At 35.8% G+C, this 144,179-nt stretch overlaps 3 protein-coding genes across 3 annotated transcripts; 1 reads left to right on the plus strand and 2 right to left on the minus strand.

Moving 5' to 3' along the window:
• The first annotated feature begins 6,634 nt into the window (after positions 1–6,634).
• LOC129262069 (alpha-N-acetyl-neuraminyl-2,3-beta-galactosyl-1,3-N-acetyl-galactosaminide alpha-2,6-sialyltransferase-like) lies at positions 6,635–46,677 on the plus strand. The gene is made up of 10 exons (XM_064100281.1): positions 6,635–6,783; positions 9,900–10,430; positions 12,538–12,947; positions 14,201–14,308; positions 15,015–15,262; positions 21,588–21,700; positions 27,395–27,438; positions 32,569–32,586; positions 38,538–38,834; positions 43,513–46,677. Exons 1-7 carry the CDS (start codon positions 6,730–6,732, stop codon positions 27,398–27,400), a joined length of 1,470 nt encoding a protein of 489 aa, XP_063956351.1. The 5' UTR covers positions 6,635–6,729; the 3' UTR covers positions 27,401–27,438; positions 32,569–32,586; positions 38,538–38,834; positions 43,513–46,677.
• Positions 46,678–46,679: 2 nt separating this feature from the next.
• LOC129262067 (protein diaphanous homolog 2-like) lies at positions 46,680–79,270 on the minus strand. Its single transcript, XM_064100280.1, has 22 exons — positions 77,627–79,270; positions 73,874–74,073; positions 73,086–73,289; positions 68,027–68,135; positions 67,313–67,423; positions 65,358–65,476; positions 63,242–63,358; positions 62,608–62,726; positions 59,649–59,713; positions 59,022–59,126; positions 58,341–58,742; positions 57,716–57,827; positions 56,512–56,622; positions 55,770–55,966; positions 55,235–55,321; positions 54,629–54,781; positions 53,921–54,050; positions 53,178–53,302; positions 52,605–52,769; positions 51,737–51,872; positions 51,303–51,407; positions 46,680–49,883 (listed from the first exon to the last, which is right to left on the minus strand). Exons 1-22 carry the CDS (start codon positions 77,819–77,821, stop codon positions 49,669–49,671), a joined length of 3,282 nt encoding a protein of 1,093 aa, XP_063956350.1. The 5' UTR covers positions 77,822–79,270; the 3' UTR covers positions 46,680–49,668.
• Positions 79,271–88,302: 9,032 nt separating this feature from the next.
• On the minus strand, positions 88,303–92,661 carry LOC129262066 (uncharacterized). Its single transcript, XM_054900107.2, has 2 exons — positions 91,497–92,661; positions 88,303–89,626 (listed from the first exon to the last, which is right to left on the minus strand). The coding sequence occupies exons 1-2, from the start codon at positions 91,980–91,982 to the stop codon at positions 89,393–89,395; spliced, it is 720 nt and encodes a 239-aa protein (XP_054756082.2). The 5' UTR covers positions 91,983–92,661; the 3' UTR covers positions 88,303–89,392.
• Between the last annotated feature and the right edge of the window lie 51,518 nt (positions 92,662–144,179).

Raw genomic sequence — 144,179 nt, forward strand, 5'->3', positions numbered from 1 at the left:
AATGAATACCCTCTAGCGATTATTTCAATCCGCAATAATGAACCTATTTAGGATGATAATGATGATGATGAAAATTGAAAGCTCATAAAAATGATCAAAATTTATTTTGGATATTTAGAAAATTTATTTTGAGCATACAATGTTGGCCTAATGTCTTAAAAATGCTTTCAAAGGACATATTTTTCAGGAGTTGAAAATTGATATTTACTAATTTAGGGGATTGAAGTCTTTTTTTTTAAAGAGCTTACAAAGTGCTTTTGAATTTGACAAAAAAAGTTTAACCTTGTTGGCTAGCCCAGGACAAGCACCCACAAAAATGAAATGGCAAGATTTTAACAATAGGGGAACACCAATTAATAGACCTTTTACATGTAGGGTAGAGAGTTGGAGTACTGTGGTAGAAATTTTATATAAATTTATATTTAGGGCTGTGGATATTTATAAATTATTGATTGTGTCATTTGATTCTGTTAATACAGATCTAAATGAAAATGAAATGAAGTAAACTGGGAAATTAATTATTTCTGACATTTTTCTGTACAGGTTTAGAGGTGAGTGAGCTGAGAAGGATCTGGTTTACCATTTTTATTCCTTGTCTTTTAAAAATCTTTCCAGGCATCTCGCAAAGTACAGTGATCACCTACTCGCATTAAGAAGGGGGGGGGGGGAGCAATACTGTATTATGCTTTGTACATACACTGTCTCTGAAAGAGATGTTGGTCTTTATTTGACAAGCTTGGATTAATCAATAAAATCATTGAAAGAACCTCTCCCTTATTTATTATGAACTACATGTACAGTACAGTACCTACATTCACTGAATAGAAGGTTGGACTGTCTTTTAGACAGCCCTGTTATAAGATGCTTGACTACAAGGAATTGATATTGATCATGCCTAAAAAGATGTGTACATCTACATGTACCAGCACACATAGACATATATTGACCTGCATATTCATGTGCAGGTAGGTTTGCATACATTGCTACGACTTAAATGGTAGAGATATACAGGCTTCAGTATGCCCAAAGGTACTGCCTTCAAGCTAATTGAAAGAAACAGTGTTTATGACCAGCTACATGCAAAACTTTAAAAAAGAAATTGATTCTTTATCGTCAATATCGAAATTGAAAATAAGTGCAGTGCACATACTACATGTACATAGAAGACATGGCCTGCAAATACCTGTATATCAATGCATACATTCAAGTAATTTGTTTCTTTTGGTACTGTACATTAATATCGGGCCATGTTTTGAATGTGTGTGTGTGGGGGGGGGGGGACTGAAATACAATCGGATGCTAATTTGTTACACTTTTTTACACATTTATTGAAAAAAGTTGGGTGGGAGTGGGTCTGTTACACAGCCCCCGAATATGGGGAAAAGTTATGAGCCATACATTTTAAAAGGTGACTACATATTACATACTGTATTTTATCATGTTAAAATTCTTATTTTCTCCCTCCATTTCTGAGAACTTCAAATTTTATACAGTATTTTGATGTAATACTCATGTGAAAACATTGAGTTGGGGGTACAATTACAATAGATTTTTTTTAATGCGTAGATTATGGACAGTACTGTAGGCCTGCGTTTTTTGTCCCCATATTATTAATCGGATGCAAACTTTAAGCAGTTGCTTTTTAATATGAAATAAAGCAGCACACAGATGTGTAATTCATTAGCACAGATATATATTTGATAGCCAAGGGCTGTTAATAGTTTAACATCGTGACATTTCTATTTTCAACCATTTGCTTCATGTATGTTGAATTTGTGCACATACATGTATGTATGTGTGCTCTGTCAAAGATTGAAGTTTAGAGTATTCCTAGCACTGATAGAATGAAAAGAGATACAATGTAAAATGAAAAGAGATACAGTGTAAAGGCGCGATAGCTCAGTTGGTAGAGCGGGGGATTCGTATTCCGGTGACCCGGGTTCAATTCCCACTTGGTGCGTTAGTGCCCTTTGGTATTGGGCATTAATCCTCAGTACCAGGTCCTTCGGAGAGGACCTTAAGCCATCGGTCCTCTGGTTGCTTGCTTACAAGCATTCATGCTTTCTTAGCAATCAGGTAAAAAATCACCACCAATATTAGGGTAAATATTGTCATATTTTCATGAATCAACATACATGTACATGCAGCACAATCAAGCATTTTTATGGTGTAATACTTTGTGAATATACATGTGTACATGACAAGGATGGTGGTCAAAGATGTTTTTGAAAAAATGAGAAAACCTCCAAATTAAAAAATAGTATGATTTGTTGTGTTTCTGCCAGTTTGTGAAACAAGCACTAATATATGTATGCCTACATTTACATTATACATACTACATGTAGCTGTTCACTTGTGATGCTGCAAACTAAGTTCAGTAAACTATTTCTGTTGCTTTTTTTGCCAATCATTCTATAATTACGTTTCCTCAAAATTTTCTGAGCACTATTAAAAATGAGTACAAAAAATAATGCCTACAATGTAATTGAAATAATTTTATGTAAACCATGCAATATATTGTGCAATTGGCTAAGATATACCCTTTTTACACACGCTAAAATTTCCTTAACCCCGTACTATAGGTGGGGCTAAATTGCCATTTAGCCCCACCTATAGTACGGGGTTAAGCTTAGCCCACTTTCTTTTACATAGCATTTTTGCTGGGTTAGTGGGCTAACCCCACCTTTAGTACGGGATTATTTGGCCCTGCAAAAAAGCAGGGTTATCCCAGCAATTGCGGTGCTAAGAGCGATAGTACGGGGTTAAGATCGCTAGTGTAAAACGAAAGTGGGCTAAGCTTAACTCCGTACTATAGGTGGGGCTAAATGGCAATTTAGCCCCACCTATAGTACGGGGTTAAGGAAATTTTAGCGTGCGTAAAAAGGGTACGAGTGAATTAGCTACCACTAGTCCGGGGTTACCGAGTTTGGTGTGTGAAAAGCAAGCATTCCTTATCCGGGGTTAGCAATAACAATTTGGCATGTGTGAAAAGGAAAAAAAATAGTACGGGGTTAAGGATAGTCCGGGGCTAAGAAAATCCTGTGTAAAAAGGGTAATAGAGAACACAATTGTACTTGTATCATGCAAGATAGTTTTATATATATTCTAAGGCTTCAATAGATTTGATCATACATGTATCATGCAATGGACATACTATGTACATGTACGCTAGAAAATGGAAAATGGGTAATTTCTCATATATTTCCTTGTGATTGTATTATGAAACTTGCCCTAACTACCCATTAGAATTAGAGAGCCACAAATGTTTGGTGTTTCTCGCAGCATGTAAAGACAAAGAAAATGGTTTTGGTGATGCATGTTGCTAGAACCATCAGTTTATTAAACTTCAAATTCCTATTAAAGTCATTGGAAATATACATGTATGTACTACTCTCCCGCTTGAACAAAGAAGTTGGCATTTAGAGATGGCATCTTTGTTTAAAGCTAGGCAATTTCCCTTCTCTTTACAGTCAATTGAGCAAACAAGGATATATTGTTCGGGTGTGTTTGTACAGGTATTTCTGTCTTGGTTTGTATTGGGTGTACATGTAGGGACAGTGATTTTCCATTTCAAAAAATTGCCTTTTCCGTTTCAGAAAATCTTAAATTCTGTTTCAGCATGTCAGAAAATGGAAATTCTGTTTCCCCATAGACTTTGTGTACAAAAAAATTGACAATTCCGTTTACCCATTGAATAGCAATATCACAACACTCGTGCTGGTCAAAATTTGTATCTGCCACCGTACCAACAACACAATAGAATCCGTTCTAATCGGATCTATGTGGGTACACAAAATATTTTGACAAAACACATTAAACATGAATACATCCTCACCTTTCAAATTATTAGCATTGTTTTACGGTAAAATGAAATTTTATCGATAATTTGGGTTTTTTTGGACATCGTTTTCAGCAGTCAACGATTTTCGCCTATCCGCCATTTTGGATTTCAACACCTCGATATCGTGCTGTTACATTTTCGAATGTAGAGGGCAGCAACACACAACCATGTTGTTGAAATCAGACGATGTGTGCGTGAATGTTTTCGATAAGCTCAACTCCGCCCGGCGCCCGTGCCAGGCCAAGGCAGGGTACGGTACGGGCGCGAGGGGTACGATCGAGTGTGATGAGTCGAGTGCAGTCATGATGTGTAAATTGTCATGATTGTAGCGAAGTAAGATCATGTTTCCTGGGGTTTTGTGGCCATTTAATATTCGTATTTTGTTGAGATTTTTGAGTAATTTCTGGTGCTGATCTGTGTATTTTGAGGAAAAATATGTTTTCCGTGATTTTCCATTTGAAATGCCACTTTCCGTTTCAAAAGGCCCTTTCCGTGAATTCCGTTCGTTTTCGGCGATCGCGGAAAATCACTGTCCCTATGGGTGTACGTGTATCCATTACTAGTCCACACCTTTCAGTAGTTCTTATCCGCACTGAAATAGTCTGCACCAAACAGTACAAGTTGCTTTCAATTATTCACAGCAGACTACTTCTTTATTATAAATACCAGGACCCTTTTCAGTAGTGTACAGATGGGTGGGGGGGGGGGGGGGCTTTTGAGGGTGCTTGCCCTCTCCCCTTTATTTTTCATGACCTAGAAAAAAAGAGAAAAGGAAAGAAAATGAAAGAGAGAAGGGTGAAATATAATATTTTCTGAATATTATGTCAAAATCTGTCATAAAATTGGATTTGTAATAAAAAATGTCAAAATTTTTGCTCGCTCACAACTTATGATAAATTTTGCCTGATTCGCTACTTGTACATCTGGCCCCCTCAAAATTTTTGGATCATTATCAGTACACCACTGACCTTTTCAAGTAATTAGTCACAAATGGAACCAACTGCCAAAAGGAAGCATACATGTACACGCATTTATGTATTCTGTGCAAAGTGTTTTTGCAGATCCAGTGACCTGTACATGTATGACCATGCAAGAAATGTTGGCCCAAATTTATTAAGCTTTGCATCCTTTCATCTATTAAACTGTTCCATGCCTTTTAGTGCTTCTAAAAGTAGTGCTGAAGTAATGTGCACCATTTTGAACTTCCACTTTCAGTAATTTGAAATACCAGTATTATGACACATGTACATGGAATAGGGTTTATGCATGAACCAGATGTGACCAGCAAGTCTGCATGGTCAGCAAAACATAGCCTACATGTAGGCCTACATTTTAACTTCATTATAGGTGGTTTCAAACCGCCTTGATCACAAGAATCCCTGTTAAAATTCCGAGAACTTTTTCAGGCTAAAAAATATCCTTTGATTATTTCCGTATTCATACCGCCCCGAAACATACCCTTCGGGATAAGTTCCTGAAGATTCAAGCATGAAGTACGAGCATGCGCAGTATGGGTCTGATAAGCTAGGAAGGTGCAAGATTTATACATATAATTGCTACCGTAGCTCAGTAGCCACCCACGGCACCCGCACCCAACTAAAGCTGGGCTAAAAGTTCCCATACATGTACAAAAATTTGCTTTTACACTGCCAAAATACCTGCGACCTTGGAAAAATCCCAGCGAAATTTGCCATAAATTTGACAAGTACCCACTATTTAGTGGGTTTTTTCTTTCGGGGAGATTACACGTAAATTGCTTTCACACTGCCTAAATTAACTGGTATTTTCTGATCGGGGTAAATTTCCCTTTCAGAAAATACCTGGAACTGACAAACTTAAGGCGGTCTGAAACTACCTATTGAGGATATTTATTCATTGTTGAAGAGAGAAATCACTTTCTGTGATTAAGACTTTATCTCTAAAATGTATTTCCGCCAATACAGACCGTTTGATAAACAAAATCAAATCAAGTGTACATGTATGTATCCTGTCAGGTACATCCTGGCTATATTAAATATTTAAAAGCTTTTTAGACATACAATGTATGCCAGATATTTATTTGAGACATGTTAAAGGTACAGTCACATTTCCCCTACAATGGCCATGAGGCGAGTCAAAAACAGCAGTTTTAACATTTTTTATCAGCTACATATCATAGGTGGTTTGAATAAAAATGAATGTAACGGCTGTACAGCCGCCATAGGGGAAATGTGACTGCAGCATTAGAAGTTATTCATTTGTATAAAGGCAATTAAATGGTACAGAAGGTTTTCTTTTCTACCTCTATGGTTTGAATGGGATACCATACAATGTCATTAGATCTCCAGAAACTAATCATAGATCTGTAAAAATGCATATACTGTATGTCCATTATGAACCTTACATGTACATGTACATGTATGTATATAGCTTGGTGAACAGGTACTTTCCAAATTACAGTACTACTATATGAGTTCTAGACTTTCATCCATTGATAGATTGATTGATTTGTCCTTATGTGAGGTACCCAAGAAACTTGAAGTGCCCACTGGAGACGATCTAAATTACATACATGTAGATGTATGTACTTTACATAACATTCTTCCAATATTTCAGAAATACTTTTTTTTCAGATACTCTCCTTTAATAGTGGTGGTAGGGGAGGGGTTGTATTTTTCTTATCCATATTCTCATTGAAAAAAAAAGTTATGTGTGTGTGCGTGTGTTTTTACTTTTAGTGACTATAATTGCTGTTAACATTCAAGTGTTAAATAATTGTATCATTCTATAATTTGCATTTTATATCATTCCAGATCACCGTGAATGTAACCTTGAGACGAAACAAGCTAATATAGAAATGGAGGTTACCTACCATTACCAGTTTGAATTGAGGAGATGAAACATGTAGAATGATGGCATGGTCCATCGTAGACCTTCTACCAACGCGCTGCACCAGACACTTGGTAGGTATACTATATTTACATGCGCCCCACCCTGGTCATGATGTATCTAGTCTGTATTCAGCCTAAAGATTTGCATGCGTCAAGTTTTTGATCACAAGATTGTACGTATATCTGGTACAATGTACCGAAACAGATACAGAAAATGTAACACTTGTTACAACTCACTGCAGTAAACACACATGATTTCATTACCTGGAAGGCTGGAAGAATGACCAATTTCTACTACTTCATATAGGCCTATCCCTATTCCAATTACCCCTTTTCTTCTAGCAAAGTTTAAAAGTAATGGGCCATGGAGGGGGGGGGAGGGTGGTGGATAAACTCCCGACAGACTTGAACTCTGCTGATGTCATGAAAATACATGGTGATTGCTTGGAGATTGTGGCACAGTTGGGGTCATACATCTATTGTGTATTTATGTAGAGGGCCTACATGTTCATGTAGGCATATGCTTTCAGTAAAATACTTTTCACTGTTTTATTTAATAGTAGGCCTACAAACTCACCAGTTCAGATGAAAGTAGACTTCCTCTTTCTTGTAAGTCTAGTAAATTATGCAATAGTGCTACCAATCTTCTCCTCCTTTTAGACTTCAAATAATATATACATGTATACATGTAAGATCTGGCACTGCACAGCTGAGCTCACGATCAATTGGGCAAAATGATTTTTTTTTAATATTTCTATTCTCAGATTTCTATTTAAACAATAAAATATGGATTTTCTTTTTATGTAAAAAATAAGAAAATCAATGTACCAAAAGGAACCTCGATTTTCACTATTAAAAACAAGAATCCAGTTGCTGTTGTATCGCGATAGCTCAGTCGGTAGAGCGGGGGTTTCGGATTCGGGTGACCCGGGTTCGATTCCCAAGTGGTGCGCTAGTGCCCTTTGGTAAGGCATTTATCCTCATTACCAGTTCCCTCGGAGAGGACTTTAAGCCGTCGGTCCCCTGGTTGCTTGCTCACAGGCATTCGTGCTTTCTTGGCAGTCAGGTAAAAACCTCGGTATAACAATACACTTTTTTTTTTACATTACAGTGTCTGCGATAAAAACATGTCCATGTACGTAGGCCTACCTAGTTACACCACCTAGACTTTAATAATGCACCCCGCTCCCCTCAAAAAAAGGAAAGAAAATTAAAGAGGAAAAGGAAATAAAATCTTGTAGCAATCAAACAGAATGCAGATGGTGGAAAACAACTTAGTTAAGGACAGAGGTCAAATGAGAGGTCGTTGTCTGATGATTTTCCGGTCTGTTGTCCATGGTAACCAGTTACGTGACATTGGCCATTCATCTTTTTCCCATATCTTACAACTGCTGGTTAATCATATATTGGATTTACAACTGGAAATCATATGTTTGAGTTACATTTATTTATTTTTATTTATGAACAATTAAAAAAGGACTTGAGCAGAAGCATGATTTTTTTTTGGGGGGGATTATAAAAGTGCTTTTATGGTACGATAAGAAAAGGGAAGAATTTTTTTTTTCTTTTTGAAGAATAATTGATAGAATTTCAAAGTACATGCAATTTACATGTAATGTATAAAAATGATTTCAGTTTCTTACATTGTAGTGTTTAATAAAATTTAATAGAAATTACTGCAACACTGAATAGAATGACAATTAATTCCTCAGGCTTTATTTGCTTCTTCATAATCATATGAATCCAGATATGCAGTATGGAGTTGCCATGCACAACTAGTACATGTACATGTATATGTAATGAGTTTTATTTTACCTATAGATGTCTTTCTTTAGCCTTCATTGTCATGGTAACAACATCCAATTACTGAGAATGAAAGGCATATTACCCCTATTGCAGTGAGCACACTGCTAGAAGATTACTAGTATACTGCAAGATCTGCTCTATAAAGAATGATCATCATTCTACATTCAGCTCTTTCTTTATCCAGAGTCAATCCAAGGAAGATTATGCCCAGCTTCACTTACTGTATTACCTTCCCCAAAAGGTGGTTTCAAACCGCCTCGATCATAAGAATCCCCGTTAAATTACGAGAACTTTTTTAGGCTAAAAAATACCCATTAATTATTCCTGCATTCACACCGCCCCGAAACATACCCTTCGGGATAAGTTCCTGAAGTTACGAGCATGCGCAGTATGGTCTGTATAAGAAGGCAAGGCGCGAGATTCAAAATCACTAGCCCAGCAGCCACCCACGGTGCCCGCGCCCAACGACACGCTGGGCTAAAAGTTCCTGTAAATTGTTTTCACATTGCCAAAATACCTGCGACCTTGGAAAAATCCCCGCGTAAGTTCTCGTAATTTCGCCAAGTACTATTTAGCGGGTATTTTCTTTCGGGGAAATTACGCGTAGTTTGCTTTCACATCACCAAAATACCTGGTATTTTCTGATCGGGGTAAATTTCCCGATCAGAGAATACCTGGAACTGACGAACTTCGAGGCGGTCTGAAACCACCTAATGAGATATTTCATGGTTGAATAATATTCTGCTTTGTAGTGTAATGCAGTATAAATAAGGTTTTACTTTTATACATCCAAGTGAAACATAATGCATGGAATACTGATATTGCATGTACTTCTTTTCATATAAAGTGGGCCACCCTACATGTACAGGTATGTCTTTTTGGAAACCGGGGCCCAATGAAGTAGAAATACAAGAAATTCTAATCTATTATTTGGTATTTCTTTTTTTCTGCTGTGCATCAGTTCTGACAAAAATAAAATCAAAACCATTTCCAAAGGGAATGGCCAGGAGCTGATGGGTTGAGTGAACAGACCTCATGCTGACTGACACCAAATCTACATGTACATATATTAATTTCCTACTGAAATGTTTGCTAATTTTGTTAATTTCTAAACCCCTAGCATTAGAGATTGATGGACATTATTTCTTTGATGTTGTATGGCTGCTACATGTATGAAATGTTGAATCGTTAGATTACATGCATGGTTGAATGAAATAAACTCTTGCTTGTTATTTGTATGACACTGATGACGATGGTGAGGATGACAATGATGATGATGGTGAGGAGGAGGGGGGGCCATCGGTCATGATGATGTTTACTGTTTATAGTGTTGAACTGAACCACCTCAATCAACTGTTAATCTTTATCATTTGTATAAACAGAATGGTCGACAGCAGCTGAAGTGGTTGGTGCTTTACTCTGCACTCTTCTGCCTCATTTGCGTGTCCTTATTAAACAAAAAATTCTCCAGCTTCTTCGGGGGCCACAAGGTCAGGGATGTGCCAAAGGACAGTGCTCAGCTTATCCTGCGACGCGACAATGACAAAGAGCCACCAGACCAACTTCTCCTTGGTACAAATGACTTTATATACAAGGGACAGAATGCTTCCAGCCAAAGAACTCTCACAGATGACATCCCACAATTCAAAGTGCCTCTTGTGGACGATGGTTTCGATGAGGATGCCAAGAAGAGAGAGAAAGAATTGGCTGCCATCGAGAAAGGAAAAGATGGGACACAAAACAAGAGAACGAAATTTGAATTTAAAAAGGGAGAACCTAATGAAAGGACAGGAGAAAGTGTAGCGGCAGAAAATGCTGCCCTCAAACAAACTGATGCAAATGAAAGAGAGAGATTTATTTTTAGACCCAAACCATTTACTGTGCAGTACTACCATAGCGTTATAGATAATGAGGTAAGTCTGACTAGTTTGAATGTCTTCATTCCTTTCTCAGCCTCTCCTTTTAACCCTATCTAGGCCGGGAGTTCATATGGCCCAGGCCCCCCCTTGAGATCTCGGCCGTCGACCGCGCAATCCCGCCAAAAATTGGCAAGCAGGTTGTCTGGGATATAATCTACAAAATTGTATAGTAATTTATTTCATGCGAATTGTTATTAAGTAATAATGCTAATTTATGCGTAATTAGTATGCGAAATCATACTTTCTCCTCTAACTCTATAAATAAAGCTCCAAATGTTCTAATTTTTGGCATAGAACTCTTTGTGGTGTTCTTAGCAAGTTTACATTAAAAAATTGTGATATCAGATCAATTTTTTATGTATTATATTGTTTTTTGCAATTTCTTATGTATTTCTTTGTTTTTTGGACCCTTTGTTCTTCATTGTTTTTTCAATGAAATTCGTTGGGGACTCTTCTAAGATCATAAACAGCATAACATACATACATTTAGACAGCAAAACTAAAAATAATCATACATTTATGATTTTTGGTTGAAAACACAATTTACATTGACTTTGTACACGAAATCACATTTTTGAGCAATTTTTGGTCTGACATGCACTTGCATAACGTTGCGTAATTTCGGAAACACGTACCCGGGTGACACAAAATTGGTCTCAAAAGTTGTGCAAGACTTGAAAGTAAAAAGTCAGCAAGCAGCGCGGTCAAAAAAGTTTGCGCGGCGAAAATATCGCGCGACTCGTTGAGGGGGGGCCTCGGAGGCCCCCCCCCCCCCGGCCTAGATAGGGTTAATACTCTCTCTGTCTCTCTCTCTAAGTTGCTTTGATGTTTGCAATATTTACACTTACATATAAATCTTTTGATTTATGCTGTGATATACTCTTCTATTTCCACTCAAATTAAGTAAAATCATGACGTTGCATGATTTAAAAGTCTGCAACACTTCCTTTTATTTGTGCATGTGAGAAAAGCTACATCAATATCTTTGGATGAATTAAAAGTCTTCTCAAAAGATTCTTTCTTTGTTTTAATGGAAATATGGTTCTTTGAATTAGAATATATATATATTTTTTTAGTATTCATTCCTTCATCATTTAGGGGTTTGTAGAGGTTATGTTTTAGTTTTCTTTTAAATTACACTTAAGATTTAATGTAAAACTAGAAATTAAATAAAATTATACATGAAGATTGAATTCATTGATTTCTAATACATGGCATATATTTTGAAAATACTTTCATCTCATAAAAAGTGTGATGATCTAATTTCATCTCTAAATTTTACTGACCAAGTAAGGTCTGTATATTTTGTGGCATTAATAATTCATACAGTCTGATTTGAAGGAAAATTATTCATTCTTATTTGCCCCCATTTACCAAATTTATCTTGATAAAGAAACTGATTGAGAGGATGAAGGATGACTGTAAATTTTAAATAAAGTGGAAAAGAACTGAATATACATGTAAGAACTGCTTTTATGATGGATTGGACTGAAGCAAATTCTGACAAGATAATCTCTGTTGAGATTAGACTTCATTAGAGATTTGAAGTCAATCATGAATAAATTATATACACTGTACTCACTGTATTTTGCAGACATATAAGAAATAGAGGAAATAGAGGAAAATGAATATCCAAAAGTATTGTACATGTATACACTGTATTGTACTTTTGCAATCTTTAATATAAAATATGTCAGTATCATAGAAGGAAAGATACATGGATATTCTTTATAAAAGACAAATTGATTATTTTTTCTTTTCACCTTTCAGCTCCTCCCTTTTATCATTTTATTGAATGTTGAAAACAACAAAAAATGCATTATAAGAGGCAGGTAGTGTTGGTCATTTTCTTTCATTTTTTTATCTGTTTACTTTTTATTTTATCTGCACTGTGCCTTTTACATTTTGTATTAAAACTTGTTTCAATTCATAGAAAAGAAATCATTGGTGAGAATTAAATTGTAGCTATTTGTTAGCTACACAAGTAGTTTTACTTTATTTTGGTTTTTTTTGTACTGCAAATTTTTTTAAAGTTTGTAATTTGTATAGAATAAACGTAACAAGCAACTTTTTTTTTTCCTTTCTCTTTCTCTCCATCCAGCCTTTTACAAATAGATATAATACATGTGCAATAGTTTCTAGTTCTGGTCAGCTCCTGGGCAAAAATTCTGGGCCTGAAATCGACAGTGCCGATGCTGTAATTCGGATGAATGCTGCACCTGTGAAGGGCTTCGAGAGCGATGTCGGGACACGGACGACAATCCGTGTGGCATGCTTCATTTCATCCAACCACCTGACTTCGCAGGCGGAGACCATCTTCAGAGGGGTGGGGGCGCCAGAGATTGTTTTCTTCTGGGGTCTTGAGGCGCCCAGGAGTAAGAGGAAAGCTCAATCAGTGCCTAAAGTTACAAGCTTGCAGAGAAAGTTTATGAACATACGCTTCTATTCCCAACGCAACGAGGGAGAGTTGGCAGCGAACAGACTTTTTGAGAGGGAAACCGGAGCTAGCAGGTAGGCAGGCTTGTATTCATCTGTGAAATTCATGAGTTTGACTATCATTAAATGATCTATTAGTCTGATTGGTCAGTTTGAAAAGTCATGATGATGTAGAACCAAATGTACCAAGTCCAACTCTCAGGCTGGCTCCCATCTTCTTCAGAAAAATAAAATTTACCACACTCTACTTCTAAGTGCTACTTTCAGACCAAATGATCATACATATTGTGTCTCTGACAAAGTTGATCACACCACAATAAACGTCAGTGACTCTATTTGATCTTGCTGGTTTATGTTTATAGTTCGAGAAAATAAATCAGTCATTCAGAGCTTGAATGTGACAGGTTTGTCCATACTCTACAATAAAATCTGATCTGGGTTGATTTTTTATATTAATTTTTTTGTGGCAACTGTAAACAATTTGTGGTCTAAAATTTGTGAAAACAATAGATATAAACAGCTGGTTTAATGATATGTCTTCGGATTGTGCTTGTTCACATTGTTCACAGTATACCTTACATGAATCTGTAGCAAAGCAGTATATTATATGTTACTGTTGTGGAGCGTTGTGGCCCAGTGGATTAGTCTCCGGACTTCGAAACAGAGGGTCGTGGGTTCGAATCCCAGCCATGGCGTAATTTCCTTCAGCAAGAAACTGATCCACAATGTGCTGCACTCAACCCAGGTGAGGTAAATGGGTACCGGTAGGAAGTAATTCCTTAAAAAGCTGTTTGCGCTATGAACGCCTAGCTTAGCTTGGTAATATAGGAGCGCCTTGAGCACCTAACAAGGTGGATATGTGTGCAATATAGATACCCTACATGTATATTATTATTATTATTACTGCTCACTGTTTATAATGGTAAATTGCCAATTCGTCTGTTTCCAACTCACATGGTCTACCTTAATTTAGTCTTATGCCCTTACATCCATCAAACAACCATTTGGTCTAATACCCATTTTATTTTGCACAATGAACACTTACATGTCGTTCAATTAGACCAAATGGTGTATGGACTAAATGGATATTGGACAAACTGGTTATTAGACAAAATGATGAGTTGACAAAATGGCAAATAGACCATGTGGATAGAATAAAATCTGATGGTAGACCAAATGATAGTAGACTATTGGTAACTGGACGAATCGGCATTAGACCATTTGGAAATAAACCATTTATAATAAGATTATGTGGATAGGTTGAATTTTCACAACTGAAAGCTTGCAATTTGTTTTAAAACCTGCCACTGATTGTCATGTATGAACAGGATGGAAACCAACAGCTGGTTATCAACAGGATGGTTCACTGTCATGACTGCTCTAGACATCTGTGGAGAAGTCAAGGTCTATGGCATGGTACCTGATGATCACTGTGTGTAAGTATTGTGTTCACACTCTTTTCAAAATATGTTTAGATGTCGTTTTATCAAGCAGTAGCATACGTATTTCCCTGAAAAATATTGTTGAGTGCAGTAATGATCAATTGATCATTCACTATTCATCCAAACTTCATAGTAGTCAACTAGATCTAGATATGTATATGTGTGGAGCTTACATGTATTTTGTGATTTTAGTGCACTATTATGACTATTTCTGAGTATATGAAAATAATTAAGTCATGGTTTCAGACCATGGTGTGAAAATTTACATTAAAGGTAAATTCCAGTTCTGGTAACGATCTCAAAATGACTTTTTACAGAATCTAATATAATGACCACCCAAGTGTCTGTTTGTATGAATAAAAAATATGTGCCAAAGGATTCTGGAAGAAATTGTGTAATTGCTGAGAAATAAGCAAAATAAGCGCGGATTCGGTCACTTCCGTCGGGTCTTTATTCCAGCAATAATAATACACTGTCCCACGTGTGCCTATCTGTGTTGGCGATCTTCAGTGTGATCGTATTTCAGCTTAGATTTTATGATTTCACAAAGTTCAGTTTATGTAACTGTACCAGATCTAGATCCACGATGATATAGTCATACTTAACCTTGGTTTTACAGACTTTCTCACGAAATTAGTGTTTTACTGCAACTACTGTAATTTAGCTTTAAGGCCATCTTCTCTCATTCTTGACCACCCAGATATTTTGAGGATGAACAAGTCAAGTACCACTATTACCAAACTGGCTCCAATCCCACGGAGTGCACGTACTACAAGGTGCATGAAGCCACGCCCAAAGGTGGCCACCGCTTCATGACGGAGAAAGCCATCTTCGCTCGCTGGTCCCAGATGTACAATTTGACATTCCATCACCCAAGCTGGAACCGGAGTCAAGACCAGGCCTCCAAGCATCTTGATACCCCCTTCACCAAGCTCTTCCACTTGAAAGGTAGGCGATGAAAACGGGCGTGGCCCTATCTTCTTCTCACTCTCACTCTCACCATCATTCCTCGTCATCATCAACAGGATTGTCTACCCATTCTTGTCTTCTGGAATCTTTTATCTAGTGGTGGTGGTTGTCCTTAAATGTTGTATTCTAATATAAACCAGCCTGAATTATAATCAGTCTTACTATCTGTAGTGTAGTAGATGTTAATGTTTTCCTATTCTTTCAAGTATTACATGGTGCTATAAAGTAACACTACTCTGTTACTTGTACTCAATATTCTATTAGAGACTTACGATTCGTCAAAAAAAAAATGACAGGAATTTCCTGTATCAAATTATTGTTCAAAGATTCAAAGAGTGTGAGAAAAATTAACCAGGCCTTAATAGTTTTTCTCATGGTAATCATGTAATACTTTACTTATTTTCTCTGATAGTATCGGGTATTCAGGTAGTAAAGATTTATTCTTATTCTTAGTACATAGATGTTTATAGTGGAAAAGCAATTATTCATCAGTAGTAGATCGTGTATTTACTGTGGTGGATGGTTCAAATACAATCATTTAGGCACTGTGTTCCTTTTGTAGACTGCACCAAACTTGAAGTTCATTAAGAATGAAAAATTTAACTACAATGAAGCATGGAAACAACATACCTCACAGGTCAGACCAAGGTTTTTTGGTAAACAATTTAAACCCATTGACATATTCTTATTTTGTACTCAAATAAAAAAAAATTGTTGCATGGAATGTAATGATAATTTCTTTGAAAAAGAAAACCACAATTTGATTTGATAAATACTAGAAAACAAAGCATTTTTCAGGAAATCAAATTGCTAGTATTAAGAGGCAACTTCAGTTACATGTATGTTCTCAATGAAAAGGAACACAATGTCTATATCTCTATGCTGGCTGTCATATTTGTACTTTCATTATATCATTGGTAGGGTTTTAATACATTTCATACATTTTTTTTTTGCTAAATGCTATGTGCACATGTACAGTGGTTTATCAGGAAACTAATATAGACTTGAAATTGGTTCGATCGATTTATTTTAACAGTATTCATTTCTGGTAATTAGAATGAAGTAATGCAGTTCACAAGAACTGTTTTGTGTGCTACATGTGTTTATAAAGGTCAAGTCCACATCAAAAGTTGAGTTCAACATAAAAAAAAGAAGGGAAACTACAAATTGACAATGTCAAATACTGAAATTTCATGGAAATCAGATGTTGAATTTTTAGAAAGTCATCACATTTATAATTTTCACAAAACTATAATATGCACATCAAGGGCAGGACTGTATAGTGAGGCAACGGATGGTGTCCCTTTTCACTGTTAAGATACATCTTTTGCATTTTAGTATTAGAAATATCATACTGTGCATTCAATTCTTTCGTCCAATAATTTAAAACTTGTCAAATCAATATTAAGATTAAAATTCATTTCTTGAAATACAAAATAGATGAATGCGTATTGACATCAGCTGGCGACTATGCATACTCAGGATATATATGCATATACTGAATTGTGAAAATGAGCAAAACTTTCCCATGTCTTTTAATATTTTACATCCAATTTGAATTCTAGTGTTTTGTTTATTCTCTATCTTGTGGTGGTGAACTTGGACTTTAACTGAAATTCTGTATCTTTTGGTGGTGAACTTGGCCTTTATAACTGAAATTCTGTTTTTGTGGTATTTTTGCTTTTGGTGTTTATTTCTTGCATGCAAGCTTTGAGTTTCACTCATTTTGTTATCTTCTGTGTGTAGTTTTACGAGCATGGCTTTCATTATTTCCTTTCCACTTTTATTTTTTTAAGTGGTGAATTTGTTAGTCTTTGTAATACATGTATGTTTATGTAGTTGAAATAATGATAGTCTGACATATAATCGATTTCATATATTTAAACATGTACCAAGTACCATGTACCAAGTACTAATTGTATTCCTTAAAAATGATGGGTTAATAATTTTATCATTTTTTTATATTATAAAATAGCCTTTAAAATGGACATACTGAAGATTTTCAACATGCACACATCTAGGAGTAAAATCGCATGAATGACCAGAACACTAGAGCGAAAAGTTAGAACCGAAAAAGAAAATGGATGCTATTAAACGATTAGTCTGCTGTGCAAACCCTTCACTCAAGTAAAGGGTCTGAATTGCAGCCTACTCATGCCTTGTGTACAGAAGGCCTGAAACAGCAAGTTTTGTATATATGCTAGTCTTTGCATGGAGACACACTTGTTGATCAAAGTTTCAGTCAGGGTCTGTGCCTGCAGCCTATTAAATGACGGTTTAATACCTTGTCTCATGCACACTCATATGGCTACAAAGTCTTTGGACCCAAGAAATGCCCAATCTACATGTACATGTATCTCAAACTGCCGAGGAGAGGGAAAGCTTCCCAAAAGTTTGAGACGCAAATCAAGAAAGCAATATCTCGTGCTTTCCCTAGTACTGAAGCGTGCATGGTATTTATCACACACAAAATGATCTCGGCTATTAGAAAGGATGTGCTCCCTATTTCTCACTGCAGCAACGTTATTTATGAGTTCAAGTGCTATTGTGAAGCTGGGTACATATGGCGTACAACCCAATATTTAGCAGATTGCATTAGCCAACATGTGTCTGCCTCTCTTGCGCGTGTTCACAACCTCCCCAAGCGTGCAGAAAACGTAATGTTAGTACTGCGATGGATGGTGGTAGTCGGGCCATTGCTTACCACTTGCTGAGCAACCAAGCATGCGTGGAACAATACTGTTCAAATCATCTTGGTTTAAAGTACTCAGCCAAGCAAGGACTTTCACTCACCTCAACGTTGCCAGAACTGGCATAATAATGCTTTCTGGGATAATTTCGACCCTTTCAGCTTAATTCATTATGCCGGCATAATTCTGGCATAATTATACTTTTTTTCTGGCATAATTTCGACCCTTTCAGCATAATTTGGGGCATAATAAGACTTTTTTAAGCAAAGAATCTGGCATAATAATAGCACATTTAGCATAATTTTGATCTATTTGAAGATTGAAGACTTTTTTTTTTTTTTTTTTTTGCTTGTCAATTTTTTTTCTGGTACGAAATCCTTTATTTGTGATTGAAGACCTTTTTTTTTTTTTTTGCTTGTCAAATTTTTTTGGCGGACGGTTTTGCCCCCTCCCTGTGGAAAATCCTAGCGTCCAAAACAGTTTGGCATAAATTTTCGCGATTTAGCATAATTTCGCTGCTCCTCTGGCATAATTGGATTTTTTTCACTGGCCACGCTCACCTGCACAGCAAATATATTCAGCTACTGTGCTGTAAGAACCCTTGAGTTATTTTTGTTAATAATAAATAATAATATATGCCATTCGTTTAGGCTCCGTAAAATCCATTAGAAATGCTCAAGGCGCACAAATGAAGGGGGGGGGGGGGCAAAAAAAACTACAACAGAAAATCATTGATAAAATGAGATAAAGAGTAAGTTTTTAGCGCTATCATTCGCTTTGCTTCAATTTACGGCTGTTTCTTACAGTGCCGGCCGCGGGAAACGTCACAGTGCCCCCTAGGGCGAACGCGGTAGCCCGTAGCGGACATTTGAGGGGAGCGGACGAGGGAAGACGCCCGCGTCCGCTCCCCTAGGACATGAGTGCCCTAGGGGAGCGCCCGAGGATAGTGCCCGCGTCTATCCTAGGGTGTTTCCCTAGTATGTTCGGCCGGGCATTCTTGGTCGAAAGAGGAGGTCTGATTTGACACATTCGTTCAAGACTGCATGTGATTTTTATCTCATATCAAGCATAAGTTTTCGATAATTTATCGTGGATAAAATCTGTTATGAAAATTACAAAGTTTTGGGTTGATAACTGGGATTTTAGGCTTTTCACCGAATTACTTATTGTGTTCGATTACACACTGGCACCAGTGTAAAGGGTCCTTTCCTATACATGTATATGAATATTCTCCCGTGGTGTCCGTTATTTCATTCACTGACATGGTTAGTCGTGATCGTAAATGAGTTTCTGACAAAGGAGCAGGTATTTGTCGATGTTGACCCTACATTCCAGAGGTCGTCCTAGAACCATCTACTCTATTCTTTCCCTACATGGTCATCCTTTTTTATATACCCTGACATGCCTTTCAGGCGCGGATCTACGAGATGCAGATAAAAGGGAGAAGAAGAAAGCAAAAATGAAAGAAAAGGCGAAAATGAAGGGATGGATTGAAGACGAGAAGGAAAAAGAAAAAGTGAGAGAAGGGGAAAGTGCAGAAAGAGAAAATAGGGGGGGGGGGGGCAAAGAGGAGAAAGAGGGAGAGGGGGTAAAGAAAAGAAATAAGGAAAAGGTGAAATGGAGAAGAAAACAGAGGGGATAAAAAAGGGAAGGTGAGGCAGAAAGAAAAGAGGGAAAAGGAGAAAAGGAAAATAGATTGAAAATCGAAGGGAAGAAGAAGAGACAAAGGAAGAAAAGGAAGGACAGAATGAGAAAGAGAGAATGATAAGGAGGGGGAAATTAAATAAAATGAAGAAGGGAGACATAATAAAATGGAGTAAAAAAGCGAAAAGGGGAAGAGAAGGAAGGGCGCAGGAAAAGGTAAGAAGTACAGGGGACAATAGAAGTGGGACTTAAGAAAAAGTAGAGGAAAAGAGAGAAAGTGGGAAGAAAAATTTGGGAATTTGTCCAGATTTTCATGTCAGAAAAAACGTTAGTAACTCGCATCTGCCCATTTTTACGCTGATGACAAGTATTGAACATTCTTGCGCTCAATCTTGTAATTATTTTCTCTCACCATGCTCACAATTTCCTGCTCTCGTTGCATCAATTAAAAACTTGTCCCGAATTAACATCTGCTCCTTCAAGAAAGAAGAAAGAAAAATGAAAGAAAAAGGCAAATAGGAAGGGATGGATGGAAAATGAGAAGGAAATAGAAAAAGTGAGAGAAGCAGAAGGGAGCGAAGAAACGAAGAGGAAAGGGGAGAAAGAGAAAATAGAGGGGGCTTATTGTTTCATGGTAATATGTATACCATATAGTTCTGCAGTACTTAGTTATGAAACTTGTTTTACTCAGTAATGCTCACGCGTGATGATTAAAAGGATTTTCGACTATATAAAGGTGAACCGGGACGGGGCTTTCATTCTTTAACTTGGCTTGACTGACTCCTTTGTTCCCCCAAAAGAATTGTTAGGTTTGATAGTTAGCGTTTGCGTGAGCACCCACCAAAACTCTTAACAAAAGAATAGAATGGTCTGTATAGCTGCTCCATTCTTGCTTTGTCGGAAAGTGATAATTAACTCGTTAAGTACCCATTCCACACACTACGTCATAGTAGCTTTCGAAAACATACTTTTACTAGGGTATGTGTTTAAACATTGAAGCTAAATGCGCTAGAATTTTTTTAAATAGTTACATTATGTAAATAGCTTTTGTTGCTTTGCTCTGAAGCGCATTGAGCATCCAATCAAGATGGAAAGTGCGCTTTACAAATGTCATGTATTATTATTTTTAGCTGCCATATAACACTGAATTCTGTATTATACCAAGTTGTGACTTGGTTTTATCATTTCCAATTCATATAACAAAGTATATTTCTTCCTTCTTCTCATTTATTATTTCCACCACTTTCATCTCTTCCCAATTCGAATATCTACCAATGTAACTTAAAAACCGCAATAGAGTGCAGGTAATGTAATCAGATGTTTTAGCAAAAAGATAAATCTGTTCCATCTGTTACATTTAGGTAAATTTATACTTTTTATAGGGTGAGGGTTTTAGAGACCCGATTTGAACCGAAATGAACAGAACATCCTCATTTATTGTTGTTAACGCATCAACAAATTAATCCCCCCCCCCATTTCTATGAACATCCTGTCATAAATTGGGAAGCGGATGTGATCAAAGGAGATCAAAGGTGTGGGCGGGGAGCAAGACTCTACCAGACTGTTGACAATAACAAAAGAACCAAATAACAAATCGATGAGCACAACCAGTTATGCTGGTGTTCGCTTTTTGCACGTCTACTTTGTAAGATCTTGGTTATACTAGTATTCGTTTTCACGTACCTTTCATTCCCTTTATTAGGGTTTTATCAACCATGTCAACGAATTGACGATCCCAATATTGACTGCACGTTTGTTTTAACATAATGATAATTCGCAAATGCCCTTGATATTCATAATTCTGTTTTATTTTAAGTTTGTCATTAATGTTTGTTAACATTCACTCTGTTAATAACTTGTCAATTTTGATTTACAAAAAAAATCAAGTCTGCTTATTAATGTCTTTTGTCTATTTTAACTATTTTTTGTTGTTGATATGCCTTTCTTTCTTCTTTCCTGATTCCATCCAGTGCACCCCGTTAAAACTCAAGGAAGAATGTTTCAAATGTTTTCTAGTTCTTACACTGTTCATAATAAGGAGATGGGATTAGGTGTAAAGTTCACGCTGAAGGGAGAGGAATGGGTACGTATGGAGAGAGAAAAAAAAACTTATCACAAAAGATAAAGAATTGATCTTCATGACATTAAATCACAATTGTGTCCTATTTTTTTAAACAAGTTTGTATGATACATGTATGCCTCCCACGTAAGGCGTAAGGAAAAAAAGTTTACCTAATGCATCAAATTAGATTAATTGATTAGATTCATTGCGGTAAATGAAAAACAATAAATTCGATGTTCCAGCAATGGTTACCAGATTTCACAAAATTAAATACGGGACAATCGACAAAGCACTATGTACCATCGGATCGACCGAGCCAGGCCAAAAAATCAACAAAAAGGCTACACAATGTTAGACTTGTTAACAAAATATATTAAGAAAGGGGGAGGGAGGGTGAGCGGAAGAAACAAAAGAGAAAAAAAAATGAGGAAACAAGAAATGAATTGAGAGGAAAGAAAAAAGTTTGAATAAAAGGATGAAAGAAAGAATAAAAGACAGATAACAGTTTCCGTCATTACTTGAAATGAATAAAGAAAGAAAGAATTAAAATAAAGGAAGGGAAGATGAATAAATGTGTGAAAGAAAAAACATAAGGAGAGAAAAGAGAAAAGTAAGAAAAATGGAGGAAAAGAGAAAGAAAGAAAGAAATAAAAAGAATTCCTTCATTATTTGAAAGAAACAAAGACAGAAGAAAACATGAAGGAAGGAAGAAAGGAAAGAGGGAATAAGGGAAAAGAATTAAAAGGGAAAACAGAAATGAAAAAATGAAAGAAAACAAAACAAACAACATCTAAAAAAAAAAAATCTAGAATAGATTCTGATCACGCTAGTTTAAAAATATAATGGTCTATCACAACATAACCAAAGTACATGCACATGTAAACATAATGCAATGTACGTACCCTAGGGTACCCGAGGATAAGTGCGGGCACGGCCAATATTATATAGCACGCAGGAAACTGCGGGTGCGGCTAAACACCCTAGGGGGCTCCCCTTGAATACCCTCGGTTAGACGCAAAAGCCCCCTAGGGTGTTTGCGTGCTCGGGCGTGACGTTTCCTGCGGCCGGCACTGTAGCTTAAAGGAGAATGAAACCCAATATTTAATATCACATAATATCATTGATAAGTACATGACAATAAAAATGAATCCACTTAATATACCCCAATCTGATTTCCCAGTATCGAGTACCACCTCTTCAAAGTTGGGCTTCTTCAGGTTCGAAGTCTCTGAATGGAGATCGCCATTGTTGCGGGGTTCGTTCAAAATTGTGACATCAGCGACAAACAACTGCTCTCGGTAGTACCGTTACTTCCATGTGCATAATGCATAGCTAGCTATACAGGCTGAAACCGCCCCCAAGTTTGCATAATATAGATACTTTTTTTACCAGAAATAAATAAAATATACACATAAAATACTTGAAAATATTATTAAAAAGCTATTTAAATTATTTTACGGTTTAAAAACACAAGTTGATGAGTTTTGATGAAAATTTTTACACATTTTTTTACAATATCCAAATTGGCAAATTTGACAAAGCTAAATTTGTACGTACTGTACGGACGGTCATATACCCTGAACCGAGTGATCATGTTATGTTGGAAGTTTGGTTATTTATCCCGATTGAATATCGGGAAATTGTTGATTGTGCTATATTTCTATATATATAACGTTGTTTATTATTTGTTACCGTCGATTTTAAATAAAACGAAACTTATCGCGGACGTTTGCATTGAAATGGAAGACCGAAAGCCTACGGCTTCGAGCCACAATACTCGGCCAAAGAAATCGCTCAACGAGCAGAGCTAGAGGCCGCACGGTCAGCAGCAGCCACCCATTTTTTGTCTCGCCCACCAGAGGTGGAGGCGAGACTTAGGGATCCAAATGTTGTCCGTCGTCCATCCATCGTCCGTCCGTCACAAATCTTATGACACATAACTCTACAACCGTAAGTCACTTTTCAACCAAACTTGGATGGTAGATGGACTTGGGGGACCTGCATGTTATGCTGCAGTTGGAGGTCACATGGTAAGGTCAAAGGTCATTTTCAGGTCAACGTTAAAGTTTACATGCAAGACTCTCTTATGACACCTAACTCCGCAACCGTAAGTCGCTTTTCAACCAAACTTGGATGGTAAGTGGACTTAGGGGACCTGGATGGTATGCTGCAGTCGGAGGTCACATGTTAAGGTCAAAGGCCATTTTCAGGTCAACGTTAAAGTTTACATGCAAGACTCTCTTATGACACCTAACTCCGCGACCGTAAGTCACTTTTCAACCAAACTTGGATGGTAGGTGGACTTGGGGGACCTGGATGTTATGCTGCAGTCAGAGGTCACATGGTAAGGTCAAAGGTCATTTTCAGGTCAACGTTAAAGTTTACGTGCAAGACTCTTATGACAAGTGTTATTCCATCCCAGTCATTTCACAATGAAGTTTCGATACAATTCTGTTGCGTGCCCTCGCAAATCACGATATTTCTGGTTATTTTCATAATTGGGTGAGACACAAAATCGCTTTTGCCTTGTTTTTTTTTTAGAGAGAGATTTCTGGCCTCTTCTGAGGATCGATAATTAGGTAAAAGCTAGCTGCATTTTGTCCCCTTTTCTGACCGATTTCGGCAGCCATACGCCTGGCAGTAAACCATCCTGATCAGCATTGCCCCATGTGTTTTACGCTAGCATTCACAGGTGCGCTGGGGTCGGACACCAAGCTAGCTTGTTTGTCGATGACCTCACAACCCCCCACGGGGATATGGGGAGTATGAGCAAAATGGCGACCTCCACGGGTCTTTCGAATATCAAAATATTGATAACTTTGACTGGGCATATCATGGGAAATAGGAAACCATTCTGCCTCATTTTAATTTTATTTTAATTAGTGAAATGTAATCGGCTTATGACCAGATAATAAATCTATCCTTTCATTTTCCTTTAAATTGTTTACCTTGATAGCCAATTACAGCTCATCGTTTAGTGTCCATTGTCTCCTTCAGTTCTACTATAAATTGTTTCACTCTAGTATTCTGGTCATTCATGCGATTTTATTCCGATGAGTGCATGTCAAAAAGCTTCAGTGTGTCTGTCTTTAAAGGCTATTCTATGACTTACTTATTTTTTTTTAATATACATACATGTACGACACATTAAATCAACTCTCTTTGTTTATTTGAAAGTAATAGGGAAAGTCTGGCAGTTCTACTTCATTATAAACAAATATACTTTTGGAAACAAACAAATTTTTCAAATGCTGAAAATAATGGATTGCGAGGGAGGGGGGGGGGGGTGCTGTATTATGTAAACTATTTTTTTCAGACATTCATTGTATGTTCATTTGTACATTTTGATTTTATAGAATTCTAAGAAAATTCACTAGGGGAATATAAATTATTATAAAAGAGGAGAGAGAGGGAGTCTTTGCAAATTCTTATTACACCCCCTCTTGCTATTGTATGTTAGTGTCACTGTGCTTATAATTTTAGCCATTAATACTCTTCCTGACTATTAACGAGCAGTTTTCTCTTCAACAAGTGTTTAATTACCCCATAAATTTCCCTTTTTATGACAAAGTAAATGTCAACAATCTAATGTTTGCACTGACTTCATAATGCCTACAAGCCTTCATAATGCCTAATTTACAGAGAATAGTTAGAAATGATAAGTATTTTAAAAAGACAGGGAAGGAGAGAAACGTGCAATGTGATGTACATTTAGGGGGAAAAAAATCTAAAAATGAATATCTGTATTTTCAGCAAATATCATTTGGAGGAGACTGTCTTACTTTCTCTATTACCTTAATAATTTCTCCTCTTTGTTGTCTTTAAGTATTGTTTAGATAAATGTATGCATTCACATGTACATGTATGATAGTCTTTATCTTTGATACTGGATAAGAACTTGAATAACCACCGGCCTTTACATGTACATGTACATCAATTGTTTCTTGATGCATGATTTAGATAATTTTAGTCTCATTTTTACCATTGATTTGCTTTTTCTGCCATTATGAGCCTGTATAAGAAAAGTTGTTTACGTTGAATGAGCTTTAATACCCATCATTACAATCAACATGACAACATGGAATGATATCCAATCACTATGGGTGTCATACAAGTCATTGAATTGACAATGCAGATCACATCACACTGTCAGCTAAAATGAACACTTTTTTCAATTTAAAAAATATTGTGAGTGCGATTTGTATAATTATTTGCAAGTTGCAACTGGAACTACCCATTTCCATTTTTTTTCACTCTACACAGAGCTCAGGTACAGTGAACACCCATTTTTTTCCCTTAGAGTATGCAAGAATTTAATTGTGAATGAACATGTATGCAAGTATTTGATATGAAATATGCATAATTAGTTGGAAATGAAAGCTAGCTTGTGTGCTAAAATTCTAAGCAAATGTGGATTTTGTTGCAACCTGTCTAAAACTTTGGTAAATTTCAATAAATATTAATTACATGTATATTTGATTGAACAAATATTTTTACAAAAGTATAGTGGCCATTAGTTTTCTTTGTGAAAACAGGAGTTTAGCACCCTCTTTTGGCAATGTTACTATCGTGATGATAAAAGAGTTTTTATCTTAAAACTACATTTAAAAATGCTGAATGTTTCCGGAAATTTTTATGAAGTTCTACACGTGGGCGTGGTATGTGAGTGGTATTATACCAAAAAGTGAAAACAAATATTTAAAAATTCAGGGAAATTTTTTGTATAGTTATAAAGAAAGTGATACATGTAGCTGATTTGACCATTGATATTAAATTTACATGTATGTATCTGATTGTGAGTTCAGACTTTGAATATTTATATTTTACTCCATACTGAATACAGGCTTGTAAGGAATGTTATGTTCACTTGTGTTCGTTGAAAATATTGTGTCTTAATATTAGCTTAAACAACCTACTGGCTAGTTTATCAACATATAGAAATTGAAAAGTATTTTGGTCATTGATAATCTCTGGGTATACTACAGGCCTACTTGTCTACTTAAAGGAGAATGAAACCCTTGAAACCAGCTGAATCCATATCAAAGAGAAAAATAAAAGAAACATATCGTTGAAAATTTGAGGAAGATTGAATGAATGATAAGAAAGTTATGAGCATTTGAATTTTGAGATCACTAATGTCATGTAGATCCTCCCATTGGCAATGCGACCAAGATCTGTGATGTCACACACGTACAACTCTGTCATTACTTCAGTACTTATTTCACTTATATTCTCACTTTTATAGAGTCTATCACAGCAAGGTGAGGTGTTCTCTTTACGAGAGGACAAGTACAGCGGTTTCACAACATTATATCATTGATGAACCGTTTGTCATATGATTAGAATGAGCAAAAAGATATGTTTTGGGGTATATTTTCAGTGTCCAAAAGGGGAGAGTTGTTCATCTGTGACATCATAGATCTTGGTCGCATTGCCAATAGGAGGATCTCCATAGCATTAGTGATCTCGACATTCAAATGCTCATAACTCTTCTATTGCTAGTCCTATTTTACTCAAACTTTTGTTGATCTTATTCTTTGATTTTTCTGCTTTCACAAAAGCTAACTTGCTCCAAGAGTTTCATTCTCCTTTAATGTAGATCTTTTATAAATGAAAAGGTTAACTATTGTCTTATTGACTGATCAGATGTACTGTATTTGCAGACTTTGTTTAAGATATCTCCCAATTGTAAGCTTGTTTGTGTTTGTATTTTAGGAATAAAGTATTTCCAAAGAGGAGGTCGTTCCAGAGAGAACAGAGTGAGTTTTACTTTTATTCTTTATCTTTTTATTTGTGATTCTATGTTGAATCAGTTCCATACAGTATGCCTTTCCACCATGTATTGTAGTTGTGGTTGATAATGGAATAACTAATGCAATAATATTTCTCAGTTGCAAGATTTGCTTTGTTTTGTACGTGTAATTATTATTTAGTGTCATTCATGTGGCTTATTATGAAGTTCACCCTATGCTTTTAAACTGTATGTAATATATAAGTATAACCAGGCACTTTTCTGAGAATAATGTTTGCATTTTTTGTTGCTTTTGTTGGGTTGCTTGTTGTTTACATAATTTTTTTTATAGAATGTATACCTGTAATTGGTCTCCAGGGGGATTGATTCTATTGGGGGAAATCCTTCTGTTATGCTTTTGCAGTTTTAAAACTTAGGAAAGGTGATTTATTCCTTTCCTCTTTTTTTTAGTCAATTTTAAAGTGTTATATGATTTGATTTGGTCATTGGGCCATTTTGCTTATTCCATTTTGATTGAAAGTAATATCTTTTGCCATGTAATAGATGGAGAGCCATTGCTTTTTGGAACTTCATTTTAAAGATAAGGTTCAGGAGCGATAGTAAAGGCAACTTTGGCATGAATCGTCAGATCTAAAATATCAATTCACTTGTGTTTTCTGTTGACTTTCAGAAAAATGATTCAAATGATCCCATATCAACCATTACTTTCTTTGCAACACAGATATCATTTCAGCAACTCACAGCTTTAATACAAACATGTAGATATCATTTGTTCAGTTTAGATCCCACTACCAATTACATAAATCCTGATTTGTTCATGTTATAGCCATTTCTTTACCAACTATCCTCAAATAAATTTCTGCTTTATATGTTTAATAGTCCCTTTTTTTTTTACATTTATAAGGTTATGTCATTATGTGTCCAAGTATTGTCTTTTTAGCTGACAAAGTAGTCAAATTTCTTTCTATCACTTCTGAACCATATTTATGAGTTGCTTTGTGTATCTGTCTGACATTTTGAAATCATGATGCATTCTTACAGCTGTATTTATAAAGCACACCAATTAATATTCAAGCTTTTGAAGGATGCAGTATCATTCACGCAAATATTTCACATTGTCATTGTCTTACAATATTTTAGCATGAAATCACTTTGTATTTAATATGTACAGTAATTTTCCTAAGAAGTAAGACGGTACTAAATATATATCCTATTCAAAAATCAAAATGTTTGTGTGTTGTACAGTTTGTACCTTGGCTGGAAAATAGTGTAACCAGGATACCGATAATTCGGTATGATAACAAGAAGGAAAAGAATATGTATTTCGGAAGGGGAGGAGATGGAAAAATTATTGCTGCACGAGCTGCCTCAGGCAAGTTTGCACTGAAAGGCACTGTACTTTATGGGCTTTGATCAGATTTGTGGTGCAATAAAGGTATGTCACTTATCACAAGAGATATGACTTCACTCGATTGACATAGCTTGCATCTCGAATCTCTCCATAATTTAATCAGAGCCCACAGACGATGCCAATAGCTGCCTTTGAAATACCTATTTTAGCCAGCTTCTGCTTCTAGTTTAATGTTTAAAATTTGTATCTTTCTAAAGAAGTTAATTTCAGGAAAAAAAAAGTAAAAAGAAATTGACCTTTGCATCTGTTTGGTTTAAAATTTTCTGGAACTGGCCAATGTACAAAGAACTTTTTATAATAATAATAATAATATAGAGTATTTCTAAAGCGCCAAATCCACATTGATTATGTGCTCAAGGCGCTGCGAAAAGGAAATAAGAGAAAAATTACATGGAGCAGGAAGGGACAAAGATAAAAAGAAGCACAGTCATGACAATGAAAGGAAACTACTGGAAGGCAATTTTAAACAAATGGGTTTTAAGAGCAATTTTGATAAACGCTCCTGCACAGTAGCTTCTATATCATTCTTCTTTTTTGATCTTTGCTTTATTACCTTCATTTAAAAAAATGAAAACTTTTTTGACAGGTGGCAATAAGATATCACAGGCTTGTCGATCATGATCTGGTAAAAAATATTTCTTGTTAAAGATCATTTATCCTTTTGATGTCTATTTAATAGGCTTTCTAAAAAGATGGCATTCTATGCATTATCAATATCTATGAAAACATTACTTTAATAGCGAACCAAACAATTTTTTGTTTGTCCTGCTTGTAGAGCTCTGTCAGTATCTTGTATTTGTGTTTACGGTATCTCTTTTGCTTTTCTGTTTGCATACTTTGCATACTTTGCAATATATCACCTTTCTCTTATTTCACAGTTGCAATGCAGCAATACATGCATACATGTTTTTCAGAGAAATACATACATGTATAGGCCTACCTAGGCTAAGGAAGAAAAAAAATCCTAGACAATACATGTATTTCCTCCCAGAGGCTAGAGGTCAAGAGTCAGAGATGCATGTTTTTGCAACATGTATGTCTGGCTCAGATTATTGCCAAGATCATAAAAATATCTATAATCTTGCATAAGAACACTCATAAATTGATTTGGGTGTGTTCAATGTCCATTTTCAAATTTAAACAGCAACATGAATCATGATTCAAAACGCCTTACATTTTTAAACACAAACATGATCAGGGGTGCATGCACTGTTCAGTGTCAAAAATGTAAAACTGATTTCTGGTAAACGTTGATCATCTTTTAAGTTTCCTACTCTCGTTACAGCTTACTGAACAGTTTGGCCCATCACAAGAAAGGTCAATTCTGGCACATGTGTATAGGCTTCCATTGCGAAAGCAAATCTAAAGATGTTAAAAAACTTGAATCTCGTTCAGTGTCACATTTTGTTGCATTTGCAAGGCTAAAGGTTGTCAAATCTGAGCTGATGTGTTTCCAAACGGACAGATCTATTTAGACATTTACATTTTCGAATCGTGATCTGAAAGACATATACTTATTAAAGACTGGGAAGGGGGGACACTGAACACACGCTTTGTTTCTCATTATATCCACATTTTGTAATTCATTGCTGTTTAAATTTGAAAATCAACATTGAAAGCAACATTTAGTTCTCATCAAATTTTAATAAGTCTTAATTTAACCAACTTTACTTTTTATGGCAAATCATTCAAGAATATTTAAAACTAATAATTGCTAGTATACCATAACTATGAGTAATTGCTAGGCTATTTTGTAGCATACACAATTTCACAAATTTCATTCATTTTCAAATCATCTGAATATTTAAATTTATAATAAGCTTCAGTTGGTAATAATTGAGCATTGTCATATGATTGACCAAATCTTGTAAACTAGATTTGTATTTGATACAATTAAAAGGACCCTCAGTATTAGCAATGTATAAAAACAAATATTAAAGAAGAAGAATATATCAACAAAAAAACAGATTTACCATTCTTATAGAACTCTGAACAGAAGATAAACCATGATTTTGCTATACATGTCATCTTTGTGCTAAATTTCTTTCACAGTGTACATGTACTTGGACCAAATTTGGTGATAATATGAAAACATGTTGTACCGTTGTCACCTCTATGTAGACAAGTTATTCTAGGATCAAAACCAGACTGTACACATGGGAAGGATTTTAAAGATCTGAGGACATGAGGGATTTCCTATCACAAAATCTGCTGCAAATTGCATTTTCCTTTCACCCTTGCATATAGATACATATTGTCATGGTAGAATTATTTCCTTTCACGTGCCACTGACATCTAAATTGCCAAGTAGACATTTTTTTCATCACATTATCGAAGAGTGGAAGGGATGATAGATTGCTTTTATAGAAAACATGTACATTGTATAGAACATTTATCTTAAGTATTTTAGTACCAGTATTAAACTGTTTGGTTTTGATTTATCTTCGTGTAGCTCCGTTATTGTTACCCCTTCGATTTTAGATATTCATATTCTTGAATTTGTATTTATAAGCTGTAGACCTGTATACAGTGTAGTTTGCATGGAAGTCAGTTTTGTGCTCGAGACGATTCAGGTCAATACAATTTTGATAAATTCTATTTAAAATGTTTACCTTTTTATCCCTCTTTTTTTCTTGTAAAAATTGATTCTTATCGTTCTTATGGACACTGCGCCTACTCCGTAGCGTTTGTAATACGCAATAACCTTTACAATGCACGCAAGGTGGTCGGTTTCAAAAGAGGTGGTCGATATGTGGTGGTCTCACTATCATGTAGATTTAGGACTGTAGACTGTTGTCAAATTTAAGCAATTGTATGTATTTCTCTCTTCGTGTCTGTAGTGAACTCTGCTACTAGTAATTGATCTACGTGTATACTACTGTTATGGTAAAAAATAAACATACATGTATTAGCTGGCAGAAGGTGGGTGCTGCTACTTTCAATTCCTCTGCAGCCTGCATGAGGGTCTTGATATATCTCAATTGCTCACATGCAGATGAGAGTCAAAGGGGAAGTTCACCTTGACAAAAAGTTTATTGTAAAAATAGCAGAAAAAATACCAAAAAATATTGGTGAAGGTTTGAGGAAAATCTATTAGAATTTTGATTTTTTGATTTGCGACGTCACATGCAAGCAGCTTCACATGTATCGTAAATTCAAAAATTCAATGAAGAGTTGTTTTCTAAAAAAAATGGAAATGGGTTTATATTGTACTGTACTGTACCTGTAAACATATCAACAGACAAGTTATTTCACACACCCGCTCCTGAAGAAATTTGAAGTCATCCTGAAGCATTAAAGATTAGGGCAGCTGCTCGTGTATGACGTCACAAATCAAAAACTTAAAAGATTCTAATAACTTTCTTAATCTTTAATGGATTTCCCCGATCCTTCACCAATATTTTTTTTAATTTCTTCTGCTATTTTTACAATAAACTTTTCATCAAGTTGAATTTCCCCTTTAATGTCCTTTTGCCTGAATGCCTGACAAACAGGAATGGGGATTACTTACATACTGAACGCTTATAAATCTGTACTCCCATCTGCCAGCAACGATAATTAACTTAAAATGCCTATGTGATAGAAAGGTGTGCTTGCATTTGAATGAGTACAAGCAGGAGTCCCAAATCTCTAGTACAAGAAAACCCTATTTTTCATTTCTTTCAATTAATTACTCTGCGCGGTCTGTCTTATTTCATTTTTCTCCATTGCTGCATGTGATTTCAGGAGAGAGCGAGGAAACAGGTAAAAGCATGTTTGTTTTCTTGCATCTTATGTGGTGATTTATTTGTAGTGATCAGTTAGTCCTCAATGGTAATTCATTTGTAGTGATTAGTAATCCCTCATTCTTTTTTGTTTTTGTTTTGAATATTGCATTTTTTATTCAATTTATTTTATCTTATTTCTTCTTTAATTCATTTAGTTTACTTTTTAAAACTGCCCATTATTTATTCTCCTTATTAAAGGGGTACTCCAGACTGAAAATAATATGATTTGAACAGATGAAATAAAATCAGACAAACACAACTCTGAAAATTTTATCAAAATCGGATAAGGAATAAACAAAGTTATGACATTTTAATGTTTTCATGATTTCAGTGAAACAGTCTTTATATTCATGAATATTAAGCAATGAGCAATCTGATGATGTCATGTCCCCAGTTATCCTCTTCTTATATGAAATTATATTTATTAGAATTTTGTTTTTGGAAGGATGAAAAATGGATTGACTACTGATACAATGAGTCAGATAATCATTGTTGCAACTTATTTGTTTTATAGAGACATATTATTCATACATGTTTGAAATTATGAAATAATTATGATTTCTTGTACACGTACCTGCAGAAATGGGAACATGACATCATAAGCCCCCCCCCCCCTATTGCATACATGTATATTCTCAACTGTTTTCACAAAATACTGATTAAGTTTCAAATTGATTTAACTCTGTTATCTGATTTTGATGAAATCTTCAGCATTTTCTCTTTTAATTTTACTCTATTTATTTAGATGATTATTTTCAGCTTGGAGCATCCCTTTAGAACACATTATAAAACATTATACTGTGTGAGTAAGAAACCCCCAAAACTTGACACCTCACAGAAAAAATATGTCATGAACGTATAATCATGTTATCATGTATGGCTGGAAAGAGTATATATATTCTCCCAAATAATTTAATATCATATTTATTCGGTATGTCTTCGCTCTGCCTTTTTTCAGTAGGCATTTTTGCAGTGATGTTTTGATTTGCACCAAAGTAAGGCATGACTGCAATGAATTAATCCCAGATGCCAATGATGTCATAATCCTACATGAGTTTAGTATTTTGCAAATCCCTTTTCAATTAAATTAACTTGAGAATTGATACTAAAAAGTGTTTATTAAACAATTATAATGTAAATTACTGAAAAGGTGTTTTGAAATGGATTTTAATGCTACCCTTGTAGGATTATGACATCATTTAGGCCCTGTTTATGCTTCCACTTTTCTGGCCAGAATCAGCGTTTCCAAACGTGATTAGTCCAAAACACGGTTGCGTCCATGCTTACTTTCATTTAAACGCTGTTTCAAAACGCCGATCGTAAACTCACAAAAAGGTGCGTTTGTAAACGTCGTTTGACCAGAATCAGGCTTTCTGGGGAAGTATAAACAGAACCACGATCGTAAACGTGTTTAAATGACGTCATTTGGTACATGCTTCCGGTGAGATGAAAATCCGCGGGCAAATACAGTCGCATTGCTCCATGGTCGCATGTTACCTCCACGGAATTACCTCTCATCTCCCTTGTTTTGCATGTGTAGTACTATTACTAGTATTACTCTTCCAATTTGTCATCACGATGAACGTTGAGGGATTTACACCAAAAAAAACCCTGGAACATGAGTTATAATGAGGAGACACCGCCAGATGCCCCAGTAGCATAAACAAATAGATATTTTATTATTTTGTATACTTAATATTGTTTATTTTTTCTTAGTACTATTATCCTCACCATGGTGGAAATTATATTAATTATATGGCTATATCAAGAAGCTCCATGCAATGACTAAAATATCGGAAATTGTTCGATGTTTACATAACAGTCGACGTACCTTCCCCATAACAACACTCGGAAAAAAAAAATCGAAAAAGGGCGCGCCCAATTTGACCTCGCTTTCCTGCTCAACGAAAATTACGATGCGAAGCCAGCTGGAGATCGTGACTTCGCCTCTGAAAAGTTAAGCATAAACAGCACTCCCAGAACCACATTTACGATCGACGTTTTGAATCGACGTTTGAAAACGCTGATTCTGTCCTCACAATGGAAGCATAAACACACCCTTACATACATGTAGATCTGGGGCCCGTAACACAAAGCTTTTAATAGCAATGATCGTAGAACATATTTAGGAATAAATCAAACTTTTAAAGTAGATACATATGTACATAAATCTAGTTGAGCACATATGTTTTGCAATAAAGATTTGAGTTAAATTATACTTTGCCTCAATAGTTTTATAGCTTGTAGAGTCTATGAATTGACCCAGAAATGACCAATAATAAAACCTAAAGTGAGGTTTTCATGTGAAGGATGCAAATGTAAAAAAGTGGCAAATTTTAAATCCTGAAAGTCAATTCTTGCACAGTTCATGCATAGTTCTCTCAACATTTGTGTCAATGCCTTGTGTACCATTGTCCATTGATAATTCATAGCCAGTAAACATACATGTACATGAAAAAAATCAAAAGAATGTGAATATTTCAAGAATATCTGGCTAAATATTCACATGAACTGTGTGGCTAGAGCAAAATGTTTGCATAACTTTATTTCACGTTGGCACTTCAAAAAGTTGTTGAACATCACATGTTTGCGAAGATCCTACTTGAAGGAAAAAAAACACAATAGAGACATGTTTGTGAACAAATAGTGTAGAGGAAGTGTCATAGGATGAGGGAAACATTTACAAGTAGTTTAAGCAGACATTTTATTTACTTACACCTTTTCCACATAAAATGCACCTGTTGGAATCTGCCATTTTTTTTTGCATTCTTTGCAAAATGTTTGATCTCTTTGCAACTGCAATTAGGATAATGTATGAATGTAGTTAACATGTCCATTAATACTCATATCACTGTGAAAGTGCTTATGATAAAAATATGTCCACCTCTGAAACCAAATTTTGTAACTCTTCATTTGCTTTATATTGCACAATAGTTACTACTGAAAGACAGAAAGGGATTTGTAATCACATTTAAGAAAATGGCTCTTAATATTTTACAAAATATCTTTAATAACACAGGTTTTAATATAGGCCTAATAATGTGTAGAATTAGAAAGTTGTAGTGGGATCCATGATTTACAAAATTCTAGAGGTTTTTTTTTATATTTCTGGGTTGCTATTGATTGGGATGTAAGATTCCAGGACTGATATTTTTCTTTGAAATTCAGGTATCTCCTGCCAAACTGACTTTTTTCTTCAAAATGTTTTTATACTCACTTGTGAGAATCATCATCTCCATATTATGATATATGCAGTGTTTTTTATAGTGACTGAATAATCATATTCTGATGACAAACAAGCAGTTCCCTCTCTTGCAGTTTCTTTGAATGGTCTGTATTATGAGAATGTCCTGTACAAATTGAGGGGCCAGACTTTCCTGGTGACGGAAAATTTCTGATATTATTTGTCACATATTTGCACAACCATAGAAGATAAAACTTGCTTAGCCCCTAACTCTAGACTATTTCCAGGAAATGAGGAGGAAACGTAATTGTTTTTATAAACAATATGAATATCTGGGGGGCGTTTCATGAAAGGACTTGTCGGACGTTTTATCCGACAAGTCCTATTTTATCCGACAGTTACCATAGTAACAGTACCTCTCAGCCAATCAACATCAGAGAAAGATGTCAGATCTGACATTTTGTCGGATGAAAATGTTGATGAAACACTCCCCAGGTCTAGTTAGATATTTCGTTAAAGGGCATGTCACTTTTAAAAGTCATTTTTTTATTACAGCACAATAAGGAAAGGCACGTAAGGCCATGGCCTGGGACTAATTGAAGCCATGGAATATAATGTTATTTGACATCATATCAACATCTTTTTTTTTCTCAAAGTGGAACACATAGAACAAAAATATCTTATTGCAAACCACAACTGAACAATGATTTATTCAAAGGTCAAGTCCATCCCAGAAAAAAGTTAATTTGAATAAATAGAGAAAAATCAGACAAGAAATTCTGAAAACTTCATCAAAATCGGATGGAAAATAAGAAAGTTATGACATTTCAAAGTGTCGCTTATTTTTCACTAAACAGTTCTATGCTCAACTCAGTGATATGCAAATGAGAAAGTTGATGATTTCACTCACTCACTATTTCTTTTGTTTTTTATTGTTTGAACTACAAAATGTTAAAACAATAGAATTCCACATGTTCAGGGAGGAATGAAAAATTTTCCTCTTGACAATAAGGAGAAAATTCAAATATTTCATATTTCATATAAATAATGAAATACAAAAGAAATAGTGAGTGGGTGATGTCATCGGTCCCCTCATTTGCATACTGACCAGGATGTGCATATAACTGTTTCATGAAATTTAGCAAAAATTTAAAATGTCATAACTTTCTTATTTCAGATCCGATTTTGATGAATTTTTTTAGTGTTATCCTTGTTTGATTTTTCTCTTTCTATTCAAATCATCTTTTTGTTGGGGTGGACTTGTCCTTTAAGCATGTCACAACAATCTTCAATGCATTTGTGAAACTGGGAGCTGTTTGCATGCATAATTATGATGTCACTAAAGTTTTTCTTATTGGAGTTTCACCAAAACTTTCAATAATATGGGCTTCTTTGCATAAAGTTTACCATTATTGTAACTTTGCCATGCAATGCTATCTTGCTTGGAATCCTTGATTTTGATTGGCTGTTGATCATCGTTACCATGTTACCATTGGAGTGCAAAGATACCATAATAGTAATGTGCAACGGGGTCCTGGACTCTCAAATGTCTACTTAACGTTAAACACAAAAATGACATCAGAATGCATCTTTTCTCTATCAATGAGAAATTAAATGAAAACATTTGAGTGATTCAAGTTGATATGGTTTGAGACATGATCACAAGCACATCATTAAAAAAAATGCTTCCAGATTAACATAATTAACAAACTAGATACACGTTAATTTACAAGAACTTGTTCGGGCGCCTCAAACTAACCTCTTGGACACTGTGCCTGTATACTTATCCGGAATCTATGGATAACATGTGTTATAGTGAAATCAGTCAGTCTCCAAAGGGTTAATAGCAAGATATAGCAAGCTACGTGTATCAATCCAAGTGCCTTACAACATACTTGCATACTTGCTTGGATGTGAAAGTTCTCGTAATTACTTTCCCACTGAAAATACCTGTGACTTTTGGAGAAAAAAATCCCTTTGTACATTCTCGTAAGTTTGACAAGTACATGCACCTAGTACTATGGGTATCTTATTTTAGGAATATCACAAGTGATTTGCTTTCACACTAGCAAACATATCTAGTATTCTCTAACTGGGTTACGTTAGAAAATACTATGTATTTTTAGTTTTTGAGTGGATTTGAAAGCACCTAAAAAAGTATATTTGATTTTGCACCTTTTACTTCAAGTTAAAAAACACTGCACACACTAACCCAGTACATGTCAACATTTAAAACAAGTCTCCAAACTCTGAACTTGTTCATCTTTAAACAAAATGAAATTATACTTTGAAATGGAGTATTTGTCTAGATATGATTTTTATGATGTTGAAGGCTCTGTTTTTAAAGTGTCATTTGTGATATTTTGTGTGATGATGTTAGAATTCACATAGAGGAAGCATTTAATTCATGATTTGATTTGCAGTATCCATTATAGAATAAAGAATGTTATCTTCTTTGTTTTCTATTGAGAGAGAATATGAAGTATATGAAAACTTACTCATACATTACAATTCAGGCAGTAAAAGGTCATTGAAACCATGCATGATAAAAATATCCTCAAACGAGCGAATGCTTCATGCAAAATGTGCAATTATTATTTGATTTTTCCGCACACATATTTCATCTGTTATAATGTTGTCATTGCAAGGAATAATGGCATTTATCACTCATTTTCATCTTCACATTTTTATTTATTTGCTGCTTGCCTTGTATACATATATGTTTTGTCTCTCTATTTTTGTAGGAAACGGACACATCAGCCATCATTCTATGTTTTGTCATCATCCTGGGCTTACCAACTCTCTTCATAGTATGTGGCATCTGCATGTCGCAGCTCGGCGAGGAGGAAATCGAATATCCACAGTACCGTCGTCACCGGCGAGTCCACTACCGCGAGCGCTACAACTAAATCACAACCTCAATCGTCCAAAGCACCACATGTCACTTCCATTTGTCTGCAACAAGTATCTCCACTGCAACTTGTGTCATTGTGTATTATGTCTGTGCTGTTTTGGACTGGTCCATGCTTATGTTGTACAAGGTGATTATTTTCATTATTTTGGAGAAGTGATTTGTCGCATGCATTGACAAATTTGTTTTTAACCAATTGCATGCAAGCATGTCAGTTTTCACTGACAAATTATTGTTATTTATTTATTGGTATATATATAATATGTACAAATTTTGACCAGCAGCAGGGCTGAATGGGTCAATTTACAATATCAATACAAAGTAAAAAATAAAAAACGACAACAAAAACATAACAATAAGTACAATGAATATAATTTTTGGCTTAATGATTGAATGGCATCAATTACTTGATGAAATTTGACATAGAGGAATGTACAATTCTTAGATGTCCAACTGAATGCCTGGAAAATTCTTACCAAATTTCATATTTTTTTACAGGGAGATGTTCCCGGGGGGGCCACTTCCATTGACGAGTGGATACCATGCGCGACCAAGGGGTCTCGAAAAGCACCCTAAACACGTATTTTCCATATTCTGAAAATGCACCCCTTAACAAGTATTGGCGTCTGAAACACTACCCTTAACAAGTATTGGAAACAAAACGATACTCTTGGCAAGTATTCCCTGAAATGAACCCCTAAACAAGTACAGCGATATTTTTGTTATGTCACGGGTCCGTCGGTCGTCGGTATTTTACCTTTAGTTTACACACCATTTGGTTTAGTACGGCCCCAGCTTCCACACCTCGCGCAAATCGGACTCTAAACACGTAGCGTTGGGAAAAAAGGACATCCTTTATAAAAACATTTTAATTTTGTTTTATCATTCCTAGCGAAATAGATACCCTTTTCCCATTATTTTTGTGTTTTTGACACCCTTATCACGTTACGTACATAACGTGTCCTATCTTGAAAAAGACATCCCTTTTACGTGTTTTTCTGGTCGCCCATGATATCCACTCGTCAATGTAAGTGGCCCCCCCGGGGAGATGTTATAGAAAAGATTTTGAAAAATTGTATGTGGCAAGGCCTGGCTTCAGATTAATTCCAGGTGCAGTTTTTGTTGGCCTTATTTGGATCTTTTGTGTAGTTGTACAATTGTGAGCCAAGAAAGTAAAACCAGGCCTTGAACGCAAATTGAAGATGGTAAAATAAAATAAAAAACTGGAGGAAGAAATACAGTTTGATTCCTAGGATTTCAAGCATTTCCCCCTTTTATATGGTTCATGCAGGCTAATTCATTGCTTAAATAGGCTTTTTTTTTACTCTGGGCTGTTTTCATCCTGTGTAGAAATTTGTTTCTGTGTGTAATTGAAAAAAAAAATTGTCAACGTGGAAAGGATGAAATTCACTCGTCCCCATTATTTTATACACTCTTTGTAGAATTTGTAAGGGGGAAATCTTATAAACTTAGTACTATTTCAAGAAACATAAATGAGGTAATTTGTTTTGTGTGTTTTTTAAACATTTTATTATAATATACATTCTACAAAAAATGACACAACTTTATAAGGCTTTTTTTTTTTTTTGGGGGGGGGGGAGATTTTATTCTTTAATAGTATGTTTGATAACATGAAAGTCCAAGACTACATGTACACAATATGATACCACAATTTTGGTTTATTGTACTCCCGCCAAACAAAATTTGAAGTAGTTACTGTATATAGGAATCAGCATATGGCTAATGAAATTTGGCACACATTGGTCTTGAGATAAAGATGTGCAAGACATGTTTCTTTTGCATGTGTCAGAAATTGTGTTGCCATGGTAACAATATATTATATGGCAAATATTAGGTAAAAAATCTTGCTGTTTGAACTACTTTTCGAGTTTTTTTTACCAGTGCTTATGAAGAAAAAGGTTGATGTGTCCATTTCCATTTAAACTGGGTTCCACAAGAAACTGATTAAACTTTACAAAGGCACTACACAAATTCCACCCAGTCAAAATGAACAATATTTTTACACAGGCTAGCTTCACTTATCTATTATATTCTGCATACTACATGTATCTACTATATTCCTGCCAAAGGATTGGTCAGAATTCGGTCATGTGATAAGGTTAGTTTCCCCATCAATCATCACTCGCAGTGATGGACCTTTTTTCTTTCGTTGATCTTTTTCAGCTCATAAGGTCATAATGTGTTATGATTGAGTACCCGGGAATTGAAGAGGTTATTGCCACTTGATTTTTTTGGGTCCATCTTTCTTCATCACCTGCAGTGACGATCGCGCAAGATCTAGATGGGTACGCGTAGTGTACATACACACTAGCTGTTCAACTTTGTGCAAAAAAGTGCATTGCCCTTTTGTTGTGATGGTAAAATTCCTTTGTGAGGTCACAAGTAATCTTGCTGGAGCAAGATCTCTGATGCCTGCGCACAGTTTACATACGCGCTAGCATTAAAACAAGCATAATCGTCTCGATGGATCTTGTTGTTTTCAAAGGAAACCTTGATTTAAAAAAAAACAACTGAATTCTTCTTCTAGAGAAGTACTGATACCAGTTTCTTCGTTATAGGGGATCCAGATGTGGAATATAAACCATGTAATCACCTCTTGATTTCAGGTGACGAGGTAAACTACATGTATCACTACCTGTGCAAGCCGGATGTACTCGCTACCTTTCCTCAGCTTTGCTTCGGAAAGATAGCTACACCCAGCTTGCTTCATGATAATTTCCCCATCACTTTCACCAACAGTAACTGTTTGCTTACTAAGCGCATTTGAATAATTAAGAGCAGTGGCATACCTAGGATTTTCCACAGGGGGGCAAAACCGTCCGCCAAAAATTTGACAAGCAAAAAAAAGTTCTTCAATCACAAATAAAGGATTTTGTACCAGAAAAAAATTTGACAAGCAAAAAAAAAAAAAAAAAGGTCTTCAAGTTCGTCAGGGGGGCAATAAAGGTCTTCAAGCTCGTCAGGGGGGCCAAAAAGGTCTTTCAAGCTCGTCAGGGGGGGGGGGCAGGGATACGTCCTTTGCATGGGTTGTGGCTCGTCGGGGGCAGACTGCCCCCCCCCCCCCCCTAGGTATGCTAGTGATTAAAGAGATTGGTTCAATTACAGAAAGGCTTTAGCCTCTCAAATCAATTGGTTTCAGAATCCAAAGTCACAAAATGGCAAAAGATAGACCAATGAAAGTGAGATGGGATTAAACAAACTTCCCAGTTTATTATGCATGTCATTCTCGGACATGTTATAGTGATTGGCTAAATTACAAAGAAGCTACAGGAAATTAACATCAAAATTTTAAATTACTGCAATAATCACACTGGGGATAATCTGAACACAGTGTGTATCTGTGTGTACCTCACTCAGCCACACACAGACAACCACTGTGTTCAGATCATCCCCTGCTTACCGGGACATACCCCAGGGATCTGTGTGTGGCTGTGTGATTGTTTTATTTAACTTCCTGCAGCTTCTTTGTGATTAAGCCAATCACTTAAACATGCCTGTGAACAATAATCTGTGATGAACTGGGAATTCATTGGTTTTTCTTTCGTGATTTTGTGGATTATGGACTCTGAAATCAATTGGATGTGAGGGGCTATATCCTATCTGTGATTGAACCAATGTGCTAAAGGTGATTGAAGCTTGCCTGTGTAAAAATGTTGTTCATTTTGACTGAGTGGAATTTGTACAGTGCCCTTGTAAAGTTTGATCAGTTTCTTTTGGAACCTACTTAATATTCTGTTAATGACAGTTTCAAATCACATATTGACTTCTAACTTAACATAGTCTTATGTTTGCATTCCGGGGAGAAGTCGTGCAGAAATGTTCCCATCTGATGTTCCAAGTGTTTGATGATTGTTATGAAAGTGTTTTTTAAAAATTTCATTTTTGTCAATAAATAAATTGGGCTGGAAATTTTGAATGTGAACAAATAATTGATTGAAACAAGTATGTCCCATTCAGAATATAAAAAAAATGGAAAAATAAGGGAAAATATATTAAAGGATGCTCATGAAACTTCCCTGATGATTTTGGGATGTTGGATTCGAAATTTATATTCCCCAGGTAACGTAATAAGAAAGCCAGGAAGAGATGTAGATCATTGTGGTTGTATTTCCTTGAAATGTGAATATGTTAGGTTTTTACTTGCAATATTTTTTTAACAAACACTGTTATCCAAAAAGTCATGCAAAGTCATTGACATTTGAAGCGATATAGAAATGTAGTTAATGATGTAAGGAAAACTATTATGAGTAGATGATTAAAGGCATTTTCAGATCTTGCGGTGGGTGTTTTTTATGGCATATGGATTTATCCAATGTATTATTAACGTCTTTTGTATTATTATTTGAAATAAAAAGTTAAGAAAGAAAACAAAATTATCAATACAGGTAGAAATATTCTCCGACTCTCACAGCATGGACAGAGTTCATACCCTTTTCAGTGTTAGCAAGTAACAAATCGCAGTCTACCGTGACTAGGTAATAAATATCTTTCTTTTGTGTGTTCATTGGAAGCGAACATTTTTGTGTGTGGTATCAATTCATATTTCTGACATTGGACAATGTTATCCGAGGAGGACAATCGACACCTTACGAGTTGAAGAGGAATGCAGGCTCATGCTCATGGGGGAAATCAAATATCACAATCAAATACAGCATTTTCTGAGGTGCCCTCAAAATTAAAAAGAATTGTGGGAAAGAAGGATTTATGAATCAGCCCAATCAATGTAATCTCATTCTGTCCTTCAGTTCTTTAACACTTTATTATTTGTATCTACTTTATTAAAACAGGATGAACCATTACCGTGTCCATCGATGGACAAACTACCACCAGGAACCAGTAAAGAGAAGATGATCCTGATTCTTCAGAGGCTCTATGTCATCTATCCATCTCTTCACCTGTGTCCCATCTTCAATCAAATCCTGGTCACAGATCCAGAGATGTTAGGTCTTGTTCCAAACTTCTAAAAAACTTCTTTGATGACAAGGATACACATCTTCAGTCTATCCATATCTTCACCAATGCCCTATATTCTACCAGAGATGTTAGATCTTGTTCCAACCTTTAAAAGAAGACTTTGATGACTTGGATGCGCCTTCTAAGAGACTTTATGTTGTCGTTTGCACAAAGTCTTCCAAGAGGCCTTTAAAAAAAAAAAAAAGTTTTATTTTAATGTTTGAACTCAACCGTCTATATTCTCACACAATTTCAGAGTCTTGACGGTCTCAAACGTTTCCTTAGCGATTAGCAGTATTATTTTAAGAAAATTTGATTCAATCAGATTCTTTAGCCGAAATAGAAATTATGTTTGTCAGCTGAAAACCTCTTCGGATGGTTCATGAAATTAATGGCAATGTCAATTATGCTCATCTTGGTCAGTACCCCATTTGAGATAACCCAGAAGAGTTAGTGAATCTGTGAAGTATCACTTGAAACCTCAACTTAATATTAGCATTTGAATGATATCTTAATTAGGTTTATGACCTTGTATCACTACACACAATTTAAGTACTGTAGTGCAAAATAGCTGGTAGTCATTACATACGTGTATATGTCAATATACCAAATAACCATTTGAGAGATCAAAGCAAGCTTGTTTAAATGTATGCTTATGGCATTATAATGATCTAATATTAGATGGTACATGTAGATGTTTAGTGTGTAATATATTTCTAATCTGGCATTGGGAGAGGCACAGATATTGATTGTGTGCAATCACAAGTCTCTAGTTTTTCAAAATGTTTGAATCAAAATTTCTCTATGATTTTTAATGCATTAAGTGCCAAGTTGTCACATTCTTTTACTTAAAAATAAAAGTTCTTTGTTGTGCAATTAAACCACTTTCGATTGTGCATATTTTCTAAACGGTTACATTCAGTGATAAATGTTTGGTGTTACAAACCTAATCAAGGTGTCATTCAAATGCTGTTGACTTGAACTTATTTCTTGTTTTCCTTATGAACAAACAAGAAAATTGTGTTCATTTTTTGACAAACCAAGTATTGGCGAGATTCATTCGATTCAGGCTTGAAGCAACTTCTCAGAGGGGGAAAAGAGTTGGTTCTTATGATCTGTCAAAGTCAAACTGTTCCCATATATTCTTAAAGATTTAGAATCAGATCAAATGAATTAATACTGAGCTGCCAACCATTTGAAAAAAGTTTAGGGACTTCAAACTGTTTACCAAAATTAGAAATGTCTTCAAATTAAAGATTTGAGCAGGAACAGGCAGCTGGCGTGCATGCATTGAAATTGAATAAACTCCAGCACCGATTGTGATATACATGTAAAATATTATGTCATACATGTATATACTTGCTCTATTTGTAGACATCTTACACCTTTATAAGTGTCCAAGTAAATCTTATTGAAGTAAGATTTACTGTATCTTTTCATTTACGTCTATTCACAATGTGCACCATTTACATTTATTAGCAAATATGTCTCACGGTGCAATGTTCTAGCACTTTTTCAAGGAAATTTGAGAAACCATGTAAAAAATTACTTGTTTTACCTCATATTTGGATCAAGGTTGGCAGTCTTTGTAGTAAAACCTTCAGAATCTTTTATTGTGACATACCCCTCCTACCATGGTTGTCAAAGCAGAGCATTATCTTTCGTTTGGGAGGGGGGGATGCAACAACAGATGTGTCCCCCCCCCCCGACATCCATGCCTCCTACAATCAACCTGACAATCTCTATCGTTTTTTCATTTTACATTTAGAGAAGAATTGTTGATGTTGGAATCTGTTGTTTCGGTTGTGTTTGATCCATGGTACTAGTACCATACTCCAAGACCTATGTAGAAAGTGTATGTGGTTATTTTTGTGAATATAGTTGACCTGGGGCCCATAGCAGAAAGTTGCAATCAAACAGAGAAATACATGCAGATTTCCAAATTCAACCAATCAAAAGTATACAATTAAAACTTGCCTTTGATTTTTGTTAATAGGTCTTTCTGCAATGGTTCCCAGGAGTTTTGTCATTCCAGTTTTTAGAAGCTATTTTGATGTGGCTCTTTGAATCTCCCCTTTTGTCGAAATAGTATTTCATGTAAATCCAAAACTTTTTAATTATAAATAAATACTATGAATTTATTTTTTTTTAAGTACACAAAATGGGGATGATTTTTTTTATGTACTGACTAATGATTGCTGATTTTTTTTAAATAATTGATATTACTACAGATATTCATGATATAAACTGACTAGGGGGGTCATAGAGGAAGCTATGAGCACTTGAGAGTCATGTCTTCTGGACTGACATTTAAAGTCATACTCGAGTACTAAATCTAGCTGGTATTTCATAAAGATGTATTAAAGTTATGCACGACTGGTAATCCTGTTTTTGTGCTAAATTTGTTACCTCATTGTTTTTTGTGATTTTTATATAATCCTAATAAAATTTTGACAAATTGTGCTCTTTTCTAACAGATGCACAAGCAGATGATAGTCAACATGATTGTTGCTTAAGAATGAATCACCAGCGGTGCATACATTTTTGGCAGATTTATAAGAAAAAAAAAGACCCCTAGATTGACAGTCATCTGTAAAAACTCACGCTTTCTTATAAATGACCCTCTTTTATAGAAAAAATATTATATGCCAAAGTTTCAATCAAAATGTGTAACATATTTTAGCTCAAAAAGATAGTTGGCCTTGCAAATATTTGAACCGATTACTTAATACCATGTGAATTGTGCCATATCTGTCTCATGACTATTTCAAAATGTGCATATGTTTTTTCCTGAAAGATAATCTACGTAGTACAATCATTTTGCAGTGTAAGATAAGAGTGTGCTTAGCAGTTTTGCAGTATTTTTATGTGCGCAAATTTTTAAAAGTACATATATTACCAAAGATGTTTATTCAGGTAAAATATAAAGTACATTGAACATTCTAATTTATGCAGGAACATAAAAGTATACAAGAATAAAAACACAAGAGAACATGAAATGTCTGTTACGTATATTTTTTTGTATTCTCTTCATGGAAAATATATGTACATTATATAAACATATCCCTGTCACCTCTTTAATACAAAATCTAATCACAGAGGCAAAGAGAATTAAATACATTTGTATACACATGAAACCAATTAGATACATTTTAGAATATACGCAAGTTTGATATTCCCCAAAGGTAACATAGAAAAATATAACAACTCTAGTAGAATATTTCTAATGAAGAGCATACATGTACATTTAAAAAATGAAAGCTTTAATTTTACTTTTGATGAACTTCTTTGTTAAAGGAGGCATTCGATAGCATTTATTTCCAAAGTTCTTAGGTAGTACTGATTCTGAAGCTCCTGATTTTTTTTGCAGGTTTTCCCCCCCAGCCCAACCCTTGTATACAGTGCATCCCAGAAAAAAAAAATCCTGATTTCATTATTGATAAGACAAAGATGGAATGGAAAAGTTTTAATAAACCACGGAAATTAGACACACAAATTGTCCCTCTGTGTGATACTATATCTCCATGGTAACAAGTATTTCTGGAGATAAAATCAATTTTCTGATCTTTAAATATGAAAATGTTGAATGTTAGAAGCGTACATGAACAATTCAGTTTCAAAGGATAAAGCCACATTTAAAGCTATTTGAAATCACTGTTAAATATATTAATGAACTGTAGTTGCAAAGTATTTCTCCTATCGTCTTGTTTTATTAAGAGCAACAACAAAAGCAATTAAAAGATGTGTTTGGTGAGGAAACTAAGCAAAAATTCATGTAAACATTAACAAAGTTTTGCCCAAATATTTGGTTTTTCAAATTTATATAATCACACCGAGATATATTTCAACATTTGATACATGATACATCCGAGTAAAAAAAAAAAAGAGCACAATGATCCCTTGATACCAGATTCATTGTGGAAACCCTGTACATTTCCAAAGATTTAATTTCTGTTAAGTTGAGCAGTATGTGTGGAACGTCGATGTCAACTTTAAAATCCAACTGTATATTGACTTCAAATTTGACTTGTGAAGTTTAATCATCTAGTCTTTGATTAGAGAGTTAATACCAGGTAAATAATCCATGCATGGCAGATTACATACAATAAAAAGTTTTTAAATTGTCAAGAATGATAGAAAGATAGTCCTGAGTGACTTTGTTTTCACTCTCACTTCATATGCTCATGTACATGTGACCATTCCATATCATATTTGCCTATGGCTATGCTGATAAAAAGAATGAGAATCCTAGGTATCCCCTTTTCTAGGATGCACTGTATATCTAGAATATATTTGTAATTTCAGCATAATTCAAACTCAGAATCATGACAGAAAGTAGGTCAGAACTAGGATAAGCTAAATAATGCCTTTAAATAGTAGTTGAGTGTTTTATCCTCTGGAAAAAAGCACTATATAAATTTGGCTATCAAAAGCATCATTAATAGTAATGTATTAGATTGATGAAAAATCCACAAAATTTGAAATATATGTTGAAAGATTATACCACCATCTTTAAAATCTTGAGTTAAGAAAATACACAAAATTGATAAACTAATGATAATAATGTTTTTGTTTGGAGACATGGAGCCAAACCAAAACAAATAATTAAAATACTTTCTTTGTCACTGCTGTGACATGGGTTAGGAACACCTACTACATTAATATTTCCTTTCAGTAAAAATACTGATTATTTTTTTTTAATAAACCAGGAGTAGCCAACGGATAGGCTGCATGTACCACTGAGCTCTTCAACTAGTCAACTTACCGTTCCATCTCATTTCTACTTGCCATTATAAGCAATTGGTCCATTATTCCATTTGGCTAATAACATTCAGTTTATCATAGTTCAGCTAAATCGATATAGTATTTGGCCTAAATAGTCAAAGGTCATGAAAATTGGACCAAATGCCATTATGACAATTAAATCTCAAGTAGACTTACCCGCAATTTGAATGTGGCCTACATAGCAGTTACAGCAGTGACAAAAATGGATGTGTAGTATATTAATGATAGAGGAGGCAGGTATACCAGACAGACAAAATAATGATAGGAGTACTTTGATTCCAAAGTTCAGTCTCCTAATAAAAATAAGGACCTAGGCCAACCAAAAAGTGATGTATGTAGGTCAGATTGACAAGATATGAAAAATATATAGAACTGTGGAGAAAATGGCGGGGGCTGGGACATGTACTGTCAGTAATGGCCCATGTTCGGAAGCCTTACGCAAAACTCACATTACAAAAGAACACTTGACGTATACATGTGTATTTCTGAATCTTTCAAAATGCTCTTTTGGTGGATCTGGTGTTGGTGCTCGGACAAGTGTCGAACCCAATCTGGAAGGCTTGTTTGTGGTTGGTATTTGGTTTCATCTTCGTTGTCCTACTCTGCATAAGAACAGACATGGTAATATTCAATGCTCCTTGACGTGCCTCAGCTATGGGAGAAGTTTTGGTGATGGCATGATTTCCCGATGTCAGTTACAGCCTACAGGGTTCTTGGGACATTCTTCCGCATTATGCCCTACAGTCCCATATTTTCTTGGTAGTGACTGAACATTAATAGGTTCTTCCAAACCATGGTCCCACATACATACTTCTCTGTCGGCTAAAATCTTGACTCGATCCCATTCATGATCAATGGTGTTGGTTTGACATCTGAAATATTCCTCATGGCTCTGATCCATGCTCTAGGCAACATATGCCTCGGTCCCATTTATGATATATGGCAATTGGTATACAGTGATATTCAAGGCATATGTCCCACACATCCTATTTCATGTTGGCTAAATATCCAACAGCTTTTCCTGCTTCAGTCCCACACATGTTGTCCTGTTAGCAGCCGAAAATTTCGAGGTAACTCTTCGTTATTTTCTGTTTTTTTGTGTTGTGAACCAAAGTTCAACAAAATCGTTATCTTTTACCAACACAGATGAACTTTCATGATCATGTTGTCCCGTGTTGGCTTTGCAATCCAACATTGATCCTGTACTATAATTGTCTTAATCTTTCCATCAAAGCATCACCATCTTGTCCTTCTTTGTCACCTCCTCTCCTTCCCCTAGTTCTTCCACCACCATTGTTTGTATTATTTGATCTGACTACGTTCGGTGAGGCACTTCCATTGATATCGATTTCCGTTAATGAAACAGGCATCATCCTCCCGACCCTTGACCTCGATCTTTCCAATTGCCGCTGTCTCTCAGCTGTGGTGGAAGAAAAGTACAAATAACATGTATGAGTGAGTGAGGATTTTGAGTATTAATTACATCTGATATGGGAGGTCATGCATTACACAAAAACAATCACATTCTATGTATTGCTGCTGAGATAAATAATCATATAAATATGCATATCTCCAAAGAAAAATTAATCCCACTCTAATTACACTTCATCTTTTGACATGTGGCCTGTTTCATAAAGAGCTTATGATTATCAAAACTTTGGCTATCATGGAACTTCCCAGGGATTCCATGGAAGCAGACTTGCCAACCTTCAACAACCAAAATAAGGAAAAAGGTATTTTTTGACAAAAAAAAAGAGTATTGAAAATATTTTGTCTCAACGTAACAATCGCCAGCCTGTTGTAGTGAGATCAGTGAAAAACGTTAAAGACTTTACTTGAAAACTTGATAATTCACCCTTTTAAACACGTGCTTGTAGGAAAGAATTTACTTGTTCTTTTCATGCAACAAGTTACTGGCCCGACAGTGATTATTACCAGTCTGGGACTGTCGGACCGGCGCCAGTGTCACGCCCTGTGAATAATACATACCCCATGATAGGAATTTTTTTTTTTTAAGTAACAAATCATACAAAAAGAGTATTCGTGTATTCAGAGCAAAAAAGAGGAACAAATACTCTAAAAAGGGAACGGTTGGCATGTTTGTAGAAGTTATCACTGGATGGCAAAGATATCACAAAGGTAACTTTTATGAAAAAGGGGCAAGGTGAGATAGTTGTGATTTAGAAAGGAGATCTCATCTGATAAGAATGAAAAGAAAATGTAATTTGAGAAAATCCTTGATATAATGGAGTTGATAGCAATTGGGTTTGTACTCTGACATAGTCAGTATCTACCAAATGAGCACAATACCTTTTGAAGTAAATGCTCTATTCACAAGAAAATATTATGGTAGGAGTATACAAATTAGATGCAAGACAAGCTCAGGTGGCAAGTTGTTTTTTTTTTATATAAGACCCAAGAATGGTTTAGGGCAATTCTTTTTCATTTTACTTATATTTTTCCAAAGGTAAGAATTCATCATTTGTGGTAAAAATATTTTGGATTTATTTAATAAAATTTACAGTGATCTTCATCTACTGGTACAATGCGGAAATATATGGTTCCACCCCCCCCCCCCTTTAAAAGAAGATTCAAAATCAATTTGTTGAAAAATGAAAAATGGGCAAAAATATGGCCCTTTTATTCTTCTAAAATAAAAGATTCCTGTAGATCCATGTGAGGAAAAGTGAAAATGGGTAAAAATATGGTGCTTTTATTCTTCTACAATAAAAGATTGCTGGAGATCCATATAAGGAAAATGAAAATGGATAAAAATATGCCTGGTTTCTTCCTAAAACAAGACTCCTCTAGAAAATGTTCTTAAATGTGAAAACCTCACCTCCGGCTGCTCTAGCTGGTCCTCGTTTCTTATGTGGTCTACTGAAGGCTGATCCACTCTGTAAGGCCTCTATCAAGTTATCCATCACTCCTTCTTGGTCATCATCTACAAAAAAAAAGAAACAATTGTCAGAGTCATTAAATCATATCATCAAATAATATTCAACATTTACTGCTCATGTACACAACTGAATCATTATAATGATCTGTGGAGTATTTTGTGAAGCAAATAATCGGTGATTTTCACTATTTTTATAAGAAATTTAAATCCTTGCAATTGATTGAATAAGAGCAAATAATGTGAGTGAAAATCACTGAACAAATCTCTCCATGAAACGCTCCCCTAAACTCTACTACTTAGACAATTATTTTACTAGATGCTTCTATAAAAGAACTGCGGTAAAACAATATCAAAATGAGATTGAAAACTGTTACCTATGGTCATATCTAGTAGATTGTTCTTTCTATGTGATTTCATCTTCTTCTCTCTTTCTTTCTTCTCCTTAGCTTCTTTGGCTTTCTTGGCCTTCTCCTCAGCTTCTAACCTCTTCTTGTTCTCCTGCTTGGATTGCTGGAATGAAAAAAACACTAGACATCAATCAGCTATTCATACAGTGGAGCGTTGTGGCCCAGTGGATTAGTCTTCGGACTTTGAAACAGAGGGTAGTGGGTTCGAATCCCAGCCATGGCGTAATTTCCTTCGGCAAGAAATTTATCCACACTGTGCTGCACTCGACACAGGTGAGGTGAATGGGTACCCGGTAGGATTTATTCCTTGAATGCTTTAGCGCCTATATGGCCGCTCAGCTACAGCCGGGGTAATAATATACCAAGTATATTTTCAGCGCCTTGAGCACATAATCAATGTGGATTTGGCGCTTTAGAAATACTCTATATTATTATTATTTCACTCCATTCCCCCCAAAACAAATCATAATGGGGCAATTCCTATGTGAGGGACCTTCGTGTAGGAATTTGTTGTTTTCATACGAAAGGTTGTCATGGGGGATGTACAGTAAGGTTGATTTTTGCATGGAATTGCCCGATACGTGGAGTTAAAGGAAACAATTGCAAAAGGTGAATTTGCCTGCAGGAACAGATGTCCGTCATTTACATGAAGTAGTTTAACTAGAGAAAAAAAAATCACCTCACTTTGAATTTATGCTGTAGAAAAAAGTGCATTTGGATTAACGCATCTCGACTATGGTTTAATGCTATACCAACTGCTTGGAGATTGAATACACCCTTCCACAGACTTGATGACATCTCCCCTCCCCCTTCCCTCCCCTTCCCGAGTTCTTACATCATATTCTGCCAGGAAGGTCTTGATATCACCAAAGAATTCTTCCATGGATTTCTTGGACATGTCAAAGGCATAGAACTCGGCAATCTTGGTATACAGTTCCTTCATCTGGTCATACATGCCTTCTAGAACCTTGTACTGCTCTTTAGCCTTCTTCAAGAACTCGTGGAGACATTTGTCAGTCAAGGAAATTCTACTTTCATATGCAATGGTGAGAGCAGGAAAGTATAGTATGGATGATTAACTACGAATTTAATGAATTCTCTAGCGGATATTGTAATTTTGCTTAATAAATGCACCATGTTTAGACATGATCCAATTATACAATATTTGTTCTTTCTTTGGAAATGCCTTTCAGGACTGCAAATGCATTATGTGAATAATCATTTGTCAACAACAATGAAACATATAGACAACTTTGCCCCAAAAATATCTTTTTCTTGTTATGTTGTACAGTAATAACCCCCTGGCTAAACAGTAATATAACAAGAATGGTTACTGAACACTTCTTAATCAATTAGCAAGCATTGTTCTTGGGTCCCTAGTGGTTTGTTTTGATGTTGTAAAGGATATCTCCATGATAGGCTTGAAACCATCATTGACATTAGCCACTGGTTTGTACTTGTCTAAATCCTTCTCCAATCCTTTGATTTCATTCTTCATCTGCTTCATGTTCTTTTGGATGTTCTCGTCAGATACTGGGGAAGGAAAAATAAAATAGATAAGTTTGTTTAAAAAAACACATTTAACAATAACTGGATATTACCGTAACAATTCGAACAATTATTCCAGTAGCTAAACTTCGTAGATAGAGGCCAAATTTCAATTGAAATTTCTATCCAATTATCAAGAGTATTTGATCAAAAAGCTAAATGATCTTCATGAAGAAAGACCAACTTTCAACTAAAATTTCTATCAAAGTAACAAAGAGTCTTTCATCAAAAGCCTTAACATCATGAAAAGTGACCCACTTTCAATCAAAATTTCTATTAATACTAAACATCATGAAGAGTGGCAAATTTCCACAATAGCAGCAAGACATTGATAAACAATTTAGGTATCCTGATTTATTGAGGTTCTAGGATGGCCACCTAAGGAGTTGGAGAGATGTCCTCAATAAAGCTGAAAATTCCAGCATTTTCTGATGAACTAAGCCCCATATTTATGAATGGATTTCATCTGCAAACAAATGGCAAATGCATTCATCGTGGGGATAAGTTACAGTGACTATGTGTTGGTCATGTGGGTTCTATGCCGATAAGATATCCCGATTTAATCTGTATAGATGAGTGGGTAGCATATATGGCATTCCATACCTCTTGATGCCCTGACAGCATGGGTTACTGTCTCTGGAAACTCAGCTAGCTCAGGGTACACGTTCTGAATCTGATCAGCCAAGAAGTTCAGGAAGTTGATCTTGTTATCCATTGACTTGGTACCTCTTAGCTACAAGAGAATAAAAGAGATGATGAATTAAAAAAAAAGAAGGTTTTTAATCAAAATATTCAAGGAGACAAACACATAAGACACCCATCATCTCCAGCGAAAAGAGACAAAGAGACTGTTGCAATTGTGATGAGAATAATTAAAAAAAAATGTTTTATTGGATAAATTTGTGATTTTACATCAAAATTTAATTTTGAATGGTTCTTTTATCAAAATGAAATACCTGCATATTATTTAATTGAAACAAAACACTTCTCAAGTATTGAATAAAATGAAATTGTCAGGATATTGTCTTTGTCTTTAGCTTTCTAATATCCAATTACTAAATTTGTGAGGTAAAGCATTTTTTAAAGAAAAATGAAAACATTACCATTAAAGGGTGCTACATACAACATAATACAAAAATTTGATCATGACCAATTGAAAACAGGATGGCCACAACAAATTTGTGTGATTGAAATGCTAGATGATTCTCAAGTGCAGGTCACATTATTAATCCTCTACCAAAGCTTTAGACAACCTGTAAAAAAACAAAGGAGAGACAGAGAAAGGAAAGAGTTGAACAAGACCGTACTCACCTTTGTTAAGAAATTGAGATCAAATCCTAATGACCCTGCATTCCTTGACCCCGAGTTCATGTAGTTACCAAAGAGAAGAATCAACTCGAGAACTTTGTTGAAACTTATGCTATACCTCAGCTCTTCACATGCTTTGGTTACCGTGGCAATGTTCTGGAGGAGAGGTGAAATTATCATCATATGATGAAAGCATGTTATTAATAATCATCAAAAATAATATGATACACCATATAAACAAGGGTCACGATGTTATGATAGTAGTGATTCTAGTGAACAATAACATTAATATGAATTCAGGTTACAATTTATATTATACACTTAGTAAATATTTCTCCTAGAATTACTGGAGAAGTTAAACAAAATGTCATCATAAGGTGAACCATAATAAGAATAGTTTAGTGGCAGAAACATATCAGGTAGACAAGGAACAAGCATTGGTGCAGAAGAATGCACACTAAACTATGGAAATCGCTGCAAACCATATTATATCAGCATAAATTGATAATAACATGAATGATAGTGAACCTTGTACAAAGATAATTGATTGGAATTTGATGTGACAAGTTTGCGAGAAATGACCTTGTGATGTTCTATAAATTGACTTACTGGTTTGATGTCCGATACAAGTTCTGGGAACTTCATCTTGAATAGGATAGACTGTAACCTCTTCTGAAGGCCCTTGATATTTCCAACCTGAACAAAAAAATAGCATGATTAATGATTGCAGTATTTCAAACAATATCAATATTCAATAGGCAGATAAGCATAAGTTCAATAACATTTCATTAATTGTTTTCCGATGCCAACCACTTAAAAATACGATGAAAGTTCAAGAAGATAATATTCAATGATGGCTACAAAATCTCCCAAATAACACAGGTAATGAAAAATAGCCAACAAATCAAATAACATAGAGTAAACAGAAGAAGATTTTTTCGCTACTATGAACTGCACATTTAAGGAAATCAATAGATGCTATCTTGTGTTATTTCATGCTCCATTGCAATTTTCAAGCTCCTCTTGAATTTCTTTTAAAAATCTATCATTAGTGGTTATTCCTGCCCCACTCCCTGAGAAGATCATATGGATATTGAAGAAAGTGCCATGCATATTAGTGTAGAAAACATAGACTAGGACTTACTAGAACACAAAACTGCTCAGCTTCATTCATATCATTGAATTCATCCTTAAGAGCATACACCTGTTGAATAGTCTCAGTCTCAGGCATATTCTTTAATAATGATTGGATCAAGCCTTCATTCAAGTGTTCTTCGTCGATCTCTAAGATACGTCTCTTGATCTCTTCATGAGGTATGCGCATTGAACCAAGCCAGATTGCTAAAGAAAATAAAAAATTTGAATGAAGAATCAGAAACTGGAAATCGAACAAATAAAAAATACAAAAGTAAAATTTTCACTATCATTCATTGCTTTATTAATTATTTATCTATCTATCACAACCACAAACATGATCATCACTATAATTGTCATCATCATTTTCGTCATCATCATCATCATCACCATCATCAGGAAGTAATTCCTCAAAAAGCTGTGCACAACGGAATGGGTAGACTAGCTAAGCCTGGGTAGTATAGGAGTGCCTTGAGCACCTAGCAAGGTGGATATGTCTGCTATACAAAACCTATATTATCAATATATTTATATCGTCATCATCACAATCACCATTGCAATCATTATCAACATTATCAACATCATCATCATCGTCATTATCACATCCATCATTGCCATCATTATCAAGATCACATCATTAACGTTATCATTGATCTATTTTAGGTGAGAATTTTTCCCCTCTTGAAAACATACTTTCGGGTAGATTATTTCATTCTTATTGAACTAATGAATTACTATCAATTGTTACTTACAGAGGTTCTGAGCCTCCTTGGCACTCAATACCTTCAGTTCCTTCACCTTCTTCTTAGGTTCTGTCTTACCATCAACATCGGCTTCGATACCACCACCTCCTAGCTTCTTTCCTGCATTCAAAACAGATTGTTCGATTATAGTAATCATGTCACAATTCCAATTCTAAAAAGGAAATACAAATCATTTTCATCACGTACTTGCAGTATGATATATAATCCTTGCATATACCTGGTATCAGCCTTAAAGGTATTGTTTAACTTTGTGAGCAGCCGATTTAAAAAAAATCTCAAACCAAGATGAAACATGTGTACAAGTGCATGTATTAGAACTAATAAACCCTGAAAACAACCATTATTGAGAATGAAAAGCTAAAACTACAAGGCAAACCCCGATTTTGTAAATAGGCGTCTTATAGATGCCTAAATAGTACACATAAGTGTATGGGATGAAATTAAGATGGTGTTTTCGGTCACTTTCAATTTTTGAAGCACTAAATAATTATTTTCGAACGCAATTTTTTCTGGGCTTCATTTTTGTAACATATCACAGACACAGGTGACAAGTGTGACCTTCTAGCTCAGATTTTTTAAAGTCAAATCAATGTTAGCCAATCACTTTAATATATTATTCCTAGTGTTTTATTTAGCTGATCTATGTTGGTCTCTGACACGATGAATACTAGCAGGGGCAGTGAATCTGGATTGCTTGATTAGAAGGGGAACATGTAACTTTATTTTTTTCTTGATCTGTTTCTTCACATTGTAAACAAACTGTTAAAAATGCAAGCACAAATAACTGTTGTAGAAAATTGCTTGGAGAATCTGATAAAAACCTAGGGCATGTTTCATGAAACATGTCAGTGATTTCCATTGGCAAATTTGCTCTGAGCCAATTGGATGCGAGGATCTCAGTAGCTTATAACAGCATTTTCAGTGAAAATCACTGAAAATTTATTTCATGAAATGCTCCACAGAGTGATGAACAATCCTTGTAAAAATGGTATGCACAGGTGAATGTCCATTTATATTTTTTTTAAGAATGTGATTTGCTCCATATATCCTAGAAAAAACAAATTCATGATTTCTTTTTCTTTTGTTTTACATTTAGTACTGGCTGAATAATAAGGTGAAAACTTTGGGGCAAAAATATACTTTAAAAGTTTGCAAGAACAAACAAATTACATAAGGTCAACTTATACAATACCTGGCTTGGATGCGAATAAGGATGCTAGCTGTTCTAAAACCTCCTTTTTCTCTAGTTTCTCCTCTTTAGCATTGACCCATAATGAATTCTTCTTAAGTGTTCTTGGTTGGATCTGTTCAAAGAAAAGAAGATTCATCAACAATATGAGCAATGATAGCTAAAAGAGAAGGGAAGATTTTTCACAAACACAAAATTAGCACAAGTTTGCTGCTACCCAACATAAGTGCCTGAATTACATTCATGTTTCAACAGGACGAGAGCAGAATTTGCACTCCAACCATTTTGTGAAACAGGGTCGTAAATTAAATAAAATGTATAAAAAAAGCAACATTCGTTTTATGAGAAACGTATCAAAAGATAATCAGGCAGAATTTATCAGAAGGGAGAATGCACTGTGGAGATCAAATTATTCATTAATTTTCATAGTCATCTCAAAACTGGTATTGAAATGAATAATTCATCCAATAAATAATGAAAAAATGTACACTATCTAGCTTTATAATTAAAATACTCACCTCTATATTAATAAAAATGTTAACAAATGGAGGAATACCTTAATATGAAGAAAATAACATGAAAATAAATGAATCCATTTAGAAATTTCAATTAATATTACTAGCTTTACCTTGCTCCAATTAGCTCTCTTCATTGGAGTCTGAGGGTTGTACTTCTTCTTCTCCTTCATACCATGGGGTAGAGACTGTGCTGGAGAGGCTGCCTTCATACCAAAACCACCGATCATTGGTACACCACCAGGTGGTGGAGGGGGTCCTGGGGGTCCACCACCGGGTGGAGGAGGGGGAGGTGGACCACCCATACCAGGTAGTGGAGGGGGTGGGGGTGGACCACCCCCTGGTGGTGGGGGAGGGGGAGGGACACCACCCCCACCAGGGAATGGTGGTGGTGGTGGTGGTGGGATACCAGGGCCTACTGGTGGGGGTGGGGGAGGGGGAGGAACACCGCCTCCCCCGGGTGGTGGAGGTGGTGGGGGAGGACCTGCACTTGCAACAATGGCTCCACTTGCAATCTGGGGAGGTAAAATAAATGAGAAGTTTTATTTCATTGATAATCTTATAACAAAATTATTCAGTAACACTGATCATATTTCATACTTGCATATGACTGATCTTTCACAAGATATCCCAGGTAATCAAATGTTTACAACAGAAGATGCTTATAACATTATTGAAAGTACAAATTGCATAATGGAAATGGATATTATTGTCATTATTGCTACATATACTTTACATACTGAATGTCAAGACTCAACAATCACAATAGTCACACAAGAATTCTTGCTTCATACCTGTCGTTTTAATTCCTCAAGTTCTTTCTCCATTTCTTCGGCTTTCTTATTGGCTTGATTTAGTTTGGCTTCTGATTCCTGCCTCGCCGTTACCTCTTGCTCCAACTGTAACAGAAATGATAATCAGACATATTCAATTTGAGAAATGAATGTGTACTAGTCCAATTATGATAATATACATAAATACAAAATATGGTCCCACATTCATAAATCCTTGACTAGCTTCAATAGGCCATAGTCGACTTAGGCGACATATTAGCCTAAACAGGTTAAAAGAACACGGTCCTTAGACCCTATGGAATCATGACATGAAATATTACAAAATGAAACAATGGAGCACTTGGCAAAGTGATCATTTAGTTTTGTTTCTGATAATGCTTAAGTATGCATTTCAATGATTCCCTAATATTGGCTAGTGATTAACAACCATACAGTTTCATGAAGAATGAGAGGACAGGGATTGACAAAGAAAGAGAAAGAAAGAAAGAAAGAAAGACAGACAGACAGAAAGACTGACAGAAAGAAAGAAAGAGAAATGGGGTGTGGTCCATTTGGACACTTCTGTCATACATTATCATTTTACATATTGAAATGTGATCCAATAAATGCAAGAAGTTTCATAATCACCTCTTTTTCAAGTTTGACTGCCTTGCCTTCCATGGTTTCATATTTAGCCTTCTCTGCTAATCCCTCTGTAACAAAGAGAAAATGGTGAGTAGATGAATGAATGTTATTTGAGAATCCAAACAGAAGCTGAATTTCAAATGTTAGTTGGTTCAGTGAAATGCTTACAGAATAAGTTTGTGTCACCCATTTATTCCTGTAAAAACTGCATTATGTACAAAAGTATCATCATCAATCCCGACCTATAAAAGGAAACAACAACCTAACTCTTTTGTAGAATTTATGATACTTTCAAAATTGTGTTAAAAAAAAACCAGGCATAGTCATTATAGAGTGATTTTGCCAGTTGTTGAAGACGAAGTATCGTTAGCATTCATAGGAAGAGATTCATGATGGAGCGTTGTGGCCCAGTGGATTAGTCTTCGGACTTTGAAACAGAGGGTCGTGGGTTCGAATCCCAGCCATGGCGTAATTTCCTTCGGCAAGAAATTTATCCACATTGTGCTGCACTCGACCCAGGTGAGGTGAATGGGTACCCGGTAGGATTTATTCCTTGAATGCTTTAGCGCCTATATGGCCGCTCAGCTACAGTCGGGGTGATAATATTATACCAAGTATATTTCAGCGCCTTGAGCACATAATCAATATGGATTTGGCGCTTTATAAATACTCTACAGTGCGTCCCAAAAAAAACTATACACTTTTGAAATGGCTGCCAAATAAAAAGTGTAGCATTTTGGGGGGAAAGACTTACAGATATGGAAAGCCAATAAAGTCAACTTTCAAATGACACCAAAAAGTTGGAAAACTATTCATGCTTGAGCGAGCACTGCCCACCGAAACAAAGGGTATGAAAATTAGGGTGGGCCGGAATTAGCCTTCCAATTTCTTTCAGTTTTTTTTTGTTTGGTACTTGCAAAGTTGAGGGTTATTTGGTGAATTAAAGATCAGTTGTGATCAGTTTGTTGTTTGTGAAAATTTAATGCGTTATTAAATTGAAATTTAATGCATGAGTGATCATGAATTGCAATTTTTAGTGCAGTATTTTGTCTTTATCATGTGGATCTCAACAATGTGTTCATGGCAGTCAGGAGAAGAGGGGGTAATAATTATGACCTAGGAAGGTGAAGTACGTTGATGGGATAAAGGTCAACAGAACATTTAGCAACCCCTCTCTCCATCTCAACCCCCCCCCCCCCCCGCTTCTCTCCTCCTGAGAGACTAAGCTCGGCTAGGCTGGGCAGGAATTAGCCTTACAGTTTTTTTTTAGTGGTTAGTCCTTTGGAACTTGCTAAGCTAAATTAATGAGTGAGATAAGTTTTGGTTTCTTAGGCAAATTTCATGAGTTACTAAATTGAAATTTAATGCATGAGTGAACTGTAATTATAATTTTAGTGTAGCATATTCATCTTGTGGACCTCAGAAGTGTGTTCGTGAGAGTCAGAGTAATGTGAAAGTACCTGTTACAAGCAAGAGGGCGAGATATGCTAAGACTTGGTTAAAAGGGCATTCCTCTTCTTTTTGTCCGTTTACAAATTAAAAGTCATAATGTACCCTCCCCTCTCCACCTCCATTTCCCAGCCCCCCCCCTCTCTCTCTCTCTGTCTCACTTCCTGGATTGTAGCCTATTCAAAACTTAACTGCCAAGTGACCGGTGGCTGATGGTCAGTTTTTTTATTGAATGATTACCAAGAAATTAATGATTATGATGATTAATTAAATAATTTAATGAAAAAAACCTGAATGTTTGATTGATCACATTGCACATTGAATGAGTTGATTTACTGATAAATTGATTATTAAATGATTGATAGGAAAAAGTTGATGCCCCAATTCAGAATTAATCATTAAATCAACATTCTGCTCTGGACTTCACGTGTGCATGACAATAGCCATCAGTCTCTCAACAGGAGGGGAGGGCGGGAAAGAGGGAGGGGGCGGGGGCTGAATGTTCTGTTGACCCTTATTCCATCAACCTACTTCTCCCACTTAAGTCCTATCTCACCCCTATTCTCCTGACTCCCATTAACACATTGCTGAGATCCACATGATAAAGTTGAAATGCGGCCCAACAAGAGATCAAATGATAAAGTTGAAATGCTGCCCCAAAAGTGTAATTTGTGTTCACTATTGCATTAAAGTTCAATTTAATAATTTATAAAAATTTGCTTAAGCAACTAAAACTGGTCACGGTTGATCATTAATTTATCACAACGCCCTTAACTTTGCAAGTTCGAAAGGGTTTGCCTCTCAAAAACTGATATAAATTGGAAGGCTAATTCCAGCCCACCCTAATTTTCATACCCTTTGTTTCAGTAGGCATTGCTCGCTCAAGCATGAATAGTTTTCCAACTTTTTGGTGTCATTTGAAAGTTGACTTTATTGGCATTCCATATATGTAAGTCTTTTTCCCAAAAGTGCTACATTTTTTATTTGGCAGCCATTTCAAAAGTGTATAGTTTTTTTTGGGACGCACTGTATATTATTATTATTATTATTATTCATGATTTTATTACCCAAGAATAGTGAGCAGATTAGCAAACAAGTGAAATGAAGTCACATCAGTGAAGACAGCTAATTCACTGCACTTAAACATATCATCATCAGCTTTCATGGAAAGAGGATTACAAGTTGCTGACCTCAAAATTATCAAATAAGAGTGGGAAATAACTGGAATAAAGTCAATAAAGTCAGAGGAGCAAGCTCACTTGCTTTACCTCAGCCTCAGGTTTTTGTTACTGTTTTTTTTTTTTGGGGGGGGGGGGGTTGGGCTCAGGAGAGTGAACTATCGACTTTGACAAGTGAACATGTGTGGAATATACTTTGTATTACTAAACATTTTGTCATAAAACTCTTCTCCCAATGGATGAGACTGAGCACCTGAATAGCATCAAATTTCCCAGGAAAGATGACAATAAATTTTAGTGTTGATGATAGTTTTTGTCATAGTGAGATACTTTACCTATTAGTGGTTCTACATCCACATCAAATCGCTTGGTGTAGGTGAAGTCAGGATCACAACCGCTTTTATGAAGCACAATCTGAGATATACATTCCTCTATTAATTTGAAGTACTGTGGCCTGCAAACGACAAATTTGAAGGTTAACTTATATGATATGAAACAATAGGTTATAAAAAGGTTAACTACCAACATGCAACTCAAAATTTTCATTTTTTAAACAAATTGCTAGTATATCAAACACAATGAGCATCCCTTTTCTATTAAATGATAAATTTTAAAATAATGATATTCACTGAAGACACACAGTTATACATTCTTTAATTGCTAACATATTACATTGCATTATCAACTATGATAATAAATGTAATTACAATTTGTCAAAACATTTGAAAATCTTTGGGCATATCATTTAGCACTCCACATCAAAATCAACTGAGAACTAACTTTGCCCATAACTTTACAAACATGGTGGGTGTTGCACAAAGCTGTTCAGAAGTTACAAACAACCTTACAAAAGACAAGTGATTTTTTATTGGAAGAGCTAAGTCAACACCAATAAAATCATTTCTCACAAGACATGGTCACCAACAGTCCCCAACTTCATGATATAACAGTAAATGAGTGTTTGTTCACCTTATGTAGACATCCTCCCTGATCAGTATGAGATGTTGAAGGATAGATAGGAAGTAGTTCTCTGATGGTGAGTTGGCTACGACTTGCTGGAGAAGCTGGAAGTTACCTTCAAGGTCAGTGAACAATGTCAGTCAAGGACAAATATGCATTCCATCTACTCACGAGAGAGTTCCAATTTCAATTGGTTGATTGCCCACTGTAACCCATTTTCATATCTATACACATATACCACATGCCAAACTCTCACAAACTGTAAATATATCAACTCATAAGAATTTTCCACTTTCAATTGGTTGATTGCCCAACATAACCTAACTTTCAAATCTATACACATATATCATGGGCCAAACTACATGTACCACCATATGTTGTACAATGCCTACTTAGCTTGTTGTATGCGAGCAAATGGGAGGCTGAATGTCAAACATTCGTACCGTTGCACACAAGACGTACCATCCAAAATGTACCGTCCAAAATGGCTTTAGGAGGTGACGTCACAATACGATTTAATTCATTGCGCTCAGTAAAAATGAAGGTGCATACGCGTATAAGCCTGCTGGCTAAATTCGCAATGCTGCCCAAGTTCATGTGCACTTGTGGGATTTTGCTTTTCGCTTTCAATATTTTTGCTCCCTTTTCATAGATCACTACAAGGAAAACTTTTTTTTTCTTCATATTTTTCGCTGAATTCCGCGGCGTTGTACAACACAAATAGTGAATATTCTTATTCGTGCAATGGCGTGAGATTTCGCATGAGGTGAAAGAAAGATGCTCTATTCAACGAGGCATTAGCCGAGTTGAATAGAGCACCTCTTTCACCGAATCTCGCACCATCGCACTCATGCCTATTCGCTATTTGTATATTAATATAAATGTATTCAGATTGTGAAAGGGTGGAGTTGCATTCATTCATTGTTGCAAGGTCTGGCAAAATGTTATTTTTCCACCGAATGATTCATAGGTGTTATACAAATTTGGGGAATTGAAATGCTAGTATCATGTTGCAGATGAATTAGAATATTGAAATTGTCAGGCATAAACTCATATGCACAGGTTTACTTCATACTAGACTTTGTTCTATGTTTGCTTTAATACAGTACTACAGCCCAGATGTATGCATTCCTTTTTTTAAAATTGCTTCATAGTAATTCTCGATATGAATTGAAAGCAAAAGCAATCCCTATGCTTGACCTTACAGACTGGAGCAGTTTCATAATAATGTACATCTATTATAACTCTGCCATTATAGTAACTACCATGGTAACAAGGCTCAGCAACCAATCACAATCAAGGTTTCAACAAGCCAGTTCACATTTACCTCATGGGCAAGTTTGTACAAAATGACCTTTCCTTTCTTTCATTGGAATGGGAAAATTTCAAAGCAAGGTTTTTCGTAAGCATTTCTGATGTAACAAGATGCATGAATTGCAAAGACCAGGCGACAAGCTGGAATAGCACATCAATGTTTCATTTCTACTTTGAATGTACAGCATGCTGCTCTTCGGTGTACTTAGGTAAGTGCAAAATACCAGTCGCTAATGGACGCATTGTTGTTTAATGGATCTAATGAGAAACACAATTCAAAAGAATGTATGAATAATCAAGACATCAAAGTTGGTGCTAATCTCATTGAATATAAAACCACCATGTCATTTGAGTTCAAATGACCTTCTTCTGATCAAGCGCAAAAAAGGAACTAAAAACTGGCTTAGTTACCACAACGGCAAAGTTACCATAGTTCTGTTTATGAAACAGGGGCCTGGTTAAATCAACATCAATGGTATTAGATTTCAAGTCAGCAAAATCTGCAATTCCTAGACCACTGGCGGATCTAGGGGGGGGGGGCACAGACGGCCCATGCCCCGCCCTCTTTTGAGAGGCACAATGATTAAGTGTGCCCCCCCCCCCTTGAAAGTGAAGACCTATATTTTTATTTATTTATTTTTTCTAGTCAAATTTTTTTGTGGACGAAATGTCCTTATTTTTTAAAAGTTGAAAACCTTTTTTTCCCTCAGGAAAATGTGCAAATGTGCCCCCCCCCCCCTTTGGAAAATCCTGGATCCACCCATGTCCTTGACATTAGGATAATTAACGATATAGAGTTTGTAAAGGATATTCCATCTCGATGCGGAGGCCTTCAAATCTATGCTGAAACTCTTCAAAGTCATCTTCTCTGTGCTCATCAAAGACTCTCATCTGAACACCTAACTCTTCACTTGGATTATCACGTAGCTCCTAGCAATGAGAAAAGAAGTGAGGACCTTGTTTCACAACACTTAATTTCAATGACAAATTACAAACTTCTATTATAAGCTACACAAATAATTGGTTCAAAGGAGATTTGTCATAGAATGTTAACATTTGTTATTGATAACTTTTGAGAAATGAGGGTAAGTTAAAGGACAAGTCCACCCCAACAGAAAGTTGATTGGAATTAAAAGAGAAAAATCTAACAAGCATAACACTGAAAATTTTATCAAAATCGGATGTAAAAAAAAAAAGTTATGACATTTTGAAGTTTAGCTATTTTTCACGAAATAGTTATATAGTCACATGCAAATGAGAGTATTGATGATGTCCCTCAATCACTATTTCTTTTTTTTTTTTGTTTGTTTGAATTATACAATATTTCAATTTTTATAGATTTGAAAGCAAGGACCAACTTGACTGAACCATGAAAGGTTAAGCAATGGTAATTCCACATGTTCAGGAGGAAATTTTTTTTTCTTCACAAAACAATGAGAAAATTAGAATAATCAATATTTCATATAATAAAATACAACAAAAATAGTGAGTGAGTGATGTCATCAGTTCCCTCATTTGCATACCGAACGTGATGTGCATATAACTCTTTTGTGATATTAAGGGAAATTTAAAAATGTCATAACTTTTTTATTTTACATCCGCTTTTGATGAAATTTTCAGTGTTATGCTAGTTTGATTTTTCTCTATTTATTCAAATCAATATTTTTCTGGGGTGGACTTGGCCTTTATGTTTATTATCCAAAAGCATGAGGCTGAAGGTAGGAGAGAAGGGAGAGTAGCAAGGTGAAGAGTCATTTGTAATATATTTCAGGGTGTACCCACTTCTGTGAAATTGGCTACCCTGGTGGAATATTCATCGATCAATGAATAGATGAATTAACTGACTTTATACAAAGAGATCTGTCTAGGAAGAATAGGTTTAGATCTTGGGGTGGCAAATGTTCATTTGGTGGAAATTGGTGTTTATCAAATCGCAATCAGCGATGGATGCATATGCATCAAATAAATCATATGTACAACCTCATGCATTTTATAAATATGAACTGACATCACAACATCAAAAAAAAAAAAACCTGTGAAGTCAAGAATGAATAACAATAACAGATTTTAAATCTACTTCCTCCTGAATTAGGAGACAAAAGGGCTATGTATACTGAATCCAATGTTACAGTACAATGAAACATGATGTTTAGTACTTCAATCTTCTTATAAGCCTTCATGGTTCCAAGTCACTTCCCTGGCTCCTAGACATAGCTTGCCTTTAGTTAACTAACACATGTATCATGAATATACACATGTTAACTACCCACTTAAAAATGACAAAAGGCAACCTGCTTTTTTATTAGGGCAGCCTAGATTAGTTGAATTGCATGTGATGGCACAGGTTCTAAGTTGTCGACTGTTGAATGGGACAAGTCTACATTGAAATAAAGTTAAGTGAATTTTTCACCAATGGTGGCTATCAATACAAGTCAAAGGCCTGTATTCTGAAGTCAGCTTTAATTTAAACTCTGGTTTAAAGTTGTCGTTAATCTATGGATAGCAAATTGTGACATAAATATCTAATGATAGAAGTTCAATTTATGAGCTAAGTTGACTCTCAAATCATTCTTAACTGGCTGGGAAATATCAATAAGATAACTGTCTTTACCATTTAAAGGAATCAAGGAAGATCATTGTAAACATAAGAAACATGCAATGTAAACAATTTTTTGACATTTTTGGCTTTCCATAATTTTAGCACTAAGTTAGACCATAGTCTTTGTTTAACTCGACTTCAGAATACGTGGTAAGGAGTTAACTTACTGGCAAGATGTTGATCATTCCAGTCCTAAGGAATTCATTCCTAAGATGTAATCTGAAGTCTAGATCCTCAGGGTTTGATATAAGGGCATTCACTAGCTGCATACATACACACTATCAAGAAAAGAAAAGAAAAATATAGAAATTGGATCGTTACACCGATGTAAATTGAATTTCATTACAAAATATAATAACTAAAAATGGTTGATTGAATAATTGACTGATTGATTGATTGATAAGATTTGTAGCAAGTCTACTTTAAAACTTTAAAATTCTTGCTGAAATAAATGCAATCATTTGATATATTACATTAATTCCATTTTGATAGATTAGCAATAACACCATCATGTGTCATGTGATTGCTGAAAAATAGATTTTGCAGAGAAAATGAAGATGTAAAACGAATGTCACGCAGTAAGTAAGTGCACACTATAATCATTGAGGTATTCTATCAATAACTTGATGTACATTAATCGATACACTATCAACAAATCAAAATGCAATTAAGGCTTCGAAAACATGTATAAAACCATCTCAACTTTTAGGGAAAAATCACAAGTTTACTTTACTAAATAGAAATCACAGATCTATGTGGCTAAAGTAAGGTGCATCAAACATATTACAATATATTTTGAAAATTTCTCAATTACAGAAAAAAAAATATTCCACTAGTATTCATTAATTTGAAAATTTGAAATAAAGCAGTGGATATCTCACCATGAGTTGAGGGTTGTCCTCTAGCTGTAAAGCCTCTACAATGGATGAAAATCTGGGACTGGATTTGGTCTCACCAACCTCTGTTAAAGCAGATAGTACTTTTTCATGTCTGGTTAGAAAGAACAAACAAAGAAAAAAAATAGGCATTCAGTCACTGTTTTATTCACAATCAGGACAAACAGCACATATACCTTTTCCAAAGAAATAGATATTAGAAATAAAACTTATAAGTTACATGTATATTATAATCACAACTTTATATTTTGGGGGACATGAGATGGCTTATCTATGGTTTACAGGATTCAAATATATTTGATTGTATTCTTTATTAATCTAGAAAATGACATCTTTGAAAGATATTTTATATATAAGCAAGAAAAGAAAGGGAATAAATCAGCTAGCTTTGTAGAAATGACCGTGCAATAACTTACCTATAAACAGCCTTTGTCACTTTCTTGCAACAAAGTAAGACACACATTTTGACATAATCCAAATTACAATTCCACAGAAAGAAAGGGTAAACAAAACTGACCACCACTCTCAAGGCAATTTACCCTTTATACTGATTATAGAGAGCTAAATGGTACCTCATTTGTAGGAGTCCATACTAAAATATGTTACTGATTTAAAAACATTCTTGGGGAATAAGCAAAAGGAACAAATAAGGAAGCCAGAGTTTGAGTGTTAATTAGGTCCATCTTGGTGTTGAGGAACAAACACTTTAATGCTGCCCAGGAAAAGGGTCTGGAATTGGTAGAGGGGTGCATGTTTGCCCCTGTCTTTACTGAACCCCTGGGTGATAATGAGAAAGCAAATACTTTATGTCTAATGTGATCAATGTGTGTATTAAGGTCAATAATTGGTCATCATGGGAAAGTTTCGGGGTGGGGGCTGCTGTTTGTATACAATTCCATCCCCAACAAGACAAATCAAAACAAAAACAACACATTTTGAGAAGACAACATTGTTTTCAACTGTGGACTCAATAATAATTTTGTTTTCATTGTATAGCCAGGATAATAATAAGAACTGTGCATCTCACTATATATAATTTCTAAATAGACAGAGCTTTACATGCTTATCATCATTGTAAACAAATTGTCTAAAAACAACCAAACCAACAAAGCAAAAACAAATTGTTTCAATCATTACTAAATTGCAAAATTTCTTCAGAATTATTCTGAATGCTATTGGGATTTCTTTATAAAATGCCAAACCACCAATTTTCAAGAAGCCAAAATTATGACCCATACATTGTATTTCAAAATCCAAGTCATTTACTTTCATGTATACATCATTCTGAAATCCATCCTTTGCCATAACAATGTTTTTCAACCAAATACTGCTTGTTTTCAATAGGCAACTAGTAGCGGTGCTCTAGAAGATCTTGCATACCTTTCTAGAACCTTGTTGATCTTGGCAGCCATTTTGATTCAGTTTTGGGGTATGTTTTCAATCATGTGATTCTAGGTGTTCATTTCATAGTTTAATCCAAGCAATGCTGATCTAAGCTGCCCACAGGATATTGGATTCCATCGTGTCATGAACACGAAATCTACTTTTACTTCTTGAGTTACATCATATGATTACAATAAAAATCAAGGCACTTTTTTTATTTAATCCCATGAAAAAGAGAGCAAGTTAAGATATTTAATCTAACACTAAATGCATTACTGAAGTTTCTCCTTAAAAAAATATGTTGTCCTTTGCAATCGATTTATGTAATCCAGTGTACAATTAAAATACCAATTTGCAATTATTGTCAATGATGGTAATGAAAGTTGAGTCGAGCTTGAACACAAATTCAGTTAAGATAATTAACCTTATGCAATAAGATCTAGATAATATTTTGATTTTCACTACTGCTAATTGTTACTAGATATCTATATTTATATCATCACTTCTAATAAAAGTTAAAGAGACAGATCAAACTAACAATTTTACAGTGAAGTGGTTTGGATCAAGGTTCGTTCATAGTTTAAATTTGGGGATCTTTGCTGTGGTTTGTATTTTTTACACTTTCTTTGATATTGTACATTTTGAACTTTTTTTGTTTCATAAATATTTCAGGTTTCTATACTTCTATTGCATTTTACTTTTTTATTAAATGTCTGTGATGTAATTTCACCCTCTTGAACATCGTCTGTGTGAGCCAAAATAAATGTATACTTATAGAGGCTGTTCTCACTACGTTCCTAAAACTAGTTTACTGGAAACTAGTTTAACGCGTAGTGAGAACGGTCAAAGCGGTCTTGGAAGCGATCTTCCAAACCAGTTTGGAAAACCACCTCGCGATGTAGTTTTCAAGATCGCTTTGCCTCGTTAAACTGGTTTTAGCGTAAGTGAGGACACAACCGTTCTTCGGGAAGCGATCTTCGCACATTTTGAGCGCGCTACTCCACACGACAGGTGTAGAATGCCTATGCTGCGGTTTCGAATTTCGCGCGAAACGTGTCACCCCACTGAGAGCGTTTCCATAGCAACAAGAGCGCTTTACGTGAAGTGATTTTGAAAACCACTTTCGTGTGATCAAGTGGGAACGCTAGCAAAGCGATCTTCCAAAGTGGTTTCCTGAATCGGTTTCCAGTAAACTAGTTTTAGAAAGCGTAATGAGAACGGCCTCATATATACACTGTAGGCCATCTGAAGTAAAATATAGAAGGCTGATTCAAAATGCATGAAATATTAGAGTTGCAATATCATGATCATTACAAACCATAAATAACAACTCTTCTCTGAAAAGGTTCATTTAATGAACTTGACTCCATACTTTATAACTGTAAATGTGATTGGAATGTTCATTATTGTTCCGCTATCTGGCAACAAAGTTCTTTTGAAAGGGGGTCATGATATGTATGGCAAGGATTGCAATTGTACAAGTCCAATGACAAAAGGCTTATCCTACGATCAAGACTGTAATCTTGAACAACCACAAAGAACAGGATGTGGTCTAATGATGGGATAATCAATGACTTCTTAATGATCAGCTGTTAGCAATGGAGAGGGACAGAAGGGGGAGACTACATAAGAGAAAGACAGAGGGGGGGAAATAAGAGAGAGAGAGAGAGAGAGAGAGAGAGAAAGAGGGGAAGGGGGGGGGGGAAAGAGGTTCTAAAGAAAGACAGAAAACAGAATATTTTCTTGCATAAAACAAATATAAAATTGGAAAGATGAAAGAAGGTTGGACTGAAATGTGATGAAAGGTGGGGGGGGGGGGGTGGTACCTCACAAATCAAGGTTCAACATTGGGTGTGCAAATATTTACCTATATTGGGATTGTTTGCAATAACCAAATGATTGCAACATGTCGCAAGGCCAATTTTGAGAGCTCTGGAGAGCAATATATTGTATAGTTGAATGAAAAGAAAGTTGTATGAGATTTAGATGATGTTAACAAAGAAGCATTTGAAGAAAAAAAAAGAGGGAGAGAAAGAGAGGGGGGTGGAGAAGGGAAAGGAGAAAGTGGAGGGAGAAGTCAAGAGAATAGAAGAGAAAAGGAAAGAGAAAGAGTGAGAAATGAAAACAAGCGATCAGTTGTTGGTTTAACAGGTGAAAGGGAAAGGAAATCTCATTAGAACATTCAGGAATTCCTCCATTAGAGCCAGATTGTACACCGATGAATGATGTGTCAATGGATTATTCAGGCAACGCTTACCACATCAGTACTGAAAAGTGAGTTGTTTTGAAACTGATGTTTGTTTAACCATTATATTAGCTGTTAATTACATTAAACACATTCTATATGTATGTGATTTATTTGTATCTTGACTGAGTTGTCAAAACAAAACTAAAGCAAGCGAAGACAGGGAGGTCGAAATTGAGTGAGGAAGGAAACTAACAGCAATGTGGCACCACTACACAACAGTTAAACTAGATAGATAACCTTCATTTACATGTGGAACCTGTTTTTAGGTTATTGGTCATAAATGTGTTATTCAACTACTTTGCAAGGCAGGGGGGGGGGGGGATTTCATAAAACAAATAGTCAAATGACAATGACTATAATTGCTCTGTGCCAATCAGATGGAAGAGGTTCAGGAGCTTATAAAAAATAGTCAAGTGAAAACCACTGATTATATATTAAAGTAGCTGCCTATATGTTTGTTATTTTCTCAAAGTTTGCTATCAGTTCTTTCAGTATTCTGTTGGCCTGTAGACTGTTGTAGCCTGGTGCCAGTGTTGTTTGCAAGATAACAATTTGTTTTAGGTCTAGTTCATATAAGTGAAAGGTAGGTAATAATCACTTTGGACTGCAGGGCAATGACCTTATTAGCTGTGATCCTTGTGATCTGCTACTGAATCTTTGCTGAAAGATGACCTAATTCTGTGAGATAAGTAGTAACCTATGAATGTAGAAAACTTCTTTCTTCCCAAATCAACAAAAATGCATTTACGAGCTTATCAATAATTCATCCAAAACTCAAGCATACTTCATAGTGAACTCAATAACATGGAAGAAAAGGATCATGCCAGGATCTCTCCTGAAGCGTGCATTTCCAAAATTTCTGATAGTGACAAGACATTTGAAACCCTCCAGTCAAAGGACTCTGATTTAGGATCTCAAATATATGAATGCTGTCATGCATTCTTTTGCAGCATGACTTTTTAGACTGACCCAGTAAATTTGAATTGTGAGAAAAAAAACTTTCTCAACCAAAGAAATTGGTGTTTACTGTAATTATTAAATTCATCAAAATGATGATAGATAAATGTAAATGCATTTCTGCTGAAAGCCATGTGTGTTTAGTACAATGAAATTGTCCATCAAACTGCTTCAGCTTTTTATGTGTCATTATGTGAGGATATTCAAAGACCAATCCTTTGCAGTGGATAATCTTTCTCTTCCATTCTATTAATTCTTGATTAATATTATAAAAAAATTGAAAGCTTATGCTTTTTTTTCCTTCTTTTTTTTCTTTCCCCCAACTAGATGATCCCTTCAATATTCAGATTTAAAAAAAAATATTTTCTTCATCATTTTACTATCAATCCTTCTTCATCATTTGACCTTCTATTATTCCTTCACCATTCTACCATCTATCCATCAATTATTACTTACCCATCAGGAGGCACAAAGCAGACAGCAGCTAATAGCTTGGTTGTATCGATCATCATGTTTTCATACTGTGGATTCAACGCTGATGCTATGTGGATGATGGCACGGTCCTTGGCAAATACAGTCTGAATTCCATACTTGTTGTTCATGAAAGCCTTGATACATTTGATGCATTCATGCCTCACATCTGCATACTTCTTTCCTTCCCTAAAATGATTGGTACGAGGGGAAAGAGAGAAAAGACTAATGAATTATTAAATGGACTATCTAACAAGTACATTTTGTCATTAGATGCCATATAATACTGCACATGTCACATGAATATACTGCAGTACTTGTTCCATATGAACAGGTTGAAAAGCTGAGCAGTATGATCTATTACCCAAAAAATTGCTATCATTTTCTAAGTTACGCATCTAATCCTATTGATTTCATTTTCTTTCTGTTTATCTCTATATGAATTCATCTGTAACTTAATACAGTCTTTTATCTCTAGGTTTCTCTACTTTTATTTATTAAAGACTAATTTATTAATATATGTTTATTCATCTTTATTTCATCATATGCATTATTAACTACTGCTCACAATTAATTAATTACGGTACTCATTCCGATACTTTTCAATTTTTTTTGGATTTTTCCTTCTCTCTTTTTGATGGAGAGGGGGGGGGGGCCAGTCCTCTCCTGAAGTAAACTTGATACAAACAGAAGGATATCATGGCATATTTCATATACCATCAAAGGAATTTTGGCAAACAAACATGAAACCACGCAGCCCAAAGGAGACAAACCTTTGATTGTAATCGTGAAGAATCTTCAAGATGATATCCAGTCCTTTCTCACCAAACTGTTGCACCCAGCTAATGGGATTACTGGTGAGAGACACACGTAGGGAGCTCAGGATGGAGTGGTATCTACTGGAATCGCTGGCAGCCGTGCTGTGCAGCTCGATGACATAATCACCAGGTTTCATCTGGGAGTCGTTACGCCCCTGGACAGTAAAGAAAAAAGAAAGATTGGTTTGTCAATAGTCGCTTTGGGTGAATCCATACAGATATCTGGTACTGGTTCTTTACAAAAATTATATGAAAAAAAAACAGCATTTTAAAATGTTGAGATATCAATGGGTGTTTAAGAATCTCCTAAAACTGTCATCAGTGTAGGAGAGCCAGCAGGGTTGCCATAAAACACTAAGAATGGTAGGCAATTTCACATCTTGAGAAATGCTTCTTATTTGAAGTTTAAGATATGCAAGTTTCAATATGTTATAAAGTCCAGGTACAATGTGTATAGAAATTTGCACATTTAATGAGATATTAGTTGTAGGTTCTGCAAAAAAAAAAGCTCAAAAGGTAGTCCCTGCAGACGCCTCTAATATTAGCATTATACAGAATAGAGAAAGGCTTCATTTTTCATGAATTTTGTCGATATCAAAAGCACTTCTTATAATAATAATTCCCTCTAGAGTACTACAAAAGTTGAAATTCACCTCGAAGCTATTTCATAGAGCTTGAGCAAAACAATCAATCAATCTAAATCTTGCTTAAGGCTGATGGATGAAAGCAAGATACAAGGATTTTAAATATGCTCCTTCTACAAAAAAAAATAATTTGGTGGTTACATCAAGTTATTGGAGTTAACAAACTATGAAGACATAAATCGCAAATAACCAATGCTAACTTACTCAGTCTTAAGTAATGAGTTCCCCCATGTTAGTGTTGCTTATTCACTGATAATGCACACAATTTCATATCTGCATTAAGCTCACAAAGATAATGTTTATCAGACATTGGGGTGGAAGAACATCGAATACAGCCTCTGAAAGCCAATCGTGTCTGTATGAGCTTGCAATCATTTTGATTTTGCATTGTTAATTTTATATAGTCAAAACTAAAAGTTTATAATGAACATTTCCATACATACTCTGTACAACACACAAAAGTTTTCCTCAATCAAGCTATGCAAACCCCCAATCCAAAGCCTCTTCATCTTGAGAGATCAATCAAGCAAACACATGTTTGCTTTCCATACAATCCAAAGACAACTTCATATTAACATCCTTCCTCCAGGGTGTTTGATATAGCTATTGCATGCTTACCCCTAGAGAAAGCATAGTATTACCCCTTAAGGTACACGATATTGCTATTGATTTTAATATACCTGAAGCTATTAAAGTATAACTACCTCCCCCTAAGATGCATAATATTGCTTGATTACTTTGCATACATCCCTAAAGGATAACATGGCTATTGTCCTCATAAGGTGCATGAGATTGTTATTGCTCTCATGCAGACATATTCCACCATCCCTATCTTTCATACAGTGTACAGTGAATACACCATTATTGTCATGCCTAGCAGGGAATAACACAGATGACGTACATGAAGATCTTACATTTTAAGAACTATGATCATAATTGCTTCCACAATTCTTGATTTATTTTTACCACGTGTAGGTGTTATAACAAATTTCATTATTGAGTCATTGAGGTAATTTCCGATTCCAACAAGTATTGATAAAATATTTCAAAGGTATACTTGTATGCTGAGAAAGGGAGCAGTAAAATTAGAGACTCCCTGCTCCATCAATCAAGACCAAAATAAAGATGAGACATATTAGGGCCGTCTGCACCATCCCGAGTTTTCAAATTAGCGAGCTATTTCTGATCCGGCAAATTATCCCGATCTGAAAAATCTCGAGATAGTTTGCAGTGGAGACGCAATTATCGCGCTAGTTCGGAGGATTAATCTCGAGATTGCAATCCCAAGTCAACTCGGGTTTATTTGCAAAATAGCACGCTATTTTACGAATTATCCCGCTAATTCGTAGGTGCAGACGCACTCGAGATTGGACTCGGGGTAATTTATTCATGACGTCAGTCCATAATGCAATTCGCGTTCCACTTCCGCCTTGGTCAAAACATAAACACGTGCGAAAGTCAACTTTATACATGCGAATAGATTTATCGCGAATAGCGTTCATCAATTGCCTAATCAGCAAAGATGGTGTCCCACCAGTGAATAGATTTTGGGAGAGACCAGACCGAAGGGGGAGGCGCTCATCGACGATGGTCATATTCAATAACAACACTGACAGCAGTGTCGTCTTATTCCTTCGCAAAATGTGAGCAAATAGCATTTCTTTCCTCCTTCTCTCCCTCTCTCTGTCGTTGCCTCCTACTCCGCCATCATATTAAACGAAGAATACATCACTTCTTCACTCGCTGAGCTGAGAGGATTGTTGCATAACACCGGTCGAATTCGGCGAAAGTGCTAGTGAAAGGAGTGCATTGCTTGCATATCGCGGGAAGTTATTCAAAAGCGCGGGCCGTTGAAACTCCAAGATCCGAAAGTGCGCATGCTCGGAATATCGGGCTTGTTGCCTCGCTCGAGCAGGAATCGCTCTTCTTGCGATGGTGGAGACGGGGTTTCTTGAATCTCGAGATTAATCGCGAAGTGGGCCGATCGGGCTAAAATCTCGAGATTGAGCAAACTCGGGATGGTGCAGCACCGCCTATTGAGGCAATAACCATTGGAGTAGTTTCATGCTGTTCTTAATAACTTCCCATAAAAAATGCTATTAACAGATATGCTGTAAGACGCCTTTGTGTTCTTAAAGGAGAATGAAACTCTTAGAACAAGTTAGCTTTTGTGAAAGCAGAAAAATCAAAGAATAAGATCAACAAAAGTTTGAGTAAAATAGGACTAGCAATAGAAGAGTTATGAGCATTTGAATGTCGAGATCACTAATGCTATGGAGATCCTCCCATTGGCAATGCGACCAAGATCTATGATGTCACAGATGAACAACTCTCCCCTTTTGGACACTGAAAATATACCCCAAAACATCTCTTTTTGCTCATTCTAATCATATGACAAACGATTCATCAATGATATAATGTTGTGAAACCTCTGTACTTGTCCTCTCATAAAGAGAACACCTCACCTTGTGACAGACTCTATAAAAGTGAGAATATAAGTGAAATAAGTACTGAAGTAATGAGGGAGTTGTACGTGTGTGACATCACAGATCTTGGTCGCATTGCCAATGAGAGGATCTACATGGCATTAGTGATCTCAATATTCAAATGCTCATAACTTTCTTATTATTCATTCAATCTTCCTCAAACTTTCAACAATATGTTTCTTTGATTTTTCTCTTTGATATGGATTCAGCTGGTTTCAAGGGTTTCATTCTCCTTTAAGTTAAAGGGGAAAGACTACCGGTATGCTTTATATATGGGTGCATTGAGCTGGGAGTCTAGAGATCTTCCTTGAAAGTTGACCCAAAGTCCTATGGCCACATTTTTGCTCAGTTTCAATTTCAAATATAAGGAAATAGCTGTATTTTCAGGTACGTTTTTTTTTTATTGTAGTGCAGTCTGGAAATTGTCAGTATACAACATTCCCACTACACCATGGCCTGTAGTATGTGCATGTTTGTATCCGAAACATATGCAACAAAAAACATGTTTCTTCATGGACCTACTACAGGTACATGGTTTCTCGAATGTCTTTGAAGGCCTGCGGATCCCCTGTACTTACTGCAGCTGATGGGCCCTGTCTCTTCATGTATTGAAGCACCATTTCTCTCTTGATCTTCATATCCCTAGAGCGTAAAGGTGCAGCCTTCTGATCAGTCAAACCCATATCCTCCTGTGATTTTATACAGAAGAAAAGAAAAGATGATAATCTAACATTTCTTTGAGGGTTAATATACTGAATTACAAATGCGGACATTGGCCTGTATTCCCGAAGTCTGGTTTAACTTAGACCAGTCTAACTTTGTGCTAAAATTATGGGAAGCCAAAAATGTCAAAATTTGTTTAGACCTACACTGCATGTTACTTATGTTTACAGCGCTCTTCCTGAATTCTTCCTGGGTGAAGACAATTATAACATTCTTCTTTCCAAGACAGTTATTAAAGAATGATTTGAGAGTTGAATTGTCTGATACATTGAACCTCTACTGTTTGAGATTTATGTCACAATTGGCTATTTAAAGTTAAACTACAACTTTAAACCAGAGTTTAATTCAAAACCAACTTCAAAATAGGGGCCCTTGTGTCTTTCATGTTGTAGAGCCTGCTGGAGACAACACTTCTATCCTTATATATCACAGCAACTGACATTATTATCTTTTGTTATTGAAGTTAATTTATATGAAATCTCCAATATAAAACAAGTATCAATACAGAAACGATCACTTATAAACTATTAATTCTAAAATCCAAAACCTTAAAATATAATGAAACATGAATGATGCTAAATAATTTTGCTTCATGTTTTGAGGAATCACTGCCAAAAGCAGACATTTCATAGCAAAAATCTAACAGAAACTTATCAGAAAGATTATTCAATTATTATGGTTTGTCAAAGAATAAATCCTCAAGAAATATGCCTGAAAATAAAATGCTTGTTCCTCAACCATGAATATTGTTTTTGCCTCAAAGTGCAATTATCATGCTGAAAGGAAACATGCACCAATCATTTTCCAATTCACAGAGTAGGCCACTTAGAAAAAAAATGTTAATCAATTCTAGTGTTCTGGAAAAATCAGTCAATGGAATTTTATTTTGTACTTTTCTTTCATCCTCTGTACAAAATAACAATTTGTCACAGATAATGTAGACTGGAATTCAATTTCATCATGCCATTTCCAACAAAGGTTTGCTTCAATGTCACCTGCAAGTTGCAACCAACTTGAATCATAGCCAACTAAGCCAAGTGATTATACTGTACAGTATATATTTCTTTTTTCCAAGTCAAATCTGTAATATAAATACAGAAATACCATTGTCACAGGAAAGAATCTCTGTCTGCTATCATAATCACGTGCCAATCATAATGACAACTAATTCTAAAATAACAATATTAACATTGAAATTTACCAAAAAGGAAATGTTTCACTTCCTTCCCTCTTCCTGCTATTACCCTGTGATGGTTCGATTCAGACGTGTCATGCTCATAGATTTGGCTCCATGCATATAAAACATGTCAGCCGACCAAAACTTGGAGGACCAGAACCTTTGATTAATGATCATCAAGCTTCTGCTTTTATAGTTTTATTGTTATTCATGTATGATATGTGAATAAATAAAATGAATTATTAAATGTAGAATGCCAAAATGTCATGTCCAAGGGATTAGGGCATGCAAGGTCATTAAAGAAATCGCATCACCTAGGGCCAATGTATAAATTGGTGGTCATATTGGTCTACACCTACAATATATTCTGAAGCTTGACTTCCCTCAAGTTCTCAACAAATCCTACAGGTATATGGGAAGATATTCTAATGAGTAATGTTTGCACTGGCTATAAGTGATGTAGAAGATGGAATAAAAACCTCAAGATTGAATCCTGTATAGTGATTGGTTCAAATAGCATCATGTGACCAAATATATTTCAACTATGATGTTGCGTGACGTCAGACCTCCATATATTTTTCGCTATACCAATATTCTGACGTCATTATTTCAGAAAACTGGATATTTAGCTAAACTCTCGGGCGCACTGGCCAGCGAGCTCTCTCCCCCGGGCAAGTCCCGTGATGCGTCGGCGCAGGCACTAATCTGCGTTCCGCTGAGCGCGGTGGCTCGATGAAAAGTAGGTAATTCAACGCAAGTAACCGGACTTTCCAAGCTCAGAGCATAGATTTTGGTTATAAATTATTAATAGTAGGATATAAAACGAATAACTCAGGCATTTCATTCGAAAGCATAGTGGAAATTATTAATCCTCGGTTGGACTGGCAAAACTACTATATTTCCCCTCGGGGAAAAATAGTAATTGCCAGACCAACCTCGGATAAATAATTCCACTATACTTTCTCAAAGCCTGATATATTTGTTTAATGTATATAGGCCTAACCAAGGAGATATCTCCTTGGCCTAACCGGTCCATGGCCTAACTATATAAATTCAGGTCACACTGCACTCAAGGAGAACTGGGATGAATAGTTGATGGGCCCATGGGTGCACTGCATCCATTCTCTTATCAAGTATTCAACTCTCAAAAAGGTCACTGTGGAAATACTCTTTCAATACATATTCCATAATAGCAAATGCATTTTAAACAAGATACATGCATACAAATTTTCAATACAGTACCAGATTATTATTACAGCTCGAGTGACTATACATGTGCACACAAGTGCATGATAATATTGTGCACATATTTGGCTGATTTGTAAAATTCAATGTAGAGAATTGAAACTCAAAGTGTCTCCCTCTGACCTATAGATGTCGAAATAAATTTATAACAGGTTTAATAATAAAAAAATTGTGATTGATGATTTGGTTACAATAATGTGATTGAATGAATAGGCCTAATTTCTTCACTCTAGAACTTGGGCTTGAAATAATATTATGTGGTCTTGAAAATACCAACTGAAATTTGGTCAGATGCCTTTGATATGGAACTTTGTAAATAGTTTAAGGTGTGCACTTGAAGACTATCAGGTAACCAAGGGATACATTCATAAACAATCATCCCTGTTTATTTCCAGTCAAAGGTCACTGGGTCATGTAAGGTCAAGTATTGACCTTAAATCACCTACAGGGAGGCATAATCGAAACATACTCCATTCCACACAGCAGTCTATGCATACAGACACCAATCCCTACCATATCTATTCATCTCTACTACATGTATTTGTGCTAATAATTACACTTGTATAAGGTGATTGACAGTATCAGCCTCAATGTTGCAATGCTACATTAAAGTATTCTTCTCAAGTTCCTATTTAGTTTATATCCACTTTATCCAGATAAAAACCACTATTTAAAATTGTGGGGTTTGTGGGATAAGACTATACTTATCTCCTCCAGGATTCAGGACAAACTAGGTGTAGCCATAACACAGCTGTTCCTGATAAAACTGAAAGAAGATGACACTGGAAATCTAGGCCTTGTCTGATCTTAAAGTTAGAGGCCATCTACAAATAAATTTGTAATTCATCCAACCTCCATAGAGGATACTAGTCATCAATTGCACAATCCATTATAACTGTCAGTCTAATGACAACCGAGTTCAAAGTTACAATTAAATATTTCACTGCATCACTTAAAGGGCCATTGGCTACACAAGAATGGTTCACAAATCAGAAAATGGCACTATCAAGGTTATCAGGTCTACCCCAACAAGGTTGTTTTGAAATTAAATGGAGAAAAATCAAGCATAACACTGAAAATGTCTTTAGAAGAAAAACAATTCAGATAACTTTGATTTTTATATAATAAGCGAAACTTACAAAAGCCATAATTTCACATATAATTTTTATGAAATTTTCAGTTCTATTCATCAACTTGTTATTGGACTTGGCCTTTACTTAATATACACAAGTCGAACTTGATACAGTAATTTGGTATGAAAATCTACATGTACATCATGGAAAACCATTCCTCAATCTCGTTTTAGGATGGGTGTGTCAACAATATTTCCATTGTTACTTGTACATCAATGATATCTATTGAAACATTCCTTTGCTTTAAGAGACAGGTGTGAACATGAATGTGAAGAATGTGTATGAATGACGTACATGAACAAATGTCTCATCTTTCTTCACAGTCTGCTATCAACCCCACCCATAGATGTGAATGGGAGATACACAGAACTGTCACTTGGCCCATTGTTCATATCCACTCCATTTTTATTTTGCTTACATTATTTCTGTAATAGATTTTTTTTTTTCTTTTTGCTTCTTGACTTTTCACTGAATGCATAAAACGTCAGGGACAAAACTGTACCAGTATAGGGCTACATTCAGACAGTTTTAATGCAATAAGAATAATATTAACATTTAGAGTGCACCCTCTATCTACTGTAGTTTCTTGTTCAGAGGAAATTATCACAAATAAATGGGAGGAGGGTATGGAGTTGCAGCTAACCATAACTTCATGAGTCTTTAAAATGAAGTTAAAGTTAATACGCCATTGCCACCATATTATCATTGCAGATGTAACTCAGATCTGGTTCATTTACATAAACTTACTGTAAGTCACTCTGTATAATCATGAAATACATACATGTACGTAATATGACCACACTGATGATCACTCACACAAATGAGCACATGGGGGACAGTGTATTGTTATTGCACTTGAAAAAAGTCAAGACATGTGGATGAAAATGAAATACCATGCTTCTTGTGTCCATTTGTTCATGGATCCTACTAGAACTGATTTATCAGTAGATAACACATTTCCAACCATAATCATTTGGCATATAAATGCAAACACTCTGGTGGCCATTTTATTGGAATCTGATTGACCTTGTGATTAAATTGTTAAAGGGGGATGAAACCTTTGGAACAGGCCTGCTTTGGAACAAGTAGGCGTGTGTCGAAACAGAAAAATCAAAGAATAAGAACAAAGAAAGTTTGAGCAAAATCGGACAAATAATAAGAAAGTTATGAGTATTTGAATATTGCAATCACTAATGCTATGGAGATCCTCCTATTGGCAATGCGACAAGAATGTGTGATGTCACATGTGAACAACTTTCCCTTTGATGGACTAGAAAATACCCTCAAAATGTCTCTTTGCTTTTTCTTATTGTGATACAAACTCTTTATCCATGATGTATCCTTTAAAAATCTGTATTACATGCCCTCCTCTAGAAAGAACACATGATCTACTGATAGATGTGATAATAGAGCCAATTTAAGTGAAATATATACTAAAGTAATGGGGAGAGTTGTTCACAAGTGACATCACACATCTTTGTCGCATTGTCAATTTGAGGATCTCCATAGCAATAGTGATCGCAATATTCAAATGCTCATAACTTTCTCATTACCCGGTATTTGTTCGATTTTTCTCAAACTTTCATTGATCTGTTTCTTTGATTTTTCTGTTTTCACACAAGCTATCTTGTTCCAAAGGTTTCATTCTCCTATTTCATATTTAAGATATATATGAAATAAAAACACAATCTCTTGACCTTTCAGGCTAGAATCTTGACTGACCAACTTTGGACTGATGAGAACTGAGAAGGCAATGTTTTGCATCAAATGAAGCGATACTATTGGTTACGTTGACAATGCCTTGATGCCTGATCTAATGTCCGGTTTGCCTTGACCTTGTTATTGGCTCTGTACTATGTTCAGACACACATAAAATCTCTTTTATGAGAGAGTTTGAGCATCGTCTGAAACTATTAGCTTGATCAAGAATAGAATAAAAAATTGAAGTGTCTGAAATAGGAAGTCTTTTCCCTTTCCAATTAGCTGATTTAGATATTTTTATCGATTCAAAATAAAGAGGTAACTTTTTTTCAGAAAATACTGATTTAATATTCATTCACATTTGAGAATGAAAACAATATACATTTATGCAGCCCTACTTTCTTACAATTTGCGATCACTCTACTGTTTAAAGGGATGGTCCGGGCTGAAAATATTTATATCTAAATAAATAGAGTAAAATTCACAGAGCAAAATGCTGAAAATTTCATCAAAATCGGATAATAAATAACAAAGTTATTGAATTTTATTTTTTATCAATATTTTCTGAAAACACTTATATGCACATCGTCATGAATATTCTTTAGGTGGGCTGATAATGTCATATCCCCACTTTCCTTTTTCTTATGTTATTACATCAAATCATAATTATTTCATTATTTCATACAGTTGTAAATGATGTGTCTCCATTATGATATGTATTGTGGCAATAAATAACTAATGCACTTAATCAGTTGTCAATCCAATAGTTCTTGGTAGAAAATTTTTGAATAAACCTAATTTCATGAAATAAAATACAAAATAACAAGTGGGGAAGTGACATCATCAGCCCACCAAATGAATATTCATGAAGACATGCCTAGAACTGTTTCACCTGATTAATGCAAATTTATAACTTCGTTATTTGTTATCCGATTTTGATCAAATTTTCAGCATTTTGCTCTGTGAATTTTACTCTATTTATTGAGATATAAATATCTCCAGCCTGGACCATCCCTTTAAGAATATCTCACTTTAATAACACCAATAAAGAGCAAAGGATAGGCCTACACATGCAAGCATTATGATAGCCACAATTGCAAAACATACATGTATTCTCACAATTGTAGACTTTTTTATCAACATAAAATTTGTCAATGTATAAACCCACTCAGTAGTATGGGATAGATTTTCGTCATTAGCCATGTAAAACCTCCATCGTCCTGTGTAAGACCCTTCATAATGTTTTCTAGATCGTAGTTTAGCTTAGCGAACTGGAAAGCCAAAGCGATACTTGGAGAAATTTGACGCCTCTATGTCAAACTTGATTAAAAATGAAGCTTCACTGAGCAAATGGTATTTCATGCTTGAATTTCCATCTAATAATATTACTCTATGCTTGCCTTGAGATTAAAGGTCCAGAAAATGTCAAATTACTTGAAAGAATCTTCATATATCTGTATAATCCTAGGCCTAGTACTATGAAGTGGATTGAATTTACAAAATTAACACCCAAAGAGCTGAAATACAGAACATGTTTGTGCATATAACCTCATCTAATTTTCAGCTATTTTTTTTAAATTCAAAATAAGAAAATCAAATTGATTTTACAGAATTGATTGATGTTGCAGCCACAGTATCCCACTGACTGTAATGTGAATAATGCTATTAATGTACATGTACCATCACTAATGGAGTTTTCTTCTTCTCAGACACAGATTGTAATCATGAGATGAAGTTTTCAAGCATCTTACACCCGCACTCCAAATCCCTATCTAATCCAAGGTAATGCATCAATCTGCCAAGTTCGAAGGGTATTGAAACAAGTTTATTGCTGAAGGAGATGGGGAAGGAGTAGGAGAGGGAGAGAGGGGAGGAGAAAGAGGAAAGGAGAGGGGAAGAGGAGAGGATGGGGAAGATGAGGAGCAAGGAACAGGAGACATTTTTCATATTTACACCTTACATATTTCAGCCACTTCTGAATCAAATGTTGTAGCAACAAATCATAATTCGTGTTTGAAAATTTAGGATACACAAAGTGATTCATGAATGCTGACAAAGTAGTTTTATAAACATCCAAAGCGCCACCCATCCCACTATATTGAACAGCAACTTAAATTTTACCACTGAAAACTGAGAAATAACAGCACATCTAATTGATTCTCAATAGCAAAACAAATATAAGAAAACATTTTTTCTATACTATGAAGGCCACAAAAATATTTATTTGCATCAAAAGTAAACTATATCAAATACCGAACTATTCACATTGATAATTGATAAGTCAATATCAATCCAGACAGGTGAAAGAAATGACAGTTATCTACTTGTAAATAGTTCTGCATTCATAACAGATGATAAATAGATTGTAAAGTTGGCAAAGGACATGGTTTGAGTGAAACTGTGTCATAGTACAGGATTTTTTTGTAATGCAGTAAAATCTAAAAAAAACAAATAGCCTCCAAGGTCATCATCAGCTTCATGGTCTGCCAGAAAATCAAGAATACACAAAGAGATATATTTTCCTTTTAGAATTTTTATTTTCAATTTTGCTACTCCAGTAAAAAAAAATCTTGATCGAAATAGAATTACAGTTCTGACAACGTGCAAAGTAAACTGATGTACCAAGAGAGAGAGCTTTAACAAACAAGGAAAAAAAGACTCAACTCTACTCTGACAATTTTCTTTTTTTGTCAATGATACATCTCTGGGCCATGTCTTACAAAGAGTTACAACTGATCCAATCGATCGTAACTATATGGAAATCCATCAAAGTCATAATTGTTTCTTTAGGAAATTTGCACAATGTCCTTTGAAAACAAAGAGAAGCATACTGAATTGTCAAGAAAAAAGTTAAGCTATGAATATACCTCATAACTAGAAAATATTTCGAAGAAACATGTATTTTAGATGTTGACGTTGCTGGTTTTCCATAGTTGTGATTGATTGGATCAATCGTAACTCTTTGTATTAAAGATGGGGCCCTGGTGAGAGTGTTTCATAAAGCTGTTCAGATAAAGTTACATGTACAAATGACTTCACGCATGACTGGAGAGGAGACCCTTTCTTGTGCTAAATAAATCCTATGTTACTGACCTAGCACCTAGAAACATGTTCCCGTCGTGTGTTATAAAGTCCTGCAGAACTTTATGAAACACCTACCTGGCCTCCTTAATAAGCCAGTTCGTAGTAACTTTCTGCGCATGATCAAAAGATTCTACGCATGATCAGAGGAAGGTCATTTAGTGACATGGTGGTTTAAAATCTAATGAGATAAGCACCAACTTTGATGTCTTGATTATTCATATATTCTTTTGAATTGTGGTTTTCATTTACATCCACAAAAAACAACAATGTGTCCACGACGACGACTGGTATTTCACAGTTTGCCAAGTACATTGTGCAACATGCTCTGATATGCATTCAAAGTAGGAATGCAACAAATACCTTTATAAAGTGTTCATTGGTGTGCTATTCTAGTCACCTGGTCTATTCAATTTCTTTATCCTGCTATGTCAGGCAAGCTTACGTAATATCTTGCTTTGAAATCTGCCTATCATGATGAAAGAAATGAAAGGTCATTTGACCAAAATTGTCTATGAGTAACTACGAACTGGTCTATACAAAGGTTTGCAATTAGTCGCTATAGTGAAATGACCAATCAAGACCATCGTTGCATGTGCATGTTGCACAGTAGGCTGACTAGGAACCAATCAGAACTGTTCTTTCAAATTAGCGATTAATCGCTCACCTTTGTGTTACGTAGCACTGGTGGGTGTTTCATTAAGTTGTTCATAATTTACAGACGACTTTATGAACGACTGGTGATACCTTCTTGTGCTGCATGTAAATGAATGAGAAACAGATTTTAGCACCCAAGAAGGTATCACCAGTCGCTCGTAAAGACATTTGTAACTTACACCGTACCAACAGCTCTATGAAACACCCCACTGGAAGAAAGAAAATCAAATTTAACAAGAAAATAATGAATTCAATTCAAATCAAACCCCCTTTTGTTATTCCCATATTACAATTGTTTTTTGTTTGTAGAAGGATGTGTTCAATATTTAAACAGACAGATATTCATTCTGCATTCTTCTATACCAGTTTTTGTTGTCTGTTTCAAATCAATACCAAACCCAAAATATATTATTAATGAAAAATCTTAAGAAACTTGTTTTCTTTTCCTCAATGAAATTTGAAAATATTTCAGTAATGAAACTGAAAGAAAAGGGTTGGTTTAACTAGCCAAAGGCATGACACCTTGGTTGCTGGGTAAATATGGGTCATATATACCGTGTTTACACTTAATCGGCATTTGGTTCTGAACCAATTGCCGATGCAGAATCGGCATTTGGATTGCGTTTACACGTTGTTACAGCTCGCGGTTCAGAACCGCGAGCCGATGCAAAAACCTGAAATGATACGCATACCTACAATATACGTCATAATAAAGACAACGCTGGATCAGTGCGCTTACAATTACGTCACAATGGTAAAGTAATTGAAATGCGCACAAATTGCCGGTGCAGAATCGGCTTTCTGTTTACACGTAGTAAAAAAGCCGATTCTGCATCGGCTCGCGGTTCAGAACCTACTACTTTGGTGGTGCAAATTGCCGGTTCTGAACCGCGAGCCGATTCAAGTTGCTCGCGTTTACACGCTATGAAAAAGCCGATGCTGAATCGGCTCGCGGTTCAGAACCGCGAGCCGATTCAAATGCCGATTAAGTGTAAACACGGTATAGGTGGTTTCAGACCGCCTCGAAGTTCGTCAGTTCCAGGTATTCTCTGATCGGGAAATTTACCCCGATCAGAAAATACCAGGTATTTTGGTAATGTGAAAGCAAACTACGCGTAATTTCCCCGAAAGAAAATACCCGCTAAATAGTAGGTACTTGGCGAAATTACGAGAACTTTCGCGGGGATTTTTCCAAGGTCGCAGGTATTTTGGCAATGTGAAAGCAATTTACGGGAACTTTTAGCCCAGCGTGTCGTTGGGCGCAGGCGCCGTGGGTGGCTGCTGGGCTAGTGGTTTTGAATCTCGCGCCTTGCCTGCTTATCAGACCATACTGCGCATGCTCCTAACCTCAGGAATTTATCCCGAAGGGTATGTTTCGGGGCGGTGTGAATGCAGAAATAATTAATGGGTATTTTTTAGCCTAGAAATGTTCTCGTAATTTAACGGGGATTCTTGTGATCGAGGCGGTTTGAAACCACCTAATGAAAGGTCTGTGTAATTCTGACAATATTTTGTTTTGTTTTGTTTTGTTTTATTTAGTGTGTATTAATGTGATTTTCTTGAATTAGAATTCCATTTGATTTTTGCATTTAAAAAAACATTATTTATTTTTACAATACGTGAAAAATATATTGAACACAACCATGATTGAATTCAACATTTTTCAGAACAGCGCTTCCAGTGTAAAAAGATGTCATTGCACTTCTAGTCTTACACATGTATACATATATAGTCTTTGGCTGTTTTACTAATATCACTTGTACATCTTCAGAATATTAAAGACAATACATGCTCTTTCAAAGATTAAATGCATAGGTGGAATAGTAGTAAGACTGAAATACAGACCTTGAGATTGAATCTTTATTTGAAATTCAGTTTTATTATGTATAATATTCCCTCCCCACTGTATATTTTATTATTGACATCCAATACCTCTGCTTTGTTTATGGGGGAGAAGACAAACGTTGCCATTACTTTTGCACAGAAAAGCTACTTATACTGGTACTGGTTGAATGCAGAGGATGGCATTTATTGTGCCCGTACTTTCACTTATCTGACTAAAATATACTGCATGTATCCACCTCTGTTACTGTGTCTTTATTTAAGTCCTTCTTTGTGATAGTCGATTTTACCTCGTGGAATTAATGTAATTTAATGATATGCTATCAAGAGGGCACTGCATATTTAATTGTTGTTGTAAATTGCTAAAGGAAAAACATCACAGTGAAAAGGAAAGACTGATATACATGTTATGCAATTTGAATCAGAAAATTAAATCATATTTTCAACTGTTCTAGAGCTTCTTATAATATAAAGCTTCCCTTCTTTCTCCTTATTTGGAGGAATTATAATTATCTTTTTTTTTGGGGGGGTGGGGGGTGGGTAGGGTGATGGGGATGTGGATGGCAGGGGTGAATAAATCAAGGAGTTCACACATGGGATGAGACACATGTTTTCAATATTTCTTTATTCTAATATTACATTAATAAAATTGACATATACAAAACTCCCAAAGAACCTACCATGTCTATTATTTTGTAAACACACTGATAAACAAGGAAAAAATAGGGAGTAGCATGAACCCCTTGGAATACAATCATTCTACCTGAAATCAAGGAGTGTGTGCATTAAACCCTACAGAAGAACCTGCTTTGGAGAAATTTTAACCAAGAACTTACCAGCATTCTCTCAAAGGCTGCAAGGACTTCATTGTCCGTGAGATTAGCCTCCAGAGACCTCTCGTACTCCGCCTGAGCATCGGCCGATTCATCAGCAACATTCTGCCTGGATTGGGGTATCCGCGGCTGCTTGGCTGAACTCTCCTTACGATTAGGCTTGTTAGACCCTCGTATGTTGCTGAACTGCAAGATAAAAACAAACATACATGCAAATATTAATGAAGATCAACAGAAAAAACTGGTACTCAATATATTTCTACATTGAATTTGAAGGATGAATCAGTGCCTGAATATAGATCAAGTGCTGGTTCTTCGGAAGGAATATACCTTTATCATTTATAAAAGACAATGGACTTCCAGGTATAAAGTCAACCTGCCGTGCAACCATACAAGAAATTACATTTCCAGAATACAACTGTTTCCCTGTCACCAAAGTTGATTTATGAAGCCCGGCCTGCCCATGATCTTGACCAGTCTAATGTAACAAAGAAAATGATGTGACCACTGTGGAGTTCAACAGTATAGCCAGCTGGAATGTAGAAAGTAGTACAGTGCTATGAAATAACTTTACACCTTGCTGGCAGAAGGGCTTTAGGATTCATCCATTCATCAATTCTCATTTCTTTTGGTCTGGAAGAAGGGTGTTTATAAGAGGCCGTTCTCATTACGCTTTCTACAACTAGTTTACTGGAAACCAATTCAGGAAACCAGTTTGGAAGATCGCTTTACTTAGCGTTCCCACGTGATCACACAAAAGTGGTTTTCAAAATCACTTCGCGTAAAGCGATCTTGTTGCTATGGAAACACTCTCAGTGGGGAGACACGTTTCACGTGAAATTCGAAACCGCAGCGTAGGAATTTTCTACCTGTCGTGTGGAGTAGCGCGCTCAAAATGCACGAAGATCGCTTCCCGAAGAACGGTTGTATCCTCTTTTACGCCAAAACCAGTTTAACGAGGCAAAGCGATCTTGAAAACTACATCGCAAGGTGGTTTTCTGAACCGGTTTGGAAGATCGCTTCCAAGATCGCTTCGACCGTTCTTACTACACGTTAAACTAGTTGCCACTAAACTAGTTTCCAGTAAACTACTTTTAGGAAGGTAGTGAGAACGGTTTCTAACACACTGCAAATTTTGTGAAGCATGTGCTACATATAAATACTAATGCCTTTGTATGCCAGGCACACAGGAACTGAAAACTGCTACAAATTCCATGTGCACCCTACAGCCCTTCTTCCAGGCAGGTGACGACATGTAGAATCAAATTAGTTTGAATCTTACAACAATATGGAAAGCCTCTCACAAGCCTTCAGCTTGTCAAGAACAATATTTTTTGTAGACAAATGCAGAATGGATTCTTGAGGTCCTATAATCACCATATACTATAAATCATCATTTGGTACATGTACTTAAAAGTACATAACCCACACATTCGACTTTAACAAGCCTTGGTCACAATCCACTGTGCATCATCATGTTTTTAGTCCTTACAATCTTTTTGGAAGCTACGGCCACAAGCCGCCACATTTTTTTCGTAAAAAGGTGAGGAGAGAGTGGCAAGGGTAGGGAGTGAGGACATTAGTGTACGCAACTCTCATGGCCGTGAGCGGTTGTATGCATCATACTTTTTGCACATGGTAAGTGAGTTGTACATTCTTGCATCATGCTTACAACGTACGATCTCTGTGCGACTGCCACGTTTATCGTTTGGGGGCTGCACTTACACATGCTGCTCATCTACGGTGTCCTCGCTCATTTGCAAGTTGTAAGTTCATGCATGTAGAGATGCCAACCCCATAATAAAAAGAAATGCAATGTTTTGAAGGATGATCTAAAGTACTTTGCAAAAAAAGTGTGTATTTTAGGGGGAAAAAGGTATTCTTCATGAATCCTACAGTATACAAACAGTATGAAATACTGTTAAAGAAAAAAAGGCATCTCTGTTTCTTTGAACGATAAAAGTATAATCAGTTTGGTTAGAACATTCTACCAAAAAGGCCATTCACATAGATTTATATGCAATATGGTACATACTAAATGTAAGATAACTCTTACTTTTGCTTCCCTCAATACTTTTGAGAAGTCTGGTACATTGGTTCTTCGTCTGTCCCTATCCACCTTCTTCTTTTCCTTTTTCTTTGGCGTGTCCAGAGTATTGCCATTCTCTGTCTTCTTATCTATGTTATTCCTCTCTTCCTCTCCATCCGCTTCTACTTCCAAGCTCCCATTCTTAGTGGGAGTATCCTCAACAACACTATCATCCAGGATGCTATCGTCAGTCACACTGCCACCTTCTTTCCTCTTCTTCTTCTTGAGCAACTTCCCAGCAGCATTGGACACCTTCTTTGCCCTTGATTTCTTCTTCCGTTCCAAAGTAGGTGTCTCACTACCATTGTTGGTAGTGCCTTCATCCCTGGTGACACAAACCTGAGGCAGTGTGGAAGTCCCATCTGTGTCAACAGAATCACCATCTTGTACGACATCAGAATCTTCCAGAGACTTATTCTCTCCTGACTTAGCCCCACCTCTGAACTTCAACATGGCATAGAAGGTTTGCAATCTTGATTAGATCCAAGTCCAGAAGGCACTTACTTGTTACTAATAATGAGTAATATGACTCATCAAATCATGAGAAGCACTAGAGTTGAATTTGCAACCAACTCAAAGATACTCCTCATTTACAGCTCACCATGGTTTATACCCTTGGATACAGTTCTCTGAACATTGTCTGTCCATTACAAGGTTAATACACCAAAATGTCTGAACATCAAATGTCACGAAGGTCTCAAATGAATTATTCACAATTAAAGATCCACAAGAAACAAGAAGTTGGCTATTCTCTGTACTTGTCGAGAGTATGTCTTATTACACCACAACTGATTATTTAATGGTAACACTAGTTGATATCCACCCCACGCCGGTTTCAAGATACTATTTTCGAGATAAGATATGCAGCACACCCAGTGTGTACAGAGGTTTTCTGTTGTATCCCATGCAAAGGTAACTGCAGCATTCTTGCTTCACCAATTCACACATAAAGCAAACAGAGTAACTAGGCAATGACCATTTACTAGAGTCCATTTACAACCCTAAACTATTCAGAAGAAGTTGCAATTGGTCAGTAATCTGATAACAAGATCCAATGTAAATATCCTACATGTTGTTTCTTCATACCAAGAAAGTCAACCGATGTCAACACCAACAAAACTATCTCGTATATGACCAATAAAAGGACATGCACGTAAATCGTTGAAAATTTAGAGGTAAATTTGCATAAACAGTGTATTTTGATATGTGGATGAGGGTACATTAAGTGATGGTTGAAGGTTGAATTTCAAGAACCACACCGATTTCACCAAAGACAACATTAACCAGATATGGAGATGCTGGTAGTATAACATTGCAGGATGCTCTGAAGTACATGTCATGTCCTGGACAAAGAAATTGTATGGAAAAAAGCGACACAAATTGATAGGGATTCGACCAAAGGAAATACATATCTATAGGGCCAAGATCTTTAAAATGTAGAAAGTGGAATAATGCTGAATCACGTACTGAACATCGAGGTGTTCATGCCATGGTGTTGCATGTTAAACTCGAAGTGTAAGCCAACATGCGCAGCAGAGGAACTTAGCAGAGGAAAATTTATATCAATCGGGGACATCACAATCTTGCTTTCAAAAAGCACTTTTTTCAGAATCAGGTGAGTACCAACTACCAAACATGAATTTTCACTGTTCACAAATTGACCACCGTACATCATTTGGACCTGCATTCCAGACTAATAACTTGAGAAACATCAGTCATATTTTATAAACACAAGTCTTGATCTAGTTCATTCAACATCTTTTTTTTTGGGGGGGGGAGACAGAAGGTGGTTTCAGACCGCCTCGAAGTTCGCCAGTTCCAGGTATTCTCTGATCGGGAAATTTACCCCGATCAGAAAATACCAGGTATTTTGGCGGTCTGAAAGCAAACTACGCGTAATGTCCCCGAAAGAAAATACCCGATAAGTAGTAGGTACTTGGCGAAATTACGAGAACTTTCGCGGGGATTTTTCCAAGGTCGTGGGTATTTTGGCGGTCTGAAAGCAAATTACGGGAACTTTTAGCCCAGCGTGTCGTTGGGTGCGGCGCCGTGGGTGGCTGCTGGGCTAGTGATTTTGAATCTCGCGCCTTGCTTGCTTATCAGACCATACTGCGCATGCTCGTAACTTCAGGAACTACTTCAGGAACTTATCCCGAAGAGTATGTTTCAGGGCGGTGTGAATGCAGGAATAATTAATGGGTATTTTTCAGCCTAAAAATGTTCTCGTAATTTAACGGGGATTCTTGTGATCGAGGCGGTTTGAAACCACCTAGAGGGTCTCCAGAATTGCTGTCCTTGCTTTTCACTTGTCAAGACCCCTTCCCATTTTTTTTTTTCTTTTAGACAAATATGAACTATATTTGTAATATAAAGATAAATCAAACCTAATGATTATTTCAACTGTATCTCAAAATTCGCTTACAAATGAGTATTCTAATGTATGCATAGAGGGTTATTCTTGAACAGCCGATCTCAGATCTCTCAGGCTTTCTTTTCAGGTATCTACATGTAGTATTGTATGGCTATTTAAATGCATGTGCATCTATAGTATATATTTTATAATTTTGCTGATCAAAACAAACAATATCAGGTGGGTGTTTCATAAAGCTGTTCGTAAGTTAAGAGCGACTTTAAGAACGACTGGTGATCCTTTTTTGTGGTAAATAGTATATTCATTGGCAAAGGTTTAGCGCATAAGAAATGATCACCAGTCGTTCTTAAAGTCGCTCTTAACTCTCAGGTGGGTGTTTCATAAAGCTGTTCGTAAGTTAAGAGCGACTTTAAGAACGACTGGTGATCCTTTCTTGTGGTAAATAGTATATTCATTGGCAAAGATTTAGCGCATAAGAAATGATCACCAGTCGTTCTTAAAGTCGCTCTTAACTTATGAACAGCTTTATGAAACGGCCCCCTGGTCATTTCAAATGTTTGTGCTTAAAACTTTTTTTATCCTGCATACAAGATTCATATCAACCCCAATCAATGCTAATGTATTCAGCTATAAATGTATGATGCCATGGTGTTTCTCCCCATGATATTATAGTAATTACCAATATCCCTTTTGCCACTTATTATGCACAAAATGACATAATTTCACAAACACACTTTAAACTCTGTGCCAAGAAGTTATTTTTGGAGGTCAAATAAAGACATCTGAAAACAGAATGATTGACCATGGATTATTCGACAACTTCGGGAAAGTTCATGAAATGCCTTTTAAAACAAATCGAGGGTACTATTTTGCAAATTGATCTGATCGTAATGAATTTCTAAAGAGATTGTTTAATTTGTAAATGAAGAAGTGATGATCTTATTTGGCAAGATTTCAAAAGTAGTATCCTAGTATTCAGGTATCGGTAACCATGTAGGTAGTATATCAACACACTGAGTGTTTGGGTTGTATGCAATTCCTTTACTATTAAATATTAAAATAAAAATGAGGTGTTTGGCATAACTTATATATAACTATATCAAATCAATTTGTCTTTAATATCTACCACCCATTAACCCCTAAAAGGCCATATTTGAATTAAATATGAAATATTTTGAAAATATAAAATATTTGAATCTAATATTATTGATGAACTACACCATACATGTGTATCATACATCCTGCCTAGTGAGCCTAATATAATAGTACCAGTACATGTACGTTACACAATGTACTACATACATATATAGTCACACGTTTAATACACGTCATGTCATCACCTACAACACCATGATATTGCTGTAACAGTGATCTACTTACCGGTCTCTTACGACGAATATTAAAACTCATCTCGTTTCCAGTATTTCAAGACTCAATTATAAGTTTAAAGATGGCGTTCATATAAGAGAAAACACTTGAAGTGAAGTAAATGACAGTTTGAGAAACACAACTGTCTGAAGTCAAATTTTCATAACGAACCGCCAAAGAAATTCAAATAATCATTAGCTATGAGTGTACTCTTAAAGTCCCAAGTCAACAGACCGTGGCGTTGTTTGAAAAGAAAAGAGTTGGTGAACCTTGGACTGTTATTGTTAACGCTCGCAAACAATACAGAAATTCCTCAGGTCTTGCTAGTACAGTACACACATGGGCATTTCTCGCAAGGCTTTACATTGACAAATTTGGGGGCAACATTAATTTGGCAAAGACAAAAGTCAAATATTAATCATGACAAGAGACATTTTCAGAGCTGCCAGACTCAACAAGAACATTTCAGTAACATAAAAGCAGAATATCAGTATTTTGGTGAGGAAATCAGTATTTTTAAAGAAATACTATATGACAACACATAAAAATAGAACTTTATAAATCAGTATTTTGCATGAAACCATTTATTCTTCTCATTTCTCAGTCAGTACTAGAGTTTTGTAAATTGTTCTTCTTCTTTTTCTGGAAACAGTACAGGCCACTGTCTGGTGTATTGTTGTACTGGTCGTACTGTTGTTCAAGCTAAAGTTTTTTCTATGAACAATATGAAATCTTAGTACTCCTGACAATCTTCCTATGGTTCTACCATTCATTTTGTGTTCACAGGAAGCCAACAAATATTGTTCCAGAGCAATAAGGAAAATTGCATTCCAGAGAACTGATGCATTTTATTTCCTTTATCATCAATCAAAAAAATGGGAGCGCTACAACATGGACCTATGACTACAATAACAACTGAAGATGTTTACTCCAATCAAATATCTCTGGACATTGAGAGAGGTAAATTTATATCACAAGTGGCAAAGCAAAAAGGTCAAAATATCTTTGCAGAATTGACAGAAATTCCTGAAAACTTCAAATATGAAAGGATTGTGTGTTAGACTTTTGTAAGCTAATGATCACACCATGTGATGTGGTACATGTACAAGGTCTATAGGTTACAAAACTACATGTAGTTTACTATGTCTACCTTCAAATATTTCATTTAAAAAAAAATGAGAAAACAGTCAGACCCGCCTTAATGGCCACCTCTCTGTAGCAGCCACCTATCTATGGTGGCCACTATTCCTTCAGAAGCAAATTGAATAAGAACCTGTAGCACATTTTGTTTTGCCGAGGGTGATAAATGGTTACTGCAGACAGGTTTCACTGTTGCATGATTAGTAGTTTCAACTAGCATGCAGCAAATAATAATGTACCAATACTCAAGATGATAAAAAAGACAAATCTCAAAATAATTCCCTATTTTATAAAGCCTGTACTTTGCTACCATTACACACTTCTCACACACAACCTCTTTGTTTGTCATTGCAAATCTCCTTTGATTACTTTTTAATAAAGAAATTAATTCAATCAAATCATGAAAGTATCAACTAATGTGCAAGAAAGAATTTCACAAAATTACAACAGCACTATCACACCAAGATCTCTTTATTGTTGAATATCCTTTGAATTTCCAAAATTTATACGAATTAGGTTAATATGGATTCAAGGTTTAAAGGTTTATTGATGAGTAATTCATTGGCAAACCTTGACCAAGTTTGTGTCAATGATGACCATCTGAAACCTACCTTGAATTCATTTTAACTAAATACTGTAAATTTATCATCCAAAGCAATGATGAACATTAGTGATCAAATTCATTTACATTGAACTCTTCTTTACAAAATGAGACATTTGATGTGAAATTGTACACATCTTTCAAACTAATATGCACCATGCAGTGTAGGCCTTAGATGACAGGCCATTTTCAGTTATACCCCCAAACCCTGCAAATTCTCTTGCTTCATAACAAATATCATCAAATTGTCTTTTACTCAATGTACAAAACTGTACATCTGCATTTTAAAGCCCCTGGCTCTTATTAAAAAAAAAATTCAACTTCATTTTACTTTAATACCACTGCAGTTCTTCATGGAGAGCCGAGAAAGACCCTTCCTTCTCAATCACCGCAAATCTATAAAATCAATACATTTATTTTCATCTTGGAACAAAGTACCCATCCTCTGGATGATTTGTTGACTTGAGTCACCGCAGGGCACACAATGAAGAAGATCCACAGAAGATCAATTTAACCAATGTTTCACTTTCAATCACAAATGGGAGAGGAGCGATGGTGCATAATGCAAAATACAGGCAAGCAAGTAGTGAGGTCTTTGTTCCTCTGCTACACACATCTACCCAGGGCAAAAAACAGTCGCTTTCACACTCTTCTCAATAATTTGGGAAAATACTACTATATTTCATGACAAAACTTTGGCATCATTGTAAATAATTCAACAAAATATACAAATGTATCTTGTACCACTGTAACCATTTTCACAAACTATCCCAAGAGGTCTGCAGGTGTTTAAAAAAAAAAGGTTGAAGCAATCAAATACTATAACATTTATCATTGATTTTGGCCTCTTTGGACACTTCATGATAATTTTTTAAGAAAGCACCACACCATTCCAGAATATGGGGATTCTTAGTTTGGGTGCAGTTCGGGTGGTCATGAAAAGTGTTCTAGAATGAGTCCAGATACACCTCAACTGTTTCTTAAGAATATGGTAATGCCAAGGAAATCAAGGACAAGTTTAGTGTATTTTTTTGTAAATTTCTAGACAAGCCAATAATTTTTTGAATTCATAAGAATAACAAGGAAATAAACTTGCATAGATCTTAACAAGGAAACAAGAACATACACTTCTCATTTCCTTTGTTTCTACTATCCAGGCATTTGTCTGTGTTCATTACGCCTTGCAGGGTACCCAGGCCAAAGCCTACGGGTTATTTTACTGATTTTAAAGAGAATGTGGAAGCCCCCAATGAGACCTGATGGATATGGAATTATCCGCTCCATCACTTATATCTTCTCCTGATGGGTGATGCGGTCCGCAACCTCTTGCATCTGCTTTTCAGGCTCGATACTATACAGACTTAGGAACATATTACACACCTAAGAATCTCTGGGTGAATGTACACACTAGCAAGATCTAATCTTCTAGAAAATTGCATTTAACCCATTAAGCCTTCCACCTATGGCCTGTCCAGTTCAATCAAATCATAAATTGAACTTTATTGCTCCATGAAATGCCCTACTACAATACGTTGAGGTTGATAGTGTACAGATAGCTTAATAGCAAGTGTGCATTATAGCATACTGTAATTATCCTCTTGGGCATAATATATTTCCAAAGAAACAATTACTGCTTAATTCTGAACCCATGTTATGATATAATGTAGTAACTCTCATTCTCATGCTATTGTTATTAATAAGATATAACTACCACTAATTTGGCTAAAAATCTAGCAATCTGTCCATAACACCTTAAGTCAGGAATCATTTTTTTCTGTTTTTGTTACTAATACCCCTTTCATAGTGCCCTCTTCATTTTTCACCGGCGAACTTCTCCGCCTCGCATTCCTCACTTCCCCGGCGAAGAAAAAAATGTACCCTTTCGCACTGACATTTCTTCCCCGGCGAAAGTTAACGGGCGATTGCAGAACAAACGAAAGAAAATTGTAAACATTACTTCTTACGGTCTATTACAAAAAGGTATCAAAAAAATTAATTACAACATATTTTGGAAGTATTACGATAAAAACAAACAATATCACCTTGTTTTTATATCTTAGCGCATTTTATACATGTAAAAAGTGCTTTTTAATAAATATTGTTAGTAAAAAAAAAAAAATGTTCGAGGGTATCTACTTGGCCATAGCATTCAGCTGAGCTTGCAACTATCGCGCGCGGAATCTCGGTGCAGGGGACTTTGGGAGAGAAAAAAATTGACCTCTGACGTCATTAAAGAGGAGAAGTTCTCCGGTTTGCTTTCATACTGGCCTTTTCACCGGCGAACTTCACCGGTGAAACAGTTTCGCCGGCGAAGTTCTCCACCTCTAGAGGTGGAGAAGTTCACCGGTGAAGTTCTCCTGTGTACCTTTCATACTGGACACTTTCCCCTTCGCTGGCGAACTTCGCCGGTGAAGTTCGCCGGTGAAAGGCGCAATATGAAAGGGGTATAAGAAGGATTTTGAATGGCCCACTATATACCTGCAGAGTGCCAATACTAAAGCAATACAAATCAATTACCCGTTACATGTACTGCTGAGCTTTTGACTGACCTCAGTAGTTTTGATATTTTGGGATTCGTTTTAAAGAAAATATGGTAGAGTCAATCACACAATAGCAACAAGTTCATGGGTCATCTACATGTACAAGCACATATCCAGAAGAAAGACCAAACTTTGAATTAACAAGTCAATCTCATTGTCAGATTATCCTCTGAACCATGAATATCTGTTGGGTATACGGTGAATAAGTGAAGAAACAGACATTCCATATGATTTCAATAGTGTCCCAAACAAATCCTATGTAGATTTGCAATCCACATGTATTTAAGTCCAGTCAACAAATAGCATTTAGAAAGGAAGGAATATTGGGCAATGATACGTAAATCCTCATGCCTATTATGGTGGGTGCAATGGAACTTTTCATTGATTTTACTTCTTTTAAAATAAATGGCATGTTGAAACATATTCACCAGAACTGATGAAATATCTAAAAGTCATGCTCCTCAATTATCATCCATGGACATTTTGTATAAAGACAAACTCACTTGGAGTCAGGCATATATAAAGCATAGTGCTGAGCTCCGCTATTACCTACATGTACTGCATGAAGTGTCATTTTCCAATTTTATTAAAAGCTCAAGTTGATTCAAGATAAAAAGATAAAAGTAGGAATGAAAGGGGGGAAAAATCATAATTTACAGTACAAACATCAAATGTGGGCAGTTCGTAACATCCTTGCACAGATCTATACTTCATCTTTACTTGGATGCCTGGGTAAGGAAATAAACATGTATGGTAAATTGCCAATTCGTCTACTGACAACTCATCCAGTACTTTCAATTTAATAGTCAATTGCCATTCCGTACATCAACATTCCGTTTAACAACCATTTGGTCCGATCATCACTTTGTCTTATCACCATTTCATCTCATAACTGGTTGGTCTAATATCCATTTCATTTTCATTCATTTTGCACAATTACCACTTTATAGTCCAATTAGACCAAATGGTATATTGACTAAATGGCTATAGTTCAAACACCAACAGATGTAATTTAATTTTGTACCTCTTGTTCTACAATATATATTCAAACTACAACATGTAATACTCATTCAAATACAACAAGCTGTGGTACATTACTGGTAAAGGTAATAAATGAATGGTAAAGTGGAGATAAGAGATACAAGAAATACATTGAAAACAAGTTTTGAGTTCTCATACAAATCCAAAATGATAAAACTTCCAACACCACAAGAAAAATAATACTGTGACACTCAACTCCCAGTTGTAGCTGTGTTTCGATGGGAAGGGGGGGGGGGGGTGAACTGAAAACATATATGAATGAAGTGCAGCAAAGCCTCAAAATTCTTACCCGAAGTTTAATTGATCGCATCATTTTGAATCTATGCAGGAGCTGGTTATCCTCCCCTATCTTTGGTATATCCTTGTTATATATAATCCAATGAGAAATGTGGAAAAAAAGGCTGCTTGCAGGGATAGGTGCTGCTAAGCAAAAGAGATCATCCTTTCCTCAAAGCATCAGAATAATTATGTGGAATGTGGTAAACAGCAACAAAAGCAAGTTTATAACTCCTACATGTATCTTTCTCCAGAATCTGATGTGTGTACAACCAAACATCAGAACCTACAGATCTTGGCAATCATTATCAGAGCTATGCAAACATGTGTCATAAATTCTTCAGCGTGGACTGACTACATGAGTAAAGTTGGACTCCGAAGTTGGACTCCGAAGTTGGACTCCAATCAAACGAAAGTTTTGGAAAAGTGATAAAAACGATGACTAAATCCAAACAGGAGTACCAACACCAGAATGTCTATTCCAGTGACTGGTAAAGACATCAGGAAATGTCAACAGAGTAAAACAGGCCAGCAAACTCCTTACTCATTCCAAATACCATAATACATGGATCCACCTCTTTATTCTTAATCACAGAGCGTTTACTTAAGACTGTCCATAAGAATGTAAGGCTTCGGCAGACTTGTATTCATGTATGGTGGACATGCCCCTGACTGCCAAAGCACTTCAATCAACGATGTCTTCAACTTCAAGTATTCAGTGATATCCATTACATGTACATGAGTAAAATTCTCCTATTAAAGTGTAATTAGAAATGAGCAGTAGAGGGTGTGATTGTTTCAGACTAGTCGTGGCAAAGGCGCAAAACTTTCAGCCAACAGGTTTCGAGCAGCTGCAGAATTTGTCCTCCGCAGCCCTTCGCCATACAGTGTTTACATATTGTAAATGCAGAGTAGACCAGAACGTGTACATGTAGAACCACCTACTCAGCCATGGATCTGTTCCATACAGCAAATTGACCAATAGGAGGTTGGCTTTTATTGATTCATCTGTTATGCTAGGTCACAATGAATTGATCCAGGACATCCTACAGACTTCCTCTAAATTCTTTCCACTCTCTTTCACTAATTTTCCTTTCTTTGTGGATTACATTCTGTTTCAGCCCACAATCCTTCTATCAGAATTCTTTTGATAGGTGATGTTTTCATCCATGTAAATCCTAAGAAGAAGATTGTGTTCTTGGTGTTCCTATAGCCTCTCAGTCTCATCTCTCATTTCTCTATCTGATAATCACTCTATTTTGAAAAGCAAATATAGTGAGTAATCATCGGAAGAGCACATGAAATTTCATTCTGAAACAGCTGTGCCAGATATCAAGGAATATTAGGGGATAGATCATTTCCACAACATCTTATCTGTTCTTCCTTGACAACTATATTGACTGATATTGTGATCATACCACTAAAACAAATCAAAGAAATCAACTGAAATGTTCTACCCGATTTCCTTTCAACTGTTATTCTTTTTTTAAATATTTGTTTTGATAGCCACCGACAGATGAACAAGCATACATGTACATGAATCTTTGTCATTTCAATTTTAAAAAGTCACATGGAATCCCTCTCTATCTGAGCAGAGCTAAAACAAATGTTGAAAAATTTTAAGTTAAATTAAAGCTCAATTCAAGTGGGAATGGGGAGCTGTTTACCACTTTTTATTTAGTTTCAATTTTAGTTTTTAGACTAATATGTGCAATCGAAATCAAAACACAATTTTTGTCTACAATTTTATGGACATTTTTAGGTTAAGTTTTCATTCTACGCATGACTACCTGCTGCTTCGGATATTCTGACCGAGTAGCTTCCGGTCAGATCAGTCAATGTCAGTTAATTTGATCATAGACTCTACGTGGTGTGATAAGATGTGATTCACTGATATGAATCCATCCTAACGGGTATCACACAGCTGGGTGTTAGTATCAGTTCAACACCAAAACCAACATGCTGTCATCGTTTATTCTAAGAAAATCAGTCTTTTATCTTCACTCCAGAAGTGGATTATTCTAAGCCTGTAAGAAAGAAACAATCAATATATCCCAATAAGAATTTGTTTCTTTGTTTTTCTTTCATGGACATGTTTATTTTTCAGAACCATATAAACATACTGAAACAATATCAAGGACAATACCATCTTTCAAATTTGCAAATTTAAAATAACTCGGAAATACTTCAAATATTCCTGATCCATCATATTTCCATTTTGTTGTTGTAGTACATTCTATAATGTATGAAAATAAAATGAGTTTAACCAATTTTATATCAAAACGGCAACATTTTAACTGAAAACATACAAAATAAATGATGTGTATGATGCAGTTTTGTTCAATTGATAATACCCTCATAACAAAGTCTTTAAATACACGTTCAAAATCTTAAATTTGATCCAAGTGTGTGTATGGATAATTTCAATGTAAAGTTTCCATTGACCCAAACTACACACTTCAATTTTATAACAATAATTCATATGCTTAAACATATTGGGTAAAAGTAAAACTAGGAATCTACAACAACAAACTGAATTCTAAATTCTTCACACTTGTGAAATTAAGAATCTACAACATCTACAACAACAAACTGTATTCCAAAATAGTTGAAAGAAAATCAATATATCTAAAGCCATTAAAGTACCGGTAATTGTAAATGCATTATAAGCTATAGATCAGTCATACAAAATGATCCCACAAATCACCCATTAAGAAACTATCCTGATAATCCTTTTTGAAAATTGAAATGCAATTAAGACTCCAAGACATGATCAAGTTTTCAATCCCCTGCAGCCTCCACCATAACTGTAAATCTAAATCCTTGCAAAACATGAATATATTTGGGTCCAAGAGATGAATTATATTTTTTTTTAAATATATATTAGAGCCTACAGTATGTACAAATCATCTATCTCCTACTGGAACTATTAAGCCTTCTTGAATCTTGATATTTTCCTCAAATCCCCAATCCCTAAAGGAATTGCTGAGATAATCTCAATGCATACATATTCTAAAATTGATAGGTTCAACCTCAGGGTAGCTTAGACTGCAAGCATAATAACTTGAACAACTAATGATGCAGTGATACCTGAATAATGTTTGTTGGAGAGATCTTCACCCAATTTCTAAAGCATTCCAAATTTATTCATCAGACTGTCAGAGCAAATGAATAGATAGATATGCACTGCATGCCTAATTGAACTTTGTGAAAATAAAACTGCAAGTTCAAAAGTTTACGCCCTCGATTCAGGACAATAAATTTTATGATTAGGACAAAATTCTGCTTCTACGCTCACTAGGTGGTTTCAGACCGCCTCGAAGTTCGTCAGTTCCAGGTATCTCTGATCGGGAAATTTACCCCGATCAGAAAATACCAGGTATTTTGGTAATGTGAAAGCAAACTACGCGTAATTTCCCCGAAAGAAAATACCCGCTAAATAGTAGGTACTTGGCGAAATTACGAGAACTTTCGCGGGGATTTTTCCAAGGTCGCAGGTATTTTGGCAATGTGAAAGCAATTTACGGGAACTTTTAGCCCAGCGTGTCGTTGGGCGCGGGCGCCGTGGGTGGCTGCTGGGCTAGTGATTTTGAATCTCGCGCCTTGCCTGCTTATACAGACCATACTGCGCATGCTCGTAACTTCAGGAACTTATCCCGAAGGGTATGTTTCGGGGCGGTGTGAATGCAGGAATAATTAATGGGTATTTTTTAGCCTAAAAAAGTTCTCGTAATTTAACGGGGATTCTTATGATCGAGGCGGTTTGAAACCACCTTTTGTGTTGATTTCTTTTATACTGAAATCTTATACCCCTTTCATACTGCCCTCTTCATTTTTCACCGGCGAACTTCTCCGGGGAACTTCTCCGCCTCGCATTCCCCGGGGAAGAAAAAATGTACCCTTTCGCACTGACATTTCTTCCCCGGCGAAAGTCAACGGGCGATTGCAGAACAAAACGAAAGAAAATTGTAAACATTACTTCTTACCTATTACAAAAAGGTATAAAAAAAATTAATTACAACATATTTTGGAAGTATTACGAGAAAAACAAACAATATCACCTTGTTTTTATATTTCAGCGCATTTTATACATGTAAAAAGTGCTTTTTACTAAATATTGTTAGTAAAAAAAAATTATGTTCGAGGGTATCTACTTGACCATAGCATTCAGCTGAGCTTGCAACTTATCGTGCGCGGAATCTCGGTACAGGGGACTTCGGGAGAGAAAAAAATTGACCTCTGACGTCATTAAAGAGGAGAAGATCTCCGGTTTGCTTTCATACTGGCCTTTTAACCGGCGAACTTCGCCGGTGAAACAGTTTCACTGGCGTTCGCCGGCGAAGTTCTCCACCTCTAGAGGTGGAGAAGTTCGCCGGCGAACTTCACTGGTGAAGTTCTCCTGTGTACCTTTCATACTGGACACTTTCCCCTTCGCTGGCGAACTTCGCCAGTGAAAAGCGCAATATGAAAGGGGTATTAATGAAAGAGACAATATAATCAGGAAGAGATTCCTGACATATTTCAGGGGCAATTTTGTTTATAAAAAATCCATGTGATGCAAATGAATACTGCCTTGATTTTCCAGAGAAGATTGAAATTAGAATTAGAACATCAAACAGAGAGTGGGGTCAAACCTCACACAAACAATATTGAGAAGCCCACATACAAAAAAAAAAAAAACTGAATCATCAGGGGCTCATGATACAATGAAAGTTTACCCTCCCAACATGGTATTATTGAAATTACATTTTTAACCATATACAGTACTCACTGGTACGGCCCATACACTATTTAAAGTTGATCTATAGGCCTACGGACAGAGTACATCTCGCCTGAAATTATGGGTGCAATCAGAGGATCATGACTCCAAGTAGGATTTTTTCTCTATAAAGCCACGGGTATTTCATAAAACAAATAGAGTTTTTTTTTTCAATGATCTTGTTATAAGCTACTGTGACCCTTGTCACTGATTGGCTCAGAACAAAATTGTCAGTGAAAAGAAGACTAGATGCTTCATGAAACCTCCTGATATCTTTCCGACCTATACGACTATCAGTCATGGACTTCACTGTCCTACATTACCAAGGTTGTAGGCCATAGCATAGGGTTGTGGACAAATTGCTTTCTGCTCCAATATTGGCTCAGATTGTCAGCTCAGCAGCAAAAGGGTGCTGCCTTTTTGCTTTTCAATGGAGATATTGCCATCTGGTTCTGAACTGTTGGTTTGCAATATAAAGCATCTTAAGTTATTTTGAGGATGACTTGATTTGAGAACTGAGAAGCCAATTCAAGTAAACTCTGGAAAAGGATATAGAGTACCGAAGTGATGACGTCACAAAAAACTTTGTTTGCATTTCAGCATTTTTTATAACAAATTTTGGTAGAGCATGATGAAAACCCCCCACAACCCAAATTTGGTGGGAATCGGTCCATGGGGGCCTTAGATATGACCTCATGAATACATAATTAGCCCCATTGAAGTCAATGTATTATTGGCTTGGTTCGTACCTTTTAGAACCAAGCCAATAATACATTGACTTCAATGGGACTAATTATGTATTCATGAGGTCATATCTAAAACCCACATGGACCGATTCCCACCAAATTTGGGTTGTGGGGGTTTTTCATCATGCTCTACCAAAATATGGTATCAAAAATGCTGAAATACAAAAAGTGAAAATTGATGATGTCACACTTCTGTACTCTATTAAAGCTCTCACTCGGCCTGTCTGCACCAGCCCTACATTTAAAATCATTCTACTAATTTCTGATCAAAACTTAAAATCATCCGGATCAGAAAAATCTTCAGATCATTTGTAATTAATACTCAATTAGCAGGAATGTGGGCTTAATCTTGAGACTGAAATCCAATTTAACAGGATAATTCACAAAATAGCATGCTATTTCACAAATTATAGAGCTACATGTAATTCACAGATACGCACTAGGGTAAAGCATGGAGCCCAAAGTGTGCACTGTCCACAGCTCTATAAAAGTCACCGGCTCGAGCAAGAATGGGGCCGATAGAGATGGGGTTTCTTGGATCTCATGGTTGATCTAAAAGCAGGCAAGAAAGTTGAGATAGAGCAAACTTGGCTGGCAGAAAACTAGTGTCTACTGCATCTGAGAAGTTGGTTCATTGAAAGTATCACTATCAATTCCAATCAGGGAATTACAAATTCTACCCCCCCCCCTTAAAAAATATCAACATTCACAACTACATTTGTAGAAACAAAGCATGAATATTAACACATTATACTCTTTCATCTGGAATCTTTAGTCAAGATTGTAAGGAATCAAAGATTAAGTTCCAAACATCATGACACTATTAAATGGGGAATCCCCCTAAAGATTCCTTGACCTCAGTAAGGTCAAGCATTCTTGCATGGGGGAATGCCCTTCTTCATCTCTGGAAGTAATTCAGGTCACTAATCCACCATCCTCCAATCCAATTAGTACTGGAATAGAATAGTCTGCAGGCACAGACCCGGATTGAAACTTTGATCAAATGTGTCTCCATGCAAGTACACAAGGCATGAGTAGGCTGCAATTCAGACCCTTAACTCGAGTGAAGGTTTTGCACAGCAGACTAATCTAGAAAGGAATGTCTCAGTCTCACTAGTAGTTTTATGTTCAGACCTCAGGCAAGGACTCCAAGAAATATCTTCTCTGCCTGTATGTTGAATGGTCTACCACAGCCACACCGGCAAGACTGACTCCAGACTGACCAAGAGTATACCATTATTACCAATGACATATTGATCGGTTTGGAGTCGGTTTCTGTTTGTATGCCTGTAGCAGCAGCCAGATACATTAACAGTACATGTATACAACTGACAAGGGAAGATTTGCCACTCTTTTCTAACCAATTTAGCCAGGGTTACTTGTATACCCTGCTTGTATTCACAACACAATATTAATTAACTTCTCAAAAGATGATACAGAGACAAGGAATATAATTATACTGGGAGTCTGGAACAAAATAAGGGGAAGTTCTAATTATTTCCTAACAGAAATATGTTCACTGTGCGGTATTAAAATGAGCAATGTACAGATTATTCATTATACCAAATGAGCCCACAAGAGGGCAGACAGCAGGCTTGTCCTTCATAATTAATTCAATTAGGCACTAGATACATGTAGACAGCTATTTACTATCAAGTACTAAAGCTGACATTGAATGAGAAGTTTTTTGCTATGTATACAATAGGCCCTAATAATAATAATAATAATAGGCATTTATATAGCGCCATCTATCTAGAAATATTCTATTCCGAGGCGCACAAGAAAAGAAAGAAAGAAAGTTTGGATGAGTGTCAAAGTGCCAATAACTAATACTGTTAGAAAAGATAAGACTTCAGTTTAGATTTGAAGGTCTCCAGTAATGGTATCATTCTTAAATATATGGGCAAATTATTCCAGAGAGAAGGTGCTGAGGCAGAGAAAGCTCGCGCAACATATGCTACACGTGTCTTGGGAGTCTTAAGAAGTTGCTGGTGTGATGATCTTAGGCTACGAGCTGGGAATGAAGTTTCTTTTTACGCAATGTAGTCTTGCAAGAAATCTATATGCATGTGCAATGAAATAGCAATAAAATGTTAAGTCGGCTATGGTGTTCAAGAAAGCAAAGAAAAATTGTCATTACAGGGCAAGACTAATCACCAAATTTAAATCAAATGTGATTGGATTCAATTTTTTTCATCCATTACACTATTCTTCCTTCCAACCACTCCATTTTTAAACATGAATTCATTGACTTTGTGAAAGATGCACTGTATTAAATTCACTAAATTTATAGGCAAACACTACATTGTGTAAAAAGAAACTTCATTCCCTCTTCAAGATCATCTCTAAAGGAACTGTTTTTCTGAGAGCTTTTCCTGCTAAATGCGAACTCTAGGCAAGCTCCATGTAGGTTTCCAATTTCCAAGTCTTTCTTTATACAAGGCAACCAATTGTCAACGTAAAGTACGAACACACCCTCCCATAACGTCTGGCTGACTTTGTCCTCAAATATGCTGTTTATTCCATCATTTTTCACTCTGCCTTCACGTTTCGGCCAACCCACGCAGTACAATGTCAGAATAATGATCATGCATGCCATCAAAAAATCCTCTCCCACATTAGATTACAGCTAGCGAAGAGGATAATCTACCTCGAAATGGGTGCAAGCTGGTAGCAATATAATGAATTTTTATTAAAACTGAGTTAAAGTTGTTCTTTAATACTGTCTCTGAAAAATTTCAGAAACATTGTACATCTATAGAAAAAAAAAAATGATAATGGAAATGTCTGCATCAAGGAAATGAGGCTCTGATTCTGGCCTTGCAAGCGGAAGGTGTTGAAACCCACAAAGGTCCTTCGGCAAAGCATCAATTCACACTAGGCCACTCTTCACCCAGGTGTTAAATGGGTACATGCACAGGATGCAAACATCAATGTCATTGTTTTTTAAAGCAAAAAGAGTCCTGAATGCTCATTACAGGAATACATGTAGCTTTAATACTCCCCAGGGAGTGGTAATTGTTGATGAGGATCCAGAAAGTCCAGATTTGTTTCAAAATATTCTTTTTTACATCTCCTCCTCTACAAAGAAAGTTATTATATCTAAAATCTCTGTTTTCAGAGGGATTTTTATTTTTCTGCAAACCTGCAATTTGGGTGCATTTAAATCAGGCAGGTGGCTGTATTTCATGCAGAAATAGTAATTACTTTAATCAAAGTACTCTTAGGCCTGCCCTTTCCTGTAGCAGTACTATTTACCTTTAAAAAATGCAGACAGTTTTCAGATAAGCACTTACAATGTATTGGTGTCTTCAAACATTCTGCTTTTCTATTGGGGAGAGCATGTCACTCACTATTCTTTTTTAACAAATTCATTCTCTACCTCATATACATGTACATGTAGTACAATGCGAAACATGGTTTGGCTGTTCCATGAAATATTTGTAATCTCCATTTACTGTATTAAAAACAAATTATCATTCAATCAAGAGCCTCTTTCTCAATTACATGTATATCTACATGTACAAAATTAAACCATTGACATTCCTGTGATTTCATAACGTTTGATTATGTGACATCATCAGGTCCCTTAGTATCGCTCGAAATAAAGTTGACAGATAACGCACGTGAAACGCGCTAATCGATGTGGGTCTGACTATCGCAATATTCACGCGCGTGAACGTCAGGCCAGTCTGTGGCAAATATCGCCGTGTTCTTGCCGGTGATTCGGCGCACGGCCACGGCCGCGAACTACTGTCTCGAGCTGCGATAATTATCGCGATAGGACTCCAATCAGCGAACCTTTTCTATATCATTCGCAAAGATTATGGGCATAGATTATTTCTTTCAATTACATTTTCGATAACTGATTGGCTTGGAAAACAACTCACATGTAGCGATCAGTGGAATCGCTCTGCTTTAGAATAAGAATCTAGAATCTACTCGGCCGCGCATCACATGCCTGGCCGGCCAGGCCAGCAAACAATCTTGGTTCCTGGCGCTGGCCTCAGTTCTCCGCCGTACGCGCGCGCGTGCGAAATGAAATGGGTTGATAGACGCTGACTACTAGTTTGTAAACTAGCGCAGCTGTCCCAAGCATGCCAAAGTACTTAAATTGTTACCGTTTAAATAAATTACTCACAATCGTCCCTCAGACCATGGACCTATTACATGCTCAGACCCAACCAATAATTATCCATTTTGTTTCTTCCTTCTCCAGCTCTAGCTAGGGTCCGAGTATCTGCCTGATGTTGACTCTTTGCTGGCTGAGCCAAATCTCAAGGCCCGTATTTAGAGTCACATAGCTTTTTGCATCATTATTATTACTTCTACTACTATTATTTCTATTATCATTATTATCATAATCATCGATGTTATCATTAATTCTACCACTATACCGGTTTTTTTTTCTTCAAATGAGACCCGAGCCCTATAATGGATTGATTTAACTTGCGTGCAATTACACGAATGTATGCTAAGAATTACCAAAATATGGACCTCTTAAGTGTTAAAAAATAGATTTAGTGATTTTGTTTCAAGCATGATAATTGTCTTGAGGGAATATCACATAATTTACCTCCCTATAATTCTCTCTTTTCTTCCTATTTCTCCACCTACTATGATCCCCGTTATGATAATTTTGTGTTCATTCATTAATAGAGAGTATGAAAGAAAGAATAGAAAAACACAATTACAATTATTATTATTTGCAGCTCATCAGTACGATGCAGCATTGTACCTCTCGAAGAGGTATAACTTAAGCTTACGTTTGAAACAATAATTGAGTGAATAATTCGTCGAATTAGGCAGTCTTTAAATCAGTTTTCTGAGTAACTCACGTGATGACAGTGATGGTTATTATGATCGTGATGACAGTGATGGGTATTATGATCGTGATGATGATATCGAAAAGAAAGGTAATGACGGTGATCATGATGGTGATGATTGTGATTGTAATCCTAACGATGATGGCAATGACAAGAATGGTGATGATAATTATAATGTTGAGATTATGATGATGGTAATAATGATCTTAATAATTGATCATGGGCGGCGGATCAGAAGATAATATTTTGCGATGGGGGACAAATATTGATGCACCCTATGAACATAGGATATATCCCCTGCTTCGACCCCCTCGGTGATGATTAATTAATGTTTTATGATGTTGACGGTGATAATGATAGTGATGAAGGTGCCGAGAATAATTATGATAATAATCCTAAAAGTTTGATGATTACAATAATTATATGTCAATGATGATTATGGCGATGGTGATGACATGGCAGTGGGGAGGGGGCATGTATGCATTTTTTTTTTTTTTTTGGAGATTCCATTTGAAAATTAAAGGTAAGTCCTATACTGAACAGTTTCACCGCGTGTTTCTCACCAAGTCCAAGGCGAACTTCTACTTCAAGCTATCGGTAATTACAGAGCTGCAACTCTCCAGTTGGTTCGGGATTCCACCCATGAACCTCAAACAGTGAACGAATGAACAATAACCAGGTAACATAATGGCATACGATGTCAATTGACAAAATTTCCATTACAGTCAGGCAAACATTATTTTGATTACATGGTGACTTCTTAAAATTTGCCTAAGTGTGGGATTTTTAAGGGAAAGGAAACACGCTGCATGGATTTTCTCCAAGAAACGTGATTTTTGAAACATGTAAGAATGATGGTTTTTGGTAGGACTACATTTTTCAACATTTTAAAGAAAAATTGAATTTTAGGCTTGAAAGAAGGTTAAAAAGAAGAGGATTTGTTTTCACAATTAGGTAATTGGCTGATCTACTTTTCCACACCTGTCCTTCCGAGCTAGCATGTACACCCTTTACATGATGTCCTGATCCTTACTCTTAACCTAACAATATATATCGATTGACCTATATATCTTTATAAACCACATCCGGTATAACGTATGCATCCACACATTTGCTAAGAATTTGATGTCCGACTTTGTACTCGACCCCCCCCCCCCCCCCCCCCCCCATAAACAGAAAATTCCGCGATTTACCCCCAAGGGCAAGTTTAATCCTGGCCAGGCATTAGTAGTGTACCAGAAAGTACTAATTAGTTCAAATGCCCAGAGCAGAGAACGAAATAAACGAAAATCCCTACTCCACAACCTGAGCCTATATAGAAATAGAAAGGCTCTGCCAAAGATCAGGCAAAAGCAGAACTTGTTCTTGTACTTTGTAGTTGTACAAGTGACTAGGCCCTTTCACTCCAGTCGAGACGACGGTGGATCTACCGGTACCGGTAGGCGGTACATTACAGTCAACGGGCTCAACGCGTGTGCAGCCGTCCGGACTTGGAAGTTGTGTTAAACAATTCCACGGCACGCACAAAATTTACAATTTGAAGCCAGCCCTAGGAGAAATATACCAAAATCGCAAACAAATACATATTTCTAATACCGGTATAAATAAAACTTCAATGCATGACCGATTGCGGCCCTTTATGTGATAGTCGCTTCTCTCTCTCCAAGACACGACAGTAGTTGAATCTAATTTTAATAGATAGACACGAGTCTTAATATGGTATCTGCAAAATACAAATAAAAAATCAATGCAGTCGAGCCATAATTTAAAAATTACGAGGAAATTAATTACGAGCAATTAAGTCAAATATATTAGCGTTCAGAAAATTTTGAATACCTTCAGAGCCCGGGGGGGGGGGGTGTTCTCACGAAACAAGGCATACGGGGTGTGCCGCTGGAATGGGTCGCTTTTTTTTTAAAAGAAATCCCTTAATTAACGTGGGGTTTGGTTTTATGCTGGAAATTCCCTAAACATGGCCCTAATTTTTAGATACTGGCCTTAAACATGGGTCCATATTCTCATTTTTTTTTTTTTTTTTTTTTTTTTTGGGGGGGGGGTTCAAATGTTAATAAATCCCTAATAATGGGTACCTTTTAGCCGAAATGACCCTGAGTGGGTATTGGTTTTAAACCTTCAGCCGCACACCCCCGTCCCCCGATGTAGAGGCAGAGGAAACGTTGAAACGAATAGAAAGGAAGAGAGTAGTTGGAGCCGAGATTGGGCACAACGAATGGTGAAAATAAAATACAATAGAATATAATAAAAAGCCATTTTGTCAGGATTAAAACATGTTCTACGCAATCTTAGAATAATAATAAATGTGGACAGTGCATGGGGCCTCAGATCAGCTTGCATAATAGGTTATACCCCCTGGTTATTTTTCCCGTATTTTATATCCCGCCCGGGGAAGGGGGTCTGATCAGGCCAATATAAATTGTTATTACCCAACTGTTGGACCAGCTTTGCACCACGGGGGGGGGGGGGGGGGGGGGGGGCTTTAATTAACCAATTTGTCTTTACTATAATTTTGTATTTATTTATGTTTTATTAATAAATCATCACATACCAATCCTTTACATCAAAGTGTTCACAATAAATTTAATGATAAATCATAATTACGAAAGATTGAAGTGATCAGGAAAATAAAGAGGGGAAAAAAGAGATAGAAGGCAGAGTACATACATATCATTTCATTTAAACAAAATTATACTTTTACTGTAGTCACTTGCATCGCATGTAGGCCTTTTTTATTATAACGTGATTTTTTTTTTAAATTTTGGATAAATAAACTTGAACTTGCTTTTGATACAGTGACCTAAATGTTTTTATAATTGGTTATTTGGCCAACCTCTCCTTCCGCCGCCGCCCCCCCCCCCCCCATTCTGTTTATGTTTCTTTCATTTTTTTAAAAATATTCTTTAACAGATCCTTACCTTCCTCTTGCTCTTTCTCCCCTCCATCTCCGACTTCTTCTCTGAGTAATCACTTTCTTCATTTCTTCCGCTGACAATGGGGAAGGGGTGCAGCTCCTTTGTCTCCTTACAAGAGGAGTTGCACCCTGATAGGGCAAAATGTTTTCCTTTTAAGGGAGACCACCCTGATGTGCAAGTTTAATGAAGTGCATACTTTCAAAGTAATGACATTTCAGAAACTTTTTAAATTTTGCTGAGATTTGATATAAACGAGACGACACTCAAAACTTCTTTTTCTAAAATCTTGTACCATTATTTGAGAACTCAGATGGCGTATTATCAATAAATCATGTCACTCTTCATCAATACAGCAAATAAGATGTTCGATTGATACACGTTTGTAAAAAGTAAAACACATATACATACATTATTTCATTGATTTATCCTTTTTTCTCATAACTGTCTTGAAGATAAAATAGGCGTAATGTTTTTTTATCATAAAGACCATTCAGGGTTAATTCACATTCAAACCGCTACGCAAGAGATCTGAGCATAACTTCAATTGAAACGGATTCTTCCTATTGTTGGCTGCTTTGTGATTTTCACACCTTCGTCCATTGTTCTCAAAACGTGCTAGACGGCGTAATTGACGAATATTGATCCCAGTCAGGTTCAACAGGTCGTATAGTAGCTCTATATATAGGGTCATTAACTTCAACCATACACCAACGCTTCTATAATACAGTACATGATAGACGTGCAGGCACATTATGGCCCACTCTAGACCGTTGCATGAAATCCCCCGAAATCACTCATTATGCAGTGACTATATTTCTTAGTTCTAAAGGATCAAGGTATATGAAATATATTTTAATTCCTTTATTAGCACCTCAAAACAATTTTGAAACATGTCCTGATCATTCGTTCATTAATCTGAGATGTTTGTGACTTCTCTTTTATTTTATTTCCTTTTCGCCGTTGACGGAATATGAATGCTTCTTCTATATTTCTTAGAGAATTTATAACGAAAGGTATATAAAATATAATTTAACTCTTGAGCACCTCTCGGCGAATAGAAAGTAAAATAAAAGAGAAGTCACAAACATCTCAGATTATGGAACGAATGATCAGGACATGTTTCAAAATTGATTTGAGGTGCAAGGAGTTAAAATATATTTTATATACCTTTTGTTATAAACTCTCTAAGAAATATAAAGAAACATTCCGACAACGGCAAAAGGAAATAAAATAGAAGTCACAAACATCTCAGATTAAGGAACGAATGATTCGTCTATTTCGAACAATAAAATATGGATTTTCATTTTTCATCATTTTCATGATCAGGACATGTTTCAAAATTGATTTGAGGTGCAAGGAGTTAAAATATATTTTATATACCTTTTGTTATAAACTCTCTAAGAAATATAAAGAAACATTCCGACAACGGCAAAAGGAAATAAAATAGAAGTCACAAACATCTCAGATTAAGGAACGAATGATTCGTCTATTTCGAACAATAAAATATGGATTTTCATTTTTTCATCATTTTCATGATCAGGACATGTTTCAAAATTGATTTGAGGTGCAAGGAGTTAAAATATATTTTATATACCTTTCTTTATGAGCCCTCTAATGGGGGTGTTGCAAGAAACTTGCGATCAATTGCAAGTCTATTCTTGGTCCCTAAATCAATCATAAGTCTTGTAATTAATTGCAAATTAGTGATTGATTGTTAATCTGCTCCTTGAAACAAGAAGTTTAATCTGATTTGCTACAGCTAACGTTGTAAAAATCAGTTGTGAAATTGCAACAGAATATTTGCAATTGAATTGCAAATATTTTCTTGCAACACCCCCTAAGAAATATATATATAAATATGAAACATTATTCCGAAAACGGCAAAAGGAAATAAAATAGAAGTCACAAACATCTCAGATTAATGAACGAATGATCAGGAAATGTTTCAAAATTGTTTTGAGATGCTAAGGAGTTAAATATATTTTATATACCTTTCGATGTGAACTATCTAAGAAAGATAAATTAAGCACTATTCCGAGAACGGCAAATAAGAAACACAATAAAAGAGAATTCACAAACATCTCAGATTAATGAACGAATGACCAGGATATGTTTCAAAATTGTTTTGAGGTGCTAAGGAGTTAAAATGTATTTTATATACCTTTTGTTATAAACTCTCTAAGAAATATAAAGAAACATTCCGACAACGGCAAAAGGAAATAAAATAGAAGTCACAAACATCTCAGATTTAATGAACGAATGATCAGGACATGTTTCAAAATAGTTTTGAGATGCTATAAGGAGTTAACATATATTTTATATACCTTTTGTTTATGAACTCTTTAAGAAATATAAAAGAAGCATTATTCTGACAATGGCGAAAAGGAAATGAAATAAAAGAGAAGTCACCATGATGTTCCCCCTCTTTTTGTGTTTAAATATCACGCATTGAGCTAATGCCCGAGCACAATTATAAAAAAATCCTGTTCGTGTTACCATGATATGACCGGGAATTTTTTTGCTCTTGCCCCCCCCCCCCCCCGGCGACCGACCCTGGCTGTACGCTGATACGCCCCTGATGGGTAGATCTAGACTATTAGAAATAAAACTATTAGAATTTAACCAATTATTTTTTTTTTTCAATACAAGTGGCCTAACGTTTGAACGAAATTGACATTTTTCCCCAAAAAAATAAATCATAGAGGTTTCCGTTCTTCGCGTGCATAGGAAAGGAAAATGCTTTATTTTGTAGCTTACATCTTGCCTTTCACACTTTGAGCTCTTCTTCGAAATTTCAGAGCATCTATGTCATTTGCGGGTAGTATTTACTTCCCCCTTGCTGCATAGCATACTTGTCTTCTACTCCGGGCTTCTACTCTGTTTTTAGTGCTGCTGAATATTTTTCAAATCTGATTATACTAAAGTAGGCATTTGTTATCATTTTTCATAATACAATTAAGCATCCGCGCTTCGAACGGGAAGAAAAATCATTTAACATTTGCGCGCTCTGCAAATGTTACACACTTCGCGTGCAATCATCGCCCCAAAAATTAAATCCCGGCTACGCGGTTTATATACATAGTACTACACCATCAAAGGGATCTTGAAGACTTGACAGAAACAGGGGCGGGATCCAGCTTCCGCAAATAAGGGGGGGGGGGATTTAACCAGTTCCCTGAACTGCAGGTTAAAAGCTGATTTTTTGTGGTTTATTTAAACAGTTGAAGATGTAGCCGTGATAGTTACTTTAATTGCTTTACTCTTACATGTAACAAGTTCATGGTTGATACTCACAACACAGGGGTACAACACCCGCGTATTATCTTGTATCCACTGGCGGATCCAGGGGAGGGGGCACAGACGGCCCTTGCCCCCCCCCCCACTTTCGAGAAGCACCATGAATAATTGTAAATGTAAAAATGCTGTGAAAACAAAAGTGTGGCCTCTTTTGAAAGTGAAGACATTTATTTTATTTTCTAAAAATTTATTTCTGCTTGTCAACAACTTTCTTAGACGAAATGTCATAATTTTGGGTTGAAAAACTTTTTTTTTTTTTTGCTCATGGACGAAATGTCTTTATTTAAGTTGAAACTTTTTTTTTCCTCGGGGGAAATGTGCCCCCCCCCCCTGAAAAATCCTGGATCCGACCTCAAATGATGTTCAGGCTCCACTTCACTACCGCTACACTACGCTCCACCTACCCGACTACTATAGATGGAACGTCGTGTAGCGGTAGTGAAGTGGAGTGGAGCCTGCACGAACATCACTTGAGGTAGGATCCGCCCCTATCCGTGGGTTGGTCTCGCTTGCACAAACTACACGCATTTAAAGAGAGTGAAACAAGATAAGAAAATTGAGAATTCTTAAAAAGTGACACTAGTTAAAACGAGTATATTAATGAATCATGGGGAAAACAACTGAACTCCAAATCAGAACGGATCGAGCTTTCTCATGATGGCACGAGACGACGAGTGTTCTGGCATCTCCGAGGTCTGGCCAAACCAATTAAGTCACCTCCTCCGAGACGGCTTGAGTTTTTTTGACTTGTCAACTAGCGCACCGTTAATCAACCCAAATCGACACCCTTGGATTTCCTGGATTTCGATCTCCGTGAGGGTAGTAAATTTCAAGATATTTACACGAGGTTTTAGTAAAACATCGGCGCGCCGATTCATCTTATTATGACAATCTTCCTGTTTATTGCGCTATTATCGCGTTCGTTATCGCGATAATAATGCGACGTACGTCTACGAGGTACTTTTTTTTTTTGGTTTTTGTTTGATATCCTTCCGCGCTGGCAATAACGCGCGTGAACGTTAATGAAAAAATAAACGCAGTACGGGCCGGTGCGGCGTTACGTCCGTTAATGGTGTCAACTTTATTTCGAGCTATACTGTATTTGTAATCTCCATTTACTGTATTAAAAACAAATTATCATTCAATCAAGAGCCTCTTTCTCAATTACATGTATATCTACATGTACAAAATTAAACCATTGACATTCCTGTGATTTCATAACGTTTGATTATGTGACATCATCAGGTCCCTTACACTCACTATCTAGGTAAACTGTTTAAGACAATATATAATTTATAAAGCAAACTTGAAAATGCCACTTTTTTTCTTATTTCGTGATTAAAATAAAAAATACATTCAGTATCATAAATGTTTGGACTGTCATGATTATAACAAAGTGAGATTGTGTTTTGTGGCTAGTGTCATATTTTGTTGAGATTTCTGTTGCTGTTCTGTGCATTTTGAGGAAAAGTACATTTTCTGTGATTTTCCGTCTGAAAGTCACTTTCAAAAGGCTGTTTCCATGAAAACAGTCTGTTTTCCGCAATCGTGGAAAATCACTGTCATATCCCTACATAATAGCGGGTATTATCGACAACAAGAGATATCGCTAAGTTGCAAAAAACGTACTTCAAATTGTGACATGCATATGATTAAAGAGGATACAAAACTTCAAAGACTACAAAATTCTGCAGCACGCCTACTGACACTGACAAAGAAGTCTGATTCAATAACTCCCATTCTCCGATCTCTCCATTGGCTACCAGTTGATAAAAGAATTATATTCAAAATTTTGTTACTAGTTCATCACTCTGTCTACTCTGTTTCCCCCTTATACCTGTGCAACTCAATTTCTCGATATTGCCCGACACGAAGTCTTCGTTCTTCATCAGATACATTGTTGCTTCAGATACCAAGAACCAGACACACATGGGGGGATAGGGCTTTCTCTGTCATGGGTCCAAAACTCTGGAACGAACTCCCGCTACGAATTCGACAGTTGTCTTCTACAGAATCATTCAAATCCCAACTAAAAACCTATCTATTCCCCTGAAATGATTAATTTAATAATTTAATTTGCCTTGTCCAGGAGATATTTTATTTTATTATTCTTTCTTTTTCTCTTTCCTTTTTTTTTCCTAAGCGCCATGAGCACCTTAATGTGGACCTGTGCGCTATACAAATAACCACTATTATTATATGGATATAATTGTTTTATTACATACGAGATAGCTCTCCATATCTACCAACTAATACATGTATGTATAATGCATGGGCAGCCAAAGACATTGATCACCCATCAAGTTTTGGTTTAAAATCATCTACAGGTAACTCTGCCTATAAAGTTGAATCTTTTGGGACCACAGCATTCTGTTTGACTTTGGAGGAGAAATTTTACTTTAATAGAAGAGATACATATAACACATGTTTTGAATAATCTGGCTTAAAAAATTGGTTCAACTTATGTGCTTATTCGACTTTATTATGGAAGGTCGAATTAGGCAGTTACCTGTAGCTGTCAAATATTTGTGGGTACTGAAGACAAGCCTCCTACATAATTAGGGGTGGCTTGTTTCACTTGCATTTCAATGAACTCTAGAAAGGCCTGTACTAGCCTACACAGTATAAAATATGTGCGTACAATGTCCTCAATTATCAATGCAAGCATACAGGATATATATTTCAATCACATTTTGTATTGATTTCTTGTCCCATTCCTTATTAACAATAATAGGCTAATAGTTTAAGAATCTGTTCATGATAAAAAGAAATACATGTAACTTTATACATTATGAATTAAATTAAACATTATGAATTAAAATACAATCCTGCCAGTAGATGTACATTCTCATGTCCATTGCTGGCACTGCAAATCACAAGGCAAAACATGATGTCATGATAGCCATAAGGGCTAAGGAAGCAAGGGAGGGGGATGAGGGGAGGCTAGGCGGCTCCCCACCCCCCCCCCCCAAAGTGCGGGAGCACTTTCAAAATCTTTCCTAAGCCCCTGCCATATCATTATTCTAAAAGTTTTCTGGTCTACATGTATGTCATGAGAACAAATTTTCATACATTTTCATGGTGAGCATCAAAACCTTGGGCATCACAAGAATAGATACAATCTGTATAATTAAAGGTATTGTTTAACTTTGTGAGCAGCCGATTTAAAAAATTCTCAAACCAAGATGAAAGATGTGTACAAGTGCATGTATTACAACTAATAAACCCTGAAAACAACCATTATTGAGAATGAAAAGCTAAAACTACAAGGCAAACCCCGATTTTGTATATAGGCGTCTTATAGACGCCTAAATAGTACACATAAGTGTATGGGATGAAATTAAGATGGTGTTTTCGGTCACTTTATATTTCAATTTTTGAAGCACTAAATAATTATTTTCGAACACAATTTTTTCTGGGCTTCATTTTTGTAACATATCACAGACACAGGTGACAAGTGTGACCTTCTAGCTCAGATTTGTTTAAAGTCAAACCAATGTTAACCAATCACTTTAATATCAACACTGTTGATCATTTCATCTGTTTGTTCACTATTTGTAAATAATACATTTGAGGAAGTATGATGAAAATTTTCAAAGATATCCCTTCCTGATAATACCTTTAAAATAAAAAAAATGAAATACATTTTCCAATGCATAGCTACATACATGTATTTTCAGCGCATAGCTACATGAACATAAGTTTGTTTTGTTTTCTCAATAGTTTCTTTTCTTTTCTTTCTAAATCAATACTGTGCATGTAACACTTTGCTCAAATGAAATGTATACATTGCACTTGGCAATGTGAAATCTGGGCTCCTCTAAAGAAAGGTGGGGGAGATACCTATCAAAAAGTAATGAGTGACAAATCTTACCATTTTAATATGTATCACACTTAATTCCAATATGACAGTCCTTTGTATTTAAGTTTTTATAAGACTTCCAGCACATCACATATCTTTCAACCTCCAAAGTTAGTGTCGATTAAGCAAGGCACAAACATACATATTACATAGCGGAAGTAAACACAACAGCAAAATATGATTGCTGGTATCAAAGTAGCATACTTTGATTGAAACCACCACTATTTAAAGAGATATTTAAACTATCTGTACATTGTACCTCATCAGTAATGACCTTTATATCTATTCTGATTTATCATCAGGATCTGTATCTACCTTTTTCCTGTATACATTTCCTGTCAAATTACATTGACCATCAAAATAAAAGCTGCCCTTCAATTTGATTGACTTGGGAAGTGGTATTATAAATTAGGCTTGCATCAAAAACTGGTTTAAAATACCAAAAATCAACACATACTTGCATGGATTTACATTATTCCACTTTCCAAAGAAAGTTTAATACATTTAGAAAATGTTTGATATCAAAATGAAAGTCTCAACATCTTGCTAATACAAGTGACAAATAATTGGCATTTTAGTATGTCACGATACTAGAAAATACCTGATGACCAATTGTTTTTCCAGGAATTCTCTTGTCCATTCAGTACATGGACTTGGTTCACAAACCAGGCCGAGGAGGAGTAAGCATGGAAATGATGCAATTTATACACCATACATGCAGGTATACACACACACAGTACACTGGAATCGCACAGATTGTAGCAGACAACCTGTCTCATTAGGTGGTTTCAGACCGCCTCGAAGTTCATCAATTCCAGGTATTTTCTGATCGGGAAATTTACCCCGATCAGAAAATAAAAGGTAATATTGGCAATTTGAAAGCAAATTACGCGTAATCTCCCCAAAAGAAAATACCCACTAAAATAGTAGGTACCTGTACTTATCAAAATTACGAGAACTTTCGCAGGTATTTTGGCAATGTGAAAGCAATTTACAGGAACTTTAAGCCCAGCGTGTAGTTGGGCGCAGGCGCCGTGGGTGGCTGCTGAGCTAGTGATTTGAATCTCGCGCCTTGCCTGCTTATCAGACCATACTGCGCATGCTTGTAACTTCAGGAACTTATCCCGAAGAGTATGTTTCGGGGCGGTGTGAATGCAGGAATAATTAATGGGTATTTTTTAGCCTAAAAAAGTTCTCGTAATTTAATGGGGATTCTTATGATAGAGGCGGTTTGAAACCACCTATTATGTGTATTAAAAGCATCTTCTCCCTCTCACTATTAAATCGAGCTCATTTGGGATCTTGATTGGCATCAGCTGTCATTAATAAAACATGCAATAGCACACAGACTAGATTACTTCACGACTATAAAGGTGTCTTTATCACATTTCAAATCATTGGTTCTCAGTTGAACATTCATAATAAAATTTGAGAAGGAATTCATTGACTCTTCTGACTGAAATATCAGTACTGGGATTTACTATTGAACAAAATACAATATATATATGTTCTCATTACGCTTTCTAAAACTAGTTTACTGGAAACCGATTCAGGAAACCACTTTGGAAGATCGCTTTGCTAGCGTTCCCATTTGATCACATGAAAGTGGTTTTCAAAATCACTTCAAGTAAAGCAATCTTGTTGCTATGGAAACGCTCTCAGTGGGGTGACACATTTCGTGCAAAATTTGAAACCGCAGCATAGGAATTCTACACCTGTCATGTGGAGTAGCGCGCTCAAAATGTGCGAAGATGGCTTCCCAAAGAACCGTTGTGTCCTCACCCACGCTAAAACCAGTTTAACAACGCAAAGCGATCTTGAAAACTACATCGCGAGGTGGTTTCATGAACCAGTTTGGAAGATCACTTCCAAGAGCTTCCAAGATCGCTTCGACCGTTCTCATTACACGTTAAACTAGTTTCCAGTAAACTAGTTTTAGGAAGGTAGTGAGAACGGTGTCTATGAGTTATACATGGATGGCAATTACACAGGGACAGTTGGGGAGGCATATTCAAAATTTCAATTTTGTACAGAAGCTGTCTCATTCATCAACCCCCAATCTCATCCTCCCCCCCCCCTCCAATCTCATAAAATTGCCATGCATATATATATAAATTCATTTTTTTTTATGAAACCTTATTATATCAAAATTTGTCAACTTGTTTTCTAGTACCATATGGATGCATTTCCAGAAATCAAAATTAATCTACAATATGAACAGTTCATCCTCTACATGCACCATAAACTACATGTATATCTCCACCACAGCCAAGACTTCATTTAGAAAATTGCATGTAAGGTATGTAAAAGGGGATTTCCCTTTACTAAACAGCTTGCAGTTGAACAAAATGTACTTCCTTTTATTATGTCCAATTAAGACAAAAAATGACAATGTACATTGTTTTTGTACTTTGTACCAAGGATGAGTTCATAATGCATGGGATAGACCTTTCAGAAAGAAAAGTGAAGAATAAACTCTTGTTTCCTAGTGCAACTCTGATGCAATGGTCACATCAACGAATTTGACTCCAAATTGACCGATGGTACATATCATTGAAAATAGATAATACTACAAGTTGTAAAATAATTTTTATTCCTTTCCTCCTAGAGTAGGATATTTTATCAGATGAAAAACAGATCAAGTTTACAGAACTATATGTCCTACATGTAAAGTGTTTTGAACAAAAATTACTCATAATTCAGCTAGTGAGTGTACATTGCTAACAATAACAAAATAATGACTGTTACATAGCATTCTTTCGAAATGAAATAATTAGGCCTATAGAATAATAACTACCAGAAAATAACAAGTAGAGAACTACATGCAGAATAGGGTTTTTTATTATTATTTTTACACTAAGTGCCCACTACATGTACATGTAGATGTGTTGCATAGATCTTCCAAAATGTTTTTTCTTGTTGAGCCACCATGAGTACAACAATATACCCGGTAGTTGAGTGCCCGCCCCCCCCCCCCCCCCCAATACTGTACATTGTTCATGTAGATAATGTAGACCCTCGTATTTCAATTGGTGCATTATGCATGTCTGGTCAGAGTACATCTGCAGGAAGAAACGTAACAAAATTCAAATCCTCTATAAAAAAAAAATTTAAGGCCTCTTGATGGTCTCTATTTATGAGCTAACTGAAAGGAAAAGGGAACAGGAAAGCAACTTGGTATAGCCAGGAAAGACACAAGACCAGGGCGGAAATCCAACAGGAAGAACAGCCAAATAAATTGTGATCCTCTATTGATCACAATGCAGTATAAAACTATACTTGACATAATATTCTATTTATAGAATTATCTTCCCAATTGTACAATAACGCAATGGATTTTTAAAAAGACATCAGGGAAATTCCATAAGTCTTTCCAGTTTCCAGACTACATGTACATGAGATGGTTGGCCCAGATGTTTTCTCAACACAATAGAAATGAATGTGATGCTCCCAGGGAAATCTTTATCAACTCTGGAACCATAAATAATCCATAACTTTAATTGAGATTTTTTAGTTTGTTTTTGCAAATAAATTGAGTGCATTCATGATTTTGGAGACATGCAAGGTCATGATCAAAGGGAAGTAAAATTCATCCCATCATCACATTTTGATCAAACTGGTCTCCAAGAAAAGAACTAAAACTAAAAGCTACAGAAATCAAACTAAAATTGATAGTGCCATTTGATTAGCCAAAAGCAATTTTTGTCATATATTTCTAATATGTGTTTACCAGTGACAAACACGATTGTAGATTATATTTCCCATGTTGCCTTTAATAGGTGTACAGTATATACGGTAGACTTACATGTACAATGTACAGAGAAATAACATTTTTGTTCTTTGTCCAAAATTATGATCCATGATATAGTGTACACCAGTCAGTACCAAGGTCCTCCTTTATAACAACAATATGGCATCTCCAATTCTGAAGTTTATTTATGATCAGTTTCAACTCAAAATTAAGAATTCGTGATTTTATATTGAATTTGTAAGAGTGTAAACTAAGTGGGCGTTTCAATTTCATGCATGGTAAGCAATGTCTCATTCAAGTAAAAAAGCTGTATTATACTGCAGCTCCACATAGGGAATCCAGCCTTGGCCATTAAATGTTGTGTTGGGAAGGAGAAAAATAAATTAAACAGAATGGTGAAAGTTTGAAAGAAATCGGACAAGCAATAAGAAAGTTATAGCTGCTTTAAAATTGAGATCACTAATACTATGTAGATTTCAAATTGGCAACTGGGTAAGTAAATTATGACAAGGGGCAAGGACAACTTTCCCACAGGCCATGTACTTTATTATCAGGGATTTGTGGTTTTCTCCTAAGTACCCATTCCCCTGGGGCAGTAATCTAAATATAACCCAGGTAGTATATTGTTTTATGTCCTCATGAAATAAAAATATAATTTGTAATAAAACTTTGGGGGAAAATGACATATTAGCAATAATATGTATTGGAGTACATGGAAGAGTAGTCCTTGCCTTACATCACTATGACATCCCATATGCGGCCAATTTGAAGTCTCCATGGGTATAGTGATTACCAATATTTACAACTTTTTAAAATTCATAACTTTCTTGTTGTTTGTCCAATATTGTTCAAACTTTCACCTATCAAATTGTCTTATTTTTCCTTTTCTTATAAAAACAAGTTTTTATTTGGGTTGGATTCCCCTTTAAAGAAAAGTTTGTTGTAAAAATACATGTAGCAGAAAAATAATAGAAAATATTGGTGAAGGTTTGAGGAAAATCCATTGAAGATTAGGGAAGTTATTAGAATTTTAAGATTTGGATTTGTGACATCATATTAAAAACACAAGCAGCTGCCCCGTAATATAAAATGCATAAATTTCAATTTTTTAATAGTTCGTTGTGCCTTTTTTATTTTTAGGAACGGGTGTGAAATCACTTGTCTAGCTATTGGTATATATGTACAGTACAGTAAAAACCATTTTAAATTTTCTGAGAAAATGACATTTCATTGATTTTTTTACCATTTTATATGTAGGAAAGCTGCTCGCATATGACGTTACAAATTGAATAACTAAAAGTCTAATAACTTTTTGTATTCTTTGATGGATTTTTCTCACATTGTCAGTGATTTTATGAACTGGCTCAAACCTCGACTGGTCTCCAAAACATGATTTCGAGATAATCGCATTTAAAGTTTGAATGTTTTTCAGACCCTCATGAATTAACTTCACGCTTAGAAAGAAACCAGATCAATTATTCATACCAATTACAAGCTAAATATATATGCAGAATTCTGTCCGCAATTTGTATTCATTCTCTCAATATTTAAAAAGAAGTGCATATATTGTATGCCTTTTAGAAGCTGCCAATTTTTCCCCAAAACAGGGGGTTTGAGCCAGTTCGTAAAATAATGCGTACCATGCGCACTTATTTTTAGCATAAAAAACCACGAATTGAGCCAGTTCGTAAAATCATTAATGCCATGCGTTAGACCAATAGCTTCGGTCTCTGTTAAATTGGTTGTTCCGCACTTCCGCTGAACTCCGTTGGCTCCACTCACCAAATACAGAGACCAAAGTTCTAACTCGATCTGTACAGGGACTCAATGGCCGTATGTTTATGTATTAAGTTCGGATAAACCAAGGAAGTGGGAGTTGCGCAACAGCCAAAGTCACTGTTTTTGTCCTTTTAAGTTTATTTTTTTCCCCATTTCGGTGCATTTCAGGCCAAAACGGAATAATAATCTTCATTTTGGTCCAGTTCTTTTTATATATTTTTATGAAATAAACAAAAAAATTGATGAGCCCCGTCAAGGGAATTTGCAGTGTTAACCCCCTAATGGCGGCTGCAAGATCGCGAGCCGTCTGTGTACGAGGAGAGATTTAAAAAAAAAATTTACGTCAAAAAAACTCCTCGAAACAGACGGCTGCCAGCTGTCTAGCCATGCGCATGACTTTCTAGAGGCACAAAGCACATACACGCCGCATATGCACAGCATCTAGGGCAGATCTTTGACCTGAGCGCGCCATTTCAGAGACTTTATAGTACACAAAGTATGGTTTGAGCCAGTTCGTAAAATCAAGAGGGGGTTGAGCCGGTTCGAAAAAAAAATATGCTCTTATTCTTTAATATGAATTTTGGCAAATCAATAGAGTGAATCACAGGCTTTCAGAATATGCAAAAAAAACAAATTTCAAAAATTTGACCGAAAATTAGGTTTGAGCCGGTTCATAAAATCACTGACGACATGCACCTTCCGCAATATTTAATATTATTTTTTCTGCTATTTTCACTATAAACTTTTTGTCAGGGTGAACTTCCCCTTTAATTCAGATCCTTTAATGAATTCAACTTTTATCTCTTCAGTGCTGTGACATTTTTAATCTTTTTTTGTCTCCATTGTAGCAATTCCTAGGGAATCTGCGATGTTCCGTTTTAAAGATGGGTGTGAGTTACGATTTCTTTTGAAATACATTCTTGAGTAGTTTTATACATTTTTAATACTCTTTATAGCCAAAGGGCAGATGTGAAAAGGATTAGGGTCAAATTGTATTTAGTGACTCCACAATTTTATACAGAATTATATTTTGGGCAAAAAAATGAAATATGCTTGCTTGAGAAGTATGTCACAGATCATAATTCCTTCTGCTAATATAATTTTCTATAATTTCTTGGAAGTTATTGAGCTTTACTGATGGTGCATAATCTTCACAGCTTAATACTATATTTGTGTAGTCAGTAGACTTTAGGACCTAATCTATAAAAAGAAAATGAATAAAAGGTTCAATCAAGCCTCTCTTCATCCACAATAAACACAATAGATGGGGAAAGGATTCCTGGACAAATGTGCATTCTTGCATTGGGAGAGGCTTATAGCACTTCTTAAATAAAAACATTCCCTCCTACAATACTTTCTGGGCTGTGATTACCAACTTTTCCCAGATAGAAATACCGAGTGCTATTAAAATGTGATTCCTGAACACTTTCCTGAAGTCAAGTTAAAAGCAAAGTTAGCACAATCATCCCAGTCTGAAAACCATCCTTGTCAATGCACCGAGGAGGATCATATTTTTTTTTTTTTTTTTTTTTTTTGGGGGGGGGACTTGTTGCAGTAGACCGGTGGGGCATGCCCTTTTTATCAAAATCAGGAATGGTTAGAAGTGATTGAAATACATGTACAAATGCATTTCAAAATAGGTTTCCATTTTCGGACTCACAAGTGTCTCAGATTGCCCAAGTTTGTGTGAATATAAAAAAAGGCTTTTTAAATCCTACATTGTATAATCATAACACCTTTGCATTTAGTGCAAAAGTATCTTGAAACATGAGATTGAGTCTAGCTTGCAACTAGCTAGTTCGTTCCAAACATGTTAAATGAGTTGCACGCTTGCAGCAAGCTCGCAATATGTTTAACCTCCTGTGACTAGCTAGCTTGCAGGAGAACAAGCTAGTTTGCATACTAGTATTGAGGGCTAGATAATGACAAGCTTGTCATAAAATTTTTAAGAATAGTTGCAAGATTTATACTGCAAGCTAATTTGAGCAAGTGAGCATGCAGTTCATTTGCATATTTGGAACAAAACTAGCTACATGTAGTTGCAAGCTACATGTAGTCACAAGATACAAAAATGTATGAAAATAAGGGTTGTACATTGTAGGCATGTTATAACCCCGTGTAAACTCTCTCCACTCCAATTCTTCTGTTCATTTATCTGCCCAAGGACAGGCCTGCATGTTTGTTTTGTGGCCTTGTGTAGATGAAGGAGAGTAAATATAACTGCCACTAAACACACTTTAGGATCATCATAAAAAGGTTCTATATACAGTATACAGATTGTAGGATATTGGTGCTTTATATTTGCTTTTCAGATCTAGAGGCCAATGATAGCAAATTAGCAATGAAACTAATCAAATTCACATGAATCAATGGTCAGTTTGAAAATGAATACTATTCAAGAGATGAAATTTGTTTTTCTTTGAGATTTTTTGGAGAAATTTGTCAATAACATGCATTCACCAAATCATAATTTCAACAAAAATATTAAACTTCCAATGCACAGTGTGTTGTACAGTAACTTAAGCTCAGAATATAACAAGTGCATCACAGAACATTTCAGATTTGATAATGATATTAATATTATACAGTACATTGAGTACAACATGATTTCACTAGTTTCACTATGTTGTGTGAGTATCTTGCTTGCTAGAATTATCGTGACATTGGCCACAGAAAAACAGAGTCATAATACATGTTAGTGCATTTTACAGTACACGCTCTTTACTTTTTTCTATTTAATGCATTTGTGCATTGCAGCCATGTGTAAACAAACCTCTATTCATTCACGTGTGAAAGCCCAAACCTGTTGATACACATGGGAAGTGCTATCTCCCTATTAAAATGTAGGCTATGTTTATTAGTGCACTTTAGCATACCAGCATTCTGAATCACAAGTTCTTGACAATGAAACCAACATTTGAGGGAAAATTACACCATAAATGAATGCCATATCATAATCATACATACATGTAGTAGGCCTGACTTTAAACCATCAGGAAAATTATCATTATAGCCACAACACATGGTGTTTTTAATCTTCACTTGGCTACAATTTTTACTTATACTAACAGTATATTATCTGTCCTTTTTAATACTGCCTTGTTTATTACATTCAGTTGGCTTATAAGCAATCAGAATTTGTGAGTTTCCAAATCTGAACTACATGTAGAACTGAAATGAAAAAAACAACACTTTTGACAAAGCTTGAACCCGATTCTCTCTAATATCAAATTGTTCTAGAATATCCTTATTAAAACGTAAAACATACAAGTCAAAGAAAATATCAAAAGTACAAATATTCAAAATACATTTTCTCAAACTATGTAATCTTGCAAGTTGCTGAGTGTTCCTACGTACCCTACAAGATTGTAGACCTATTTTTGTACATGTATATGTTTACATGTACAGTATTGTGATTTACATGTTGATCGTGCGAAGAAGGTGAACTCCAGTAGATTTGATTTCATTGGAAATGAAACGAAGCAATGCTCACTGAATGATGTCTTTATATTGCCATACACTGTGCAGGTATATATGGATATCACATCTGGTGTTAAGGTCACTGGTAGAGTGCATGAGTTAACAGGTGTAAAAGCATCCTGAGTGAATACACTCTAGGTGGTTTCAAACCGCCTCGATCACAAGAATCCCCGTTAAATTACGAGAACTTTTTTAGGCTGAAAAATACCCATTAATTATTCCTGCATTCACACCGCCCTGAAACATACCCTTCGGGATAAGTTCCTGAAGTTACGAGCATGCGCAGTATGGTCTGATAAGCAGCAAGGCGCGAAATTCAAAATCACTAGCCCAGCAGCAACCCATGCACGGCGCCGCACCCAACGACACGCTGGGCTATAAGTTCCCGTAATTTGCTTTCAGACCGCCAAAATACCCACGACCTTGGAAAAATCCCCGCGAAAGTTCTCGTAATTTCGCCAAGTACCTACTATTTATCGGGTATTTTCTTTCGGGGATATTACGCGTAGTTTGCTTTCAGACCGCCAAAATACCTGGTATTTTCTGATCGGGGTAAATTTCCCGATCAGAGAATACCTGGAACTGGCGAACTTCGAGGCGGTCTGAAACCACCTTCTGGTACCAGGGAATTATGCTAGTTCTGAGCACCTGAGCATTATTCAATTCAAAATGAATACTGCTGTAGCAATAAGATGTAATAAATTGTAGATTACTTTAATGTACAAACCATGCAGAAATTTAAACTGTATACATGTAGCTTATAGTTGTCCATTATAGTACACTAGTCTAGACTCTAGAGAAAATGCTTTATGACTTATGTGTTACCGTACAACCATTTGTCATACTGTACAAGAAAGCAATGGTCATGTTCATTTTGCCACTCTCCATACAGCATACAGGCCCCGTGAAGTAAAATTCTAGGAAAAAATTCCTAGAATGGTATTAGTGCAAATAAACCTGAGTTAGACTACCTGTTATTTTCAGGGCAGGGGGGCGTTTCATAAAGCTGTTCATATTAAGTTAAGAGCGACTTTAAGAACGACTGGTGAACCTTACGCGCGTATCCTTCGCGAATGAATAAATCATTCACCACAAGAAAAGATCACCAGTCGTTCTTAAAGTTGCTCTTAACTTTATACGAACAGTTTCATGTGAAACACCCACCAGGTCTATTATGACTGATAATTATGATAAAATGACAGATCTGAATCAAGCCGAGTCATCATAGTTGTTTTTCTCACTGGATCCTACCTTAATGTACATGTAGAACTACACATACATGTAGATCAATAAATGGAAATAACATTTAATGGCTTCAAATGAAAAGATACCATTCATATACATGTACATGTAGTTATCAAATTTCTTAATTTTATTAGATGTAGCTTTCACAAAATATTGAGTTTTGAAGCTTAAATAGATGGAATTGAATGTACATGTAGGACTAAGTGTCTGGTATTTCTTCTTCCCCCCCCCCCCCCCTACAGTTCCATGTCTAATCCTTTGCCTGGAAAAGCTGGCATAAAGCAGAACACATCTTTAAACTAAAATGTGAATTGGATGGTGGAATACTTGTACCCCCGTTTTTCTATCTTCCAATATCAATAAAAAAAAGCAAATGTTTGGTGCTGACAAAAGTTAGTGAAGCCATTTGATCTCTTTCGGATATTATTAAACTTTGTACTCCTTTTGTGTACACTCTGTGTAAAATAAGTACATCCAACTCCACCATCAACAGGATACATGAGATAAATTTAAAAGCTTGGAAGTTTCACTTTCATGAGTTTATAATATATCTAGCCACATAATGATCTGTGAGTTCACAGTCAATTTCCTTTCTTGGAAGCAGTTCTATACCAAGTACATGTACAGAGTATATTAACAATGAACGCCATGATCTCCTTTTCAGATTTAGGGTAAGTATGTTTCTTAACCATATAAACATATGCAAGGGGAAAAAAAATCACTTTTGTTGATCCTTTCTTCTCTGTTGTTTATCTCACTTTATTTTATATTTTCTGTGTTAATGACATCTGTAATCAACATTCTCTAACCAATGATAAACTTACATGGACAATATGATTTTTATTCTAATTTCTATTCAAATTGATATCACGGATATGTTCATTGCTTTGAAACTGACCCTATAATTTTTTGGCAAAAAGAAGCTGCTGAAAACTGCTTATCTAATAAAAGAGAGCCAATGGAATAAATTAGAAAGTCAAAAGGGGCCTAATAAGCTTTCGATCCTAGCAGAATCTTCGTCGGAGGCAAAAAAAAAATATATAATTTTTTAAGAGGTGTGTACATGTGTACAGTACACATTATCAAAAAGGGGGGTGATTGGCATCATGTGCTTGACAAGAATTACACATCAACATCATTGCAATGCATCTAAATCAAAATCCTGACAGCTAGTATGAAGCCAAACCTTCTCTCCGCAATGATATCATTCACAACCAGAAGTTTAATTGATTGAATATTAAGTTTATACTTGGAGTCACTCCAGTGTACATAAGGAATGAAGAGATACACCTGTAGATGATTTACATTATTCCACCTACCTTACTCTCCCTTTTCTTGGTACTCCGTTTTGATTTCAGTGGTTGCGACATGACGACTATACAGCACCATACGGAAACAAAACACACTGCCCACTTGCAATTGCCTTTCTGTTTCCTCTATTAAATAAAGATCGAGAACTGAACAAATACATGTATACCACTACCACAGGACATCAGAGAGTCTTGTAAAATGTACATGTACTGTCTGGGCGATTTACCAGCCAGCGAGGTTTGCAGTGTACATGTAGATTGTTTGCACAGTTCCAGACCTCGCCTAGAAAGTTTTACATTATGTACAGTACATCCAAGGTGACCTCCCTATATCAGTGGTGAATACAGACTGACTGGTATCAAGACTGACAAGTGATCTCTGGTGAGCTCGGACAAGACCGCAGTGAAAACGCTGCTGGTGATCGCTGGTGGTGGCGGTCGTTGTCTCGTATGATTTACAATTTCCTTGTATTCATGTACAGTATCACATATACATGTAGGCAAGATGTGAAACATGACAGCCAGGAGATTATACCACCAATGCACCTCAACAAATATTAAACTTATGCCAAGAGTAAAGTGTCCTTTTCTTCCTGGAACAAACTTTTATGCTATAGGCCAACAGTACAAACAGGGATGGAGGCTGTAATGTGAATGTGCATGGCATAATGTACTGTACATGTACATGAAGCTTGCTACCATTTCAAATAAATGTCACCGAGTGTGATAGGTTCCCTCAGCCTACATGTACCTGTACAAGTCACCTGATAAACCCTTATCTGCTTTCCGTGATTACATAACAGTAACTTAATAAACATATTACCTACCAGGAGGCTGACAGCATTAATGGGCCTTCAGAGGAAGAATCAAACATAGCCTTGCTTCAATACAAAATCATTTTGATTTTGAACTCTAAGTTGTGTTACATGACAGTGTACCCTAAATCAAGGCCCTACATGTATATTAAAGACAGTTCACGAATTAGACATTATTTTGCCTGGTCTGTACATGGTCAATTCCAGCGTAACGGACATGACGTTCAGACAATTTTTTGTAATTCAAAGGTTTATACAGTAGAATAAGCAGTCTTTTGATAATTGTTACTGAGCTTATCAGACACATTTGAGTATCAGTTACATACACATGAAATTTCAAATCGTTTCGTTGAACAGTTGCGGAGAAATTGCACTCTTTGTGAGCGTAACGGACATGACACTAAATGGATGAAGCATTTTTACCTCCTATTGCTTATCAAAATTCCTGTGAATTCTTAGATTGCATGCACCTGACGTTGGTGTTCATTTAACCTTATTAAAGATCATGCTTTATCCATAAAATGGTGTTTAACAACAGTTTTGCAGTGCATTCTGTATTCATAGCTCAAAATGTAGCGTAACGGACATGACACACAAAGCGTAACGGACATGACAGTTTGGTCCACTTTTTGTAAGCGAATATAATTATTTTATTACAAGATATGGTACAAGTCTAATTGTTTACATGTTAAGGCTAGAGGTTAGAGACACACATCATAACTGGTAATCTGTAATATCTCCTGTTATTTTGCGATTTGAGAGGGGGGCTTTTCGTGCAATATTTATAAAACAAAAAAATATTTTGAAAAATTTCTTTTACACCAGTTAACAACAGTTAATGAGTATTTTCCAGTTACTACCATCCGCTACACCTAATTAAAGGAGAAAAAGTTGATAGTAAAGATTATTTTTTATCATGGCTTACTATTTGATAATATACACTAGCGTAACGGACATGACACCCTTACAGAGTGAACTTCATCAGCACTTCTTAGTTTCAAAATGAAAGAAATATGAATAATGAATGTAATTATGTAACAGCAAAGTACCTTTACTAACATTCTTAAGAAAAATATGTATATATTATTGACAGGTATCATTAATTTAATAGCTATAGCCTAGTACATGATAATTTTATATAGAATACAATGTTTATCGTACCACTACGGTACACTGAGAAGACCAAATCTCATTTTTTTGTGAGAAGAAAACAAAATGTACCAGACCTGTATAAATCCAAGATGAACATATTATGAAATGTATTTTATGATAAAGAATATGTACTAGTATTAATGTCAGTTTTAAGATTTAAAAAAAAAGATATTAAAAAGTATTTTAAAATTTAATAGCAGTACCTGGAAACCAGTCTCATGATCGATTATGTATGAGTTGAAAGGTACACGGAATGTTTGTAAATTGCTTCTGAGATTTTTTTTTCATTCAAAATAAATATCATCCTGAGTATAATCATCCTTTCATCAAATCTTGGATGTTCTAAATCTTACGATCTTGCTTGCTGACAAATGTGGCTGTATCTAATTTTGTTGCATTGTCTGCGCTGCTTGTGTACAAATGAAGATACATCATTCAAATCGTGATTATGGCTGACCAAAATACTATGATGACATAATTTAATATCGATCGCGCCACATTCCTTCCACAGCCCCTTTGCTTTGTGATATTGCAAAGAAGTGCCACTGTAGATCCATGGATTCATAGAGCTACATCATGTAACACAGATATCTGAATACAAACCTGTTTTTAAATGTGAGCCCGTGCCATCACTGAAGAAGTAGAGGTTGGTGAAAGTCAGATACTTTGAAGCAATATTATCAGTGATCTCATGAATTCACAAGTTGGAGTTTTATCATGCTCCAAACTGTCAGTGCAAGCACCTTTATTGTATTGTTCAAACACAAATGATGCAGATTGTGATCTGAGTATGTTGCCAGATCTAGCTGCATCTTATCCTAATATTATGTGGCATATCATTAATTCTCAGAAAAATATACCAGAACAAGAGCTGAACTTTCATCATTCACCAACTTCTAAAAATAGCTTGAATGACATGCAGATTCTAGGAGTTATTACATCCAGCTATCCTCAAGCAATTGAGACTGACCTCAGTCTGTGACAGTGAGCCTAATATTTTGTTTTTGTAAATGCTGCCTTTTGTCATATATAAGGCGTCATGTCCGTTACGCGAATTGTCATGTCCGTTACGCCATTTTTATGAAAATGAGAAGTGGTAAGGGAAAATGATTGCTACACATGGTAGGGGGTTTAATTCTAACATAGAATCTGAATCTGCAGTACCTTTAGACAAATTTCCTGTAAGCTGTGAAAACTTTAAGTGAAAAACGTAACGGACATGACACTGATAATGGTAAAGAAATCACACAAATCTGAAGACAGATTTCTCTAAAATTGATGAATGGCATAAAATTTAACGATGATTTTCTGTTGATTTGAACATTAATCAACTATTCAAAAGTTAAAAGAGACCTCTGGGACCTTGTTTGCTTTTAGTAGAGACAGGAAAGATGAATTGCTTAAATATAGCCACATTTTTTACATTTTGCAATTTACTATTCTATTTTTTTGATGATGGAAAAAACTACAAAATTTTTTCAATATTGCGATTTTTCTATTGGAAATTGAGACTTTATAGATTACTTTTTAAGAAAATTTGACTGCTTAAGTGAAATCTGAAACTTCATTTTTTCTCTAAAGTGAACATTTTCCATGGAATTGCCCACATGTGAATCAATGTTACTTCTAGAAGTTTTATGAAAAGCGGAATCATATTCTCAAACGTACAGGTACTGTATATTATGGGAGGGGTACATTTACACAAAAATACATACATTGTACATAAACATGTATATATATGTACAAGCTACTGTTCATTGGATACAGGATCCAGGGGTGGGGGCAAATCAGTGATTACCAATTGGTGGTGCATGTGTCACTGTGTCACTTGATGCACGTCGGGTCTTGTGAAGTGGTGCATGCAAGCTGCTTCAGTATGAGAAATAAAATAAACTAATTTATTTGAAAAATATTGTAATTACTTTATTAGCACTTTGGGGGCTTATTAAAAGGTGTCATAATTATCATTTTGCCTCCGACGAAGATTCTGCTAGGATCGAAAGCTTAGGCCCCTTTTTTACTTTATAATTATTATTTAAAAGGTTCAGGAGAGGTTCTGCTCACCTCGTTCCCTGCCCAAGGGCCCTGGCGCTGGACCCAAAACTGTGATGTATGGGTCACTTGGCTTGCCCTTCATTTGGGATAGTGGACCAGTACAGGTTTCCAGTATAAACGATAACAAAACTTATTGAGAACCCCATTCTACTTTGATTTTTTGCTCCCTCTGTTTGTTGCTTCTGAAGCCGTTATAAACTTTCCAGCAGTGCATACTGGTTTTTTAATCTACTTTCAGGGGCGCACATATGACAAATTTCATGGATAAATTCTCAAAATATGCATGGGGACACACACCCCTTGCCCCCCCCCCCCCCCCCCCCCCCGCCTGGATCCACTTTGGAACAACACCAACATCCCCCATCCCCTCCCCTAACCCAACCACCACTCATCCTGGACCCACCACAAATACACAGTACAATGAATACACAATGTACTGTATAGACAATTTTAAAGCCTACACATACATGTACATGTAATATAAACAGAGCACAGGCCTATATTAGTTGCCTGCTACATTTATTTCCTTGGCATCTTCAATGATGGTACATGTAACAGTATGATTCAGCGGGTTAAAGTTCAAGAATAACAAAGTGCTACAATTTCTAAATTTAGCCCACAATATCTTCCGGAAGAACAGTAGTGTCCTCATTTACGCTAAAACCAGTTTACCGAGGCGAAGCGATCTTGAGAACTACATGTACATGTACATCGCGAGGTGGTTTTCCGAACTGGTTTGGAAGTTCTTCGACCGTTCTCACTACGCATTAGTTTCCACTATTAAAACTAGTTTCCAGTTTAAGTTTTAGGAACTTTAATAGTGAGAATGGTGTCTATTTGACAATTTCAGAGAAACATAAATTACTAGGCCTATTTGATTGCCACACTCTCATGAAACAGATCTCTTTCTCTCTCTTGTAGAATCCAGAGCAGTATGAAACAAATGATGAAACTTCTGTGGTAAAAACTAGCGTATGTGTACATGTATGAGTATAATGAAGGAAGACAATTAATTGATCATTCCCAGTGAATGTAGATAATTAATTGCCAAATTCTGTTGACCAGGTGCAATTCACCTGTGAAATAGGCCAACATGGAGGCCTAAATGTTGTGCCTGACCAAACTCTTTCAGACTACATGTAGGGCCAAGTCACAACATTTCAACGCTATTCATACGACTGCTAATTTTAATAAGCAAACCCGTTTTGCCATTTCATCACAATCCATCTGAATGTGTATGTGATATCAAGTACATGTAGCTCGAAAATTCACATTTCACATCTTTTACATCTACATGTAGATCAAAATAATGAACTACAAATGTACATGTAGCACATCAATGATGTGGAGCTCATCCGACATCTCGCAACAGAATTTAACACAATTTTAATTTCAGCCCAGTTGACACTGTAGTGAATTATATTGGTGACATAAATTGAGAGTATAGAATTGAGATTGATGAAGAAATGACATAGAAGCATTTTTTGTGATCTATGAATAGATTTCATATAAAATAGCATACTTTTCTAGTCAGAATTTCTAAACTCTGTGTAGAACTTTGGTGAACCTCATGTAGCTCTCAGATGGAATAAAATAATCAAAATCAATCAACAAAATGAATAAGTATTTTTTTGTGAGTTGTGAAAATATATGAATAAATTAGCATATTTGATGAGTTTCAAAATTCTGTGTTATAATTTTGTATCACCACCTACATGTAGAGCTATCATATAAAGCAATTGAACAAAACTGAAATTGATCAACAATGAAGGAGAAAAAACATTTGTTGTGATTTATGAATAAATTTTGCATAACCATAAATAAATTTCTAGACAAATTTTCAAAATTTTGTGTACATGTTTGGTGAACCTCATGCAGCTCAACCAGATGGAAGAAAAAAAATCAAAATCGGTCAACAAATAAAGAAGACGAGGCATTTTCTGTGATTTATGAATAAATTTCGCATAAATTAGCATAAATAATTTTCTACTGAAAATTTCAAAAATTCTGTGGAGAAGTTTGATGAATCTCTTGAAGTTCTACCAGATGGAAGAAAAAAAAATCAATATTAGTCCTCAATTAAAGAAGAAACATTTCATGTGAATTTTTAAAAATATGCATAAATTATCATTTAAAAAATTTTAGTAAAATGTTCAAAATTCTGTGTTAAAAAATTTGGTGAACCTCATGAAGTGCTACCAGAAGGAAGCCAAAAAATCAGAATTGGTCAACAAATGACGAAGGAGAAGCATTTTTTGAGAATTGTGAAAAATGCATATAAAATAGCATATTTAATGAGTTTCAAAATTCTGTGTAGAAGTTTTGAATCCCCCACCTAAAGCTATCATACAAAGCAAACAGAATTAAAATCAGACTTGAAATGACGAAAAAGAAGCATTTTGAAATTCGGTCAACAAATAAAGAAGAGGCATTTTCTGTGATTTATGAATTTTGCATAAATTTTGCATAAATTTTTGCAAAATTCTAGCCAAATGTTCAAAGTTCTGTGTAGAAGTTTGGTGAATCTCATGAAGCTCTACCAGATGGAAGAAAAAAAATCAAAATCGGTCAACAAATAATGAACTTAAATGAAGAAGCATTTTATGTAAATTTTTAAATATATATGCATAAATTACTTTTGCATAAATTACCATAAAAATTGTTCTAGTCAAAATTTCAAACTTCTGTGTACAAGTTTGGTGAACCACATGGAAGCAAAAAATTCAAAATCAGTCAACAAATAAAGAAGCATTTTTTGTGAATTTTGAAAAATGCGCATAAATTAGCATATTTAATGAGTTTCAAAATTCTGTGTAGAAGTTTTGAATCCCCCAAATAGCACTATCATATAAAGCAAACAGAAATGAAATCGGACTTGAAGAACTTGAAGTATTTTGAAATTGTGGACCCGTGGACGACAGACTACGGACGCCAGCTCATCTGGCCCTTCGGGCCGGATGAGCTAAAAATTATGTCAGGCTTGAGAAATAATGCTAGATTCTAAGACTACATGTAAGAGGGTCAAAATCATAATTATTTTTCAAAAACATAATTATGTAAGAACTGGCAATCTTGATCAATTTAGCCTCCTCCGTCCAGAACATACAGTAAGCCTACATGTACACTGTAGCAGGCTTACCAGGCTAAAAGTAAGCCCAACATCATTTGCTCACCAATCATAAATCTGATACTCCTTGAAGGCGACCTTTCACTCCTAAGGAATACATATTTGCATTCCCCAAGAAGGGCGAGGCTTGCCTTATTGACATTCTACCCCACCCTAACATATTTCAATGGCATCCACTTATAAACCCCACCCTCACAAACAATCTCTGGCCCCAATTTCAAGATAATCCACATTCCTTTTTTATGACTTTACCCAACATCCTTCACAGCCACATGATTAGATTTGATACAATGTTAAGAAAATAACTACCAAAGATAAATGTACAGGTATGTATAAATATGCCAAATGTTGTTTATATGGTTGGTCTGTATATATGTAAAAAGAATCTATGGTCACAAGTGTCAGACTCCATCAATTCCATTTGGGGAGAGAAAAAGACAGTGGATACAGCCTGTAGCCTCTTTGTACAAATTGACAGAGACAAATGTATGAATAGCCTACATAGTACATACATGTATCATAGTTTAATAGGCCAAAATTGTTTTTAAAAAATTATCAAGTTCTTACATGTACGTCATCACAAAATAAGAGAATACAATTTCCAATAGATCTTCATATCAAAAGTACAAGTTACATGCATTTCCTGTTCAAATTTGCTTCCAATACATTTGGGCAGTTTTCTATAGAATTGAGTTTATAGGCCTACTTTAAAGCATTACAATTTTTTCTTTCTTACCTTACTAGTAGTACTCTCCCGAAATTTTGTCTTATTTTCCCTGATTTGGCCCAAGACAGTGTTCACATGGTCCTTGAACATCTCTGATATATTTCCAATTCAGCATTAACAGTAAAAAATGATCCAAGATTGCATGCAATAAAGCATACAAATGGTATCAGCTACTACAAGAGAACAGAAACTTCAATAGCCTAGCAGTGATTGATTAGTGATCGAAACAATACCGTAATTATTTCGAAACAATGCTTTATACTGCACAGCTGCTTGCAAAAGCTCTCTACTCTCATACCTTGCATCACAGGCTATATTATTAGCACTTGGATTCATTATTAAGTTGTTAGACACTTGGCATAAGGGCAGGAAACATGAATTATGATTGGATAATTTTAAGAGGTTGACCTCGAAAGGAAACAATTCCATGGTCGGTCACCACCCCTGTAGTGTGAACTTCTGGGACCAATCAATAAATTTTCATCCAAATACGTTCCTGGTAAATGCGGAACAATTTGCAATCTAGGGACCAGAAGTTACCGCGGGATGCATTCTGGAACACATGGTGTGATGAGGCTGGATGCTAGAACACAGCAGTGGAAGTTCTCCCCTCTAAACTCATTACCAGAAATAACTCAATTAGAACAATAGGACGATGACCTTGTAGGGTAATTTTATACGCAACTTGTACACATGTACACTGTAACTACAGTTTTCCCGAGTTGAACTCTATCCTTCAAAACTTGTCATTGCATTCAAGGACAACAGACAATCTGGAATATTCAAATTGTTGCATTACATTTTTATAACTCAGACTGGTATTTGTAGTACATACATGTACTAATAATACATGACATTTTTATCTCAAAATGAATAGGGTTGACTGAGCCTTGGATATCAAGCTGTGTATGACCCTGCCAATCAAAAGCTCGACATGGAACAGTCTGATCCTGATTCTGGGGCACCAAGGTTTATGAATCTAGTATTGCTTGAATTAATCAAAACAAAATAATATAGTGTACACTGGAGTCAACTTTTAATATAAGAAAAATTAAATGATACGATTTATGATTGGTCTCTAAAATTGATGTTAATAAAAAAAATTGTATTTTCATTGTTGGAGCATTCCTAATGTACATGTACATACTGAAAAGTATTAATTTAGCATTTTGGAGAGAAAGTATAAATACATGTAAGTAATGGGTAGGCTACATTCTTGCAAATTGTTTGATGTAAAACATGTATTCATTTTTCATTTGGCTGATTGTCTTATCACTTGCCCCCACCCCACCCCCAAGTTATGCTACTATATCTTCTACATGTATTTTACAGGTTTAATAGCCATTTATAAAGCTTTCTGATAAATTAATGCTTGAATCAACGTCAAGTTTGCAACTATACTCTCTATTTGATAATGATTATTATTTTTATCATTTTGGGGTGCTGGGGTAGAGAACTATGAAATGCTTCTTGTCAGACATAATTCTCTCTAAAATAGCTATAGGGAGTGGGACTTGAAATGAGGATTTTAAAATTTTAATCATGCCTGTCACAAGTCTAATGTAGCAACAGACAGATCTAGGCTAGCAGTAAATTGCTCATCACACTGCAGTGTAGGTAGTGTATAAATTTGCTTTATAGGACATTGACCTACTGGACACTAGGCACATACTGTAAGATTTTATGAGAGGTGAAATTAACTATACATCAAACAGAGAAGTGAAACACTCAAACAGCAGTAAAAAAAAAATGAAAAGAAACAATTAAAATATACATGTACACAAGCACACTATTATTGGTCACTGAGAGACTTCCCCAACCAAGTGCAATCATTGCTGCCAATCTAACTATACACTTGGGGATAAATATTTTTTAATTGTTTTTTTAATCAACACCTTGTCTCTACATATATTTTTGTGGAAAGTACAATAGGGTATTAAAAGCATCTATCGATTCAAGTTCCATAAGATGAGACATGGCCCATACATGTACCACTACATGTAGACCTGAAACATTATTTGTTCAGTGATACTTCGTCTCAAAATATGCAAATATGTATCCTTCACTCAGTGTTCGCAATTTGCAATAACATCTTTTATGTGGAAATAAATTTATGAACTATAATAAACTTTCGGACCCTTATTGTGTTTAGGAAATTATCCCATGAGCGAAATCCCAGAAAGTGTATATAGTAGGCCGTACAAATAAAGAGTGGTAACAGGTACAGATACAACATCATAAATAGATGTTGCATCACATTTGTCTGCTGAAACAGAATTATATCCAATTCTGATGCAGGAATATTTCAACCATAGAGCTACTAACATTAGTACCGGTAGCTCCATGTTGCAACCTATGGGAGAGAGAAAATCCGGTGGACAATGAGTTAAGAGACTGCCATCTCAAGATTGAATCAAGACAGGCAGGATTGCTAATGATACGGGTCCACAACGCCTCGAAGATCATGCTTAGTGGAGTATTTATAGCCTGCTCAAACAAGCGATATATCAGTGTCTGCATACCACGCTTGCTTACTGGTAGCACAATCCAAAGATGATGCGAGAGATAACATCCCTCTTCACACACATCCATATCTTCGTGTAAGGAGATTTTTACATGAGACTGAAATGGGTAGGCAAAAGCAATCATTAAAACAAAGGTATTGTAAACAAGACTCTCAAAAACACATGCATCCCTGCTATATTTTGGATAGCATGCAGGAATGCAATAGGCTATAGCTCCTTGTTATTTACCTACATTTTTGTAACGCTCAGTTAGAAGGCCTTGCAGTCAACCATGCTCCCTCATTTCTTTTTGGGAGGGGCAAGGACACAGGTATCACAGAAAAGGCATACCTACATATTATATATGACTATGACACATAATTTTATAGTCAATTGCCCCCCTCTCACCATGTACACATGTACAATGTCTTATGATACATTATACATGTACGTTTATCGGTCAAAGTCTCAAAAACATAAAAGATATTTAAAAGATCTTTAGTGTGAATGATCTAGTAACATTGCTGATCAGATGGTAGCCAGCTTGCGTACATTGTACATACATGTACACCTGTACAGGTTGTGAAACCAAACAGGCAGGCTCAACATATTGATATTTGATTGGACACCAAAATTGTAGCAGATGTAACAAAAAAAGAACAAACATTCAAGAGAAATTAATGAATGTTCAAGGACAACCACGGACAGGGCAATATTTATTGTGTGTGTACTGTGCAAGTGGCAAAACTCTATTCTGTACAGGTAGCTTCACTAGCCTTGTACACTGTAGAAGAGTGGGCAAAGTCCAGTGTGAATAGAATTAAAGATATGAACTTTGTACATACATATTACATATTGAATCAGTAAAAAATAATATTTGTAAATTTTATTTTCTTATCTTAAATATAACAGAACAAATTATTAGTTATTTTTATGTTATGAAAAACT

This window comes from Lytechinus pictus, chromosome 5 (genome assembly GCF_037042905.1).
Source record: "Lytechinus pictus isolate F3 Inbred chromosome 5, Lp3.0, whole genome shotgun sequence".
In the NCBI taxonomy this organism is placed as follows: Eukaryota; Metazoa; Echinodermata; class Echinoidea; order Temnopleuroida; family Toxopneustidae; genus Lytechinus; species Lytechinus pictus.

What these genes read in the sequence shown, in the direction of transcription:
- LOC129262066 (XM_054900107.2), bottom strand. Translation starts at nt 91,982, where the DNA reads ATGTTGAAGTTCAGAGGTGGGGCTAAGTCAGGAGAGAATAAGTCTCTG. An exon ending in AAGTATTGAGGGAAGCAAAA is followed by an intron (nt 89,627 to 91,496) that starts GTAAGAGTTATC and finishes TTTATCTTGCAG; the next exon opens with TTCAGCAACATACGAGGGTC.
- LOC129262069 (XM_064100281.1), top strand. Translation starts at nt 6,730, where the DNA reads ATGATGGCATGGTCCATCGTAGACCTTCTACCAACGCGCTGCACCAGA. An exon ending in GTACCTGATGATCACTGTGT is followed by an intron (nt 14,309 to 15,014) that starts GTAAGTATTGTG and finishes TTGACCACCCAG; the next exon opens with ATATTTTGAGGATGAACAAG. An exon ending in CAAGCTCTTCCACTTGAAAG is followed by an intron (nt 15,263 to 21,587) that starts GTAGGCGATGAA and finishes GATTCCATCCAG; the next exon opens with TGCACCCCGTTAAAACTCAA.
- LOC129262067 (XM_064100280.1), bottom strand. Translation starts at nt 77,821, where the DNA reads ATGTCCGCATTTGTAATTCAGTATATTAACCCTCAAAGAAATGTTAGA. An exon ending in CTTCACGATTACAATCAAAG is followed by an intron (nt 73,290 to 73,873) that starts GTTTGTCTCCTT and finishes CAATCATTTTAG; the next exon opens with GGAAGGAAAGAAGTATGCAG. An exon ending in CAGTCAAACTTGAAAAAGAG is followed by an intron (nt 59,127 to 59,648) that starts GTGATTATGAAA and finishes TTTCTGTTACAG; the next exon opens with TTGGAGCAAGAGGTAACGGC.